The 144,179-nt window shown below is 42.8% G+C and overlaps 2 protein-coding genes and 1 pseudogene across 16 annotated transcripts in view; 2 read left to right on the top strand and 1 right to left on the bottom strand.

Annotated features, from left to right (window-relative positions):
• The window catches only part of LOC118386791 (mitogen-activated protein kinase kinase kinase 7-like), a 22,950-nt gene extending 14,257 nt beyond the window's left edge, over positions 1-8,693 (top strand). For 7 of the 8 annotated variants that reach the window (XM_052523461.1, XM_052523460.1, XM_052523462.1 and 4 more), the window contains 5 exons: positions 420-487; positions 1,357-1,459; positions 2,058-2,119; positions 2,609-2,724; positions 4,188-8,693. In XM_052523461.1, coding sequence (XP_052379421.1) covers positions 420-487; positions 1,357-1,459; positions 2,058-2,119; positions 2,609-2,724; positions 4,188-4,368 — 530 coding nt within the window. In that variant the 3' untranslated portion in view covers positions 4,369-8,693. Of the gene's footprint in view, positions 1-419; positions 488-1,356; positions 1,460-1,935; positions 2,120-2,608; positions 2,725-4,187 lie in introns of all 8 variants that reach the window. The other variant, XM_052523463.1, reaches the window with a different exon arrangement.
• A 23,144-nt stretch (positions 8,694-31,837) lies between these two features.
• On the top strand, positions 31,838-134,607 carry LOC118383970 (transcription regulator protein BACH2-like). Of its 8 annotated transcripts, XR_008140761.1 has the most exons (7): positions 46,081-46,228; positions 108,171-108,425; positions 118,260-119,828; positions 127,370-127,576; positions 129,012-131,055; positions 131,176-131,267; positions 132,940-134,607. XR_008140761.1 is itself a non-coding variant. In XM_052523459.1 (6 exons), the coding sequence occupies exons 3-6, from the start codon at positions 108,183-108,185 to the stop codon at positions 129,492-129,494; spliced, it is 2,502 nt and encodes an 833-aa protein (XP_052379419.1). In that variant the 5' UTR covers positions 31,838-32,088; positions 101,994-102,075; positions 108,171-108,182; the 3' UTR covers positions 129,495-134,607. The 8 variants fall into 8 exon arrangements, 5 of the variants coding, with proteins under 5 accessions (XP_052379419.1, XP_052379415.1, XP_052379417.1 ...); XM_052523459.1 differs by lacking the exon at positions 46,081-46,228 and adding exons at positions 31,838-32,088; positions 101,994-102,075 and having other exon boundaries at positions 129,012-134,607; XM_052523455.1 differs by lacking the exon at positions 46,081-46,228 and adding exons at positions 31,838-32,088; positions 85,653-85,820 and having other exon boundaries at positions 129,012-134,607.
• Positions 134,608-137,383: 2,776 nt separating this feature from the next.
• LOC118386591 (gap junction alpha-10 protein-like) lies at positions 137,384-139,322 on the bottom strand (annotated as a pseudogene).
• Positions 139,323-144,179: the final 4,857 nt, after the last annotated feature.

Here is a 144,179-nt window from a genome sequence, read left to right as displayed (position 1 = left end):
AGCCTAGTTCCCCCATCACCAGCCCCACCAACCCAAACAAGCAGATCTGCACAAACACGTGACACAGTGAGGCTTACCTATTCATGTGGTACAGTAGGTGTGGTCTGCAATGGGGTTATGGCAGTGGTGGTGTTTGTCTGCGCGTGTGTTGTGCCGTGTTAGTGTAAAGGTTGGGGGGTGGGGGGGATGATAACTGCTGCTCTATGGTCATTTCATGGCCATGCCATAGCACATGTTGACAGGCCAGGGAGTCGGGGGTTAAATCTGTGCAGCTGTCCTGGCTCTGTGGATTGGACCCCCTCATCCCTCACCACAGACAACGGACAAGTCCCCCTGGAACTGTCTCTGGGTCTCGCTCATGCCCCCCTTCCCTCTCCATTTCTTCTCTATCTCTCCCTTTCGATCCATCCTTTCCACAGCCTCCTGTGAGGCGCAGAGGCGTAGATCTGTACAGGACCTCCCGGGGATCGGCACAGAGTCCAGCCAGGTAAGATGCTCTGCAGTAGAACAGGGCCTGGGTTGTCGAGTGTAGCACCGTACAAGAAGCCTTTCAGAAGCCTTTCATTTGTTTTCCTTTTCAGAGTGGTATAGTATCTTCTCTCCCTTCTGTGGATTGTTTTGCATTTTGACTGATCACGCCTATCATGTTTTGCTTGCTCTCGGAGGATTTGATACATGCTCGGTCAAACAAGGTGTCCCATGGGGGGGAAATGCTACAGGATGTGATGGAGAATACTGTTTGATATGTCACTTTTGAGAAAATCGAGATATTCCAGGTGTAGAAAGAACATTGCCCCCCTACGGACAACCTTCAAATAAGACCCTATGTCCTTGCATTCCTAAACGTTGATTCTACAGTATATTTTGTTAAAAGGCACACCTCTCTCTGTGCAGAGCTATGCAGTAGCAAAGTTCACTGAGTTTAGTAAGAAACTAGACTTTGGACCCGGGTTTGTTTATTTTTGTGTTCTTATACCTTTTTGTGAATTAAGAAAGAATATTTGTGAATTCCCAATAGTGTGACAGAGATTGTGGTTCCTCTGACTTTCTTCCGTGTTTCTCTCTTGCGGAAGTGTGTACATAACCACAGACAGACTTTAGACCTTGTTTTTCACCCTTTATACTTTTTACTTTGCATTGTTTGTTTTACCCCAGTAAAACAGGCTCAGGATTTTCATGTGGGTTTCTGTTGCCGTAGTCATTGTTGACTTTGCTTGAGTGTCAGATGTTGTATGTGCCATGGACAAAAACAAAAGGGCCATTTCTTCTATGATTGGCTGTGTGAGTGATTGACAGTGTTGTTGGCCTGTTACAGGGGCTGTATGAGTGATTGACTGTGTTATGGTCCTGTTACAGGGGAGTAGGAACAGCAGCAGGTCCTCCAGTCCCAGTGTGAGGATGGTGCCGCCTGATAAGACCAGCAGCCGAGGGTACAGCTTCTCTCCCGATGACCCCACAGGTATAGTAGTCTACCTCTGTCACTCAAACATGCTCATCTCACTGTCTACAGCTGCTTCTACAGATGGAGCTGGAAGGAGTTTGGTACATGTACTAATAATAATTTGATGAGCAAATTCACTCATACTGCCCATGTTCCTTACTGTATTATCCTATATTGATGCTGGTGCTCAACTTGTTGCTAAATGTAAGATCCAAAGACATTGTATCCCATTCCCTTTGTGCTGTTGAGAGACGAAAAAGTGAAGGTTGGCGTTTAGAACCAGTTTGATTGAATGAAGTCAGCGTCTCGTGTTGGTTGTGTCACCCTCTCACAACCCTGAGTGCTGTAATGGCATCAATGTCATTGTGGATGGGGGCGTAAATCACTTGAGCAGGTTCTGCAGACATTACGTAATCCTCATCAATGATTTAAGGCGCTGTCACACGGAGCCTGAGAGGGGCGGGGACACTGACACAGGTCTATTTCTGTTGAAGGACTTCTGGTGTCTATTGATAACTGTGTGCCTGCCCAGTCGACTCATCTTGCACCGCCTGGGCCTGTGCTGGTGTCACTGTCAGACCAAAAACAAACACAAGTCTTGCTCTCTCCTGCCCAGATACCAACGGCTCAGACAACTCCATTCCCATGGCATATCTTACTCTGGACCACCAGCTGCAGGTAGGGTTCCATTTCATACTGGACCTCCCCCGACCCCGTCCTGCGAATGTTAAGCATTATTTTATGCCACAAAACAGCTTGATCCCACTCCCATCCCATTCAAGTGTTTGTGTGACCTGTCAAAATTGGCCTCGCGATTGGCCATTTGACAAACTCTTGATTATTTTTCTTTTGTCGATTGCTCTATTTTGTGTTTGATTTCAAATGTTGAGGTTTTCCCTCTCAACGATGTTTTCAAGGACACTGCAAATTGACTGTATTAACTCAATTAGTGCAGGGATTACTTCTGTTGTCACAGTGAGAAAATGATGCTATCCCAAAAGCGGAATGTCTTTATAAATACCCACCGGCTACGGCGGTGAGCCATGTTGTGTATTTTTACAAGCTCAGACGGTTTCTGAGAGCTGATAGAAATACATTTTGCAACACATCTAACTGGCTATAAGCTCCCTAGATCAATTAATGACAACATGCGTGGTTTATTTTCAGCCCCTCGCTCCTTGCCCAAACTCCAAAGAGTCCATGGCCGTGTTTGAGCAGCACTGTAAAATGGCCCAGGACTACCTGAAAGTGCAGACAGAAATTGCCTTACTGATCCAGAGAAGGTGAGTAGTGAACCCTTACTCTACCTCTCCATCTTGTAGGGCAAGCGTTCAGCCACTACCAAAGTGCTGCGATAATACGCTATTTGTTCATTCTGTGTTTTTTTTTTTTAAGGCGACTAATGTGGTACTGCAGTGTCTAATGTAATTAACTCATGTACTGTAAGCCCTGCTGAATGTGGCCAGACACATATTTTTGATGTGATAAAAAAAACATCTCCTGTTTTAAGGGGTGGGCTGTCTTGTGATTAACATAACAAGCAGCTCCATCGCATGTGTGGCACGTATTTAGACTTGGGCGTATGACTATACAGAAGGCCACCCAAAGGCAATTACTGAATTTCGATGACAAATCCAAGGCAGGTAGGCCTTCTATGCCGTGGAAGTCGAGCGCAGTGGAACAACTGGCTGTGGCTAAAGAGCTCGGCTCATATTTCTAGACGATGACTTTAGCAAGGAAACTACCGTGTTTGTGGAGTCAGCGTTTTTCTCACACGGGCTATCCGATGCTTTGGTGCTCCTTTGCATCTCTCTCCAGCCTCTGTTGTGCTTATTGTGAAGTGCCCCTGTTCAAGCACAGCTGAGTAATTCACAATTATCGGAATAAAGGCCCAGTGTAGTCAAAAGCATGATGTTACTGTCTTATATACATTTCCACACGATGAGATGCAAATAATACTGTGATATGGTGAAAATGATGATCATGCCCGTTTTAGGATAAGAGCTGTTTTGAAAAGACAAGCTGATATTTCAGCCTGTTTTGGTGGGATTTAGTTTTAACCTGCCCGGTGACATCACCATGTGGTAAATATACAAATAGCAAGAGTTCCAGACCTCTCTGCCAATAACAGCTACTAGTTTTCTCTCCAATCTGTGTACTCTGACAGTGCTGAGTTAAATTCTTGCTTGAGAAAGTGCGCTTTGCTGAGAAACTATTTCTTTTAAATCAAAATTGTAACAAATAAACAATCACAGTAAGGTACTTACTTGTTAACCAGACATTTTGATATTGAGACAAAAACGGCTGCATTTGGCCTTGTAAATGCAACAGTTTCAACGATTTTACCCAGTTACAGTTCATGTAAGGGAAAGTACATTTAATAAATGACTTAGGCCCTAATCTATGGATTTCACATGACTTGACAGGAGCGCAGCCATGGATGGAGCTAGGCCCACCCACTGGGGGAGCCTGGCCCAGCCAATCAGAATAAGAAAAAAGGCTTTATTAAAGACAGAAATACTTCTCAGTTTCATCAGCTGTCCGTGTGGCTGGTCTCAAAAAATGTATTGTTCTTTCTGTTTGCATTTGACCTTTTTCTCTTTTGCAATGTGCTTCTCTTTTTAGTTCTTGTTATCTGATGTAAGCTGCCGCACTGCAATTCAGTTTTCCATATTGTAAACTGCTCAAATCCACCATTGTGGCAGCTATATTTGTATGTGTAAATAAAACCAATTTATATCTCCAGGAAAGAGTTGATCGCTGAACTGGACCGAGACGAGAAGGACCAGCAGAACACGTCCCGCCTGGTCCAGGAGCACAAGAAGCTACTGGAGGAGAACAAGTCTCTGTCCACCTACTACCAGAAGTGCAAAAAGCAGCTGGAACTGATCCGTGCTCAGCAACAGAAGAGACAGGGCACCTCGTGATGGGCCACAAGCTGGCCGCCACCTGGCTCGTGCTGCAGAGACACACAAACAAACTGTCCCCATGTCATATCCCCTGTTCTCCTCCCCTGCCTCTGCTCTTTCCTGGGTCACCTGTAGTCTAGTCTGAAGCCCAGACCCTACCTGCAAAATAATTGACACTATCTCTCTCCTCCTCCTCCTCCCTCTGCCCCATGACAACTATGATCTCAACCTAGGTACCCACGCCTTCACCCTGTAGGTTCCAGTGAGTGGATCTCGTTTTACCTTGTACTGTAAAGAGACCTGTGTTTTACTGTGTACCTGCATGTTGCGTTATTGACACACCCTGCTGATAACATGGAACGGAATATTAGATGTGCACTCAATCAAGCTGTTATGGAATATCTCTTGCACATCTTTACAGTACATTCTTTGATAGCAGGCCAAAACAATCAGCATGCATCTGCTCTCTCTGCCCATAAAGAGCTGGAGTCCTAATTTGCCTGCTCTGGGTTTAGTGAACACACGGGACCGAGCGATGGGCTTCTAGGCCTCGATTGTCAGCCATCCTTTTAGTCTGGATGCGATGCTTCTTGAGGTGTGTGAGCGTAGTACAGTAACTGCTGCTGCTTCTTCAAGTATGTGAGTACAGTAACTGCTGAGCCTGATTGGAGAGGGAGGCCAGTGAGGGGTGTGAAATATGTTTGTCTCTATTGCTCTCAGGGCCACTCGGACCCTCCCCTGGGCTGCATGGTCAGTGTGTGTCCACCCCTCCTCCCACAGTCCAGTCCTCCCATTGGTTAGTTTTACCCTGACCTGTCCTCCTAACTGGCCAATGGCCATGTGTCCTTGAGAATGTGAAAAACAAAGACGGTCTAGACAAAAAGTGTGAATTATGTGCAGAAGTTGGTGTTTTAATGAATTATGACCAGAATCTATTTGACTAATCTTTGATCTCTAAGTGTTGTTTTGTTACCCTTTAATGCAAAAATAGCCACCTTTTTTTTGGTGAGCACAACCCCTTGCAAAAGAAATCCACCACAACCTATCTGAATGTATGTTCTATTTATTTTACCGGGGGATGTATTTTAGATATGCCTTGCACATCCATGATGTCTTTGATAAAAAAGGAAGGACTTGGCTTGTCACAAGTACCTGGATAGAAACATGGGTCGGGCCTCAAACAGAGATTAAATATAGTCTTCTTTCAACAACCACAAAAAAAAAAAAACACAAGAAAAGACGACAGACTTATTTTCTCAACCTGTTTAATTGAAATAAACTATGTATGAGGTTCAAAGGGCAACATGTTTATCATGACTTTAATTTTGTTTCCTTTTTGTTTTTTTTCCTGTCCATTTTGGTGTTAGAGATGATACTTTTATCTGGTATGGGAATGCAGAGATGTACAAGAGGCCTATCCCTCGCCTATAATATGTTTTTAGTTCACATGTTGCCTTAGAATTTGATTGCTAGATTTTAAAGCATTTGACTTGTTTTTCGTTCCTTTATTGCGGGGTTCACTTGCGCCTCATTTGAATGTAATGGACAGTCAGTCAGTGAGAATGGTATGACTTTTGTTTTGAGGGAGAATTGTATATTATGCCAATGGTTTACCAGGAGGCTGATTGTCTGGTCAAATGAATGATGTCAATAGGCTGCAAAAGAAATCATTATCTGTCACTGCTTTTCCCCATTTAATAGAATGAATCCCAGTAGCTTTAAGTATCCGTGCAAGAAGAAAGTTGATTTAGAGATCTAAACTTACAATGAGAATTGATCTTACTTTGAAATGCTGTCTTGCCGTTTCATTTGACCAGACCTGCTGTTGCTGCTACAGTCCTTCAAATGTTTTGCACAATCCTCTGGTTTTTACTGATTTACATGTAACTAACCGTTTGGGTCTTGTACTTCAAAGTATATATTATGATGGTTTACAAGGGAAGTGACAGGTGAAATTGTGTAAGGGTTCATTTGCTGCAGTTATATCCCTAGTTTTTCCCTTTTCTTAAAGTTATATTCACTATCATTTTATTAACCATTACTGTATATAAAATGTTTAAGAACTATTGGGAACAGGTACAGTGCCTTCGGAAAGTATTCAGACCCCTTGACATTTTCACATTTTGTCTGTTTTGTCTTATTCTAAAATTCATTAAATATCTACACACAATACCCCCTAGTGGCAAAGCAAAACACAGGATTTTAGACATTTTTGCAAATGTATTAAAAAATAAACAGATCACATTTTACATGAGTATTCAGACCCTTTACTCAGTACTGTGTTGAAGCAACTTTGGCAGCGATTACAGCCTTGAGTCTTGGGTATGACGCTATAAGCTTGGCACACCTGTATTTGGAGTTTCTCCAATTCTTATTTGTAGATCTTCTCAAGCTCTGTCAGGTTGGATGGGGAGCATTGCTCCACAGCTATTTTCAGTTCTCTCCAGAGATATTAGATTGGGTTCAAGTCCGGGCTCTGGCTAGGCCACTCAAGGACATTCAGAGACTTGTCCCGAAGTCACTCCTTTATTGTCATGGATGTGTGCTTAGGGTTCTTGTCCTGTTAGACTGGGGAGAAGGTTCACCTTCCGAGGTCTTGAGCGCTCTGTAGCAGGTTTTAATCCAGGATCGCTCAGTACTTTGCTCCTTTCATCTTTGCCTTGGTTCCTGACTAGTCTCCCAGTACCTGCCGCTGAAAAACATCCCCACAGCATGATGCTGCCACCACCATGCTTCACCGTAGCGATGGTGTCAGGTTTCCTCTAGAAGTGACACTTGGCATTCAGGCCAAAGAGTTCAATCTTGGTTTCATCAAACCAGAGAATCTTCTTTCTCATGGTCTGAGAGTCTTTAGGTGCCTTTTGGCAAACTCCAAGCGGTCTGTCATGTGCCTTTTACTGAGGAGTGTCATCCGTCTAGCCACTCCATAAAGTCTTGATTGGTAAAGTGCTGAAGAGGTGGGAGAACTTTCCAGAAGGACAACCATCTCCACAGAGGAACTCTGGAGCTCGTGTCAGTCTAACCATTGGGTTCTTGGTCACCTCCCTGACCAAGGCCCTTCGTCCCCTGATTGCTCAGTTTGGCCGGTCGACCAGCTCTAGGCAGAATCTTGTTGGCTCCAAACGTCTTCCATTTAAGAATGATGGTGGCCACTGTTCTTGGACCTTCAATGCTGCAGAATTATTATCCACAAAATGTGGAAAAGGTCTAGGGGTATGAATACTTTCTGAAGGTACTGTATGTGCCTGGGAGGGAGGCATCATGAAATAAACTTTAACATTGAGAAATTTTATTTTTTAACATGTTTTATATATTTTTTTGTGTGAGAATTTATGGTCTACACGCCCACCCAAATAATTCATAAAACGTATTGATCCACATGGCTCAATATTACAAAAAATGCCAAAACGTTATCCTGTTATGATTTAGATGAGCTAAATTGGTCTTGCAGATTGTGTTTTCATCTTATATCTCGAAGCTTCCCATAACACCCTTCAGTGAAGGTTGTGGGGTGCTGGGTAAGGTGTTTGTTCACACCTGAACTGGCAACACAAACAAATGAGTCTGCTAAAGGGCTGACTACTGATGACGCATCACATCGGTCAAGGACCTTACTGTGTGTAAGTTCAATCATTACTAGGTGGGGTTTTCGTCCCGCTCATCGTTTTTTGTGGTTCTTTGTCTTATATAATGGGGATTTCTGGGTGTTTTTGTGTTCTGCCAGGAGGTGGCGTACAAGATCTAGACATGTTCTCTGTCCAGGAACTGAGGCTCTTTTTCACGGACAAAGAAACTGAACGTTTGCCACTGTATGGTGTAACAGTTGAGGGGATCAAACCTTAATACTCTTAATACTTTGTGTACGGTAATGATTCAAGACTTGTAACCTAATTTATTGATTGTATGAAATGATGATCTTGTTTTATATGGCAACAACACGATTAGTTACACAAGTCCCTAACAAAGCTGGTCAGATTTGCCTTTTGAAGTCTTAGCAAAAACCGATGATCTGATTCCTCTTTCAAGGGCAAAAGGTATGTAACACAATGTTGTTATATTTTTTTGTTAAAATGATCTCCCTTCTGCTTACGAAGGCTGTGTTTTCACCCTCACAATAGAGTTAATCTTGTGTGTTTTGAAGTTGACCGCTAAAGAGAAGACAATTAATAATTTTGAGGAGAAATGATGTCATCTCCCTTCTGCGGCCAGGTATTGTGTTGCTTGCTTTGGCTGGCCTCCATGCCCTTGTTGAACTGTTGAGTGTGGTGGAAATAAAGAACTGAGCGTTTTGTTAGCAGCCCTATCCTGTGCTGCGCTGCTTTGTTCTCACAGTGACATTCTCATTTTGTGTTTTGCTTCTTGTCTCTGCAGAGAGGAAATGGATGGCGAAGGTCTGTGTCTGGCCAAGGAAACATGAATGCCATCTTTGGGCCTGTGTCCCAAATTACATCCAGTCCCGTATAACAAGGGTAGTAGGCAACCCTGGTTCTGGAGGGCCGCAGGCAGTGTTGAATTTGTCTGTGTTGAATTTAGGCATTCACTGAACTGATCAATTATCTCACTTGGTCAGGTGTGGTGCCTAGTTGGTGCCTACCGCTGCCCTATATAATGCACTACTCCTGGCCAAAAGTAGTGCACTATAAAGGGAATGGGGTGCCATTTGGAATGAAGTCTTTGTCTCTTTCCTAGATATGCAGATGTCTTTCTTTTGTGAGTGTGTTTTGTATGCACACATCAACACTGATTTCAAATTCTATGCTTGGATCCAACTGTTACGTGTTTATATTCTTGGTAGGGGATTAGTTAAATTCGTAAGAACTATTGTGCATCTGTCGTAGGAAGATATGACATACTGCATTACACGATTACAGCCAAAAATACCCGTTTTTGTTGTCAGTCATCATGCTTTTGCACAGTCTTTCCTTGACTTTGATGTAAGTGGTTGGCAATATGAATGCCTATAGTACAAGCATTTCACTACACCCACAATAACATGCGCTAAATATGTGTGTGACCAATACAATTTCATTTTATTTGAGCTATTGCACAATGATGTTGTTCATTACTACTGTTTGTAGACATGGCTGTTGAGAAATTACTGCTTGCGTTGAAGTTTAACAATGTGTGGAGGCAGAATGATCATTCATCTTCTCTCTGAAAAGGAAAGTTGAAGTTGCACTTAATGTGCACTAGAATTTCTCTATCTCATGGTAGCCATGGAAACTGTGTGACATAAATAGGCTAGAAACGGTCAGAGAGATGTTGCAGTTTTTAATAATGGACAGAATTTGGGTCATAATATCGTGTATGTTGGTCTATAAATTGCACTGTGTGCCAGATACGTATTCCATTAATCTGTATGAATCCCTAGTTGGCCTTCAAAAGAGGCTGTGGGTGATTATTTAAGTTCTCGTCTGCAGAGTCAAAGACATCACGCAGAAAATGACGGCGGTTTCAGCTCTGTGTTGGCAGTTTACTTTCTGTAGGCTACATCTTACCAGGTGTAGTATTTCATGTGCATTTCATATATTTGGATGGTAGTAATTTAACTTTGACATGATCTTATAAAAAAATGTCTCTATTGTTTTACCATAAAAATAAACAATCTGTTATTTTCTTCAATTACTGGATCAGAAACAAATTAGCAACCGAAACAGAAATGATTGCCCACAAATATCAAAAATATTGGGTAGTAAAACCCACCGGGCACACACTGTTGTTTTAACATAATTTGTCAATGTATTGTGATGTGGAAAATACATTTAGATTTGAAAAAAGTCATCAACCAGTACTGTTTTCATCTAATTTCAACCAGCGTGTAAAACAAATACATTGACTTAACCTGATTAACAGGTTACATCATTCTAATTTCAACATAATCATCAGAACCACAGTACCTGTCAAGTTTGGACACATCTACTCATACCAGGGTTTTTCTTTATGTTTACTATTTTCTATATTGTAGGATAATAGTGAATACATGAATACTATGAAATAACACATGGAGTCATGAAGTAACTAAAAAAGTATTTAAAAAATCCAAATATATTTTAGGTTCTTCAAAGTTGTATTTATTTTACCTTCATTTAACTAGGCAAGTCAGTTAAGAACAAATTATTATTTTCAATGACAGCCTAGGAACAGTGGGTTAACTGGCTTTTTCAGGAGCAGAACAACATTTTTTTTTTACCTTGTCAGCTCGGGGATTCGTTCTTGCAACCTTTCGGTTACTACTCCAACGCTCTAACCACTAGGCTATCTGCCGCCCTAAGTAGCCACCTTTTTCCTTGATGACAACTTTACACACTCTTGACATTCTCTCATCCAGATTCATGAGGTAGTCACCTGGAATGCATTTCAATTAACAGGTTTGCCTGGTTGAAAGTTAAGTTGTGGAATGTATTTCCTTCTTAATGCGTTTTAAGCCAATCAGTTGTGTTGTGACAAGATAGCGGTGGTATACAGAAAATAGCCCTATTTGATAAAAGACCAAGTCCCTATTATTGCAAGAACAGCTCAAATAAGCAAAGAGAAATGACAGTCCGTCATTACTTTAAGACATGAATGTCAGTCAATCCGGAAAATTCCAAGAACTTTGTTTTCAAGTGCAGTCGTAAAAAACGTAAAAATCATCAAGCACTATGATGAAACTGGCTGTCATGAGGACCGCACACAAAAGGAAGACCCAGAGTTACCTCTGCAGAGGATACGTTTGTTAGAGTTATCGGCCTCAGAAATTGCAGCTCAAATAAATGCTTCACAGAGTTCAAGTAAAGAAATTGCAGCTCAAATAAATGCTTCACAGAGTTCAAGTAACAGACACATCTCAACATCAACTGTTCAGAGGAGACTGTGTGAATCAGGCCTTCATGGTCGAATTGCTTTAAAGAAACCACGACTAAAGGACTCCAATAAGAAGAAAACTTGCATGGGCCAAGAAACATAGCAATGGACATTAGACCGGTGGAAATCTGTCCTTTGGTCTGATGAGTCCAAATTTGAGATTGTTGGTTCCAATTGCCATGTCTGTGAGACTCAGAGTAGGTGAACAGAATATCTCTGCATGTGTAGTTCCCACTGAAGCATGGGGGAGGTGTGATGGTGTTGGGGTGCTTTGCTGGTGACACTGTCTGGTTTATTTATAATTCAATGCACACTTAACCAGCATGGTTCAGCGACATGCCATCCCATCTGGTTTGCGATTAGTAGGACTATCATTTGTTTTACAACAGGACAATAGCCCAACACACCTCCAGGCTGTGTAAGGGCTATTTGACCAAGAAGGAGAGTGATTGAGTGCTGTATCAGATGACCTGGCCTCCACAATCACTCTGCAGAGTGAAGGAAAATCAGCCAACAAGTGCTCAGCATATGTGGGAACTCCTTCAAGACGGTTGGAAAAGTGTGCAAAGCTGTCAAGGCAAAGGGTGGCTACTTTGAAGAATCTAAAATGTAAATATATTTTGATTTAACACCTGTGGTTACTACATAATTCTACATGTGTTATTTCATAGTTGTGATGTCTTCACTATTATCCAACAATGTAGAAAATAATTTAAAAAAAATAAAGAAAAACCCTTAAATGACTAGGAGTGTCCAAACTTTTGACTGGTTCTATATATACGTTGAAATTGCAACTTTTATTATAAATATTTTATTTGACCTTGTTTCAATGTTGATAGTAAAATATATAAACTTCACTCCAAATTTACTTCTACATACAGATTGTGTAAGAAAAGTTAGTGACTTTCAACTATTCAATGTTATTTAGGTGGTCTACGTTTATGTAGTCTATTTTTAACGTTTCTATGTGGAATGTTCAATGCTCTTTCAACATGTACATAGTTCTGATGATTATGTTGAAATTGTATCCACTTATTACTCAGGTTAATTCAATATGTTTAAGTTTGAACCTAATTTCAATGTTTACAGAGCTGATTAAAACGAGATGAAAACAGTACTGGTTGATTACTTTTTTCAAATCCAATCTATTTTCCACATTAGGTTCCACGTCACAACACTTTGACAAATTAAGTTGAAACAACGTTGATTCAACCAGTGTGTGCCCATTGAAAATACTGCCTCCCTCCCTAGCCGTTCACAATAATCCTCATTAGCATCCTTTTTAAGATAGCCTGGCTGAAAATCGTCAATGGAAAATGATTAGATCTAATGGCAATTAAGCAAAGACACCCTACTGTATAATTATGTGCTGAAATTGACAGTTGTAATGTTCACACATTTTGATGATGGGTAAGGTTCAAGCTCTGCAAAGCATGCGGAGGAAAGGACTGGAAGGATAAATACGTATACATCATGCCATTCCAAGTAGGGCTAGCACAATTATCGACTAATCACTGAACCAACAGTTATGGATAGGTCACCAAATAGCAGTTTTTCATTTTTACGTGAAGTGGGTAAAGTTGGTAATCATTTTACGAGCAAAACGGCACAGGCGGGAGGAGAAGCTTCGTTTCCACAAGTTCAAAGCGGTCCAAACCATTCAATTTTGAGACAGAGGTGTCGCCGAAGCTTTGTTGTATGATTACAAGTGCAGAAAGTTTTTCTACATAAATACCAATTATAACAATAACCGTGACTATTTGCTTGACAATTTATCGTTACCCCAAAATGCCATAATTGTCACAGCCCTAATTTGTACTCCTGTTGAGTGTGATGGAGACATTCTCCCACCAAGACGGAGGCAGAGAAATATGAACAAGAGGTCTCCAATGTGTATGTGTATGACAGACAAGATGTAAGGTGTTGCGATAGAAAGACATGTTATATTTTTTATTTATGTGCTGATAAGATTCTTTCCGAGATGGCATAGCAGTTCAGGCGTCTTTTGTCCTCGTCCTGTCGTGTCCTGTATATATATATATTTACAACTTTTTTCACATACATTTTATTTTTATTTTCCATCAACTCATCTTCAAAACACTCTCCTGCAACCCGCCTCACCAATTTATATTTATAAATAAGTATTATTTACCTCAAATCTGCAATCCTCCAAGAAGCTAGCCAGAAGCTAGCCAGAAGCTAGCCAGAAGCTAGCCCAGAAGTTAATCCAGAAGCTAATCAGAAACTAGTTCAGAAGCTAGTTAGCTTCTTTACTGGCAAATCGTTAGTATTCAGCTAACCACGGTTTGTGGTCATCAGCTATCCTTTAGCTCGAAAATCTATCGCCAGTTTTGTACGGCGCAGCGCGGCTCGGAACGGAACATACCGGACCAATTTTTCTCTCCATGTCCCTGGATTTCAACTGCTCTCTGGACATTCATACCCGGATCTCACAGCTAGCTAGCTGCTATCCGTGTGACTATCTGCTTTCGTCGATTCCGGAGCAAACATCAATTACTCCGGAGCTAGCCAGCTCCGTCAATCACTCCTGAGCTCCGTCAATCACTCCTGGGCTGCAGTCACCTATCCGGACCCGTTTTACTGCCTACGCGGAGCCCCACCGGGCCTTCACAACTGGACTGCCGACGTTATCTACCCGAAGGAGATCCGGCTGGCTCCTCCGTCACGACGTTACCTGAACGCCCATCTGCGGCCTGCTAACCGTTAGCTGTCTTACCGGCTGCTCTCAGAATAGACAATCGGACAATTGATTTATTTTTATTATTATTATGTTTCTTCTTGGGCCTCTATAACTATATCTATTATTTTTATTTTTATTTTATTTCTTTTTTATTTTGTTGTGTGATTTGGATTAATCCCCTCTACCACACGGAACCCCACTAATCTACTGACAGAACGCAAGAGCTGGCTAACAACAGACCTCCATCCTATGCTAGCTTGCTACCGATGGCCTGGCTAGCTGTCTAAATCGCCATGACCCCCAACCAACCTCTCCACTCACTGGACCCTTTTGATCACTCGACTAAGGATGCCTCTCCTTAATGTCAATATGTCTTGTCCATTGCTGTTCTGGTTAGTGTTTATTGGCTTATTTCACTGTAGAGCCTCTAGTCCTGCTCACTATACCTTATCCAACTTATTAGTTCCACCACCCACACATGCAATGACATCTCCTGGTTTCAATGATGTTTCTAGAGACAATATCTCTCTCTTCATCACTCAATACCTAGGTTTACCTCCACTGTATTCACATCCTACCATACCTTTGTCTGTACATTATACCTTGATGCTATTTTATCGCCCCCAGAAACCTCCTTTTACTCTCTGTTCCAGACGTTCTAGACGACCAATTCTGATTGCTTTTAGCCGCACCCTTATTCTTCTCCTCCTATGTTCCTCTGGCGATGTAGAGGTGAATCCAGGCCCTGCAGTGCCTAGCTCCACTCCTATTCCCCAGGCACTCTCTTTTGATGACTTCTGTAACCGTAATAGGCTTGGTTTCATGCATGTTAACATTAGAAGCATATTATATTCACTGCTTTAGCACACTCTGCCAACCCGGATGTTCTAGCTGTGTCTGAATCCTGGCTTAGGAAGACCACCAAAAATTCAGAAATTTTAATTCCAAACTACAACATTTTCAGACAAGATAGAACTGCCAAAGGGGGCGGTGTTGCAATCTACTGCAAAGATAGCCTACAGAGTTCTGTCCTACTATCCAGGTCTGTACCCAAACAATTTGAACTTCTACTTTTAAAAATCCACCTCTCTAAAAACAAGTCTCTCACCGTTGCCGCCTGCTATAGACCACGCTCTGTCCCCAGCTGTGCTCTGGACACCATATGTGAACTGATTGCCCCCCATCTATCTTCAGAGCTCGTGCTGCTAGGCGACCTAAACTGGAACATGCTTAACACCCCAGCCATCCTACAATCTAAACTTGATGCCCTCAATCTCACACAAATTATCAATTAACCTACCAGGTACCCCCCCAAAGCCTTAAACACAGGCACCCTCAAAGATATCATCCTAACCAACTTCCCCTCTAAATACACCTCTGCTGTCTTCAACCAAGATCTCAGCGATCACTGCCTCATTGCCTGCATCCGTAATGGGTCAGCGGTCAAACGACCTCCACTCATCAATGTAAAACGCTCCCTGAAACACTTCAGCGAGCAGGCCTTTCTAATCGACCTGGCCCGGGTATCCTGGAAGGATATTGATCTCATCCCGTCAGAAGAGGATGCCTGGATATTTTTTTTAAATGCCTTCCTAACCATCTTAAATAAACATGCCCCATTCAAGAAATGTAGAACTAGGAACAGATATAGCCCTTGGTTCTCCCCAGACCTGACTGCCCTTAACCAACACAAAAACATCCTATGGCGTTCTGCATTAGCATCGAACAGCCCCCGTGATATGCAGCTGTTCAGGGAAGCTAGAAACCGTTATACACAGGCAGTTAGAAAAGCCAAGGCTAGCTTTTTCAAGCTGAAATTTGCTTCCTGCAACACTAACTCAAAACATTTCTGGGACACTGTAAAATCCATGGAGAATAAGAACACCTCCTCCCAGCTGCCCACTGCACTGAAGATAGGAAACACTGCCACCACTGATAAATCCACCATAATTGAGAATTTCAATAAGCATTTTTCTACTGCTGGCCATGCTTTCCACCTGGCTACTCCTACCCCGGTCAACAGCACTGCACCCCCAACAGCAACTCGCCCAAGCCTTCCCCATTTCTCCTTCTCCCAAATCCATTCAGCTGATGTTCTGAAAGAGCTGAAAAATCTGGACCCCTACAAATCAGCCGGGCTAGACAATCTGGACCCTTTCTTTCTAAAATTATCTGCAGAAATTGTTGCCACCCCTATTACTAGCCTCTTCAACCTCTCTTTCGTGTCGTCTGAGATTCCCAAAGATTGGAAAGCAGCTGCGGTCATCCCCCTCTTCAAAGGGGGGGACACTCTTGACCCAAACTGCTACAGACCTATATCTATCCTACCATGCCTTTCTAAGGTCTTCGAAAGCCAAGTCAACAAACAGATTACCGACCATTTCGAATCTCACCATACCTTCTCTGCTATGCAATCTGGTTTCAGAGCTGGTCATGGGTGCACCTCAGCCACGCTCAAGGTCCTAAACGATATCTTAACCGCTATCGATAAGAAACATTACTGTGCAGCCGTATTCATTGATCTGGCCAAGGCTTTCGACTCTGTCAATCACCACATCCTCATCGGCAGACTCGACAGCCTTGGTTTCTCAAATGATTGCCTTGCCTGGTTCACCAACTACTTCTCTGATAGAGTTCAGTGTGTCAAATCGGAGGGTCTGCTGTCCGGACCTCTGGCAGTCTCTATGGGGGTGCCACAGCGTTCAATTCTTGGACCGACTCTCTTCTCTGTATACATCAATGAGGTCGCTCTTGCTGCTGGTGAGTCTCTGAGCCACCTCTACACAGACGACACCATTCTGTATACTTCCGGCCCTTCTTTGGACACTGTGTTAACAACCCTCCAGGCAAGTTTCAATCCCATACAACTCTCCTTCCGTGGCCTCCAATTGCTCTTAAATACAAGTAAAACTAAATGCATGCTCTTCAACCGATCGCTACCTGCACCTACACGCCTGTCCAACATCACTACTCTGGACGGCTCTGATTTAGAATACGTGGACAACTACAAATACTTAGGTGTCTGGTTAGACTGTAAACTCTCCTTCCAGACCCATATCAAACATCTCCAATCCAAAGTTAAATCTAGAATTGGCTTCCTATTTCGCAACAAAGCATCCTTCACTCATGCTGACAAACATACCCTTGTAAAACTGACCATCCTACCAATCCTCGACTTTGGCGATGTCATTTACAAAATAGCCCTTTCAATACCTTACTCAACAAATTGGATGCAGTCTATCACAGTGCAATCCGTTTTGTCACCAAAGCCCCATATACTACCCACCATTGCGACCTGTACGCTCTCGTTGGCTGGCCCTCGCTTCATACTCGTCGCCAAACCCACTGGCTCCATGTCATCTACAAGACCCTGCTAGGTAAAGTCCCCCCTTATCTCAGCTCGCTGGTCACCATAGCATCTCCCACATGTAGCACACGCTCCAGCAGGTATATCTCTCCAGTCACCCCCAAAACCAATTCTTTCTTTGGCCGCCTCTCCTTCCAGTTCTCTGCTGCCAATGACTGGAAAGAACTACAAAAATCTCTGAAACTGGAAACACTTATCTCCCTCACTAGCTTTAAGCACCAACTGTCAGAGCATCTTACAGATTACTGCACCTGTACATAGCCCACCTATAATTTAGCCCAAACAACTACCTCTGTCCCAACTGTATTTAATTAATTAATTTATTTATTTATTTTGCTCCTTTGCACCCCATTATTTTTATTTCTACTTTGCACATTCTTCCATTGCAAAACTACCATTCCAGTGTTTTACTTGCTATATTGTATTTACTTTGCCACCATGGCCTTTTTTGCCTTTACCTCCCTTCTCACCTCATTTGCTCACATTGTATATAGACTTGTTTATACTGTATTATTGACTGTATGTTTGTTTTACTCCATGTGTAACTCTGTGTCGTTGTATCTGTCGAACTGCTTTGCTTTATCTTGGTCAGGTCGCAATTGTAAATGAGAACTTGTTCTCAACTTGCCTACCTGGTTAAATAAAGGTGAAATAAATAAATAAATAAAAAGGTGCTCCCATTGAGATGACTCGCTGTCTCCTGCACTGTACTCTGTGCAGTGTGGGTGAGAGGTGACGTGTCTATATTTTATCTTCAATCACGAGAGCTGCATACCGCATCTTCTCCCCAGATGGGTCTGGGGTGGGGAGTGGAAGGAGGGAGGACTGGCTGTATACATTTACATTTACATTTAAGTCATTTAGCAGTACAGGGCTAGCTATATAACAATCCACCATTCCCTTGCACCTTACAATCTGCACATTTTCCTCCACGAAGCAGACAACTAATACCAATAAAACAGTAATCACAGTCAAAATATGTATGTGTGTACAATTGTATGTGCTGTATATGTGACAGAGCGAGAGAGTGGGAAAGAGGGGAGAGCGCTGAAGTGCTGGCTGTGTTGTGACTGAGTGGGACAGTGCGACAAGCTGTTATTACAGGCCCATGTGACTGACAGCGTGTGGGCGAAAAGCAATTGCATTCAAGCATGCGTGTGGTGACGACGGCCTCTAGGGGAGCAGATGCGTAGAAGACTGAGGCTCTCAGACAGAGAGAGAGACGGGTAGCTCAAAATGTGATGACTTATCGCTCACACCCCATTCACTCTATTTGTTTACTCGGCCCGTTCATCGACAGAGCAACGAGCGAGCGTAGTGATGACAGGGAACTGTCTTAAAGGATTTCACCTGTTCAGCCACACGGAAAGCAGCTTAGAGCACAGTGTATATAGGTCCACTTCCCATGTAAACAGCCCGTGCAACCCTGCTGAGTCTGACTAGAGTCTAGACTAAACAGGGAGCTTTCTCTGTTTACTGCGCTATCCAGGCACACAGTGAATTCTTCAAAAGCATCTGTGTACAAACTCCTTATCAACACAAGAGTTGTGTCATGGCTATACCCTCTCCAGCTTATCTGCTTAAATACTTTTTCCTGGGTGGAACTGGCAGCCACTCAGAAATTCCTGTTCCTGCTCCTCCCTCCCTCACTGGCCAGAACACACATCAGTGGCTTAAAACGGGCAGTAAAAAAAGCTCTGTTACTGTTTGGGTTTGTTTAGACCATATGAGTGATTGAGGGTTCTGCTTATGAGCCAAGGCATTGGTTTGGCATTGGTGTGAACCCTGCAACCCCAGCCTCACCGCCCACGCACATACACACACTTGTCCACACTTGATGAACATAAAAAACAATCTGTCAGCCAAGGAAGTCTGGTTTTTATTTTTCCATCTCAAAGGTAAAAGAGAAAAAAATGCAAACCAACTCAAACTGCCAGACAGCTATTGTATGAGGCCTGAGGCAGGCACGGACGGTCTGTTATTGTGTTTGAATGCGTGTCACCTGTTCTGAAGGTAACCTGAGCCAGGGAAGTTGTTCTGTGGCAGGCTTTGTTATGAATGGCGGTTAGAACGGTCCCTGGGGCACTGTTAGAGCTACTGTAATTGACGTAATCAAGGTATTTGGGTTTGGGTCTCATGCTAGCTGACAACAAGGCTGCATTTACGTCTGTGCCTAGGTCTGAGCTTGCCGTACGCCTTAGCCAGCAAATTCATGGATGATTTCTGTCTCTGGGTCCTATCGTTCGACCGCAAAACCCAAATGAATCCCTTTGAAATGAGTCATCCCTCCACACACTAAGATGTGACTGTTTGACCGACTTGTTTCTCTCAGTTTGTACAGAGCTTTTGTTTCTGGTTTTACTCCGAATACTTTTGCTATGAGTCACTCGTTTCGGAACAAATGCAGGATTGTACAGGCTTTGCTTGCGATGTGGTAGTGTATATACTGTACCTTTAAATATACCGTGTATACATGAAGTATACATGAAGTATAAGTAATGCATGCAATTAGTAAACATCAAAAGCCATTAGTGTGAATGTTCTACTCTTTCCAAGAACTGCATTTTCAAGATGGCATTTCAGCGAGGTAACTCTCCCGGAATGTACTGTATGTAGATATACAACTCCTGTGTGGTCTGTCTGGATTGCTCTGAGGTACATCAGTTAACCTGAGTACAGAACACAATAATGGGATAGTATGCTGTCCCAGAAGAGTTTAAATGTACTTTTCAAGATTTCTTAAAATTGCATTGTTGTATCTGTATTCACTTATCTCGAGTTGGTGAAAAATGTTTCCTCATAATGGACAGATAGCCTTCTGCCTATTGTTTATGCAACTCAACACAAAACAACATTCCTCCCTGTTGAGCAATCCGTACAACTGCCTTTTCCTCACAACTGAAAGTTCATGGTTTCTCAGATTCCACTCCACTCTGTGGGTGAGTCGAGTCAAACCTTTTTGTAGTGTCTCACTACACTATGCTACCATACCTCCAATGTCTTGCCTGAATGTCAGACACTGAACATGCTGTTTGGATTAGCTCTAATTAGTCTTCCTGACATAAACTTCAGTGTTTGTCCCCAGTGGAGGCGGGAAACCAAGGTTTTGCCATCCCCACTTTAGACTCCTTATATTCCACAGACGTTTGAAAATAGCTTCTCCTCGTGCACCTTTGAGCATTCTCAGCATAGGCACGATGTTGACTTCAGGAGCATTGTCTGCTGAGACAAAAGAGTGAGCCATGTCTCTCTGTCTCTCTATGCTAAGATATGGGACACCTTCCCTCTGGAGGCCCCCAGCCCAGCTTTGGTGCTAAACCATTTGGATGGGTATTAAAAGCTTCAGATGTCCTGAAGGTTTCTGTGGATGAATATGAATATGAATGGCTCCTCTAATCTGCTGGATTACTTTGGGTTTGTCAAATGGTGTGTCTCTGGCCTCCCATCAATCTTTCCTTTACAGACCTCCTTGTCTTCTCCTCACAAAATGTCTCACTTCACACATTTTTTCCACTAACAAGGGTCAGTTCATTTTGACCATTTAACATTTAGTACTTATTATCTCAAATGTAAGTTTACCTTTTGTGTGGGTTACACATAGACTCTAAAATTACACTCATGCATGTTGCTTTATCCTAAAGGTGTCACGGCTGTTGAAAAAAGCGTGGGGAGCGTACATTTTCTCCTTTATTCAAAATGACGCCGACAAAACAATAAACAATACAAAAGAAACCGTGAAGCTTAAGGCTATGTGCCATCAAACAAAGTTAACTTCCCACAAACACAAATGGGAAAAAGGGTACCTAAGTATGGTTCCCAATCAGAGACAACGATAGACAGCTGTCCCTGATTGAGAACCATACCCGGCCAAAACATAGAAATAGAAAATCATAGAAACACAAACCATAGAATCCCCACCCCCAACTAACGCCCTGACCAAACCAAAATAGAGACAGAAAAAGGATCTCTAAGGTCAGGGCATGACAAAAGGCAAACGAAGAGAAGCAAGATCAACCATGACCTGACGTAGATGTCTGACCACGGAACTCAAAACCATCCACTTGTCAAAGGCAGAGGCAAAGAAAGTAGCCCAAGACCGACAGCGTTGGAGGTCTTTAGTACGAGTCCTATGTTCCTACAGAAATTATATTTAATTGACACACAGTACAGTAAAGGGGTAAAAAAGAGAATCTACAAATATGCATCTGGGGGTGGCCTACAATTACTCATGGATACAAAAGCCACCCTGTAACAACTGTTAATGTTATAACTGTGGATAATGTAATAACTTTGAGATTTTTTTTATGTAATAAAACCGGTTAATAATACTGGTTTAATGTAATAACTTGCCGGTTAACGTAATAAAAGGTTGAACGGTTAATGTAATACCTTGCCGATTAACGTAATAAAGGATTGAACGGTTAATGTAATAACTTTTTCTGCCTAATGTAATGTTATTACATTAAATGGTAGTTACTACATTAACCAGTGAGTAAAAATGTTTTTTTTTAAATAATGTAATAACTTCAACAAATCACGTAATAACATAACAAAATCTATGTTTTTATGTACTACAGTACTTCCCTCAATTTGATGCACATACCAGCACCCGCTGCCAACTACAACACAAACAAACTCATGCACATCATACAGGAATACTCATACATAGAAGCACTCACAAGCACACATGTACAGTCACACACACACACACACACACACACACACACACACACACACACACACACACACACACACACACACACACACACACACACACACACACACACACACACACACACACACACAGGCGTAACACTTTACTTGGTCATATGAAACCATTCATAGTGGAATGTAATTTTCCAAATAAAAGCTGCAATAGAACACACCTTTACTTAGTTTGGGATTAAATCTTAATACATTGTTGAACGGTTAATGTAATAACTATTTCAGGTAGTTAGTACGTTATCAGGGGAGTAGCAACGTTTTTGATGAATAATGTAATAACTTCAACTGATCATGTAGATACCAAATTGAATGATTTTAGGTATTATTTCCCTTATTTTGATGGACATTGATGGAGTAGCCCCAAAAGTACAAAACTCATCAATCTGGCAGTCCGGGCAGGCTCAAGCAGCTTAAAACTTATTTTTATTTTTTTTGTGTGTGAATTTTACCCCCTTTTTCATGGTATCCAATTGTTAGTAGCTACCACCTTGTCTCATCGCTACAACTCCCTTGTGGGCGAAGGACGAAGGCTGAAAGTCATGTGTCCACCGAAACACAACCCAACCAAGCCGCACTGCTTCTTAACACAGCACACATCCAACCCGGAAGCACCAATGTGTCGGATGAAACACTTTGCATCTGGCGACCTTGGTTAGCGCGCACTGCGCCCGGCCCGCCACAGGAGTCGCTGGTGCACAATGAGACAAGGATATCCCTACCGGCCAAACCCTCCCTAACCCAGACAACGCTAGGCCAATTGTGCATCGCCCCACGGACCTCCCGGTCACGGCCAGTTGCGACAGAGCCTGGGCGCGAACCCAGAGTCTCTGGTGGCACAGCTAGCGCTGCAGTACAGTGCTAGCTGTAGGGATGAGACAGGATGAGTAATGTTTTGCTTCCAAAACATCCGGTAATTTTGCACAGAGCCACGTCAATTTACAGAAATACTCATCATAAATGTTGAGGAAAATACCAGTGTTATACATGGAAATAAAGATATACTTCTTCTTAATGCAACCGCTGTGTCAGATTTGAAAAAAGCTTTACGGAAAAAGCACACCATGCAATAATCTGAGTACAGCGCCCAGGCACCAAAACAAGCCATACAGATACCCGCAATGTTGTGGAGTCAACAGAAGTCAGAAATAGGATTATAAATATTTACTTACCTTTGATGATCTCCATCAGAATGCACTCCCAGGAATCCCAGTTCCACAATAAATGTTTGTTTTGTTCGATAAAGCCATCATTTATGTCCAAATACCTCCTTTTTGTTTGCACGTTTAGTTCACAAATCAAAATTCATGAGGCACAGGCACACTTAGTCCAAACGAAAAGTCAAAAAAGTTATATTGCAGTTCGTAGAAACATGTCAAACGATGTATAGAATCAATCTTTAGGATGTTTTTATCATAAATCTTCAATTATGTTTCAACCGGACAATTACTTTGTCTTTAGAAATTAAAAGGAACGCAGCTAGCTCTCACGGCCGTACACATGACTTAGCTCATGGCATTCTGCCAGACACCTGGTTCAAACAGCTCTTATTCGCTCCCCCTTCACAGTAGATGCCTGAGACACGGTTCTAAAGACTGTTGATATCTAGTGGAAGCCTTAGGAAGTGCAATCGGACCAAATTTACACTGTATCTTGGATAGGCAAAGACTTGAAAACCTACAAACCTCAGATTTCCAACTTCCTGGATGGATTTTTTTCTCAGGTTTTTGCCTGCCATATGAGTTCTGTTATAATCACAGACATCAGTCAAACATTTTTTAGAAACTTCAGAGTGTTTTCTATCCAACTCTACTAATAATATGCATACCTTATCTTCTGGGACTGAGTAGCAGGCAGTTTACTCTGGGCACCTTATTCATCCAAGCTACTCAATACTGCCCTCCATCCATAAGAAATTTTAAAGTAACTATTTGGAGGATTTCAAATGCTACTTGAACCCAGATCTGGATGGCATCAGGGCAAATGTTGTAATTTTAACATGTTGAATAACCTTGCCTGAAACCTGAAGACTATTAGCTCCACAAGCTAACACCTTGGCTTAAGCTGAGCAGAGGCTATCAAAGTCTTGTGCTACGCATAACTAACACAGTCAGTAACACCAGCAACCATCCAGCTCAGTCTCACCAAACATTTCTACTCTAAAATAACAACCAATCATTGGCAATGCATTACCGCGAGGTTGATCGTTTCCGGTTCATTCCTTCCTGCAGGCTAGCAATTATGATTTACATTATCAAGGTCAATCAAAATCTAAGTGTCTCAGAAAAGTATATCAGATTTCTTCAATCCTGGTATAGCCAACCAAAAAAACATGCCATCAGCCTCAATTCTTTGAAATCGGTGGATCTGGTGCATTCAGAAATGGAGAGAAGATTTGACCAGAAAGGGCAAGGGATATCAGCCAGATGAGAGAAAAACATCATTAACGCTGCAAAAGGAAGCACAACTCAACTGGATGCACTGTCCCTTGACTCTAGACCACCTTTACTCCACACAGAGAGATGCACACAAAGCTCTAACCCGCCCTCCATTTGGACAATCTGACCATAATTATATCCTCCTGATTCCTGCATACAAGCAAAAACTAAAGCAGGAAGTACCAGTTACTCGCTCAATACAGTAGCGTTCAGATGACGCAGATGCTACACTACAGGACTGTTTTAGCTAGCACAGACTGGAATATGTTCCGGGATTCATCCAATGGCATTCAGGAGTATACCACCTCAGTCATCGGCTTCATCAATAAGTGCATCGACGACGTCGTCCCCACAGTGACCGTACATACATATTCCAACCAGAAGCCATGGATTACAGGCAACATCCGCATCGAGCTACAGGCCAGAGCTGCCGCTTTCAAGGAGCAGAACACTAATCCGGACACTTATAAGAAATCCTGCTATGTCCTCAGATGAACCATCAAACAAGAAAAGCGTCAATACAGGATTAAGATTGAATCCTATTACACCGGCTCTGATGCTTGTCGGATGTGGCAGGGCTTGAAAACTATTATGGTCTACAAAGGGAAACTCAGACGCGAGCTGACTAGTGACGCGAGCCTACCAGACGAGCTAAATGTCTTTTATGCTCGCTTCGAGGCAAGCAACACTGAAGCATGCATGAGAGCACCAGCTGTTAGTGATAGTGGAGCGGGTCGAGAGTTTCAAATGCCTTGGTGTCCACATCACCAACGATCTATCATTGTCCAAACACAGCAAGACAATCGTGAAGAGGGCACGACATAACCTATTCCCCCGCAGGAGACTGAAAAGATTTGGCATGGGTCCCTAGATCCTCCAAAAGTTCTACAGTTGCACCATCGAGAGCATCATGACCGGTTGTATCACCGCTTGGTATGGCAACTGCTCGGCATCTGACCGTAAGGCGCTACAGAGGGTAATGCGTACGGCCCAGTACATGACTGGGACCAAGCTTCCTGCAATCCAGGACCTATATAATAGGTGGTGTCAGAGGAAAGCCCATAAAAATGTCAGGGACTCCAGTCACCCAAGTCATAGACTGTTTTCTCTGCTACCGTACGGCAAGCGGTACTGGAGCACTACCTACATGTACAAATGACCTCTAACCTGTACCCTGCACACTGACTCGGTAACGGTGCCCCCTGTATATAGCCTCTTATTGTTATGATATTGTGTTACTTTTTATAATGTTTTACTTTAATTTGGTAAATATTTTCTTAACTCTTCTTGAACTGCACTGTTGGTTAAGGGCTTGTAAGTAAGAATTTCACGGTAAGGTCTACACTTGTTGTATTCGGCGAATGTGACAAATAAAGTTTGATTTGACTTGAACTCTGGACCAACTTCACCCACAAACGAGAGGTATCTTTAGAGAAGTAGAAACCCTAATCAAACTGTGCCTCTGTCTTCCGATCGCTGTCCCGTCCGATAGTGTGTTGCCTACTCTTGTGCTTTATGCTCAAAAGCTTGTGGATAATATGGTGTTGGCTACTGAAATGAGTCAACTGTGCTTTTTCTCTTTAATGCAGTTGTTGTGGTTTGTTGAGCAATTATTTCTAACAATTGTGTGCTTTGGTGGGAGGTTCTGTTGATAAGTGTGTCAACTTTGCTGGATTTAGTTGGGTGGCATCGGTCCAATTCTGCATGGCGAGTTCTCGGCTCTGTTTTGTAAGCGGTGCGCTCATGATTTACGCTCTTATCTACTCAGTTGTGATGGTTAGAAGTCGGACACATGCTCTGCTGTATGATACACAGTTTAGTTTGAGTTTAGTCGGGTTTAGTCTCTCTCTCTCTCCATCCTATGGCCCTCTCCCCATCTCTCTCTCTCTCTCTCTGCCTCTTTTATTCTCTCCACCTTGTGGTGGATATCAAGTGATCTGGAGTAGTGCTCACAATTAGCCTTTCACTTTTTCTACTAGTTCACTATTCTCAACTTGGCGAAAAGGGAATGGGAACAATATCAAATAAGGGACATGGCACTCTTTCGCCCTCAACTTGTAGGCCTGCTCCTGCCAAACACATAGGTATAGGCTTATAGCCCACCGCACAGCCCCACCTGTGCTCGATCGATCGAGGTGAGCACTTTTTTACACGATGGCTTACATAGATGTCCATGGTCCTGAAACCATCTCTCACATACACCCATTGTAATTATGCAGTACCAAGAAATATGAGTGCTGTTCACAACAGGCTTTTTTTGCAAACAGCCATGATATGAAATTAACTTAGGCGGCAGTGATACTTTTACCAAGTCTTGTCCTACTAATCACATTGGGAATAGTATTTTGTTGTAAGTCTGTATAGATGAATGCAATGCTTTTTTATAAAGGTGATATATTTTTGATGGTATTTAAAAAAAAAACTCAAAACAACTTCCCGCGGCTATGCACCGTACCCAACCCTATGACGCACCAAATACAGAACAGGCTTGGAGCAGAACACGGTCAGCGTTGCCCTTGTAACAGTTTAGGGACAAAGTGCCTTATTCATGGCCACCAAGGCAGTAGGGGATTCCACCTGAAAAGTGATTTAGGTGTATTTAAACTTATCTGAGACCTAAAGATTTGTGTAAGCTCCCTGCTCTAATGCTTAAGCTTAGCAGAGTAACACAGTCTTGTGGCCTGCAGGAGACCTACACTACATGACCAAAAGTATGTGGACGACCTGCTTGTCGAACATCTCATTCCATTAATATGGAGTTGGTCCCCCCTTTGCTGCTATAACAGCCTCCACTCTTCTGGGAAGGCTTTCCATTAGATGTTGAAACATTGCTGAGGGGACTTGCTTCTATTCAGCCACAAGAGCATTAGTGAGGTCGGGCACTGATGTTGGGTGATTAGGCCTGGCTCCAAGTCAGCATTCCAATTCATCCCAAAGGTGTTCGATGCTGTGCAGGTCAGGGCTCTGTGCAGGCCAGTCAAGTTCTTCCACACCGATCTTGACAAACCATTTCTGTATGGACCTCACCTTGTGCAATGGGGCATTGTAATGTTGAAACAGGAAAGGGCCATCCCCAAACTTTTGCCACGAAGTTGGAAGCACAGAATCGTCTAGAATGTCATTGTATGCTGTAGCGTTAAGATTTCCCTTCATTGGAACTAAGGAGGCTAGCCCGAACCATGAAAAACAGCCTCAGACCATTATTCCTCCTTCACCAAACTTTACAGTTGGCACTATGCATTCTGGCAGGTAGTGTTCTCCTGGCATCCGCCAAACCCAGATTCGCCCATCGGACTGCCAGATGGTCAAACGTGATTCTATTCTTCGGAGTCCAATGGCGGCAAGCTTTACACCACTTCAGTCAACACTTGGCAACTAACGCTTGGCATTACGCATGGTGATCTTAGGCTTTTGTGCAGCTGCTCGGCTATGGAGAGCAATTTCATTAAGATCCCGACTAACAGTTATTGTGCTGACGTTGCGAGGCAGTTTGGAACTTGGTAGTAAGTGTTGCAACCGAGGACAGACAATTTTTAGGTGCTTGCTCGCTTCAGCACTTAGCAGTCCCATTCTGTGAGCTTGTGTTGCCTACCACTTCGCTGTCTGAGTCGTTGTTGCTACAAGACATTTTCACTTCACAATAACAGCACTTACTTACAGTTGACCGGGGCAGCTCTAGAAGAGCAAAAATGTTATGAACTGTTGTTGGAAAGGTGGCATCCTATGACAGTGCCACGTTGAAGGTCACTGAGCTCTTCAGTAAGGCCATTCTACAGCCAATATTTGTCTATGGAGATTGCATGGCTATGTGCTACATTTTATACACCTGTCAGCAACGGGTGTTGCTGAAATAGCCAAATCCACTCATTTGAAGGATTGTCCACATACTTTTGTATATATAGTGTAGGTTAGACACCAGTCTGTCCCATTGGTGCTGTGACCTGGATAGGTATCTGTGAGGAGTTGAAATGGGTGGTGGGGTGTAACGAAGGTGGTTCTGTAAACTATTATTGTTGTGTGTTTAGAAACCTTTTTTGATACCTAAAGAGATTCATTTGGTAGTAACTGTAAGGCCAGTAACTGTAAGGTTGCCGTTTTGGGCTGACAGGCTAAATCTGGCAGGTGTGAGCCAGACAGTTGCTGGTGTCATTGACTAAGTTCAAACTTGGGTCACTTGTTACCTTGCCAAACTATAGGCAAGGTAACTATAGGGGGGAGGCAAACAACCAGAGGTTTGCTGGTTTGAATCCCAAGTCCGATTGGAAAAATCTAGTCTTTGTGAACCGGCAAATGGAGGGTTTCTGGTGTCTAATCCTAGATGTCATATCCTGTCATAGTGCCCTTGAGAAAGGCACAACCACAAAATTACTCTAAAGTGTAATATTTTTGTATCTTGGGGGGCTAACACAAGTCTTCAGGTCTCACACGAGGTTACTCCAAACTACAGATGTAGGATATTAATTACACCAGTTTCTCACAGCAGGAAAATAATCCTGCAGCAACAGGAAATGTGAACTATTGTGTGAATTCTAATTAATATAATTTTTTGGAGAAAAATCAAGTCAAAAACAAGGTGATCAAATTAAGATCCTATATCTGTACCAAACCACCTCTGTTACACTTCCAGGCACAGACTAGATTCTAATCCGGGTCTCTCTAACTCGGTCTACCACAAGGTCTCAAGCAAGGTACTCATCCTGATATATGGGTACTGTGATAGCAAAAAGGCATATTCCAGTTGAACAATGCCCAGGATTCAATTAGAGTCTTGGAAGAGCTGCGTTGTAGCACGGTTGACATTAAAGGTTTGAATGGACATCTGCAGTGTTTACTGAATCTTCGCGACAAGAGTCAAATTGCCTTTAAATGGTGGATAGTCGAACGGGCCGATCGGTCTGACTCCCAGCCTAAATTGAACCTGGGGTGGCAGGTAGCCTAGTGGTTAGAGCATTGGACTAGTAACCAAAAGGTTGCAATCTCAAATCCCCAAGCTGACAAGGTAAAAATCTGTCGTTCTGCCCCTGAACAAGGCAGTTTAACCTACTGTTCCTAGGCCGTCATTGAAAATAAGATTTATTTCTGAACTGACTTAAAATGAATCAAATAAATCAAATAAAGTAATGATGTGTTCTATTGAAACTTTTATTCGAAAAATGAATGTCAGGAATGGTTTTGTAAAGGTTTCATGAATGCCAATCTATAATCAAGTGGAGTGTTACCCCGTGTGTGTGTGTGTGTGTGTGTGTGTGTGTGTGTGTGTGTGTGTGTGTGTGTGTGTGTGTGTGTGTGTGTGTGTGTGTGTGTGTGTGTGTGTGTGTGTGTGTGTGTGTGTGTGTGTGTGTGTGTGTGTGTGTGTGTGTGGCAGTGGGTGGTGATATGTGCATCAAACTGAGGAAAGTATAAGGCTACATAAAATAATTTATTTGGTATGCTATTACTTGATTGAAGTTATTCAATTATTCATCAGAAAAGTTGCTCCTCGCTGATTAATGTGATAACCACCTACTGACGTATTACATTTAGCAGGAAAAGTTCTTACGTTAAAGGTCATCATTTTATTATGTCAACAGGCAAGTTATCTTAACCGTTTCATTCCATAACAAATCTAAAAGGTATTACCAATAGAAAAGTTATTACATTAACGCTGTTCGTACATTAACCGTTGTCTAACATAGTTTACATGAAGAGCAGTACATAGTCTGATCTAGTCTGCTGTCTAACATACCATTGCAAGCCTGGCAAGAGGCTGCTATGAGCCTGTCTACTTGGAATCAATTGTCCCTATCCGTGGGAGTGTGCTGAACTATCCAATAATTATGCAATCCTTTGTCATATCCAGAGATATCCCTGGCAGGGAATGTGTTTTACTGTTTGTGATGCTGTGCAGCTGAAAGTATTGAGAAATATCCCACAGGCATCTATGAAAATCATCATGCATTTATTGTTTGCAGGAATCATCTTTTTGAGGAGCACACAGGTGCTCAGGCAGGCTTCTAGATGAATTGTGATATTAGTTTGTTGAGTTGTGGAATAGAACTGGGGGAACAGCATAGACCAACACTAGGCCCACATTTCAGGTTTCATGTCCCTGTGCAATACATCTCAAATAACATGTTTAATGTGTTTTCTTCCCTTTCAAATGTAAGTCTTATGTCACTCATAATAATACGCTGTTCCCATATTGCTCTGCTGTTGCATAAACAAATGCCTGTTGGTATTTTGATGTCCCTACCACAAGTGAGACACGTGCAGCGACATGGGGGTGTTACAGCACTCATTGAGTGCCACTGTAAAATGTTGAGTGAGTGAACTGAATGTATTGGGATGAAAACTAAAAGCTGTCTGTAGCATCATGATCATACATAATTACACGCAAACTCCCCTGAGGAAGAATCTTACATTATAAATGAAAAACATTCCCAGCCAAAGCTCTCTTGTACAAACAGTATGTGGGCTGATCCAGAACAAAACGTGCCTGAGTAACATGCCTCATGTTCTACCGCCAGCTTCCCTCCATGCCTACACCTTGGTCCTGAACCACAACATGGGTTTACATGTTCAAGATCTACTTAAACTTGTAAGAATGTATGTAAAAGGAAGTTGCCGTTCTAGAATCGAACTGTAGGTTAGGCTATTCTTTGTTCCTTGATTTGGACATTTGCATTGGTAATAACGTAATTATAAGTATATTATTCAATTCAAAAGGCTGGTGGTGTCTTGTATGTGGTTTAAATATCCTCCTTTGTAAAGGAATATATATTTAGAACTGTAACTATGCCCATCATTGCATGTTCCTTAATTGCCCTGTATATTGTATAAGTCATGGCAATATACGGGTTCCATCCCAGGCTGTATCACAAATGGCTGGGATGGGAAGTCCCATAGGGCAGCGCACAATTATTTTTTATTTAACTAGGCAAGTCAGTTAAGAACACATTCGTATTTTCAATGAAGGCCTAGGAACAGTGGGTTAACTGCCTTGTTCAGGGGCAGAATGACAGATTTTTACCTCCTCAGTTGGGGATTCGACCTTACAACCTTTCGGTTACAAGTCCAACGCTACCGTGTTGTCCGGGTTAGGGGAGGGTTTGACCGGGGTAGGCCGTCATTGTAAATAAGAATTTGTTTTTAACTGACTTGCCTAGTGAAGTAAAGGTAAAATAAAATATAAAAAATACAACTGCTCATATTAACAGAGGCTGCTTGGACATATTAAGGTCGCGCGCTGCGCGCTCTCGAAATAGGAATTCACAAACCTCAACTGCGGATATTTTTTTTGAGTATGTGCCTACAGCCCGGGGCGCCAACGCAATCTGCACGGCGTAATGTTGTGAATGAGGGATAGAATGACGTCAGTGGCCCAATGTCAACAATGTAGCCATTCAGAGTAGGCGTTCCATTCGAGTGTAATAAACAGCGGAGACGGAGCAGCACGCTGCACAGGATCATCACACACACTGACATTTGCTGAAGAAGAACAACAACACTTTTTATAACCACAAAACTTAATTTAAAAAAAGAAAGAAATAAACGAATAGTGTAAAGTAAAGGTATTCTCCCTGCAGTCGGGGGCTTTAGGAAACTGCAAGGAAGTCACCATGTGATAAAAAATATTTGTTAAACGGACAAAAAGGTTGGATTACAAGAAAACAAGCGAAAGTTGAAAGGTGAGCTGCATGCATATTTAAACCTTTTTACTGAAATGTGTGTTATCGAATGTCTTAATTATTTAATTATTGTGCAAGTGCTCGAATAGACTATATATAGTATGTTTATAACGGCGAATGGAGTTCCAAACTTGTACGGTGAGAGGACTGTTCATGTTTGGAGTTCGAAGATATGAAAACCTCTCCAAAATAATACATGCGTAAATCTCCAACACTTGGCGGCATGCATCTGATCATTTTTGTCTGGTTGTAGCTATTAGCCTAGTTTTGATTGTGAACACTCGTTTTAAGAGTGAAACATACGGCTATACCACATCCTGTTATGATCTGAGTCAGTCCGATTTGAGCTCCCTCCGATTTGAGAGTAGTGAATGCATTGCTATCCTGGAAGAGGAGGAGGAACGTCTGGGTTAGGCATGACTCTTGTTTTCGCGGAGAGAAAAGAAGCTGTCACTTGCAAAGGCCTTAACCGTTTAATGGGCCATGGTGAAGGCAAATACCCCCAGTCCGAACTCCCGCCCTCATTCACTGCAGAAATGAACTCGGGGTGATTCAAATGTGCAATGCAATTACATTTACGAGTATAGCTTACACATTAAAGATTAGGCTACTCGAACTGACAAATTCCATTGACGATAATAATGATTATGATTAGTATCATTATTGTTAGGCTAGTATTATGTTATTTAGTAATTATATTATATTCTTTAAAGCTACCCAATGTGCTCCTGCGACGAATCGGATGTTAAAAAATAATTTACTCGCATACATTTTACAGTGTAACTTGTTGCTTTTGAGTAACAAAAGCAATTTGGCAACAGTTGGCTGAATTGCACTCATGTAAAACTAGTATCCATTATACTACAACCGCCCCATTAATCCACAGAAAATCAGCGAAATATTTGCTGTGTAAGGACTGCGAGCTTTATTTGGTTCAGCAGCCAATGCAATCGGCTCAATAGCCCGAGGGTGCCATTTAAAGAGCCAGAACATATATTTCAGTGAAACCGGGGGAATGTGATCCCCCCTCTCCATATTTGCATTATAGTCCTAACTCAAGTTTAATTGAGGTTACATGTGTTTACAATAGTTCATATCCTCAGCCTGGTCTCATAGCAGCCCAGTATTTCCTACAGCAATGTGGTTTGAGAAACGATATACTGTATAGCCTACCTGCCACAAAAGCTTCGCCTTTACCCACGGACGGTCCTCGTGCTTTGTCATCACTCACTTTACATTGGCAACAACGTGGAGGGAATTATTGCCGTTATACATATTTAGCCTATTTCCCATAATTTCATTATTTCTATTCAATGTTTTTATTGACGTTTTAATTGACGATGGGATAATTGGTGCAGTGACTAGCGGCTTTGTTTGTCCTCATCTTGAAATCACCGACGGACAGCGGCTCTGATCCGTCCATTAGGCTACTATAGTTTACACACCATCTCTCTCGCATGCTGTGCAAAGGCGACCACGTTTGCTGCGCTCGGCTGTGATAAGAAAGTGGCATGTGTGTTCTCTCCGCGACGCACATTTAGGCAATCTGGGTTTGCGATGCGTTGGCAATTTCCAAAGAATGACACCATAGCCTTACAAAACAACTACATTTTAATCTCTAACATCGGCCATGTGTTGTCAAATGAGAATATGTCTGGAAAAATAAGCGCTGCGTTTCAAATGAACGATGTTGACATTTTAATGCGGTGTTACCGCAGTTTGTAGCCTATAGCAGTGTGACATGCACCTAGAGGATCAAGACATTCCTTTGTCTACTAGTGCATTTCAACCTTACTGCTCATGGCACAACAGTGGCTGATTGTGCCATGAATATGCGCGTTGAAAATATGTTTTCAGTGATCATTCATGATTTGGACTGATGTATGTAATTTTGAAAACTAATTTCCCATTAAATTGAGCCTTAACGCTTGAGAAGGCTATAACACCATTATAACTCATAGGCCTCGGTATAGGCTATCTAATTGGATTACATTTCCTCTGTTCTTGAACCAAGAAACACAACAGTAGAAAATATACACTTTTAAACTATGCTTCTATCCCATTGGTGTAATTGATGCGCATTTTATCAATCAATATGGCAATGCACGCTCTGTAGCACTTGTGTAATCATGTGCTGCAGATATGATGCCATTGTTCTGCCGTCTTTATCTTTTGTACATGCGCACGCTTCCCCTATTAGTGTCAGTGTATGCTTCACTTACCCAGTGAATCTGAATCTATCATTTGAGGCATTGACAGTGAACCTTGGCTGGATACAGTATATGATGCAATATCACACCAACAACCTACATCAGACATTATATAGCCATTTGTGTGTGTGTGTGTGCTTTGATGAATTTGTTTTGGTTGGAACATTTCTTTCCTTTATACGTTTTTTGCTGTTGTTGCATTATTGTAACTGTTTTCAACAGCATCATTTACAGTCAAAGTAATTACGAGAGTCCAGCTACTTCTATTACCTCGAAGACAAAGAAGAAAAAAGCACATACCTTATATTCCAATATTATCATAAAATCCAAGTTTCCCTCACAACTCACTGTTTATCACATAATGACAGACATGATGACTGGTCAATATCCCTCTCATGCAGGGCTAGACTATTAGGGAAGTTGTCTGAATTTGACTGTCCCCGTCTCAAATGGCACCCTTTTCCATACATAGTGCACTACATTTGACTTACCTTTGACCTGGTCAAATGTCGTGCACTATGTAGGAAATAGGGTGCCATTTGTGACGGGGACAGATTTTTTGAGGATCCACACATAATGAGTCCCAGTAGCGTTCCCTCCCAGCGCCTAACCACCGCTGAAATCCCACACTTGAACAAGATCTCTTCACCTGACACCTTGTCCCTCCCATGCAGACTTTCCATTCTCATTCCACGTCCTTAAATGCAGAAGTACCAGGCCTACATACTAACTCATACATACTAACTCATACATACTAACTCATACATACTAACTCATACATACTAACTCCTCTTTGTGTTTCCGTTGCTTTGTGGTAATCAGCCTCAACTGTGTTCCAACAATAATGGTGTCTTATGTTGCCATGTTAGCAATGCCCTGTACCTTGCATGTAGAGGGAGAGTAGCAACAGTGCTGAACTTTCTCCATTTATAGACAATTTTTCTCACTGCAGACTGATGAACATCAAGGCTTTTAGAGATACTTTTGTAAACCCTTTCCAGCTTTATGCAAGTCTTCTGAGATCTCTTTTGTTTGAGGCAACAGGCAATGCTTCTTGTGAATAGCAAACTCACATTTTGTGAATGTTTTTTATAGGGCAGGGCAGATCTAACCAACATCTCCAATCTCGTCTCATTGATTGGACTCCAGGTTAGCTGACTCCAGACTCCAATTAGCTTTTGGAGATGTCATTAGCCTAGGGGTTCACATACATTTTCTAACCTACACTGTGAATGTTTAAATTATGTATTCAATATCATTTGTGTGTTAAGCACACTATGTTTGTCTATTGTTGTGACTTAGATGAAGATCAGAGCAAATTTGATGACCGATTTATGCAGAAATCCAGGTAATTCCAAAGGCTTCACATACTTTTTCTTGCCACTGTAGATATTAGGTATATTATGCACATGAATGGAACTGTCTGTAGGAAAATAAATAGGTGTTTTTCTACAAGGGAACAATCAAAAGGCAAATGAAATGTATCTGTCTTGAGCAAGTTTTCACACATACAACTTTGTTTTCGGCGTCATTAAAGGGGCAGTCTGTAGCTGCTACATACATTTTTTTACATATAAATTATGAATGCTATATAATTATAGATGTCTCATGAGTTTAGTTCAACTGTCACACCCCATCAGAACCCAAAATATAAGCTTGTTTAACTCAAATGTATGTAAACATTGTCAATGTAAACAAACCCTGTAATAGCCTCAAAATGTGCTTATGATCATTTAAAACATAGAATAAAACTATAATTTTGATATCTTGGATGGTCAGTCCTTGCATCCATAGCTCTGACTAGGAATGTGATAGTGGTTACATTTTCTCCAGGCCCATCCTTCAGCTTTTTACCAAAACAACGGCGGGGATTCCCTTTTCTAATTGTTTCAACTGCGGATTGCCACGCTAAGGGGTTGTTCTTATCCCTCCAGGCATTTTAAGGGACCCCTACCAGCAAAAAGTCAACATCTCTAATCACAGTCTTGAGTACGAAAAAAAACGTGCTCCCATAGTTCACCTACGTCAGTACAAAGGCATGTTTGTTATACTGGGCTCCAGCCAGTGGGAGCCATAGATGGGACAGCACTGCTGGGAGAACTCTAAGATCATGCAACTCAGGCCAAGGGCTTTTATTTCTCTCTCTCTCTCTCTCTCTCTCTCTCTCTCTCTCTCTCTCTCTCTCTCTCTCTCTCTCTCTCTCTCTCTCTCTCTCTCTCTCTCTCTCTCTCTCTCTCTCTCTCTCTCTCTCTCTCTCTCTCTCTCTCTCTCTCTCTCTCTCTCTCTCTCTCTCTCTCTCTCTCTCTCTCTCTCTCTCTCTCTCTCTCTCTCTCTCTCTCTCTCTCTCTCTCTCTCTCTCTCTCTCTCTCTCTCTCTCTCTCTCTCTCTCTCTCTCTCTCTCTCTCTCTCTCTCTCTCTCTCTCTCTCTCTCTCTCTCTCTCTCTCTCTCTCTCTCTCTCTCTCTCGTGAAATCAGACTTCATTATCGTGCCAGATCCAGCTCCATCTGCGGTTGCAATGCCCTCCATGAAACAGCCCTGTGTTGCCTGCCCCTCACTGTGTTCCCTTCCAGTTCACTGCACCTATCCGGTGTATGTGACAGTAAAACATATCACAGACAGAGTGCCAACAACACATCACACGCAAAACGCTACAGGAACGATACTGATTGCTCTGTTTTGCTTGGAGTTTTTATACTGCTTGCGAGAGATTATCAAGACCCCTAAATAACCCCGGTGACTGTGTAATCAGACTGTCTGTGATCATCTGCTGTATTTTCCACCAGGATGAGAGTGACTGACTAGATCACCTCAGAGCCCCACCACGTGGCCCCAGGCCTTGACGCAGACAGTTAACTTAATGCTCATTAGGAACCCATCCCGTGATCATCCATTACTTTTTAATTGTGCAAAACGGATTTCAGCAAACTAACTTACTCACATTTGGTCTGAATTGGGCTGAAGTGAAAACAACAGAGACTAGGGACGATGATGGAACCACTAGTCACATAAAATAATAGACATCCAATGAAGTGAATCACTCAAGGAGAAGTAGTAATGAGGCCTTTCAGATCACTTTGCAGTGATGTCTTTGTTCAGAAGTGAATTGGAAGACGCCACCGTGTTTGATCACTTTCCCTAATGGGCGCTCGGCATGGCTGTGTGCTTGGAGGTGCTGTGTGCTTGGAAGTGTCCTCCTCACATTGCTGGATCTTCTGGTTTCCTTTGTAAAGCGTAGAGGGGGCTGGGGGAGTGTGAGGAGCGGGCGTGGTAAAGCCGGCACAGCTGCCATTTGGACACGGTGAGCCCCTCACAGAAAAGGCGCCAACCATAGGAGTGTTCTCGCGCTCTCTGGTGAGACAAGACTATGCCAAGGAGTGGGCTTGCAGTGCTCTCAGCCTCAAGTGTCACTGAAGAGCCTCAATGATCAGCTCTTATCTGAGGGCAAAGGCGTGAGTATCATGCCAAAGGAGTCCCTTTCAGCTGCTGCTTGACAGTACGACCGTTGTTGTATTGGTGATGGGATACTAGTGTGCTTCTTAAATGGGAAGTCAATACCAACACCTGCATTTCCTGTCCACTTCCATTGAAATCAAACCCCTTTTTTCGGTTCCACTTGTAGATGTATAGCAATGGCATTCAGTGTCACTGTCAATGTCTGTTTTAATTATGTTTTCACACCATTGTTTTCTGTGCATTTGCTCAATTGTATATCTTCGTATGGTATCACGTGAGAGTGCATGGCTACATGTCTTAAAATTGAGCATTTACATGTAGGCTGTGCATGTTTTCACCAGCCCTGCCACTGTGTGTGGTCCTCTCCTCTTAAGCATCAGAGGACTTGAGTGACGTACGTGATGATGCAAGTCATTTTTTTCTGTAGTTGACTCGGAAAATGGCGGCATAGGAACCACATCAAGAGCCTCAGCTGGGCCTATTTGTCTGACTGTGTCAGCAGCACAGTTACAGTCCAACATGCACCAGGCAGGCATTGGTTCTTTACCAGAACCACATCCAGCTAAGGAACGGCCAAATGCTAAGGAAAAGAGCAAATGAACCAGTGTGTCATGGGAGTAGTTGTATAATTTAGATGACAAATCCCTGTCTGCATTTTGTTTCGTTTCCTAAGCCTTTGTTAGTGTTCCTAAGATGCCTGTTCTATATTTAGAGCAAAGCAAAACACCCAGTTCTGTTCCAGGTGTTGTCTACTCCCTTGGGGGCCTTCCTCTCATAGTGGTGATGACATGCATGTTACACACCTTATGAAATTAGGGCTGTTTTGCTGTGAATTTGAGGCAGAAGAACTGGATCTTGTCTGCAGGGTGTCTGTGTTGGGTATGGGGAACGCAATAGATCATACTCCTCCTAGTTAAATTTAGAGCCATCCCCTCCCGCCTGTCAGCATTTTCCATCTGCAGCAGCTGAGTCAAATGCGGAGGCGAACCGGAGCCCCTCTGACCAATGACCGACCGCTCACTCATCCACCCAGTCAACCTCCCATTGCTAAACCAACCAACTTACACTGCCTTACTTTCAGCTCCTAGTGGAGCAGAGGGGCTCACCAGTCCGATTTATGGCATCTAGACGTTTTATTAATCACTCGCCTGCCTGTCTCTAACTTACTCAGCGCGTCCTCATTCACGACTTGTTTTACACTGCTAATGCTTTCCTCTTCAATAGTTCAAAGCATGAGTCTGCGAGGGCTACTCTTTTTTTGTGAAGGTTACCCTCTATATTATCTCTGTCGGACGCTAACTGATTGTGTTGTGGCCACAGCCTGACACGATGTCAGGACAAAAGAATTCTGTTCTGTTGTCTTCCTATTTAGCCTGAGGTCACATCCTTGCTGTTATCCCTGCGACAATCTCTTTTGTTCTGCTGGTGTTCAGCATTATACAGGACGTATTGTTGTGCAGAGAAATGTGCAGCACATCAATGAGGGGTGTGCCAGAAAGCTAATGTGTGGGCTTTAAGTAGAGTTAAGCTGTATCTCTGCACAGGGTCTACACAAACCTGTGAGGGAGGACATACAGTCGGAGTCACACGAGTGGCACACACGAATCACATCAACTATTGCATGTCAACATCATGCTTTGTCGTAATATACAGTGGCTTGCGAAAGTATTCACCTCCCTTGGCATTTTTCCTTTTTTTGTTGCCTTACAACCTGGAATTAAAATAGATTTTGGGGGGGGTTTGTATAATTTCATTTACACAACATGCCTACCACTTTATTGTGAAACAAACAAGAAATAAGACAAAAAAAAAATGAAAACTTGAACATGCATCACTATTTACATTTACATTTAAGTCATTTAGCAGACGCTCTTATCCAGAGCGACTTACAAATTGGTGCATTCACCTTATGACATCCAGTGGAACAGCCACTTTACAATAGTGCATCTAAATCTTTTAAGGGGGGGGGTGAGAAGGATTACTTTATCCTATCCTAGGTATTCCTTAAAGAGGTGGGGTTTCAGGTGTCTCCGGAAGGTGGTGATTGACTCCGCTGTCCTGGCGTCGTGAGGGAGTGTGTTCCACCATTGGGGAGCCAGAGCAGCGAACAGTTTTGACTGGGCTGAGCGGGAACTGTACTTCCTCAGTGGTAGGGAGGCGAGCAGGCCAGAGGTGGATGAACGCAGTGCCCTTGTTTCACAGCTGCAAGTCTCTTGAGGTGTGTCTCTATAAGTTTGGCACATCTAGCCACTGGGATTTTTGCCCATTCTTCAAGGAAAAACTGCTCCAGCTCCTTCAAGTTGGATGGGTTCCGCTGGTGTACAGCAATCTATAAATCATATCACAGATTCTCAATTGGTTTAAGGTCTGGGCTTTGACTAGGCCATTCCAAAACGTTTAAATGTTTCCCCTTAAACCACTCGAGTGTTACTTTAGCAGTATGCTTAGGGTCATTGTCCTGCTGGAAGGTGAACCTCCGTCCCAGTCTCAAATCTCTGGAAGACTGAAACAGGTTTCCCTCAAGAATTTCCCTGTATTTAGCGCCATCCATCATTCCTTCAATTCTGACCAGTTTCCCAGTCCCTGCCGATGAAAAACATCCCCACAGCATGATGCTGCCACCACCATGCTTCATTGTGGAGATGATGTTCTCGGGGTGATGAGAGGTGTTAGGTTTCCGCCAGACATAGCGTTTTCCTTGATGGCCAAATAGCTCAAGTTTAGTCTCATCTAACCAGAGTACCTTCTTCCATATGTTTGGGGAGACTCCCACGTGCCTTTTGGCGAAGACCAAACATGTTTGCTTATTTTTTTCTTTAAGCAATGGCTTTTTTCTGGCCACTCTTCCGTAAAGCCCAGCTTTGTGGAGTATACAGCTTAATGTTGTCCTATTGACAGATACTCCAATCTCTGCTGTGGAGCTTTGCAGCTCCTTCAGGGCTATCTTTGGTCTCTTTGTTTCCTCTCTGATTATAGATAATATTAAAAGTGCAAATCTAAAAAAGATGATATTGTAAAATGTAATTTGAGTGATGCAACAGACCTGCAAAATCTCAAATGAACAGTCCACAGGCATACTGTCAATATTTCCATAATCTTCATTTCACCAGAGATATGGTATTAGGTGTTGAGGTATTCCTTCACTTCATTCACCTTGGCAACCCATGTCATCATCGGATTCCTCACAATCCTGCCAACAGCAATTCTTCAGTAAAAGAATTGGATATTTTTTCCATGTGTGCTCTCTCTCTCACCGAGCCTTATTAAATTACAAGGGTTTTGTCGTCGTTGTCGGTCATTTAAAATAATATAGGTTGATACCTGAGTGAACCCGAGTCCCAGGGTGGCTAGAGGGCCCAACGTTTCCTGCCAGGATAATTTTGTTTCCCCCCTTTTCCTGTTTCTCTCCTTAGTCGATGGGGGGGGGCAGCAGTCTTTCAAGCATTGGAGAGTGGAAGGTATTTAAAACAATCAGTGGAGTCCTGGTAAGGGGAGTGAGATCATTGTTATAGTGAGGGAGCGAGCGAGGGAGTGAGGGAGGGAGAGTAGAGGGATAGCTGGGATGATCCCGTGGCAGTCTGTTGTTGTCTGTCTGCCAGACCCAGGCCCAGGGCAAGTCAGCCGTTACTGTGAACTCTGAGGTAACCCTTGGCTTTGGCAAAGGTCACCATTCCTTCTAGACGTATTTATTAGTACTGCTTAGCATATCAGAACGGCTCGCCCGAAAAACAAAATATTCCCTGTGTGTGTGTGTGTGAGGGGATGTTAACACAGAGCTCCAACATCTGTGTCTGATGATTTACGCTGTATGAATAATAATATTTTTTTTCTTACTCGAATGAGTCCCTTTCTCCAGGGTCAAGATAAACAAGTCAGGACATAATAATGATTATCTATGAATCAGCTTCATGGAACTTCTCTTTATTTGTTTTCATGTGTAGGCTACTTCATTGATTTGCCCCTGCAATTAAACAAGTATAACCATTTCATACTTAGAATCATGCAGTTACTGTCAGTTATTCAAAAAAATGTTTGAAATGTGTTTTATTACGGTCAAAATACAAGTTCCAAAAATACAGAACAATATTTGAATTGAAATCATTGAAATCGAAGCAGTGGAGTGTAAAAGTAGACAAACACGTACGTAGTGTGGTTTTGGGTATGGTGCAGCTGTAGACCTAGCTAGTGTTTATGAGACTGGTGGGTGTTGGGGATCTTCATCCTGTGAGACTTGCACAGGTGGTTGGGAGGAGGGCGGAAAGAGAGGAGGTGGGCGTGGAGGAGCAGGGGCGTAGTGCCCACTTCCTGTTGAAATACTGTAAACCAGTTGGCTCACGACCAGATCAACAGGATTTGCCTTGCGGTGGCAGCTCTCTCTCCGCCTCACAATAGGCTGTCATTGGTGGAGGAGCTTTGTGTGTGGTGTGTTTTCTCGAAAAAAAAACAAAAGTGTAGCAAAGAAAACACATTTGGAACAGAACATTCAACTCTCCCATCAAGAAAAATAATAGCAAAGAGTATACAAATACAATTTTGCTAGTATTATTAAATATGAACATTTACCATTTTAAAATGGTGCGTGTTTTAAAAGAGAGAGTGAAAGTTAGAACCACGGATAAAAGGATGGATTTTCCATTTCGTTTTGCACACTTGTGGAATGGAAAACATTAAAGTATGGCTCAGTAAAATCCACAATGGAGTTTGACATTTGGAATGTAGCTCTTCCTGTACAGAGTATTCTTAACGTGGCTACTTGTCATTCTGTATTACCATCCTATAACATGCATTAAAAACTGGGTGGTTCGAGACCTGAATGCTGATTGGCTGACAGTCGTGGTATATCAGACCGTACACGGGTACAACAAAACATTTATTTGAACTGCTCTAATTATGTTGGTAACCAGTTCATAATAGCAATAAGGCACCTCGGGGCTTTGTGATATATGGCCAATATACCACACTCCCTCAAACCGTATTGCTTAAATATGAATAGACTGAACCAAGAATTCTCAATAATGATCATTGAGAAAGTTACAGACGCACAAATATCATACCCCCAAGACATGCTAACCTTTCACCATTACAATAACATGGGAGGTTATCATTTTTGGAGGTGGTATTATATTTGTGTGTCTCACTCATCATTATTCGGCAGGGGCGGCAGGTGGTTAGAGTGTTGGGCCAGTACCCGAAAGGTTGCTAGATCGAATCCCAAGCTGACAAGTTCAAAATCTGTCGTTCTGCCCCTGAACAAGGCAGTTAACCCACTGTTCCTATGCTGTCATTGTAAATAAGAATTTGTTCTTAACTGACTTGCCTAGTTAAATAAAGGTTAAATAAAAAATAAATTCACAATTCATTCAGGATTTTCCATAATCATGGTAGCATCCACATTAATGGAGAAGTGTTTAGAAACATATTCTATTCTTATTTACAATAAAAGTACTCCAATATTACACAATGCATTATTTACCATTGATTTGTATCGGGCACAAAGTAATCTGAAACACAACCAAAATAAACAGCAAATGCATCCAACAAGTTTGTAGAGTAAATTGCGTGCTATGAATACGGGACTAAATACTTAACTTTGACCTTCTTTAATATACATATACGTAAGTGAATTTGTCCCAATATGTTTGGTCCCATACAGAAAGTACTGTAATTTCTAAATGGTTAACCCGATATGCATGAAAATACCCTCAAATTAAAGCTGAGCATCTGCACTTTAACCTCATCTTGTATCATTTCATATCCAAAATGCTGGCGTACAGAGCAAAAACAACAACAAATGTGTCACTGTCCCAATACTTTTGGAGTTCACTGTAGATGCCTATTTGACCTAAATATACTGAACAAAAATATAAATGCAACATGCAACGATTTCAAAGATTTTACATAATTACAGTTCATATTAGGAAATCAGTCATTTTAAATCATTTCATTAGGCCCTAATCTATGGATTTCACATCACTGGGCAGGGGCCCACCCACTTGGGAGCCAGGCCCACCCACTGTTGGAGGTGGCTTATGGTAGAGAAAATGAACATTAAAAAACAACAGCTCTAGTGGACATTTTCGCAGTCAGCATGCCAATTGCACACCCCCTTAAAAACTTGAGACATCTGTGGCATTGTGATATGTGACAAAACGGCTTTTGCCTTTTTGCCATGCAATACTTCAACCACTACAGACTTTGCATATGCATGGTCTAAAGTTTGCGGGAGGTTAAGCACATTCTCACGTCAAGTTCGTTTTTTATAAACACTAACTTCTATGTGAAAAACTGGCACCCGCATGTTTTGTGGCATGGTTTGTGCGTTCGCAAAATTTATACATGAGGTCCCAGGCGTTTACATTTGTTAGATGATATAACAATAGAGTTCTTTGGCCACGCACCACAGTGTTGTGTTTGACGTCGAAATAAGAACGCATGAGCATAAAAGAACCCCATACCTACTGTAAAATATGGTGGTGGATCTTTGATGTATGTTTTAGATTAAATAGGATGTTGAAGGATGTTGCTTGGAAAACCACCCCCATTGTTACAAATGTGATGTTCCCTTTTGAGTCTCTTTTAGTCCACACAATTAATAAATGTTCATGTATTTATCTACATACACAACTGTTGAAAAGTTTGGGGTCACTTAGAAATGTCCTTGTTTTTGAAAGAAAAGCTACATTTTTGTCCATTAAAATAACATCAAATTGATCCGAAATGCAGTGTAGATGTTGTTAATGTTGGAAATGACAATTGTAGCTGGAAACAGCAGATTTTTTATGGAATATCTACACAGGCGTACAGAGGCCCATTATCAGCAACCAGGACAAGTACATTAGTGTCCAGTTTGAGAAACAGAGTCCTCAACTGGCAGCTTCATTAAATAGTACCCGCAAAAACACCAGTCTCAACATCAACAGTGAAGAGGCGACTCCGGGATGCTGGCCTTTCAGGCAGAGTTGCAAGGAAAAAGCCATATCTCAGACTGGCCAATGAAACGAAAAGATTAAGATGGGCAAAAGAACACAGACACTGGACAGAGGAACTCTGCATCCCGGAGTCGCCTCTTCACTGTTGACGTTGAGACCGGTGTTTTTGCGGGTACTATTTAATGAAGCTGCCAGTTGAGGACTTGTGAGGTGTCTGTTTCTCAAACTAGACACTAATGTACTTGTCCTCTTGCTCAGTTGTGCAACGGGGCCTCACACTCCTCTTTCTATTCTGGTTAGAGCCAGTCTGCGCTGTTCTGTGGCAGACTGGCAGTCACAGCATTCAACCCACATATTGCATTTAATGTCTAGAATAATTATCCAAACCCAAAATCAAAATCCGTGATAATTAAAAAAATAAATATTGAACCGAAACCGAACCGACTTCAAAATGCACTAATTGCTCAGCACTACTTTGAACACAACGGAGGATAGTTTTAGATGAATTAACTTGATAATTCTGTCGTATAATCAATTCTCAGTTGTATCTATGGCCACGTCAATAGCATTTGCTCTTTTCTCCCGCTCGTTCTCGAGACAATAGCTCCTCTCGCCGTGTTTTTTCCTTCACCGACAGAGAGGATCTGGATCGATAGTGCCGCATGCACGAAAGGCTTTAAGATGGATAAGGTTCAGCTGGATTACTGTTGCGCCGCATCTCTTTCATCTTACTCTCAGACGCTGTATTTAAAGGGGAGGAAGCAAATTAGTCCTAATCATAATTAGCATCCACTTTTAGGTTAGCTTAGCGTTCTCTTACTGTATTCATAATTGACATTGTGTCATCTGTTTGAACAGGGTAATGAGTAGCCATGAAGCATTGTAAAGTCAGTGTGATTCATCAATAGATTGCTATCAATCCAGTGGACTGAGCCCCAGTAAACTACGCCATACTACTATACGTTTGCAGCTCTTTAAGCACCTTTCTTGGTTCAGTGGTTTGATTATCATGCACAGTCCAATTTATAGAGTAGTATTGCGTTTTACAAGCTTCTTCAATTTGATTTGCCGCCTGTTTGGTGCACATCAAAGTTATAACTGTTAGCAGATCTTTTGTTGTTATGATGTGATGATGGTGCAGATTTGATCAGGTTTTTGTTTGAAGGGTAAATTGTAGCGTAACATAAACTACGTAGGCACATCTGTGCTTCGTGATCTTTATGTGCGCTTGTGTTTGGAATGTTTTATTTCAGTTGTGATAAGATAGTTACATTGACATCACACATATTTGGTTGTGAGTCTTTGCCATTGGTCTGGGCCATAAGCCAATGGGAAGTGCTACTGCGAGGAGTTGTGTGTGTGTGTGTGTGTGTGTGTGTCTGTGTGTGTGTGTGAGAGTGATACATGAAGCCCACACTACAGACCCCTGAGCTGCCAATCAAATGACTGGCATAACACCTTTACATAGCAGTGCGACTGGTGTTATAGAGTCACTGCTGCTGGTGAATGACTTATTACTGATTACTAACACCATGGACGACAAACCTGTAAGTAACCGATGTTCTCAAAGTAACATTTATGTTGTCAAGGAAGCTGTTTTCATGTTATACAGCAAAGTATTTTGTGGTCACAAATGCTACTTTTTATTGCTACTTTGACAATAGCGTCTATCGACTATTTACCACTTATCTAGTATTATGTTTATAAAGTCATATTCATCAGCACACGTTACTTGCTAGAAATACGTTTCTTTGGGTTTAATTTTCCCCCAATGTTTTTGAACTGCGTAGTAAGAAAGATGTCCTCAGTTGCTTAGCTTATCAGAAGAAGCAGAAGAAAATAGACAGGTCTATCTCAACCTAATTCACGGAGCCCTGGTTTACGGCAAAGCTGGGAGGAGAGATGTTGAGCCACAAAACTCTTTAAGAAATCCTTGGTAGTCGGATGAATGTAGTCTCTAGGAATTATACCCCAAGTTGAACTGTGTTGTCAACTGTTAGTTGACAGAGTTCACTGCAACACATTTTCAGACAGACTAAATATATTTAAGCGATTCAATTTATTCATAAAACAAATTGCTACGGAAATCAAGCTTCCTTTTGTGACTTCCTCTGCAGGTGCTAGAATTTTGGCCGTAGCCAAATTTATGTAGAAACATTTAACAGAAACAACAATTAATTCATATACTTTTCCCAATTCACTCTTTTTAAATATTTCAATTCCGATATAAGATCCCATTGAATGTATGTGTTGTAAAAAATAATGGCAAAGTGTGTACAATTACACACCCCTGGGGCGGCAGGGTAGCCTAGTGATTAGAGTGTTGGACTCGTAACCGGAAGGTTGCAAGTTCAAATCCCCGAGCTGACCAGGTACAAATCTGTCGTTCTGCCCCTGAACAGGCAGTTAACCCACTGTTCCTAGGCCGTCATTGTAAATAAGAATTTGTTCTTAACTGACTTGCCTAGTTAAATAAAGGTTTTTAAAAAATGGATCATTGTGTCTCACTGCTGTTAGTCTCATATACAAGGTTTGTAGCTTAGAGCTAATGCTAATGGTTATAGTAGGAGTACAACCCAGAAGAGCGATTAGCCTCGGATCACCTGGATGGCATCTAGGCAGCTATGTAACATGGCTAAGACCTGCTCAGAGTACATGCTAGTGCCTTAGGATCAGTGGCAAGGTCTGTCTCAACCCAAATGTCCTGATTCATTTGTTTTATTCCATGATGCCTATCTTGCAAAGCAACCTTTTTTTGGGGGGGCTAATTGAACCGTATAGTTCAAGAGCAGATGCCTGTGAGTTAAAGGGACATTAACCAATGCTTGGATTCCTTGAATGTCTCACAATTATCCACATGCACTACAAGCAAGCAGTCTGGCTCCCATGGCGCACCTATTCTCATCCAGCATGGGGAAGGCAGTGAAAGAGGCCATTGTTTGTGGCACTCTGAGGCATGTTGCATGTGGGTGTGACACTGAGAGAGAGATATGATGCCATTTTATACATTGGGAATATCTTTGAATCAATCAATTGTATGAGAACAAATGCGTTTTATAACCGGCTTCAATTTGAGAAGGGCAAAGTAGTTTAAATAAAGTTGTATTTATTCCAAATATCATGGCATGCAAATATCACTGGATAATTTAAAGTTACAATATTGTGAGATAAAATTAATGGAAACACTCAGTTCCCTCTTTAAAACCAAGAGCATAGCAAAATTAGAATTGTTATAGTTCATCGTTACGCAGAAGAAATGGCTCATACTATAACATGACTCAGTGCTCATTGTTTATGGGTTGGAGAATAAACTCGACCTCCGGAGTGTGATTCAGATGTCTATTTCATCTATTGAATCAAGTCTTCTGCTAAACAAATGGCTTTCAGGGATTCTCTCTCCCTCTGTCTTCCCTTTCCTTCAGAAGGCATTGACTGATGTGCAGTAAACTGCACCTGTCAAGGTTTGATTTCTCACTTGGACTTTTCTGGTGTGATGTAATGTTTTCATGATCCTTTACATGGTAAGATGTCATGTATAGCAGTACTGACATAAAAAAACAAAACAAAGAATACCTCTATCTGAAAAGGCAGGATCCCAGGTCTTTTCAGGGTTGTCTATGCCTCACAGATAACATTAGCCCCATTTAGACATTGTGGAACACTTTGTATCAGCGAGACAAAGGCATTTGTGAGAATGTTTTTGTTTTTGTTGTTCTCATTGGAAGCCGAGCCTCTCAGACAGACGGACAGTATGTTTTCAGTGGCTGTTGTTCAGCATCTTGTCTGGAGTGCACCATTTGTATCAGCGGTGCTGTGACATTCTCCCTCAGCTACATAGGCACCGCGCAAGAGTCACCACGCAAGAGTGTAAATGCCAGAAAGAAAACTGTCTGTATCTGTCCCAGAGAGGCCTATTTTTAACACCTTCTGTGCCACTTATCTCCTCTTGCCATTTAGGTATTTTGTTAGGTGAGGATGATGTTTCAGGATGCTCTTGGGTAGCCTGGCCTGTGAGGCGAAATGAGGTAGGATCTCGTCACAACAATCCATCTTGTGACTGTGTGCGTGTGTGTTTGCTGTGTGAGGTAAACCCGACATCCGGGACTGACCTGTTGCAAAGCTGAAAATGCACTAATTTCACAGCCTCTGCCACTACCAGCGTTGTCACTGTATCTGCAATTCCAAATAGAAACCAGATGGCAGTCTGGAACACCCGTGCAGACCTCATAGGAGCTGAACATATACGGTAAACAGCTATGAAATTATTTAAAGGAGCTCCACGTCAGGACACTCCTCATTGCATTAGCAGCACTTACGTCTCTTGCTCAGCGCCAGGACCGCTACTCCTCACACTTAAGACTTAAGACTTAAGACTGTTCCGATTGATGGCCAGATGGGGGTCTTCAGTTCTCTCTCAGAGCCCAGAGAAAGTATGGCCTGTCTATCTGCTGTGTTCATGTTTGTTTCGGTTGGATTCTGGAGGCTGGCTCTGAGTTTGCTGCTCTGTTTTGGAGTGATGTCTCTTTTATAAATTTGGAGTGGGAATGTTTACAGGAGGGGCAAATGGGGAGAGTGAGTGAAAGCACAGGAATTCCCTCTCACTTTGGCTCATCATGTATTCGTTCTGCTACCCCCCTTTCTCTTTCAGTACTCTCCTCTGTTGAGAAAAGGGGAATGTTTGTTGTTGGAATGCTCTCAGCACTCTGAGCCGTGCCCAGCATTAGAACATCTTTGTTCCGAGCTGAGCGGGTCCTCCCGGAGACGCTGCGTGGCGCGGGGGGAACTGGGAGGCCAGTTATCAGGGGGGACCGCTGGGTTCATTCATCCGCCTGTCGTGGGCTCCGCTTTCTTTCATTTTTAGCCAAATTCACCAGGCTTGACAAGCGGGTAATTTGAGCCAAATTACCGGCAGAGCTCCGGGTCCCTTACACAAAGTCATTCTTCGTCCTCCTGGGAAAGGCTCTGGACAGCCCTCTCCAGGCCCAGAGTTTTGTTGAGTCATGTGAGATCGTGTACACACAGAGACAGAACCACACCAGGGTGAAGGGAGGGATGAGGACAGGGGCAGCAGGGGGGTTAAAAGCTGCTGACAGGCTAGGGGAGACAGAGGAATGCACTGGAGCCAGCCTTGTATAAGGTAATGTCTGGCAAACATGCAGGGGTGGGACCTGTGCACAGATTTATTTTAATACACTGCTGGCAGAGCCAGAGGGGAGGGGAGGAACGTCCAGCTCCCTGCCAGCTTGTCCCAGAATCACAGTCACTCGTCGGACAAGACAGGACATTGTATTAGGTTAACCACCACAGACGACAAAAACACACAAAGAGGCAAGTTTCAGTTGACCTATTAATCTGCTAGTTTGACCTATTAATCCGCATGATCAGATTGGGTTGCTTTTCGTTCCACTGTCAGGAGCTTGTATTCCTTTTCCATGGGGTTGTTGTGCTTCCCTGCGGTTGGAGTGATTCCCCTGACACCACCATGTTTTGAGTTCACTGCCCTGCCGACAGATATGGATTTGTCACATCAGTCTGGCATTTAGCATTGCAGTGATGCATCGAGTACGTACATGTAGAGGCTATATAGGGGTTTGGTGTTATACTGTAGTGGTAGGTTATGTTGCGGTGCCCCAAAGCTGTGTATGGTTATAATCAAAAGCATAGTAGTGTATTGTTCATAGACTGATGGACATTATAGGTTAACAGATCAAATCCCAGAGGATGTGACGTAGTAGCCTACAGTGCCTTCAGAAAGTATTCATACACCTTGACTTTGTCAAAAACAAAAAATTGTGCTACAAAGTGGTAGTCAAATGGATTGCATTGTCATTTTTTGAATTCGTAAAAAAAATTCTGAAAAATAAAACATGAATATATGCTGATTAGATAATTATTCAACCACATGTTAGAATCAATACGTGTTAGAATCCCCTTTGGCAGCGATTACAGCTGTGGGTTTTTCTGGGTAAAGCTTTCCACACCTGGATTCTTCAACCTCTATCAAATTTGTTGTTGATCATTGCTGGACAACCATTTTCAGGTCTTACATGTACATTCACTATCTTCTTGGTAAGCAACTCCAGTGTAGATTTGGCATTGTGTTGTAGGTCATTGTCTTGCTGAAAGGTAAATTCATCTCCCAGTGTCTGGTGGTTAGTAGACTGAACCAGGATTCTGTTTAGCTCCATTACATGTATTTTTTATCCTGAAAAATTTGCCAGTCCTTAACGGTTACAAGCATACCCATTACATGATGCAGCCACCGCTATGCTTGAAAATATGGAGAGTGGTATTGTATTGTATTTTCCCCAAATGTAACACTTTGTATTCAGGATAAAAAGTGATTTGCTTTGCCACATTTTTTGCAGTATTACTTTAATGCCTTGTTGCAAACAGGATGCATGTTTTGGAATATTTGTATTCTGCACAGGCTTCCTTCTTTTCCCTCTGTCAATTAGGTTAGTATTGTGGAGTAACTGCAATGTTGTTAATCCATTCTCTGTTTTCTCCTATCCCAGCCATTAAGCTCTGTAACTGTTTTAAAGTCACCATTGGCCTCATGGTGTAATCCCTGAGCGGTTTCCTTCCTCTCTGGCAACTGAGTTAGGAAGGATGCCTGTATTTTTGTAGTGATCCAAAGTGTAATAATAACTTCACCATGCTCAAAGGGATATTCAATGTCTGCTATTGTAGATGTTTTACCCATCTACCTTTGCTAAGCATTGGAAAGCCTCCCTGGTCTTTGTGGTTGAATTCACTGCTCGACTGAGGAACCTTACAGATAATTGTGTGGGGTACAGAGATGAGGTAGTCATTAAAAAATCATGTTAAACACTATTATTGCACACAGAGTGAATCCATGCAAGGTTTTATGTGACTTGTTAATAAGCAAATCTTTATTCCTGAACTTTGCCATAACAAAGGGTTTGAATACTTATTGACCCAAGACATTTCAGCTTTTAATTTTTTATTAATTTGCAAACATTTCGAAAAACATAATTACACTTTTACATTATGGGGTGTTGTGTGTAGGCCAATGACAAAAAATCAAAATGTTATCCATTTTAAATTCAGGCTGTAGCACAACAAAATGTGGATTAAAGTCAATAGTGTCTGAAGGCACTGTAAATGTATAGAAAGCGAAAACGTTTGTTGAATCCAATGTTATCCAAAACAAGGAAGTAGTATATCAATAGACTGTAACCATAGCTTTTTTTTCACAAAAATACATGTACATATCTTTAAACCCTTTAAATCCCTTGCCTTTACATCTCCTTATGAAAGGTTTATGCAAATAGAGGCAGTAATTATGCGTTTGTTTGAGGGGAAAACAAGCAACTAAAAAGCATTTTTTCTTAATAAACTGCCTCTAGATGCTGTTGATTTTACATTACATAGGTATGTAGAAAAAGAGGCTAGTGGCTTCAGCATGAGAAGGCACATGATATCAATGTCTATCTAATGGATTAAAGAACAGAGTTAAATTGAGCAAATGTCTACAAGAGAATGTGCATACTGCCCAAATGTTCCCCCACAATGTACTTTGTAGCATTAGCTGGTCAGTAATATGAGAATGGTCACAAGGCCTAAACCACTTTGCCAGCAGTGGCAGCGTGTTTGTTTGTGAGCTGGCTCCTTAACTGACAGTGCAGCCTCTGGGCAGGGCAGGGCAGGGCAGGCAGTGGTTGGTCTGGACTTAGCTTTCCCACTGACCCCTGTGGACCCTGTGGCCCTGCTCAGACAGACTAAATTATGGAGTGCCCTTGTTCACTCTGAACTCTATACTGTAAATAATTGAAGTATGTGTAGCAGGTTAATGGATTATTGACTACCAGACGGGTTCTAAGAAGAGCTGGAACAGTTGGAGAGAATGGAACCTCAGTCGTACTCAAGCTTTAAGAGCTGGTTACAGTTAGAGCTGTTTTTGCTGCTTGTTTTTATTAAAACGACTTGCTTCTAAATCCACATCAGTAGAACTCTTTACTTGGCCAAAAAGTCTTATCAAAATAACTAATACATGGTTAGATGAATAAAAATAAAAGTCTCCCTCCCTTTGGGGTTTCATGTTTTTAGCTCTTGTGTTATCTTAAGGAAGCGTTCTCGTAAGCCGAAGACCTCTATTGATGCATCGAAATTCCTGCTGAGCTTTTGGAGACCGAGGACTGAAAGGATACTCTTGGGATAAATGCTCTTGGAACTCTTGGGATACGGCCACGGCTCATAGGAACAGGAGTGCTGCGAGAGGAGAAGAGTCCTTTTTCCCAGAAAATGGAAGTTTGTTTTACTTCAGGATACTGAAATGAAAAAAAATACTTGTGTAAAAAATGTCCTATAATCTGGAGGTGGGAAGTTGTTGGCTATTGTTCATCTAGTTCATTTCTGGGCTAGAGGTTTGCAGACGAGATCTTAAATTCTGGTTGCCATGGAAACCATTATGTGGGACAATTGTCAGGGTAGACCACTTTAGAAACCTCATTGGAAAAGCCTCTATATATTATATATTACTATTACTTATATATTACTATCCTACTCTCCCGATCTTCAACCTCTCGCCATTGGCTCAGACATAGTTTACTTCAGCCTCCTTTCTCAGAATTGCAGTGGGCCACGAAGCTCAGGAATGAACCATTCATACCCTGTCTGTTTGCGTAATGTACAGATTTGATATCTGTAGTGAGGCGTTTAAGAATACCAAACATCTTTCATCCATATTTCCAGTAACTCATTATTATAATCCTCATCACATTGAGACCTACGTTTACAGTATATCACATTTATGCTCAAAGACATGTCCTCATCCTCTGCCTAGAACACTTAGAGCAGCAGTCTGGCTGTGAGACCGATTTTGGCTGTTGCTTTCACCTGGAACTGGGAGTGACTTCAATTTGGAGATTCATCAGGCAAGTAAAGTGGGTTGTGCAGCAGCCTTGAATAACTACTCATATTTTCCCTAACATGGCAAAAGCCCAAATTAAATTACGAAGACTTCATTCAGAACAGATGTGCTGATATTCGCATTCGGGCTTTAAAGTGCCGATCATTCAGTGTGCCCACCTGTTGTCGATGAATTGTCAAAGCTGCTTGATGAGTGTTTTTGAGGACAGGCCTGCTTGGTTATTAACCTAGATCTGCAGACCCTTCTGGCTGCCAAATGGACTCTGGACTGATCTCAATATCAACGTTTTGGTCCTATTAGAGAAGTGTTCAGTAGCACTGTGTGTAATAGTCTGAGCAGTCATCAATCTTCAAATGGCTCTATCGGCAATTTAATCAAACGCTCTTCTTGAAATCCTTTCCATTTTAAAACCGAGAGAGGAGAAAAAATTAGCAATATTAATTTCTGCAGCTACTCCAGTTAGTGGGCCGGCGATGCTCACATTTATTATGCAGGAAAACAACCTTCCTCAAAGATCTGCTACTAACCCATCTGGTTTAGGTGATTAGCAAAAGCCGAGGCAGATGGCGCCACGGCCAGATTCTGCATTGCTTAAGGCAGGGTGTATTCATCTGCATATACTATTGACTGGCTTGTTTGGATGCAAGGATTATTTTGGTGTAGTAGTACATTTCTAGCCATGACAGAATGGGAACATTTTTCAAAGATTGAAGAAGAAAAAAAAACTATTTTCCAGTGTTGGGTTCCTGAACGAATTGTCCACCAGCACAGGGCTCATTTACTGTGGTGAGTGGAATTATGTTTTTGTTAGGGACAAGGCAGCCGCTAATTTGGCCTTCCTCCAGTCCTCTTCTATGTGCAGTGAACACCCTACATTGAATAAGACCACAGCCTACACTGGCAGTCCTTCAGGAAATGTTGACACACCATTGGAGAGCAGAGAGAGAGAGAGCAGCCTCAGAAACCCCAGGAATAACCGAAAAGAGACTTTGGATCACAGGGCGGGAGGGTGAGGTGGAGCCTTGGAATGCGTTCGGAGCAAATGACTTATTTACTAGTTGAACCCAGTGACCCCTGCCTGAGTTGGCGTCTTCCCAACCAGTCTCTCCTGTCACAGTTGGTGAAGAGTCTGCCCCTCCCTCCACCCCCTCTCTTTCTCTATCGGTCTCCGTTCCCCACCCCCTCATTGATCGAGACTCGAGGCTGCTGCGAGCCTATTGGCTGGGCTGTTTGCCCTGCTCTCAAAAGCAACCCTGTCCACCCCCCTCCCTCTTCCACCACACCCCACCTGACCCCCTGTAACTCGCCCTCCAGTCCCAGTGTTGAGGTCAAGATGAAAATTTGTTGAGGGGATGGGTGATGAAATATCAATGTCAATGTGTTCCAGCCTGGCAGTGGAAAGAACAGTGTAAACGATCAGCCACGCACGGACATTTGGAACGCACACTATTTATCACAGTCTGATAAATGGTCTTTAGTTTGTAGAAGTGAAATTACCTTATCCCCACCATCTCCCACCCCTGTTTCTAAACAGGATAATCTCATGCTTGACCTTCTCAGCTACTGAATATCTTTGTTAAGTACTGTGTGGATCCTCACTTGGCACCTGCAAGGCATAGATGCTGAATTGACGTCTGTGCCCAGTGGGAATGGTACAGTGTGCATAATGAATGAACAAATATTTTCACACTGCAATATATTCATGTCACCCTGGATGTAACCTAAACCCTTTGTGAATATTGGATTGGCAGTCTATTCACAATCAAGTCCAGATTAAACATGGAGAGAGAGAGCGAGATAGAGAGAGGGAGGGAGAAGAGGAGTAGAGTAGTGTAATTCAGATCAGATTTTTCTTTGAAGACCGTATGTGTTTGTGCACTTGAACGTCTGTCTGCATTGTGTGCCTTTTAAATGCCTGGCGTGGCACGCAGTGGATACTGAATGGACTGTCAGAAGCCTCTTGTGGATGTTCTCACGTGGAATTATAGTTCCATGTTGCAGCCAACCATATGCTGAATGTGTCAGTCCTATGTGCATGTGTCACCCACCCTCTTATGACTGCACTGATCTATGATCTAGACTTTTCTCTCCGGGTTTGCAGTTGGTTTTCTCTTGCTTGTGGCTGGGCTTTCCTTGGTTCCCCGTTAGACCTCTCTCGGTGGATTTACACACTGTGATTTCCAGCTTGTGTAATGCACACATTATCATCCAAAAAAATCCACTCAGAGCAGAGTGGTGCCCGCCAGTGCCAGTGCCAGTGCCAGAGGCTGAAGGAGACTGGAGACGGTTTGTGCACGCCAGTGACGAACGAAAACACAGGCAGATGTGTGTCCGTTGGCTGGCTCACCAGATCATTGCTTGAATAGCCTGATGAAGGATTCTGATACAGCACATTTTTGGGGGCATCTAAAGCTAATTTCCTGCATTTCTTCACAATCTAATATGACTCTTTTGGGGTCTTTTTGGGATCACTTTTATTATTAAATAGAATAGAATACGTTTCTAAACACTTCTACATTAAGATCCTACCATGATTATGGATAATCAATCCTAAATTAATCGTGAATAATGATGAGTGAGAATGTTATAGACGCACAAAAATCATACCCAACCAAAAATGCTAACCTTCCCTGTTATTGTAATGGTGAAAGGTTAGCATGTCTTGGGGTTATTATATTGTGTGTCTGTAACTTTCTCACTCATTATTATTCACGATTCATTCAGGATTATTCCTAATCATGGTAGCATCCACATTAATGTAGAAGTGTTTAGAAACATATTATATTCTTATTTACAATAAAAGTGACTCCAAAATGACACAATACATTACCATTCATTTCTATTTGCCATAAAATAATCTGAAACACAACCAAAGCAAACAGCAAATGCATCCAACAAATTTGTAGAGTCATAAGCTTGATGTAGTCATTACGTGCTATGAATATGAGACCAAATACTTAACTTTTTACCACATTGATACACATACAAGTGAATTTGTCCCAATACTTTTGGTCCCCTATAATGGGGGGACTATGTACAAAAAGTGCTCTAATTTCTACCCTCAAAATTACAATTTGCACTTTAACTTCATAGTCATTGTTTGATTTCAAATCAAACTTTTGTAGTATGGAAGAAAAAATGCTTCACTGTCCCAGTAATTATGGAGGGCACCGTGATTCATATCATAGGCCTAATACTACTGTAGAGCTCTTTTTAATTGCACACAATATAGCTGGATCGACTCATCCTGCTCCTAAGGGTCCACTGCCCTGCAGCACCTCAATCCAACACACCCCACTCATCATTAGGATCTTAGTGAAACATCCATTATTGGTTTCAGGTGTGTTAAGCCAAGGCCAGCGGGAAAACCAGCAGTACGGCAGACCCCCAGGGCGAGGACCGAGCAGCCCAGCAGCTAGGGATTGCCTAAATAGGTATCTCCCCTGATGTGGGCAAGTTTTAAATACAGATTCCTTTTGTCATACAGTATTCCATATAAGCGTTCAGACCTTATGAAAGTTGCACAGTATACCTTTAATCTTGTAATAAAATACAAAATACATAACTTGACATTTCTGCCATCCATTGTGACGTTGTGGGAAGATAACCAACCTTCCAATTAATGGCAATGCATTTTTTAGCCGCTATAAATGCTAAGAGAATAAAGTGTTGCATCTGTAAAAGTTCACCTCAGCGCCGTCACAGACTGGTCTTCCCTGGTTTCCTGACCCTGCTGAGACCCCTGTCACCATTTTATCCTGCTCAGATGAGGAATGAAAAATAATTACCTTGGTGTACATTTGTACATGATATTATCCAGGAATAGAATCTATGGTTCAATCATTTAAATTTAAATGAATCCCAGATACCAGACTGTAACCTACTCATCAACTCAAGATAGAACTTTGTATCCATTCACTGGTTGTTAAAATATACTGCAAAATTCACCTCAGCTCGGTAGACTGGTCTTCCCTGGCTGTCTGACCCTGCTGTGACACCTGTCACCACCTGATCCTGCTAAGAAATTATGAGCATTGTGTTGTGTACTGACTGTGCACCATGACAGTGAAGCCCGTAGAGCTGTTTATATTGTGTCACTGTGAAAAGTAGAGAATTAGCTAGTAAAACTGACAGATCAATAACGTTACATTGCTATACTGACTCAAACAAAAACTTGCATTGCGCTATCAAAACATGTCAGAATATCGGTCTTCAATCGTTTGGCTGCTGGTTTCATCATTTGACTCAGGTCTAGTGTTATTCAGACAAAAATAATAGCTATAGTTAGTGAGCTAGCTAGCTAGCTAACATTAGCCAACTTTTGGCTAACTCTACTGGCAAAAACTAGCCAAGTTCATTTACTTCTGTTGAAACAGGACAAAATAAAGGCTTCAAAACATTTCCATACACACAACAGCTCTTAGATACTGCTACCTGACAGATAGCTAGAGGATAGAGCTGTGGTAGCTATAGCTAGTTAGCTACAGTGCCTTGCGAAAGTATTCGGCCCCCTTGAACTTTGCGACCTTTTGCCACATTTCAGGCTTCAAACATAAAGATATAAAACTATTTTTTTGTGAAGAATCAACAACAAGTGGGACACAATCATGAAGTGGAACGACATTTATTGGATATTTCAAACTTTTTTAACAAATCAAAAACTGAAAAATTGGGCGTACAAAATTATTCAGCCCCCTTAAGTTAATACTTTGTAGCGCCACCTTTTGCTGCGATTACAGCTGTAAGTCGCTTGGGGTATGTCTCTATCAGTTTTGCACATCGAGAGACTGAAATTTTTTCCCATTCCTCCTTGCAAAACAGCTCGAGCTCAGTGATGTTGGATCTAGAGCATTTGTGAACAGCAGTTTTCAGTTCTTTCCACAGATTTTCGATTGGATTCAGGTCTGGACTTTGACTTGGCCATTCTAACACCTGGATATGTTTATTTTTTAACCATTCCATTGTAGATTTTGCTTTATGTTTTGGATCATTGTCTTGTTGGAAGACAAATCTCCGTCCCAGTCTCAGGTCTTTTGCAGACTCCATCAGGTTTTCTTCCAGAATGGTCCTGTATTTGGCTCCATCCATCTTCCCATCAATTTTAACCATCTTCCATATCCCTGCTGAAGATAAGCAGGCCCAAACCATGATGCTGCCACCACCATGTTTGACAGTGGGGGATGGTGTGTTCAGGGTGATGAGCTGTGTTGCTTTTACGCCAAACATAACATTTTGCATTATTGCCAAAAAGTTCCATTTTGGTTTCATCTGACCAGAGCACCTTCTTCCACATGTTTGGTGTGTCTCCCAGGTGGCTTGTGGCAAACTTTAAACAACACTTTTTATGGATATCTTTAAGAAATGGCTTTCTTCTTGCCACTCGTCCATAAAGGCCAGATTTGTGCAATATACGATTGTTGTCCTATGGACAGAGTCTCCCACCTCAGCTGTAGATCTCTGCAGTTCATCCAGAGTGATCATGGGCCTCTTGGCTGCATCTCTGATCAGTCTTCTCCTTGTATGAGCTGAAAGTTTAGAGGGAGGGCCAGGTCTTGGTAGATTTGCAGTGGTCTGATACTCCTTCCATTTCAATATTATCGCTTGCACAGTGCTCCTTGGGATGTTTAAAGCTTGGGAAATCTTTTTGTATCCAAATCCGGCTTTAAACTTCTTCACAACAGTATCTCGGACCTGCCTGGTGTGTTCCTTGTTCTTCATGATGCTCTCTGCGCTTTTAACGGACCTCTGAGACTATCACAGTGGAGGTGCATTTATACGGAGACTTGATTACACACAGGTGGATTGTATTTATCATCATTAGTCATTTAGGTCAACATTGGATCATTCAGAGATCCTCACTGAACTTCTGGAGAGAGTTTGCTGCACTGAAAGTAAAGGGGCTGAATAATTTTGCACGCCCAATTTTTCAGTTTTTGATTTGTTAAAAAAGTTTGAAATATCCAATAAATGTCGTTCCACTTCATGATTGTGTCCCACTTGTTGTTGATTCTTCACAAAAAAATACAGTTTTATATCTTTATGTTTGAAGCCTGAAATGTGGCAAAAGGTCGCAACGTTCAAGGGGGCTGAATACTTTCGCAAGGCACTGTAACTATCTAGTTTATTCACTCCAGACAGAACTTCAGTCAAGGAGGGATGAAACATGTAATGCATTTGCAATGGTGTAAAGTATTTAAGTAAAAATACTTGACTTTACTATGTATATTTTTGACAACTTTAACTTCTAATTCACTGCATTCCTATAGAAAATAATCTACTTTTTACTCCATACATTTTCCCTGACACCCAAAAGTACTTTGAATGCTTAGCAAGACAGGAAACTGGTTCAATTCACACACTTATCAAGAGAACAACACTGGTCATCCCTACTGCTTCTGATCTGGCAGACTCACTAAACACAAATGCTTTGTTTGCTTGGTTTGTATATTATATCTTAGTGTTGGAGTGTGCCCCTAGAATTGTGCCAGCTGGGTTACTTAATATAAGGAATTTGAAATTATTTATACTTTTACTTTTAGTTTTGATACTTAAGTATATTTTAGCAATTACATTTACTTTTTATACGTACTTTTATTTTTACTAAAGTAGTATTTTACTGGGTGACTTCACTTTTAATTGAGTCATTTTCTATCAAGGTATCTTTACTTTTACTCAAGTAGGGCACGTTTTTGTTAAAGTTACATGCCAGTTGCACTACTAACTCCACACTGGTGATAAATACATTTTTCTGTTAAGTCAAAAATCAGTTACCTTGCCAGCTAAATCCAAATAAAGAGTAGGTAGTTTCTGTTCTGCTTGCTTTTACAACTCGGAGAAAAAGCACAACACACAGAGACAACAGCTCCCTCTGTTTGCACGCTCTGTGCTGCCTGCAGGGTCCTAAATACAGTTGGTTTATACCGCCAAACAGCCTACCCGGCCGCTCTAAAGCATCCGCATGGTCCTTAAGCACACCGATGCCGCTTTTTGTGTCACAGAGCAATGATAGCTTGGGGGGTGGATGAATGAACATGAACCTCAAATATGGTGAATTGCTGTTGATGTCTTGTTGTGTCCTATTGTGTGTGAAAGCCGACGCTGGTCTGATGCTTTGAAAGTGTCTCTTTAGTACTACTCAAGGCCATAGCAGGCCCTTAGTGCGCCTCTGCAGAATGCATTAGTTGTAATTGCATGGAGGGAGCGAGTTTGGCATTGTGATAATTGTGGTGGGTGAGGTGTTCTATCTATAGAAAAGCAGATGATGGGGAGGAGTTGGCCTTTGAAGCTGGTGCTAAGTTGTTGTTCAATTATCACCGTTTGAACCATTAACTCAGACAGAAAGACTTGTATTGCTCTGTGCACAATAGAGCCTTAAATCTCAGCATGATGATCGCTGTGTTCTTTGACATCGTGGAAATGGGTCCATTTGAAAAAAATAGCAAAGCAAGGATCCCCTTCACTTCTAACGTTGCGGGGTGATGCTTATGTTTAGCTTATTTTTCTGGATTTTGTAGATGGATGTGATGGGATTGATATGTGGTGCTCAATTCAACCATGTACATGAAGAAGTACATCAGTTTTACTAACATGAAATGGAATTCAGTGTGGCACTACATGTACTGTCTGCTTGTGGAGATTCAGAGAAGTTTAGTCAAGGGCTAAACACACAATATGTGACTATTGTGATCCAACTCTATTTCCAAAGCAAGCGCAGAGGGGTGAATGTGGAACGTGTGTGTTATGTTTTTATTTTGTTTTGACTCTTCCCAACACAGCCGAAACTGGGTCACAATCTGACAGAGGTAAAGGATGAGGCAGCAGTTTGCAGGGCGGTTGGCCCATGAGAGAGAGAGGCCGCATCTGTCTCCAGGAAGCGTGTTGCAGTAGGAGACGTTAAACACAGAGTTCCTGTTTGACACCTGTTTCCACCGAGCCAAGTAGCCCAGGCTTTTCACTGGCAGGCTCTCTCTCTCTCTCTCTCTCTCTCTCACTCTCACTCTCGCTCTCTCACTCTGCCAGGGAAAAGAAGCTGTCTTTTCAGTTTAACTGCTCTGTGACCCCTTCCTCCCCATCCAAAGAAATTCAGATGATGCTCCTATCGCTTGACCTGGTGCCCAGAATAATTAAATGGCAAGAGATAAAAAAACAAGTAAGACAGGTTCTTACACATGCTGCTAGCTAGACTGTTGACCCGCAGGATTGTGAATAATAAACCAGCTGGAGAGAGAGAGAGAGAGAGAGAGAGAGAGAGAGAGAGAGAGAGAGAGGAACAGGTTTGAAAATATGTGGCGAACACTTCAGTAAAGGTGATTGATTCCTTTGCAGGCTACCAATTTACAGTTCTTTCACAAGATCTCTGACCAAAATACTACAACCTTAAAGTGCGTGTTAAGTAACACCACTTGAAGGCCCACAAGTAGCTACATTACAAAAGATAAACATGTAGGTTTATTTTTAAAGGAAGAACAGTGTATTGGAACAATTCTGCAACATTTTTTCCATTCTGGTCCCTTTGAATAATCTCGTATTTGTTTTTCCTGCCCGGCTACCTTCTGCCCGGACTTCCCCACACCACATGTGAGCGAGGACACACGGCGTCGCTGTGTATTTTTTGCATCTATTTTTTGCATCTAGCCATAGGGTGACCTGCCAGACATCGGAGGACCAATTATACACCTACTACACTTTACTTTACATGAAACCCTGGATTGTAGAGCGGAGCCGGCCAGGCTTTCCAGGCACTAATGATGTCAGTGGTAGAGGCTGAAAGAGGACACTGAGCCAGAGTGGGTGACTGAGCCCGGGCAAAAGGCCAGCCATGCAGGGAAGGGGCTGGGAGAAACCTTTCAACCTAAGGCGAAATTTGGTTGCTCCCCCCTCACGGTCGGTATTTGGCCATGATTACTGGAAGTTTAGACTAATTTACCAATCTAAAATCTCCTGTTTTTCAAAAATGCATTGAAAGACTGAAACGTCTCAAAAGGTTGCCTGGTTGCTCATTGATAGATTCAAATGATGCCATCGTTACTTCCACCATTCCTAGAGGAGATAAGTACCCCTACACTCAAATAATGTTTTACATTTTATGGTCATATAAACCCTGCACATTTTTCCCTGTATGGAAACTCTGAGGGGTATAGGCACAACCCACATTTCCACAGATTTTTGTCTTCATTATAAAAGTGACTGTTTAGTGATTCATACTTTCCACATACTGTATGAGCCACTTGGCAGACAGTGATTTCTTTGTCTGTGAGTAATTTGTTTGCTAAATGGTGTGACACCATCTTAAATAGTTGTTCTACTACATGCCTAACTACATCACATAGAGAGTTGACAACTTAGCTTCAAGGATAATCAACTGACAGTTCAGGTAATATAACATAAGCTTTATTGAAAGTCAAGGCCATTGCCTCTCTCTAACAGGTAGTTTAAGTTTCAATCAGATACACTTCCATTAACTGTACACTACAATTAATGAGTGACATTTAAGTCACCACGCTTACAGTTTTTCTTAGTCGCTATGGTGCATTTTTAGCATCATCTGTAAGATGTGCAAAATAATAAGTGCATTTCTCAGAACTATTTGTACAAACTGCAATATACAATAGATATGTTTCTAAAGCTAGTCAGTCACTAAAAATCCATAGTACATCTCTCAAAAGTAAATATTCATGCCAATGATCATGTCAGTGTCATCAGAATGACAAGTCATTGAGTCATTGTTCACGAACAAGGTCGTCAAAATGTTTAGGCATGTTGTCAATGTAACTGTGTACTTTGACAGTATTACCTGATGTAAACTTAGGCTACAGTTTGGATGACAGTTACTGTCATTTGTTCTTAACTGACTTGCCTAGTTAAATAAAGGTAAAATAAAAAAAATAAAAAAACTGTATTGAAAATGCACAAGGCTGCACTTCTATGGCATATATCAATTTCAACAGTACTATTTACATATTACTGTATGTGGGTTATTGATTGAAAGAGACTGGACAACCCAAAGGGGCACAAAGGAAAAAAAACTAAATTAGAAAGAAACACAGGAAACCACCCCTAAGGCACAACTTTGCCCGCAGCACTGTTGTGCTGTCTCTACACATATTCTCATCCACATCACACCGGATATTTTTCCCTTCCAATGCAACGTGGAAAGAATCTTTTGGAATGCCTTATCCATCCTCTGCAGGCATCTACTGTGATGTCCTCACATGCTGCATCCATTGCAGCCAGCAGGGTCATCTGTGTGTCTGGCTGACGATCGTACACCTTCCACCTCCATGTTGAAAATAACTACTCAATTGGATTAAGGAATGGTGAATAAGGTGGGAGGAATTCTATGAGCATCCTCGGGTGGGTCACATACCATTGCCTTATGATGTTTGATCGATGGAAACTCACATTATCACAAATTACCACATACAAATCCTCTCTAAGCAGACCCCTTTCATCATCAGGGATGAGAGCCCTGTAGAGAGTCTCTACAAAGTTGAGTAGATGCTGGGTGTTGTATCGCCCTATAAGGTGGATATGGGTTAGGACACCATGCTCTTAAATAGCAGCACACATGGTGATATTTCCTCCCCATTGGCCTGGCAAATCCACAGTAGCTCTGTGGTCAGGTTGAAGCCAGCCTCATCCACGTATACAAAGTTGTGAGAGGGTTCACTTGATTCCAACTCCATTATACGCTATATTTGTTTTCGTAAGGAAGAGTGACATAAAATGTACATATATTGCATGTTCCTTCCACAGCAATGGAAATGTGTGCAGTTTATGCTTACTGTACTATGTATCACTATAAAATGTTGCTGTAAAGTAGTTACATAGATCTATGTTTTACCTGTACATACTGGTACCGTAGCTCCGTAACTCTGTCCTCATTCCTTTGGAATGGTACACGGTACAGCTGTTTCATACTCATCTGGTTTCTATGCAGCACCCTGTCGATGGTTGAGATGCTAACCGTATGGATGTTTTCAAAGACATCGTTGTCCTCTATAATGGTCCTTTGTATTTCCCTGAGTCTCATGGCATTGTTTACTCGGACCATGGTGCAAATAGCCTCCTCCTGTTGAGGTGTGAAAAGGCGTCCTCTGCCACCGGTTTGAGGTAATCTTGCAGTCCTATGTGGGGAAATGCAGTGATGCATCGCACACTTTCACATAGACAAAAACTATGCGAACACACATTTTACTGTAAAGCATACAGGTGGGTGCATGTAAGGTGCAGTATGTATCTGTATAGAGTATATTTCTGTATGCTGTGAAATACAAGTGGACTACTGTAATATGAAGCATTGTAGGAAGTATACAGTATACTGCTTATATACAGTGACAGTGCACTGTACATTGGTGGACATACCTGTTCTCTCTTCGAAACGTTTGAACTATTGAGGACACGGTTGATCTCCCAATATTCGGCTGCACCCTTCGACCCGTCTCAGCCATTGTAAGGCCATGATTGACAACATGGTCTACAATAGTGTCATCAGATATGCGCCTATGTCCTCTTCTGCCTCTTCCTCTGTTTTGCCTTCCACCACGCATCCTTGCTCCTCTTCTTCCTCCTCTTGGCTATTGACCCTGTTCGTTTCCTGGTCCATCCATTATTGGAAAATTGCAACTCTGTGTTGTGGTCTGTCTATATATATATGCTTGCCAATTGTTTCTTCATGAGATGCAACTTTGAGCAATTTAGACAACTGGTTGATTGTTGGTTGAACTAACACTTTACTACATTCCTTCATGAGTGAGGGTCAATTTCACCTGCACGATTCATCAATTCATGTGTTTGTACAAAAGGTCTAATAGAAATGTGTAAAACTATGCTTGACAGTTTATGACAAATAGGTCAACAATTTTGCATGTAATGGCTTATGCAAGGAACTAATGCCTAGATGTTTTGAGGGGTAAGACTATTCAACAGAGAACCATCTACTATATTTCGATCAACATGACATGAGCAATTGATAATGTGGAAAAAAGCTGACACTTGTACATTATCAATTGCAATTTGTTCAAAAGGAATAAGAAATTGCTCTAATGATGTGCAGAAGTGACTAGATGATTTGGAATTTGTACAAGTAGTATCAAGAATTGCACTTTTGATCAAAGAAATGCACCAAAGCGACTGAGAAAAACTGTAATGCATATATCTAGAGTAACATGTTGTCCCAGAGGCAGCACATTGTAAGTGTGTGTCTGTGTCTGTGATGCTGACACACAGTCACCTCAGTCTATTCATCCTTATGCATAGAGGGAGAACTCAACTAAGAATTGAGAGATGCAGGGGGAGAGACAATGTGAACCCAGCACCTTGTCTGGGTAAGAGAGAAAAGGAAGGCAGACAGACAGACAGACAGACAGACAGACAGACAGACAGACAGACAGACAGACAGACAGACAGACAGACAGACAGACAGACAGACAGACAGACAGATAGATAGATGCTGGTTGGTTTAGTATGGCTCTGCAAGGCTGAGATCAGCCTAATCAATAGAGAGGATAATGTGGAATGAGTAGTATGACATCAATATTAGGCTCACTGGTCCAGGAGCACCATTGTTGCCTCTCTCCCCCTCTCCCCTCCATCCCTCCCTGTACTTAGTAAACAGTGGCTCCCCAGGGAGAAAGGCTGTCATTGATGGGTCGCCGCTGGCTTCTCAGGCCTGGCAGTCTACTGTGAATTGTTACAGGCCCTGAATAGAATCCATAGTGACCTCATCCATGGACAGGGACCCTTACCTATCCCCGGCTGTCATAGAGAGAAAACAGAGGGAGAGAAAAACAGGTGAGATTTATTCGATTACCAGTAAAAATACGATGATGTCGGGGGTTTTGACATTGACGGAGTGCTTTGTGCCTCTTGTGGCTCAGTCTTTTTTATTGAATCGTAAAATAAAGCGTTTGACTTGTGTTGTGTTCGGCGAATCAGGGCATATTGAGGTGATCATACTATAGGCCTACTCTGTCTCTGACATCAGAGGAAAGACGTGCACACTTCACTAAAGGAATGCATGTGGGGTATCGGCATGCTGTGTTGCCCCTATGTGGCACGATTATAAATCAATATTTATTGGAGAAAGAAGATATCATGTGGGGCAACTATATATGTTTTAACTAAAAGATTATATGCAACAATGATTAAATGAAATGTAAACAAGGGAACATGAAATTGAATAATAATGATTTATGACGTTAATACTATATACAATATTTAATCATGTTGCAGTATGATGGTGAAAATAATAGCCTAATATATTCAACATGCTGTAAACCAGTGGTTCCCAAACTGTTTATAGTCCCGTACCCCTTCAAACATTCAACCTCCAGCTCCGTAACCCCTCTAGGACAAGGGTCAGCGCACTCTCAAATGCTGTTTTTTGACATCATTGTAAGCCTGTCACACACATACGATACATTTATTAAACACTTCCCACCCGGCTCGTGGGAAGTGACAATGAGCTCTAATAGGACCAGGGCACAAAGAATAATATAATAATAATCAATAATTTTGCTATTTATTTTACCATCTTACATATAAAACTGTATTTGTTCATCGGAGATTGTGAATAACTCACCACAGGTTAATGAGAAGGGTGTGCTTGAAAGGATGCACATAACTCTGCAATGTTGGGTTGTATTGGAGAGAGTCTCAATCTTAAATCATCTTCCACACAGGGTCTGTGCCTGTATTTCATTTTCATGCTATTGAGAGCCTAGAATCCACTCTCACATACAGTAGGTAGTGTTTGCAAAGGGCATCAGTGTCTTAACAGCGCGATTTGCCAAGGCAGGATACTCTGAGCGTTGCCTAATCCAGAAATCTGGCAGTGGCATCTGATTAAATTACATTTTCGCAGAACCGCTTGTTGCAATTTCGATGAGGCTCTCTTGTTCAGATATTGGTAAGTGGACTGGAGGCAGGGCATGAAAGGGATAACGAGTCAGATTATTCAGGCAAGAAAAAACAGATAGGCCAGTCGTGTGAGAAACTCCTCATCATGCAAGCAGTCAGACAAGTGAAAATTATGGTCAGTGAGAAAACTTTAAGCCTGTCTCTCAATTAAAAAAAAAAAACGGGTCAATACTTTGCCCCATGATAACCAGCACACTTCTGTATGTTGTAAAAGCATTACATGGTCGCTGCCCATATCACTGCATAGTGTAGAGAATATATGAGAGTTCAGGGGCCTTGCTTTAATTAACAAAGTTATTTTCACTGTAGTGTCCAAAATGTATTTCAAGCTGTCAGGCATTCCCTTGGCAGCAAGAGCCCCTCGGTAGATGCTGCAGTGTACCCAAGAGGCGTTTGGAGCAACTGCTTGCACGCGCGTTACCACTCCACTATGACTCCCTGTCATGGCTTTTGCCCCATCGGTACAGATACCAACATGAGCAGCAGCTATGTTTGGCTACATACGGACCGTCAGTGGAATTCCCGCGAGAGAGTAGCAGTTAATGTGATTGGATGTTAATTATTTGACGGGGCTACCTGTATTTGATATTGTGTTGTTATTTCGCTGAACACTAGATGGTTGAATTTTATTTTTGGCAGTGAAACGAGGCTACTCAGGCGAGAGAGAGAAAAAACTCACCCAAATGTATAGCCCCCTTGGGAAATATAAATGGACTGTTTGAAAATGTGACTAAACATTTTTATTTGGCGTACCCCAGTTTGGGATTACCTGCTGTAAACTATTATTTTTGAACAGTTCTACTTTTTCATGTCTCATTACTCTGTGGTCATCGGTTGCACAAATTGTATTGTTTGTCCTCATAACCCTGTTCAAACATTCATGATATTACCCTGAGTAAGGCACTATGATGCCCGTTAACTGATCTAAAAAGTTTGTGACTCTATTTTTTTTTGTTTTTTTGTAGTCTACAATTTACTTTCCGTTAGTCAGCACTAGGGATTAACATGGGTAACCAGGATCCATAGACTGTCCTGGGAACACGCTTCACATTTATCAGAAAAATGGCATGAAAAGACCCGGGGAATTACAACATTTTTCCCCCAAGGTCACACTAATGCAATTCCACAAAATACACAACATGTGCAGCAGCAGATTAGCCAAATGATGATCAATCTATGTTGTTCTGTTGCCTGGTTACTCATCCACAGCACTCTGGCCAAACCGCGTCCACTAACGTTTCTCCGCGATGAGTCTGGATTTGCATCCTCCCCGACGACTTCTCAAAAGTGAACACGTTCAAGCCATTCTGATTGGTCCCAGAAACGGATGGGCTGGACCAGAGCTGGCCGACACGAATCATGAATCACACCATTTTGACATCAGCTCAAACAATTTCTAGGATGGCAGGTTCAGACTGAGGTATGGAATCATCGAAGGAGCAGCGGAATTAAGTTCAGGATGAGTCCTCAGGCAAGTTGTTCTGACCCCTACTACAGATACAGTATCATGCACTGCCTGGCATAAAAAAGCCGAAGTACCAAATTATACTATAGCCACCTATACAAGACCCCAAAAGACCTAGACACCTGGCTTGAGTTATATTGCAAGAATATGCTTTGTGTTTAGTTTGGATTATTTCATGAATGTCTGCTGCTCTGTCATGATGTATATGAATGCCGAGTAGTCTCTTTCCAAACGGTCTGTTCGAAAAACACTGATACCTTGATCACACAACGCTGACAGGCTCCCTCAATACATCGAACAAAAGACCTCTTTCACATCTCACAAAAAAGAAATCCTGACTCTGTGCACTGGGTACAGAAGGTTTGTTTTGGGTGAATAGCATGACTAAGTTGACAGCACTTCAAACAGCGGCGCACTTGTAGTGATGCCCAAAGTTTGATGAATGGCTCCTATCCCTCCGTGGCTCACATGGAAGGGCTGAGGTATTATGTGAGGAATCGTCCATCACCTCGGTTCGTCCCAAATGGCACCCTATTGCCTATACAGTGCCGTAGTTTCGGGGGATATAGTGCACTTCATGGGGAATAGGGTGCCATTAGAGATGCTACCTTACTCCTCCTCCCTTTCTACACTACAGCGACAGCTACTTTCTACTGAACACTACTGTCTTCAACCTTGCGGTCTATATTCCAAACAAAATTCCTGTAAAGCTTAAAGAGGATCTCATGTTAAGTACTGTTGAAGTAATATGGCTACAGGTTTATCTGCCTCACCAAAAGCCCGCTCTTGTGGGAAGATGATATACACCACCAAGTGCTAACAGTCAGTATCTGGATGATATGTGTGAAATGCTTGATAATGTACAGGTCATTCGAAAAGTATTCAGACCACTTGACTTGGTTCACATTTTGTGATGTTATTTTATTCTAAAATGGATTAAATAGTTTTCCCCCTTATCAATCTACAAACAATACCCCATAATGACGAAGCAAAACAGGTTTTTAGAAATGTTAGCGAATTGATTAAAATAAAAAAAATTGAAATATCACATTTACGTAAGTATTCAGACCCTTTACTCAGTACTTTGTTGAAGCACCTTTGGCAGCGATTACAGCCTTGAGTCTTCTTGGGTATGACGCTACAAGCTTGGCACACCTGTATTTGGAGAGTTTCTCCCATTTATCTCTGCAGATCCACTGAAGCTCTGTCAGTTTGGATGGGGAGCGTCACTGCACCGCTATTTTCAGGTCTCTCCAGAGATGTTCGACCGGGTTCAAGTCTGTGCTCTGGTTGGGCAACATTAGGGCATTCAGAGACTTGTTCCGAAGCCACTCCTGAGTTGTCTTGGCTGTGTGCTTAGGGTCATTGTCCTGTTGGAAGGTGAACCTTCGCCCCAGTCTGAGGTCCTGAGCACTCTGGGGCAGGTTTTCATCAAGGATCTCTCTGTACTTTGATCCGTTCATCTTCTTCTTGATCCTGACTAGTCTCCCAGTCCCCGCCGCTGAAAAACATCCCCACAGCATGATGCTGCTACCATCATGCTTCACCGTAGGGATGGTGCCAGGTTTCCTCCATTAATGATATGCATGTCAATCTCTCATGGCTTAAAGTAGAGGAAAGACTGACTTCATCACTATTTGTTTTTGTAAGAAGTGCTGACAAGCCGAATGCACCGAGCCGTCTGTTTCAAACTACTAGCACACCGCTTCGACACCCATGCATACCCCAGAAGACATGCCACCAGAGGTTTCTTCACAATCCCCAAGTCCAGAACAGACTATGGGAGGCACACAGTACTACAAAGAGTCATGACTACTGGAACTCTATTCCACATCAGGTAACTGATGCAAGCAGTAGAATCAGGTTGTTGTTTTTTTAACAGTAACAAATACTCCTTATGGAACAGCAGGGACTGTGAAGAGACACACACAGGTACAGACACACGTATACACACACACGCTAGCACACGCACTGTACACATGTACATAGTAATATTGTTGTATGGTGGTGTTATACATTTTGTACTGTAAATTAGTAGTGGTGTAATATTGTTATATGATGTACTGTTTTATCTTTCGTTTTGTGTGTAAAGTGAGGCAGCAGCTAATGGGGATCCCTAATAAATACAAATATGCCTTAAACCTCTGGCATTGGTGGCAGAGAGGGAAATATACGACGTAAACCCCCTTCTCTTTGATCTGATCACGGAAGGTTTCTGATTTGGGTTTGAGTTAAAACACCCATGTAAAAAAACTTTACCTTACCTTGATGCGTGATATTGCTTGATATAATGTACTGTTGTAGTATGAAAGGTGTGGACCTCAAGACTTCTATAAGTCAGGCTCTGTGATGGAGCCACCCATGGGCACCATGACTATACATTGTCTAAGAGCAGTGATGTTGGGATGGAGAGGTGTTCCCAGGGGTGTGTTTCTCTGCGTCTCGGGGGAGCAGCTGTCTGGAGAGAAGCCTGAATGAATGGGTAATTAGAAAGGACCCTTCATCGTCACGCCCTCCTCGTCAGCCCTAGCCCTCTGAGTGGAGCAGGGGAGACCCGGTCTAATTGGCCCGAGCTTTGATGTGATGCACGTTCGCTAAGCCTCTCAATGCAGCACTTAGCACTTAACAATTACACTTCTCTTTCATCTGCAAAGCCAATTAATTTCTATTGTGGAATAGAATTTCAAAGAGAGAAAAAAACTAATTTTGAGACTGTGGTAGCGGTTTATCATCATATGTGATATATTTGAGGCTACGCGTGAATGTATTACATGTTCATAATAAAGGGTCGTTGGCATAGAAAGCTGTTCATATGTCATATGTTATTATGACTGATTGTGTATTTCATTCACAATACCGCAAATAACAACAGAACGAAAAGGCTGACAACTTTTTTCCCACTATAACTGATTCAGCCCGATGAAGGAAAACTAGCCACTGAGAGTCTGTCAAGGCGTTCTGACAATGTACTATTAGCCTTCTGGAATATTCTCTGACTCATTCCTGGCTCCCTCACTGAAATTATGACTCAGAGGGAGGGAGCAAAAAAACAAAGTCAGACATCAGAGCATTCTTGGAGTGCATCTGGGTGGGGGGAGTTGGAGGTGTACACATGGTTGTGTCTGTGTGTGTGTGCATGCGTGTGAAAATGTGGAAGTCAAAATGTGTGTGTGTGTGTGTGCACGCTTGTGTGTTTGGGGGGGATGTATATTCCCTGCTGTCGCCTCAGTCCTTTGCGAGCTGTTTATGATTCTCCTCTTTAGCCCTGGGACCCCTCTCTCTCCCCACCTTAGCTTACCTCCACCACCCTTTGCTCCCGCTCTCCCCACCTCACCAGGAATGGTAAAAGGTTACTCGATTCGCTCAGGCAAGATGTGAAAGGAGTGGGATGAACATTACTGATAGAATCATTATGGTATGCTACAGTACATTCCCCCCGTGCATTTCCCCATACACACTAGTCATCTGAGTCGACCTTCTTCCGCAGGACGAGGGGAACAATTGACTGGTTTACGTCAGCCAACCATTCCCTCAGACGACCTTCACTCTGCAGAGAAAGCTTTGATGAATCCTGCCATGACTCACAGCTGGCTAGCGCCTTGACAGTTGGAGTTTGGGCTTGGTTTTTTTATGAGCTCTCCCAGTTAGAAGCAGGTCTTATGGTGTGGAGTAAGGGGGTCTTTCTATAGATAACGGGGCCCATGTGTGACATTGGGATAAAAATGTCAAAATGGTTTGAAACAAAAAATGTAAAGTATTTGTGTGTAGTTCCACATGTGTATTTAGAGGATAATATTCACATTGGCCATAACTCCAGCAACACAACAACATCGGAGGACTAGGACGATACATCCTTAAAAACAGGGTTTATACAGACATCTGGATAATAGCGTCTGCTAAATTACTCAAATGTAATCATTTAGATGTATGTACATATAGAACCCCCCAAAAAAGCATGCTGAAAGTGTAAAAACAAAGTAAGCAATTACCACAAACTAAAGTGGCCACATCTCTCACAAAAACTGATCAAAAATGAAATCACGGATGATAATAATAAGGGAGCAGGAGAACTTATAAATTGGCAACAACAATTACAAGAACTTTTCACGCACCAAACTGAGGAAATATCTACATTTCAAGGTTGGCCTATTCCAGTACTTGAATTTCTGAGCTCCAAATTCAAGTTCTTGTATTTTTTTAAATTGCAGGTGTAAAACAAAATGTGTTTGTCATGTTATTTCAGTATCAGACCACGTCGTGAAGAAGCCCACTAAACTATGTCATTTGTTCTCACTCTGTCCAGAATAATTCATAGGAATAGAGTAGACTCGGTGTCCAATCCGAGGCACAGAAACAGGAAAACATGAACTTATTACCTTGATGCTTCCTCTGTTAAATCGAACGAGACACTGCTGTAAATCAAGCAGACGACAACGGATGATCAGCATCAATTTCCTAGTGATATTAGATCCAGCGTGGATCCAGGCACAAATGTCCTCACCGGCTTAACGAATGAGACACCAGAATATTATGGACATTCCTCGCACTCGGCCTGTTGTAGCATCGCACGTGTTATCACGACAGCTGTTCATCACTGGATCAGTTGATGATGTGTGAAATTACTACGGCGTAATTAAACAGCTTGACACCAAATGCACATTCAACAAGTGTCGTACATAATTATTGAAGAACACACATTAATGATAGTAACAATTTTGTTTTTCAGTGTCAAGGTCACTCTTTCGGTTAGAAGCATTTTATTTTGCAATTGCATCGTTCTTTGGGGATTTTTGTGCCCATGGAAACATTTTTCACCACGTAACATAAGGCGACACAAAATGTTACATAGTTACACTGAATTTCAAAAGATCTCTACAAACAACTGTCTGATAGCTAGATCCAGGATTCTTACAGGGTTCAAGTTCAATGTCTAATTTAACTGGTTAATCCTTAATATATGATAAAATGACAATTTACTCTACCATAAATGCAAGGACAGAAAAGTAATGTTTTGTGTCACACGGTTTTAGACAAATCTGTCAAGACAACAACCATGAGAAAGGGTTAAACAAAGGCGTTTACATCAACTTGGGAATTTTATGGAAAACACATGTAGCTATGTTCCCCCCTTATATCTTAAGGTAATGGCATGAAACAGATTGGCAGATTATTATCAATGACTTATCAACACCTGTAACAAGTTGTCCAGTGTAGGAAATCCTCACTGGTACCCTAGTTTATAGAGAGACCCAAGGACAGGGAGAGGCAGAGACTCTTCTGCATCCCAAATGGCACCCTATTCATAGGTCTCTGGTCGAAAGTACATTGGGAATAGGGTGCCATTTGGCATGCATCCACAGGTTCACCCTCTGACATGATGACTCTGCTGTTATTTATCCTCTTATACCAGTCGGGTTCAGGCACGTCGTACATACACTCTGCTTTAGTGTCATGAGCAGTTTACATGGTTTTTCCCCTTGAACACCTTACCCAAACCTCTCATCTATACTGAACAAAAAATATTAAGGCAACATGCAACAATTTCAAAGATTTTACTGAATACAGTTCATATGGGGAAATCAGTCAATTTAAATCAATTAATTAGGCCTTAATCTATGGATTTGACATGACTGGGAATACAGATATGGTCACAGATACCTTAAAATAAATGGGCCTCACAATGGGCCTCAGGATCTCGTCACGGTATTTCGGTGTATTCAAATTGCTATTGATAAAATGCAATTGTGTTCGTTGTCCGTAGCTTATGCCTGCCCATACCATAACCCCACCGCCACCATGGGGCACTCTGTTTGTGTTATTGACATCAGCAAACCGGTCACCTACATGACGCCATACATGTGGTCTGTATTTGTGAGGCAGGTTGGACGTACTGTCAAAGGTGGCTTATGGTAGAGAAATGAACATTAAATTATCTGGAAATAGCTCTGATGGACATTCCTGCAGTCAGCATAGCAATTGCACGCTCCTTCGAAACTTGAGACATTTGTGGCATTGTGTTCTGTGACAAAACTGCACATGTTAGTGGCCTTTTATTGTCCCCAGCACAAAGTGCACCTGCGTAATGATCAAGCTGTTTAATCAGCTTCCTGATATGCCACACCTATCATTGTGTTTACTTGATAGCTACCTACACAAATAGCTAGCTAGAACAAAGTGTTAATTAGATACACTCATTAATTGTCTTTTTTTCCTTTTTTTATAGGGGTGGATCAGCTTAATATTGCGGAATGATTGTTGCTTCCATCAATGTAATTGTCTGCATAATTTCCACTCCCCCATATCTTTGGGGGGGAAATATATATATCCATATACCTACATGTACATACCCATACATATACATATGCATACATAAACATTCATACATATAAACATATATACATACAACATATATACATACATACAACAACATACCTACAGTTGAAGTAGGAAGTTTACATACAGCTTAGCCAAATACATTTAAACTCAGTTTTTCACATTTCCTGACATTTATTCCCTGTCTTAGGCCAGTTAGGATCACCACTTTATTTTAAGAATGTGAAATGTCAGAATAATAGTAGATAGAATTATTTATTTCAGCTTTAATTTCTTTCATCACATTCCCACATTTTGGCCCATTCTTCCGGACAGAGCTGGTGTAACTGAGTCAGGTTTGTAGGCCTCCTTGCTCGCACACGCTTTTTCAGTTCTGCCCACAAATGTTTTATAGGATTGAGGTCAGGGCTTTGTGATGGCCACTCCAATGCCTTGACTTTGTTGTCCTTAAGCCATTTTGCCACAACTTTGGAAGTATGCTTGGGGTCATTGTTTAAATGTTGTGTTTTATGTTTTTTGTTCAGTGTACATGTACATCACTGTATGCTACTGAAAAAGTCAGCTTTGACACACTCACTTTCAAGGTGCTGCTTCGGGGGGTTCAGAGAGTTCCTGCAGAGAGTTCACAGGCTCACTTTGGAACACGTTTGCCATGAGAGACTAATACATACAGTACATGTAGAACGCGCTTCTGTTGCTTTAGCTTGGTATCAATACAGACCCTCACAGTACTGCGCTGTATGCACAGACCTCACACTAAATGAGATCCATAGGCAAGGCCGACCTGACAGACGTGTGTGTGCTGCAAGTCACTACTCTGTTCCTTTCTTAATTTGGTTATTTTCTATACCCTGCCTACTGTATATGTACATATGTACTTCAAATACCGAACTTGTCTGGTGCTGTTACTCCCTGTATATACTGTAGTTTAATTCTTGTCTTTCTCTATTTGTTCTGCTGCTCTGCTGCCCCCCCCTCCCCCCTCCCCCCAGCCCTCTCTGGGTTTGACTTCGTTACACAGCCTCACCACAGGCACAGGACAGAACAGGGCAAAGCTGCCGCTGGGTTTTCCACCAGACACAGGCTGGAATGTGACCCATTCATCAAATAGAGATCAAATACATCAGCTACTATCGCTTCATCACAGAGAGCAGATCATTATCAGGGTGTTGCGTGTGGAGTTGAGATCCAAGGCAGATCAGAGCCTATCGTCCTATTGTCTGGGAGTGTGCCAGGCAGGCTCAAGAGGAGAATGCTACATCGAGTGTTTATGTGTTTACTCTGACTGAAACATGCCTTATGCCTTACCCTGTTTCAGCAGGATGCATGTTTGTTTGTGTTTTTACTACTACTTGGCTCGTTATTCCTTGTTGTGTGTGTTTAGCTCCCCCCTTGTGAGAATTAGGATGTGCGACTAGACAGTTTCCTATTGGATCACGCTGACTCATTAGCAGGCAGGCTGCAGCTATAAAGGGCATTTTTGTCCACAGTGAGCTGCTGATCTGTTTCTTTCTTTGGAGTTCTAGGAGGCAGGCGAGAGGCTGAGGCTGAGGCCAGTCAGTTAGTCAGAGTGTGTTTGTGTCCCTCAGGCCTTGTTTCATGTGTGGTGGGAGAAGATTAGAGCAATTTGTTCCTAATAAAAGCCTAAGGATGAACGAGCAATGTCTGTCTGTGTGAGGTCATTTTTGATCCGGAGCTACAATAGAGAGACAGTACATTAGCAGCAAGCTGGGGGCATTAATGTGCAGTGTAGCAGTATGTGTAGGATCTGGACTGGCCAGACAGCAGTGCTAGTTTGTTATAGCTACCAACTGAGCTAGTGGAACTGAGTGAAGAAGGCACTCAATGAATATAGTGGGTTGTTTTCCTAGCCAATGAAATCCTCCGACTGGTAGTCATCCTAGAAATGTGTTCATGTTAGACAATGTGTCTGACGTTTGTATCTAAATGTAACAGTGTTCATACTGTAACTCCAACATTTGGTTCAGAACACAGATCTCGCACTCCCTACCACTAGTTTGTAAACCTGGGATATTTTAGGAGCACAACTAATGAGAGGTCAGACAACAAAACCTGTGTGGGTACACTTTAACAACGTTTAACCTGTTGTTATTCATGTTTTTTCATCTGCACAATCTGAGCCATTAGAAATCCATTGACGGATTAGACTTCCATTAATAGCCGCTTACGAGGGGGACTTATTGCGGTGAATAAAAGTTCCAATTGTTGAATATCCCCACTCTGGCTGGATTCCAATAGGAATTAAACATCACTTTGCAAGCCAACATAATGTGACTTGCAGGCCTGATGTGACCACTGTATTAGGCCCTCGAAGTAAGGCTTTATGATATAATGTATTGTCTTAAATAATTATGTACTTTGGTGCTGTTTTTGCTGGTGACTAGCATATGCTGGCACGCTGGTGACCAGCTCATGTTGGTCATCAGTGTCCAAAACACAGGGCAAGCTGGTCACCAGCAAAAACACAGCAAATGCTGGTCCCCAGCCAAAACACAGCGAAGGCACCAGCAAAAACACAGCAAATGCTGGTCCCCAGCCAAAACACAGTGAAGGCACCAGCAAAAACACAGCAATTTTGGTCGACACTGGGGTTTTTTCAGCAGGGTAGTCAGAGTGTGTTGGTGTCCTCAGGCCTTGTTTCATGTGTGGTGGGAGAAGATTAGAACAGTTTGTTCCTAATAAAAGGACGAAAGACCAATGTCTGTCTGTGTTTGTGCTCATTTTGATCCGGAGCTACAATAGAGATTAGCAGTACATTATAGTACATTAGCAGCAGGCTGGGGCCATTCATTTGCAGTGTAGCAGTATGTGTAGGATCTGGACTGGACAGACAGCAGCACTAGTTTGTTAAAGCTACTAATTGAATGGAACTGAGGGAAATCCCACGACTAGTAGTCTTCCTAGAAATGTTTTAACTTTAGATAATGTGTCTAACATCGGTATGTAAATATAACAGTGTTCATAACCTGAACATTTTTGGTGCAAACCACAGGTTTCACACTTTTAAATGAGGAAGACACATTTCAGTGGAATACATTCAGTTGTACAACTGACTAGGTATCCCCCTTTCCCTTTCCCACATAAAAAAAATGCTCTAGTATACTATGGTAAAAATGCTATAGTATTCACTGTAGTGTTTTTGCAGACTTTACTGTAGTATTTACTGTAGTGTGTTTGCGGACGTAGTATTTGTTTTATTATCTTTGATATAGCAGTGGGGACTTTCTCATTGAAGAAACAACCTGGACAAAATAGTCAAAGAGCAAATGTTCAGTAACCTGTAGATAGGTAGGACAGGTTTAAATGGATAGTTCAGAGCTTCTGCTCTTTTCTATAACCTGTAGGGAACGCAATATATCAGCTACTGACGAAACAATGTTTGTATATTTACTGACATGTATGTGTAACTGATAGATGATGACACACACACACACACACACACACACACACACACACACACACACACACACACACACACACACACACACACACACACACACACACACACACACACACACAAACGTATGTACAGTGTAAATTGTAAAGTATTTTTTCTGTACTGTCTTTTTTATTATATGTCAGACCCCAGTAAGACTAGCTGTTACGGTTGGTGTCGATGGGGACCCGAATGAAATGAAATCAAATCAAATTGTGTAGTACTGTTAGCTGTATACAGTAAATTCGGAGTGTTTGACTTTTTTTTGTGACTTTTTCCACATTTATTTACAGTATAGCCTTATTCTAAAATGGATTCAATTGTTTATGTTTCCTCATCAATTTACACACAGTACCCCATAATGACAAATCAAAACTGGTTGTATTTTTCTGTGTGCAAATTTGTCAAAATAAAAAAGCTGAAATATCACATTTACTTAAGTATGCTGACACATTATTCAGTACTTTGTTAAAGCATCTTTTGGCAGCGATTACAGACTTGAGTCTTCTTGGGTAGGATTCCACAAGCATGGCACACCTGTATTTGGGGAGTTTCTCCCATTCTTCTCTACAGATCCTCTTGGATGGGGAGCGTCGCTGCACAGCTATTTCAGGTCTCTCCAGAGATATTAGATCGGGTTCAAGTCAGAACTCTGGCTGGGCCACTCAAGGACATTCAGGGACTTGTCCTGAATCAACTCCTGCATTGTCTTGGCTGGTCGTTGTACTGTTGGAAGGTGAACCTTCACCCTAGTCTGAGGTCCTGAACACTCTGGAGCAGGTTTTCATCAAGGATCACTCTCTGTACTTTGCACAGTTTATCTTTCCCTTGATCCTGACTGGTCTCCCAGTCCCTGCCACTGAAAACATCCCCACAGCATGATGCTGCCACCACCATGCTTCACCTTAGCGATGGTGCCAGGTTTCCTCCAGATGTTCAATCTTGGTTTCAACTAGAAGTCGGCCGATTATGATTGTTCAACGACAACACCGAAACTGATTAGTGGAGGACCAAAGAAAGATGATATTTATATATACAGTTGATGTTGGAAGTTTACATACACCTTAGCAAATACATTTAGAGTTTTTCACAATTCCTAATTTTTGGTAAAAGTTCCTGTCTTAAGTCAGTTAGGATCACCACTTTATTTTTAGAATGTGAAATGTCAGAATAATAGTAGAGAGAATGATTAATTTCAGATTTGATTTCTTTCATCACATTCCCAGTGGGTCTGAAGTTTACATACACTCAATTAGTATTTGGTAGCATTGCCTTTAAATAGTTTAGCTTCGGTCAAATGTTTTGGGTAGCCTTCCACAACCTTCCCACAATAAGTTGAATTAATTTTGGCCCATTCCTCCTGACAGAGCTGGTGTAACTGAATTAGGTTTGTAGGCCTCCTTGCTCGCACACGCTTTTTCAGTTCTGCCCACAAATATTCTATGGTCAGGGCTTTGTGATGGCCACTCCAATACCTTGACTTTGTTGTCCTTAAGCCATTTTGCCAAAACTTTGGAAGTATGCTTGGGGTCATTGTCCATTTGGAAGACCCATTTGCGACCAAGCTTTAACTTCCAGACTGATGTCTTGAGATGTTGCTTCAATATATCCACGTAATTTTCCTGCCTCAAGAGCCATCTATTTTGTGAAGTGCACCAGTCCCTCCTGCAGCAAAGCACCCCCACAACATGATGCTGCCACCCCCGTGCTTCACTGCTGGGATAGTGTTATTTTGGCTTGCAAGCCTCCCTCTTTTTCCTCCAAACATAACGATGGTCATTATGGCCAATCAGTTATATTTGTGTTTCATCAGACCAGAGGACATTTCTCCAAAAAGTAAATTTTTTGTCCCCATGTGGTTATGGAACAGTGGCTTCTTCCCTGCTGAGCGGCCTTTCAAGTTATGTCAGTATAGGACTCGTTTTCCAGTGGATATAGATACTTTTGTACTTGTTTCCTCCAGCATCTTCACAAGGTCCTTTGCTGTTGTTCTGGGATTGATTTGCGCTTTTCGTACCAAAGTATGTTCATCTCTAGGCGACAGAACGCGTTTCCTTCCTGAATGGTGTGACGGCTGCGAGGTCCCATGGTGTTTATACTTGGGTACTATTGTTTGTACAGATGAACGTGGTACCTTCAGGCGTTTGGAAATTGCTCCCAAGGATGAACCAGACTTGTGGAGGTCTACCATGTTTTGCTGAGGTCTTAGCTGATTTATTTAGATTTTCTCATGATGTCAAGCAAAGTGGGACTGAGTTTGAAGGTAGGCCTTGAAATACATTCCGAATTCAACTGTATATATAAAAATATAATATAAAAAATAAAAGCAGTATCGACTTTTTATATTTGTAAAATGACAATTAAATTAATACTGAATGAACAATGAACACTTTTATTTTAACTTAATATAATACATAAATAAAATTTATTTCGTCTCAAATAAATAATGAAACATGCTTAATTTGGTTTAAATAATGCAAAAACACAGTGTTGGAGAAGAAAGTAAAAGTGCAATATGTGCCATCTAAAAAAGCTAACATTTAAGTTCCTTGCTCAAAACATATGAAAGCTGGTGGTTCAATATTCCCAGTTCTTCAATAATCCCAGTTAATTAAGAAGTTTTACGTTGTAGATATTATAGGAATTATGAGTGTCGACTATTTCTCTCTATACCAATTGTATTTCATATAACTTTGACTATTGGATGTTCTAATAGGCACTTTAGTATTGCCATCCTAATCTCAGGAGTTGATAGGCTTGAAGTCATAAACAGCGCTGTGTTTCAATAATTGCTAAGAGCTGCTGGAAAACGCAGTAAAGTTTGAATGAATGCTTACGAGCGTGCTGCTGCCTACCACCGCTCAGTCAGGCTGCTCTATCAAATATCAAATCATAGACTTAATAATAGTATAATAAACACAGAAATACGGGCCTTTGGTCATTAATGTGGTCAAATCCGGAAACTATCATTTCGAAAACAAATCCTTTATTCGTTAAACAGCTTGGAAAATTCCAGAAAATTATGTCATGGCTTTAGAAGCTTCTGATAGACTAATTGACATCATATGAGTCAATTGGAGGTTTACCTGTGGCTTTATTTCAAGGCCCCTACCTTCAAACTCAGTCCCACTTTGCTCGACATCATGGGAAAATCAAAAGAAATCAGCCAAGACCTCAGAAAGAAAATTGTAGACCTCCACAAGTCTGGTTCATCCTTGGGAGCAATTTCCAAATGCCTGAAGGTACATCGTTCATCTGTACAAACATTAGTACGCAAGTATAAACACCATGGGACCACGCAGCCATCATACCGTTCAGGAAGGAGACGTGTTCTGTCTCCTAGAGATGAACATATTTTGGTGCGAAAAGTGTAAATCAATCCCAGAACAACAGCAAAGGACCTTGTGAAGATGCTGTAGGAAACAAGTACAAAAGTATCTATATCAACTGTAAAACGAGTCCTATATCGACATAATCTGAAAGGCATGCTCAGCAAGGAAGAAGCCTCTACTCCAAAACAGCCATAGAAAAGCCAAACAATGGTTTGCAACTGCACATGGGGACAAAGATCTTACTTTTTGGAGAAATGTACTCTGGTCTGATGAAACAAAAATAGAACTGTTTGGCCATAATGACCATCGTTATGTTTGGAGAAAAAGGGAACGCTTGCAAGCCGAAGAACACCATCCCAACCGTGACGCATGGGGGTGGCAGCATCATGTTGTGCGGGTGCTTTGCTGCAGGAGGGACTGGTGCACTTCACAAAATAGATGACATCATGAGGCAGGAAAATTACGTGGATATATTGAAGCAACATCTCACGACATCAGTCAGGAAGTTAAAGCTTGGTCGCAAATGGGTCTTTCAAATGGACAACGACCCCAAACATACTTCCAAAGTTGTGGCTTAAGAACAACAAAGTCAAGGTAATGGAGTGGCCATCACAAAGCCCTGACCTCAACCTATAGAACATTTGTGGGCAGAACTGAAAAAGCGTGTGCGAGCAAGGAGGCCTACAAACCTGACTCAGTTACACCAGCTCTGTCAAGAGCAATGGGCTAAAATTCACCCAACTTATTGTGGGAAGCTTGTGGAAGGCTACCCAAAACGTTTCACCCAAGTTAAACAATTTATAGGCAATGCTACCAAATACTGATTGAGTGTATGTAAACTTCTGACCCACTGGGAATGAGATGAAAGAAATAAAATCTGAAATAAATAATTCTCTCTACTATTATTCTGACATTTCACATTCTAAAAATAAAGTGGTGATCTTAACTGACCAAAGACAGGGAATATTTACTCTGAGTAAATGTCAAGAATTGTGAAAAACTGAGTTTAAATGTATTTGGCTAAGGTGTATGTAAACTTCCGACTTCAACTGTAAATTCTTACGGTAATATACTAATGGTAATATACTGTATACATGTAAAAAGGAGTAATAGTGACCAGTAGCTGGATAAATCGATACATATGAATGTTAATGGCAATCAATAATCAATGAACAGCAGTGTAGTGGTAGTAATAAATCTAATCAATTTTTTTTTGTAGCAGCAGCGTAGAGGGGGAGCAGTAGTTGTTAGACATTAACAATCTTATGGCCATGGGATAAAAGCTCTTAAGGAGTCTGTACTCTATATTATGGTCTGTACTTGGCATGTAAGTTTCTGCCATTTGTTTTTAAACCTGGGATATTTTAGGAGCACAACTAATGAAAGATCAGGCAACAACCCCTGGTGGGTACACTTTAACACAAACCTTTTTTTATTTATGTGTTTCCATTTGTAAAACTTGAGCCTGTATTAGACTGCTAAAAATAGCCGCTTACGTGGAGGAACAAAAAAAGTATTTTTTCTCCGCTGGCCTGTCTGCCTGCGATTCAGGGTGTAATTTGTGGTTTGCCAGAGGTTGACCTTGGTTGGTCAGGAAGCGGCAGCAGGCGGCGGGATAGAAAAGTGCTGTTTAGCCCTGCTGTATGTTGGGACCTGGAAGAGTGGCCTTCTAACAGGCAGACAGGCTGAGGCCAATAGGCTATGTCCAGTCTGTGCGTGGGTGCTCTGGCTAGCCCACAGACTAGAGCTAAAATGCTTCAGATGCAAGAGCATGGCTCAGCCAGACACGGCGCATTGATCATTGCCTTCCAAGAACTGTCCTTTCCTCTCCTCCCGCTGTAAAAGATAATGTCCCTCCTGTTCGTAGACCTCCGCCTGGCCCCAATGTGTAATTTCAGTCAGCGTCTTGCCCTAATCTCCAAATAGCAACAGCCTGTGTGTGTTCTTTTTTTTCCCACGAGATCCCTGCTTCCAGAAGAAAACACTGCATGGCCTGATACATCAGTCATTGTTGTGTTTGTTCTGCACTTGACTTCAAACAGAGCGCGAGTTGAAAAGGAGAGTGACCTTTGGGAATCACACAGTCAGGAGCCAGGGCCAGAGTCAGACTCTGCCCAACATCTACTGTACATATGGGAGGATGGACTTTACTTTGAGGCTCTTTCTATTCTCATATATATATTTTTTTAAATTGAGGAATATACAAGGATGAACAGCCATGGAATGTTGCCCTAGAAAACACCTCTCTGCCTCTTTCACCCTGACTGACTGACTGCTGGGGGGGGGTGAATTGTTTTGAAGCTGTGACGTAGGTTCGCTCAGTAGGCTGGAAGCTTTTTGAACCTCTTTACACCCACTATCTTTTGCCGAGGTTTATCGCGTATAAAACAAAGAATTTCAAATGTACGTGCATGTCAGTTGCTTCGAGTAAAAGTGTCTGCTAAATGGCATATATTGTTATATTATAATACCATTCACCTCTTTGTCTACCTTCAACAGGGAGACAAAAAGCATGTATTAAAAGAGAAGTTGGACAGCTTTAGTTGCATGAGGTTGTCCTTATACCTCAGATGTCCTTGCATAAAAAAAAATGTTACAAAGCTGTTGATGCGGTTCTTTATCTTTGTACGCATTTCTCTAGATTTGTCTTCTTCTTTTGAGTGGCAGCCCACAGGTACAAGAAAATGTATATGATATCAAATGCAAATATGATAACTAAATATGTGAGTATATCTGAATCAATATGACTTTGAATGTTACACAACCTCCTTCTGAAAAAATAACAAACTAAACATATCTCATATTTGAGATTCTTCAAAGTAGCCAACCTTTGCCTTGATGACAGCTTTACAATGTAAAAAATTACAATGAAAAACCCCTAAAAGAGTAGGCGTGTCCAAACCATTGACTGGTACTGTACATGGAATGAATGACTAACTGTATCCAGTAGAGTCCTATTCATCTACTGGATCTTTGCAACACACTAAGCCCTGAAGTATAGAAACCAATTTTCGTTCTCATTTATTTTTATATTTGCGGGCGGGATAAACCTCTTGAGATGAGACGTCTTGTTTTCGTCATGAGAAATATAGTTACTTCACTAACCGATTCCATGTTTAAGCAATTAAATAAATGAAACAGTTTCCTGTTCTCTACCTCCCAGCAGCCTATTGATATGGTCCCTTTTGATAGAAACTCAATTGTACTCATTTCAACCGACCATTTTCAACCAGCCTCTTTTACAATATACTGTACACTGAGTATACCAAACATTAAGAATGCCTGCTCTTTCCATGACATAGTCTGACCAAGTGAAAGCTATGATCACTTATTGATGTCACTTGTTAAATCCACTTCAATCAGTGTAGATGAAGGGGAGGAGACAGGTTAAAGAAATATTTTGAAGCCTTGAGTCAATTGAGACGTGGATCGTGTATGTGTGCCGTTCAGAGGGTGAATAGGCAAGACAAAATATTTAAGTGCCTTTGAACAGGGTATGGTAGTAGGTGCCAGGCGCAATGGTTTGTGTCAAGAACTGCAATAATTCTGGGTTTCTCACACTCAACAGCTTCCTGTGTGTCTCAAGAATGGTCCACCACCCAAAGGACATCCAGCCAACTTGACACAACTGTGGGAAGCACTGAAGTCAATGTACCAGAAGATCCCTGTGGAACGCTTTCAACACCTTGTAGAGTCCATGCCCCGAAGAAATGAGGCTGTTCTGAGGGTGAAGGGGGTGGGTGCAACTCAGTATTAGGAAAGTGTTCCTAATGTTTGGTATACTCGGAAATATGCTGCATTTCTATAATGGTATAGTCTATAATGGTATAGATACCATTTTATCCAGTCCACCTACCCCACCCGTAACCTATTATCCTGCTGTTCATTTGTCTTGTTTTCCACAAGTATTGCCCCTCACAAGACCTTGTGTGCACTCAGTGTACCCACTCCTCCCTCTTTCCCTCCCTTCCTGGTCTGGAGGTCTTATTAAGATGCATTGTTTTAATCAAGTGGACCCCTTGACTTTTTCCACATTTTGTTGCGTTACAGCCTTATTCTAAAATGAATGAAATTGCTTTTTTTCCTCATCCAATCTACACCCAATGCCCCATAATGACAAAGCAAAAACTGTTTTTTTGAAAAAGGAAATATCACATTTACGTAAGTATTCAGACCCTTTACTCAGTACTTTGTCGAAGCACCTTTGGCAGTGACTACACTCTTGAGTCTTCTTGGGTATGACGCTACAAGTTTGGCACACCTGTATTTGGGGAGTTTCTCCCATTTTTCTCTGCAAATCCGCTCAAGCTCTGTCAGGTTTTAATGGGGAGCGTCGCAGCACAGCTATTTTCAAATCTTTCCAGAAATGTTTGATCGGGTTCAAGTCGGGACTCTGGCTGGGCCATGCAAGTACATTCAGAGACTTGTCCCGAAGCCACTCCTGCGTTGTATTGGCTCTGTGCTTAGGGTCATTGTCCTGTTAGAAGGTGAACATTCGCCCCAGTCTGAGGTCCTGAGCATTATGGAGCAGGTTTTCATCAAGGATCTCTCTGTACTTTGCTCCGTTCATCTTTCCCTCGATCCTGACTAGTCTCCCAGTCCCTGCCTCTGAAAACATCCTCACGGCATGTTGCTGCCACCACCATTCTTCACCGTAGGGATGGTGCCAGGTTTCCTCCAGACATGACACTTGGCTCTTAGGCCAAAGAGTTCAATCTTGGTTTCATCAGACCAGAGAATCTTGTTTCTCATGGTCTGAGAATGAATTAAAAAGTAGGATTATTTTAGATACTTTTGAATAAATTATTCACTTCTTTTTTTTAAAAGTCAAATCGACAATTGGTAACCCAACCCTGATGGGATTAATTGACACATAATCAAGCATTACAATAATTCACTATCGTAATTATTGTCTGAGAGTTCTTTAGTTGCCTTTTGGCAAACTCCAAGCTGCCTGTCATGTGCCTTTTACTGAGGAGTGTCTTCCGTCTGTCCACTCTACCATAATGGCCTGATTGGTGGAGTGCTGCTGAGATGGTCGTTCTTCTGGAAGGTTCTCCCATCTCCACAGAGGAACTCTGGAGCTCTGTCAGAGTGACCATCGGGTTCTTGGTTACCTCCCTGACCAAGGCCCTTCTCCCCCGATTGCTCAGTTTGGCAAGGCGGCCATCTCTAGGAAGAGTCTTGGTGGTTCCAAACTTCTTCCATTTAAGATTAATGGAGGCCAAGAAATGTTTTGGTACCCTTCCCCAGCTCAATTCTGAGTCTCATAGCAAAGGGTCTGAATACATGTAAATGTAAATAAGGTGTTCCTGTTTTTTTTAACAGACTTGCACCATTTCTAAAAACCTGTTTTCCCTTTGACAATATGTGGTATTGTGTGTAGGTTGCTGAGTTTATATTTTAGAATAAGGAGTGTAACATAGTAATTTGCCCAGTGGCTCTGTACTACAGCATCTTAATTTCAGCCAGTTTGGCAAAGTAGGAAAATAATCCTGCAGCATCAGGAAATGTGAATTATTATGTGGATTCTAATTAATGGATATTTTTATAGGGGTTGATACATTTTTTGTTACGTCAAATCAAGTCTGACATTTTGATGTGGAAATTGCAAACTTTAGAATCCTTTTTAAAACATTGAATACACTACAAGTTTTGCTTTTCTTAGCCACAAAAGAGTGATCAAATTAAGATCCTACATCTGTATGGTCATGCAAACAGCCTGATGCTGTGGCTGTTTAAAAACACAGGCAACACTTGAGGGCGGTATGAAGGCTGAAACATGTCCGGATCAAGTTGAAGTTGAGATTTGAGCACCATTGATACTAGACAGCATTTGTCACATACAGTGGGGCAAAAAAGTATTTAGTCAGCCACCAATTGTGCAAGTTCTCCTACTTAAAAAGATGAGGGAGGCCTATATAATTTTCATCATAGGTACACTTCAACTATGACAGACAAAAGGAGAAGACAAAAACCCCAGAAACCACATTGTAGGATTTTTTTATGAATTTATTTGCAAATTATGGTGGAAAATAAGTATCTGGTCACCTACAAACAAACAAGATTTCTGGCTGTCACAGAACTGTAAATTCTTTAAGAGGCTCCTCTGTCCTCCACTCGTTACCCGTATTAATGGCATCTGTTTGAACTTGTTATCAGTATAAAAGACACCTGTCCACAACCTTAAACAGTCACACTCCAAGCTCCACTATGGCCAAGACCAAAGAGCTGTCAAAGGACACCAGAAACAAAATTGTAGACCTGCACCAGGCTGGAAAGACTGAATCTGCAATAGGTAAGCAGCTTGGTTCGAAGAAATCAACTGTGGGCAATTATTAGGAAATGGAAGACAGACAAGACCACTGATAATCTCCCTCGATCTGGGGCTCCACGCAAGATGGACCCTGTGGGGTCAAAATGATCACAAGAACAGTGAGCAAAAATCCCAGAACCACACAGGGGGACCTAGTGAATGACCTGCAGAGAGCTGGGACCAAAGTAACAAAGCCTACCATCAGTAACACACTACGCTGCCAAGGACTCAAATCCTGCAGTGCCAGATGTGTCCCCCTGCTTAAGCCAGTACATGTCCAGGCCCGTCTGAAGTTTGCTAGAGAGCATTCGGATGATCCAGAAGAAGATTGGGAGAATGTCATATGGTCAGATGAAACCAAAATATAACTTTTTGGTAAAAACTCAACTTGTCGTGTTTGGAGGACAAAGAATGCTGAGTTGCATCCAAAGAACACCATACCTACTGTGAAGCATGGGGGTGGAAACATCATGCTTTGGGGCTGTTTCTCTGCAAAGGGACCAGGACGACTGATCCGTGTAAAGGAAAGAATGAATGGGGCCATGTATTGTGAGATTTTGAGTGAAAACCTCCTTTCATTGAAGATGAAACGTGGCTGGGTCTTTCAGCATGACAATTTTCCCAAACACACCGCCCGGGCTATGAAGGAGTGGCTTCGTAAGAAGCATTTCAAGGTCCTGGAGTGGCCTAGCCAGTCTCCAGATCTCAACCCCATAGAAAATCTTTGGAGGGAGTTGAAAGTCAGTGTTGCCCAGCAACAGCCCCAAAACATCACTGCTCTATAGGATATCTGACTGGTGGAATGGGCCAAAATACCAGCAACATTGTGTGAAAACCTTGTGAAGACTTACAGAAAACGTTTGACCTCTGTCATTGCCAACAAAGGGTATATAACAAAGTATTGAGATAAACTTTTATTATTGACCAAATACTTATTTTCCACCACAATTTGCAAATAGAATCATTAAAAATCCTACAATGTGATTTTCTGGGAAAAAAAATTCTCATTTTGTCTGTCACAGTTGAAGTGTACCTATGATGAAAATTACAGGCCTCTCTCATCTTTTTAAGTGAGAGAACTTGCACAATTGGTGGCTGACTAAATAGTTTTTTGCCCCACTGTATAGCAACTATCTGTCCACAGTAAGTGGTAATATCAGATGTCTGATGAAGGCCGGGGATAACCATATCCCACTTTACCAAAATGTGGTGGATGAGACAACCCCCCACCCCCACTAAAACAATACTTCAACCGGTACTCATCTCAAAAAGCAACGGTGAGTGTTGCTCATGTACATAACATTTTCATTGTCTATCGTTGTATCTAAAATCACCTCTGTCGGTGATGGATATGAAGTTACTGTAGTCACACTCATCATCGCCACAGATACAGTCAGTATCTCCTCCCTCAGAATATTTCCACCGTATCTCAAGTCCCTCATCCGTACAACAAGAGTGCATATGGCTTTCTCTTCTCACTTTGAGTCACCAGCAGCGCTGTCTGTCTTAACCCACACTAACCACAGTATGTGTCACATCTTTGCCAACTTCAACCATAACCTTTCAGTCCGTGCCCTCACAGTGTATTTCAGACGCACGTGGGTTGCATTTACGTAGCTACACCTCCTATCTATGACTGAGCACGTCTGGGGTGCCCCAGATTGATTGTTCCGTGTCAGTCCCTCATTAACCTTATCATGGAGTCACCACTGTAAGAGGCCAAATCATGCAGATGTTGCATTTTGAAGAAATACATCATATGACTTGCGTGTACAATGAGTGGGGAGTGAGTGGTCAAATTATTCCATTATTAGTATTATTCGCTTCTTTTATTATGATCTGCATGGCGTTCATTTCAGAACGTCTAGACTAACCTACTCCTCTGCTAATGTTATGGCTTGTCTTTTACATTTATTTAACTAGGCAAGTCAGTTAAGAGTAAATTCGTATTTACAATGACAGCCTAGGAACACTGGGTTAACTGCCTTGTTCAAGGGGCAGAAGGGCAGATTTTTACCTTGTCAGCTCGGGGTTTTCGATCAAGCAACCTTTTGCTTGCTGGCCCGACACTCTAACCACTAGGCTACCTGCCGCCCCGTTCCCATCTCAGTGTGCACATGCAGACTAATTATCCCCACTCACACATTTACGTATCCATACTCTATGTGTTGTGGCCTCACCTTAGTTCCAAAATTAGCTTTCTTACACTCTTGTCAGCGTTGCTGCCAGCGGGTCATCTGACTTGGTATGGGCACTGGCAGTCACTATCTGCCTGTGTAATATGAGCTAGCCCTGCTTGGTCAGGTCCAGGGACACTGGTATGTGTGAATGTGCTTTAACCTCTCACCATAGCCAGGCAGCCACAGTACAACAGTCCTGAACGGGTTTACAGGCAGGCAGTGTATCACTAGAAACCCTTACTGGCACGCTACATGACATCCATTTATGTCACCTGTCCAATTAACCAATAAGCCCCGAGGTATGGTATATGGCTAAAAGCCAGGTACTCCGATGCAACGTGGAGTGCCTGGATACACCCCTTAGCCGTAGTATGTTGGCCATATACCACACACCAACGTAATTAGAGCAGTACAAATAAATGTTTTGTCATACCCGTTATATACGGTCTGATGTAACAAGGCTTTCAGCCAATCAGCATTCAGGGATCGAATCACCCAGTTTATAATTTACCTTATAGTATAGTAGAGGGAGGGATGCTTTGTTTAACACAGGCCTATGAAAAATCTGAACAAAGTCTACTGTTGATAACTATGGTGGATCCTTCTTTTTTTAATCATTCTATTGGCATTAGAGTATTTCAAATCAAATCAAATTTTATTTGTCACATACACATGGTTAGCAGATGTTAATGCGAGTGTAGCGAAATGCTTGTGCTTCTAGTTCCGACAATGCAGTAATAACCAACAAGTAATCTAACTAACAATTCCTACTGTCTTATACACAGTGTAAGGGGATAAAGAATATGTACATAAGGATATATGAATGAGTGATGGTACAGAGCAGCATAGGCAAGATACAGTAGATGGTATCGAGTACAGTATATACATATAAGATGAGTATGTAAACAAAGTGGCATAGTTAAAGTGGCTAGTGATACATGTATTACATAAGGATGCAGTCGATGATATAGAGTACAGTATATACGTATACATATGAGATGAATAATGTAGGGTATGTAAACATTATATAAGGTAGCATTGTTTAAAGTGGCTAGTGATATATTTACATCATTCCCATCAATTCCCATTATTAAAGTGGCTGGAGTTGAGTCAGTGTCAGTGTGTTGGCAGTGGCCACTCAATGTTAGTGGTGGCTGTTTAACATTCTGATGGCCTTGAGATAGAAGCTGTTTTTCAGTCTCTCGGTCCCAGCTTTGATGCACCTGTACTGACCTCGCCTTCTGGATGATAGCGGGGTGAACAGGCAGTGGCTCGGGTGGTTGATGTCCTTGATGATCTTTATGGCCTTCCTGTAACATCGGGTGGTGTAGGTGTCCTGGGGGGCAGGTAGTTTGCCCCCGGTGATGTGTTGTGCAGACCTCACTACCCTCTGGAGAGCCTTACGGTTGAGGGCGGAGCAGTTGCCGTACCAGGCGGTGATACAGCCCGCCAGGATGCTCTCGATTGTGTATCTGTAGAAGTTTGTGAGTGCTTTTGGTGACAAGCCGAATTTCTTCAGCCTCCTGAGGTTGAAGAGGCGCTGCTGCGCCTTCTTCACGATGCTGTCTGTGTGAGTGGACCAATTCAGTTTGTCTGTGATGTGTATGCCGAGGAACTTAAAGCTTGCTACCCTCTCCACTACTGTTCCATTTGTGTAACCATATTTAATTTATTAATCTTTTCATCAATTCGATTTTGAGGACACATTTCGCGGATTTTGAGTTTAAAGAGGAAATGCTGACGGGGGTCAATGTAAAAAAATATGAATGACTGAAATTCTCAGTCACATTTCACTACATTGGTGGAAAGACCAAAACTACAGACTTCATTAATGATTATGTCGTTTTTCAGCTTTTATGAATGAGCGATAGCCTTCACAGCGATATCCTTCCTCTGCAAAAAAGGACCATTCGTATGGTTCTCTTTTATTTTGAGTGTATGATCGTGCTTCCTGCAAGAACAGGGCTTATTGTGGCATGTAATGACAACTGTAAATAACCATAGAAACAGGATTGTCATGTGAAAATGGCGGATCTTTTTCTGTGTCCCAAATGGCACCCTATTGGTCGAGATCGGTGTGGAAGAACTTGACTGGCCTATACAGAGCCCTGACCTCAACCCCATCAAACACTTTTGGGATAAATTGGAACGCCGACTGCGAGCCTAATCGCCCAACATCAGTGCCCAGCCTCACTCATGCTCTTGTGGCTGTATAGAAGCAATTCCCCAAGCCAAAAAAAAAAACGCTTTTGATTTCACCTCATTTTAACATTCTGTCATAAAGAGCACATGTTCATCTTCATAAAAAAACTAATTTTCCCATCTCAAGAGGTCAAATTTTAAAAATGACTATAGTTGGTGCCTGTTAAAGATAGACTGGGTGAAATGAAGTTGCCATGAGCAGCACCGTATCTATGCATTTGCACGGGTTCTCTTCACGCTGTTACAGTGTGGCAGCCTCTGGGCCAATTTAGCAGAGAAGTTGAGCCTCGCGTTTCAATGCTCTTAGTTGTTGCAGAGATTGACCCACTAGGATGTTTACTTTCTGCATCTAAGTGCCAAATAAAGTAATAGGGGTTGACTAACAAGGTTGATGATTTCAGAAGTTAAATCAGCCATAAATCCTTTTTGTGACAGGTGGAATGGAAACTTGTTGTGTGCAACAGGGTGTGGCACAAAAAAAAATGTTATTGTTAAAATATGTTTCGCCTGTCTATCTGTGGGCAACAGGGATGATATGTTATGTTCGACACGTTCAGTTTTCCACCACAAAACACAAAAATTGCCAAAAGGAGTAGAACTAGCTCACCTGCTTTTATACTATGATTTCACTATTAGATGTTCAATGATTCTTTTGAAAAAAATTGTAGTTTCACCATATTATAATGAGAGTACAGTTCAGATAACAGCGTTCACATTAAAATGAAGGACATATGTAAATGAATCACTAATCACATGAAGTAAATGATAATCTTTTAAAAAATGACTTTGTCAAAGCAACAAAATAACTCTGGCTTTACAGTAATGGTGACAACTTAGAGAAATCTTTGGGTCAAGTGGGTTAAAATCTTCCTAGCAGTCACAGAGGGTGCATGGAGGGTCATGTCAAAATGCTGAAATGTGGCACTTTCACAAGTCTTTATTCATATGACAAATCAGATTTATTGAATTCTCCATGTGGTTTATATTAAAGGGCACTTCGTTTAATTTAACAGGCTTTTAAATTGAATATTGGTGCACAATTTCTACTTCAAATATCAAAGGGACGCAAAACGCACTCATTTCCTGGAGTGACCTACATACACATGCACGTTCACATACACACACACACACACACACACACACACACACACACACACACACACACACACACACACACACACACACACACACACACACACACACACACACACACACACACACACACACACACACACACACACACACACTGAACAACACACTCAGCCTTTGAAGGCTTCATGTGGGTGGTTTTGTGTGCCATATTTTTCCTATGGGGAGAGTTTCCATTTGCAAGGTGTTGTTTTATTTTGTTTGTTGTTGAGCCTGTTGAAGGTTTACTTCATTGCCAATTATCACATCAACTTTTCTCATATGGGCTTCTTTCTTTCTCTGTATTCTTGTTTCGTGTAAAGCCCTCTTTCTGGTCTCTCTCCCACCACTACCCCCCCATTCCCTACCCTCCTACCCCTCATCCTCCAGCCAGCACCTTCCATTGGGCCCCATTAATAATGCAGGGGAAACACTCCTCTCCCCCCGGCCTGCCAATCACCCGGCTTAATTAGCACGTGAGAGCATGGTCGCCAAGCGCCCGGCCACCCATTCACCAATCACCACACACCTCTGGCTCTGGTGGCAACGCTCAAAATCTTCATGGTAACCAGATTCATCTGAAATAACCCCAATACTATCTTGATCATCTTTTTGGCAGTTTCAGGCCAAAGTGATGGTGTGAGTGTTTTGCTTGTGTCAGAGTTTTGTGTGGTTGATATCGCTGAGGTGTCCGTGGTTGCATTGTAGCTTCATTAGAAAGGGTTCTGTGATTATTGAACTGATCATAGGAGGAGGAAGGGGTCATTAACCGACGAGACAAAGGAGAGGGAATTTGCTTGAGGTGCAGATTAGGGTAGTTAGTGATTATCCTGTTGCTTTAGTCAATACCAATGTACTCTCCGAGATTAGACACACAAAAGCGTGTACGCCACATTACTTTTCTACCATTTCTAACATGTAAGTAATATCAAGTTGCTAGTTACAATTCAGGTAGAAACAATGTCTGGATACAGTAGATTGTCGTACTCTTCTTGGAGACAGCCATTGCCTTATCTACCTTCCAAATCAACAAAATGTTTGTCACGGACACTGGCCAGCTCAGAAATACAGTAATAGAAACATGTTAAAGTATGGAGGAATCTACTCTACTGTATTAGAAGTTTGGCCACAGCGTTAATATCAAAGTAGACACAGAATGAGATACAACAGTGAATATTATTTACATTTGAGTCCATGCAGAATTATAGCCAAGGTCTATAGATAACTCCGTGTTTCTATCACATTTGCAGTCTGTTACCATATAAGACAGCGTAATGACTCACCCTGCTTTCTGACCTACAATGTGGGAAGGGAAGTCATGATTCATGCAAGCTGCAGCTAATGCAGGCCGGATCCTAAAATACTCTGGTATGCATTCTCACACACTCACATGCACACCCACACACTCACATATGCACAGATGTACTCAGCAACAGTTTGTGAGCCATGAGAAAGTTACCAGAGTGTGGAGAGTAACAGAATGACTGGCCAAGTTGAGAAGGCTTTCTGAGGTAATGCTAGCATGTTTGTCTATATTGTGAGATGCATTCCAGGTACGAGCTACATAACTTGCATTTTGTGTCGGGAAGTGGTGTGAAGAGTTGCTGTGTTATTGTTCTTGGTAAGTCACGTAGTTGTAGTCTTAATAACACTCTTGTCGTAAAGTAGATTCTGCAATTATAGCAATTAAATCACTCCATCCTCATTACAACTTCATATAAATGAGGGACTGCTTCAAAAAAATCTAATTAAACGTTGCTGCTCATGTTGACATACTAATTTGACTAAGGCACTGTGCGGTGGAATTAAAGAGCACTGATTAGATGAAACAAAAATCCCATTAACTTCATCATTAGAATGAATTTGATACTCTTAAAGAGAGGGATTTACTCTGCAGGTAAGATCAGAAGGAAGGCTATACAGTACGATGTATGTTTCATTTCAATCAACAGTAAGTCATGACTCATGAGAGAGCCTGTAATGTGGACCGTCTGGAATAACTTCTCTGCTAGCTCCATGTGTAAGGACCACCCTCTTGTCTCACCTGCTGTAATCTGGCTAACAGTTGTCTTTGATAGTTTAAACAGTGTGTGCTATTGTACTTTTTACTAATTGTTTTCTTTGATTTTAATTGTAGATTGTACAGAACTCTTAAGGGCCGGTTTCCCGGACACAGATTAAGCCTAGTCCCGGACAAAAAAAAATGGACTAGGCTTAACTTTGACACACAGGTGTAATCATTCGAGTGGTACGCTCAAAATGGTGTGATTTGAATGCTTATTTAAAGGGCCTACCGGGTGGCTCAGTGGTCTAAGGCACTGCATCGCAGTGCTAGCTTTGCCACCAGAGATTCTGGGTTCGAGTCCAGGCTCTATTGCAGCTGGCCGCGACTGGGGGGCCTATGGGGCAGCAAACAATTGGTCCAGCATCGTCTGGGTTCGGGACGGTTTGGCCGGCAGGAATATCCTTGTCTCATCACGCACTAGTGACTCCTGTGGCGGGCTGGGCGCAGTGCACGCTGACTTTTTGTTTCCTCCGACACATTGGTGCGGCTGGCTTCCGGGTTGGATGGGTATTGTGTCAAGAAGCAGTGCGGCTTGGTTGGGTTGTGTTTCGGAGGACGCATAGCTCTCGACCTTTGCCTCTCCCGAGTCTGTATGGGAGTTGCAGCAATGAGACAAGACTGTAACTACTACCAATTGGGGAGAAAAAAGGTGTACATTTTATTTTTTATTAAAAAAATAATGGTTATTTAGAACGTCCAGTTTCGATTGATGTCAGCATTTGAGCTGGCTACCCTGTTTTTTCACAGAAACTTGTTTCACAAACACAGTCCTTACAATGTTATATCCTGAATGTGACTGAATGTTTATTTTTGGATGCAATGTTCAGACATTCACAGAAGTAGCGTTAGCATAACACATTCATCCAAACCAGAAAATGTAGGCTACATTAGTCCTAGCGCTGAGGAAAGATTGACGTAACACAAGCGGTCAACTCTCAGCTGACAGAAACCATAATATCAATAAGATAATAGCTAATAGCTATTTACAAGTCATCACATCACAGGTGAGCTCACCATTGATTTAAATAATTGAGTAAGAAACGTTATAAAAATGTTAAGTAATCCAACGATGGGTAGTTTGTGCGGTCCGCCATGTTTTGTTGTTGTTGAGGCAACCAAAGATAAGAAGATGAGACCAAATGAGTTTGATCTTTTTGCAATATGCATGTTGAACAGGGTGTGTCGTCTACCATCATTCACTTCCCTTCATTCACTTCCGGGAGTTTACTTGAAAGAGGAGTGAACCATCCCACCTCATTTTGTTATAACATCTTTTGTCTGATAGACTTTACGTGACACCCAGAATGCATTGTATCATGTCAACAAACATGGCACCACACATAGCTGGCAAATAGCTTAGCATTAGCTCATCATAATCAGTACAACCTTCATAAAAGTATTTTACACACATCATATGTGTCCACTAAAATCTATGCAAGAATTGGTGTCACCAGTACTTGAAAACAGGAATAAGACTGTAAATAGATTATACTCCATACACACATACGGTATGCTCCACTAGAAATGACAACAAGATATACAGAAAATAAGGCACGTACTTTGATAGGAACACACACACGTCCAAAGTTATTATTTGTAAGGAAAACAACAATGAAGGCAATTCGAGCTCCAGCCAGAAAATGTGCCAGGGGGGAAAAGTTTGTGCAAGACTGCACAAATGTCTGCATACTTGATGTGCAGAAACACTGGGGAAGTGATTGGCCTCTACTCGAAGAGAGATGTTTGTCCTGCTCAGTAAAGCCTTAAACATTAATTGTTCGCAACAGTAAAATGGGCTCCTTCTATGTGAATTAATGAGAAGGAACACGCCTCAATTCAAAATGTTGTTAGAAAATAAAACTTGAAACTAATTTGAAATTGACAAATTTAAGCATAGCCTATAAAGGGCAGCACGTGTTAACTTTCTTTTTGTGTAGAAATCACATTTTGGAACAGTGAGTGCATTCTGAAATTACGCGCATAAAAAGAAACTCACATGTGAAAAGGTTCATCTGTGTGCCCGGGAAACCACCCCTTCATGTTATTACTGTGCAAGTCTCCCAGTGCTCCGGCAGGTGTGCAAAATCAGATGTGCTCTCTCCTCCCTTCTTCCTTCCCTCTCCTTCCTCCTCTCCTCCCTCACTTTTCTCTCCTCCCGCCTTCACAATCACCAGACACAGAGCTGATCCCATTCATCAATGTCAGCAGGCAGGAGCTCCAGGGTTTGGTCTGCAAAACTGCAGAGAATCACCTTAGGGAGTCATAGACCCAGAGGCTCTATTCCAATAGACTGACCCGAACCAGGTCTGAGTAACATTGCATACCACACCTGGGATCATATTATCCACTCATTTCAGACTCTAACCATTGTAAAGCAATGTTCCATTTTTCAATGATGAACATGCCACATGCACAGTGTCTTATAAAATTCCTTAAATTAGTATTTCAAGTCTCTGGCAACCTATGGTCGAAAATGTATGATATGCTGTTTTTAGCTCTGGCTCGGGATCAAAGTGTAGGGAGGCAATATTTATCTCTAGTTTGGTGAAAAGGTTCTGGGTCCGTTTGTTGATTGAGTTGGGCTTTAATGAACTCCTGGCATAGCCTGACTCATCACTGTGTCTTTGGCCCACCTCTTTGCATTGAACCCTGAGGTCTCTCTTTCCTGCTTATGGTCTGTCTGCCACATCTGTAACCCCTCTCTGTGGCCTGAGCAGACCCATAGTTCAATGCAGATGCACTATCCACTGTGCTCTCATAGCCACGTGTTCATGTAGAGACCTCTATTACTGAACGCGTCATAGATTCAGCATGAACTTGCTTGCGTAAATGGTAATCCATCATTTTATGAGTTAAAAATGAGATCAGAAGTGACAGAAAAGTAACCATGCAGTATGACCAGGCTAAACCAAAATGGTTCCACGTTAAATAGGTTCAACGAGGTCAGTTCAGTTGAGTCACATTGTTTACAGATCAACTGTATTCCATAGAAGAGCTCAGTCAGCGCCGTCAGCACGTCGAATGTCTGTGTCCTGTATGCATGGTCTCCGGTTCAATATGAGAATCCATTGAACCGATGGAAGCCAGATTGATCCATATCTTGGCCTCTGAGAGTAACAGCTTTTCTCAGCCACTGACGTCACTGTCTTATCTGTCTGTGGTTACACACTCAGCTGGAAACCCCCGTTGAGAAGAGATCCTTTCTTTCACTCTCGTTTCTTACATTTTTCTCCCTCAGGCAAGAGAATCATTCTCTCTCTTTGCATGATACATTTCTTTAACATTTTAGTCATTGATTTAAAAGACACTCTCATCCAGAGCGACTTACATTAAGTAGCGAGTGCCTACATTTTCGTACTTTTTCATACTGATGATCTGCCGTAGTACTTAAATGTACATTTTGTCATAAGAAAAACGTGTTTACGATAACATATGTTACATTGCCAGCCTCTGTCATTAACCAGTCATTAAGGTTACTCCTTAGCCCAATAAATAGAATCGGTCCTTGAATGGTGCCTTGAGGAACACCAGACACTGATAAAGCCCAGTGGTACATACCAGAGAGACATCTAAGGTCACTTAAAGGCAGCGCTTCTGAGTCCATTCTCATTACAATTCTTCATTAGCCCTCTGATAGTGATCTCTGTTTCAATCAATTCCTATTCTCAAACATCCTCACTCTGCATATTCTATAATGAAACATTAACATGTTTCCATCACTGTAGTTTGGCTAGGAATGAACTGCCACCTTCGGTGTGATATCACAGATTTTTGCTGAATATCAATGAGACCTACAGCATGTGCTCACTTCAACTTGTCTGTTATTTATATATTTTTGTATGATTTATTTATATGCAGAATTAGGGAGAAACATCTCCACAAATTCTGTCACCACCTTAACAGTGCTCTGCCCAGCCCTCTCAGGTGTCTGACTGTCTGCGCCTCTCAATGATTCGGTTTCATGAATCTACTACAATTCATTTACCTAAAGCCCCAGACCAAATCCCTCTAACAGGCTGAGGAAATAATTACCTTGATGGCAAGGAGAACATGTACTACATGGATTCCTGCATCACTGTTGTAATATCAATACATGACTTCACGATTTAATAGTTGAACAACTACCCATGAGGCCCTCCAGGTGGTTTAATAAGCAGAATTCTGTCATTTCCTGCGGGAGAGAGAGAAATCTAGCTGCATGAAGAGAACCATGCAGGAGCCTGAGAGCATTGAGTTGAGGAAATTGCCACTTAGGTATAATGGAATAGTCATCTGGGTTGACCTTCATGTTGCAGTGAGTGGAGGGATCTGATCCCTCATTTTAGAGAAATTGCAAAGATGAATGTATGCATTTATAGGAACATACAGCAGGCACTGGGAGGAACACGTATATCTGTCTGTCTGTCTCTCTCTCTCTCTCTCTCTCTCTCTCTCTCTTTCTCTCTCTGTCTGTCTCTCTGTCTCGTCTCTGTCTGTTAATATTGGAGCACTATTGAAACATATCAACCCTTCACAATAAAGTGACTGCCTTTAAAAACCAACAAATCCCTTTGAAAACTGTAGCCTCAATTCGATTCAGAAACCACTATGCCAGTGTCAAATTGTAAATAGGATCATTTGGGTCAGGAAGTCAGTCTTGTCTAAAACGGAGTTTGGAGCATCCGTGCGTCATAACGGGTAATTGAAGGTTGGTTTTTGACTTGACTATGTCCATTTGCCCACTAACATGCATTGGTAACAGCTGTGATTGCTCTCTATCCAACAGCATAGGCAGTGATACAGACCTGCCCAGCAGCTCCGACTTTGTTTCCATAAGACAACACGTCGCTAATTATTTTACTTGACAAATACTGCACCAAACACCTTTGTTAGATGTAAAAATTGTCGGTTTACTTATTTGATTATAATTTCTTGAAAGATAAATCACATCCAGTCTGAACTGTGCGATGTAGTAGGGAGTTTTAGTTTGCAACAGGCCAATATTATACATAGTTGAGCGCATAAAATGTGGTAATTAACGACAAGGACCATAATCCATTGCGCATCTACTTGTCCAGTGTGTGTTTATTTTATACCTGCTACAGAAGAGACAAAAGAATGCTCGATTGTGAGGTTATATAGAGAGCAGCTGTTGCTTAGTGAGGGAGCTCTACCTGAAAATACATGATCTAACTGATTGATAGTCAGTATTCAGCAGTCCTAAAAATATGCCTTATTTACTTTTAAGAACTACTAATAGTGATTTTGTCAGACGGCACAGGCAGCAGCTCTATAGAGATGAGACGATGACTTGGAATTAAATAATAAAGTCATCAAGTAAAACACATGTAATATACACAACAAATGAAATATTTTATTAAAGTCAAATAATGTGAATAAATGATGGTTAATAAGTGATCAGCAGTAATGGGCAGTCACTACCATCATGGGACTTTATTTTATTCTGTGTTACAGCATTCAACCCACATAATGGATAGTTTTTTAAAAATGATTTAAATCGAAAAAAAAACGTGATTTCATTTTTTTTTTTTTTTATAGAACCGACCTAATCGCTCAGCACTTAGACACAAGAAAACACACGTGCCAATCGACGTGTTCAGTGGCTCTTTAAAGCCATGTTTGACATCCACTGGGCTATACCTCTACAAGCCTATTTGTTATTGCAAGCTACTTCATTTGGATTCTGTCATTAAAGCCATGCTCATCCTCAAGAGTAATTACAGGCATCTGTCCTAATGGTACACAGTAACACAGTGTTCTCTCCTGTTCCTCGTAGCCTTGCTACTATCCTGCTTAGGAGACTTGGGCCTTCGTCCCAAATGGAACCGTATTCCCTTAGACCAGAGCCCGATGGGCCTTAGTCATAAGTGGTGCACTATAAAGGGATGAGGGTGCCATTTGGAACGCAGCCCTAGTATTGCAGCGGCAGACAGGGCTTGTTTTACGACCAGCAAATGCAATCATAGAGAGTGATTCTGATTTTTTGAATGGGAACTATGATATTTGTTTGTTTTCAAGGGCAGAAACTTTGGTAAGACTGGCCAAGCTGCTCCCATGATGAAGAAACTCATTTAACTCATGTTCTTAACTACAGCAGCAGGTACAGCACATCAACTTGTTTGTTTTATACTGTAAGCATAGGCCTATATGCTTTCAAAGAACGATAAGGTATGCAAATATAAAGATTTGTCATTGGGGTGTCGGCACTCAGCACAGTAGTTCTATTGTTTGTTGAAGAAATACTCGTTTCAGTTTTGGAATGGGTAGGGAATAACAAGACAAGTTATTCAGATGAGAGTTGAGACTAGCAAAGAGACCCCAGTTTAAATTCATTCCTAATTGCTCTCTTTCTCCCCTATATCTCTCACATCTCTCACATATACTGTAAAGGGAGATACCTAGTCAGTGTCTCTGAAGCAGAGAGGTGCAGGGGGCTGCCTTAATCGACATCCTCATCTTCGGCGCTCGAGGAACAGTGGGTTAACTGCCTTGCTCAGGGGCAGAATGACAGATTTGAACCTTGTCATTTCAGGGATTCGATCCAGCAACCTTTCGGTTACTGGCCCAACGCTCCTACCCGCCAGGCTATCCGCAGTACATACACACATTGTTATTGTAGACAGGACATGTTAAATGACTCAGGTTTTTAAGAAATGTGCTCATATTACTCACTTACGTCATCTTAATAGCGGCAGCAACAGCATGCTCATTACCTGCATGTTGTGCACAGGGCCTCCGGAGGACAACCCTCTGACATCACGGTCGTCTATGTTTAATTGTAATGAATAACATTATAGCCTTGCCTTGGGAAAATAGATGAATTCCAGATCCATTTCATGTTGAACAGGTCTGTATGGCCTGTACAGTGGCGTCATTGCTTATAGCCTATATAATGCCTCTTGAAGGTGAATTTATACTAGTGGAAAAAACAGGATTTGTCATTAGAGACCCGTGATTAATGCCAAGTGGATCTTGAACGTAATGAGCCATTGATTCTGATTCTGTGTCAGCGCCAATGAAGGAAATGACTCACTGCACACTAGACTGGCATTTCCTACCAATCAAAGGAGCTCAGTGAGGCATCTTATATAAGACAGCAAGGAGACTTCAAATGATATCTTTCCTAAGCACAGGAGACTGGGTTTTGTTGTTTCCTGAAAATGCAACTGCTCGGTTTTCAACTTGATTCTCCTCTAAAGGGAAGATGGTGTAGTGAACGATGTCAAAACAGTCTAACCTTGTCCTTTGTGTTGTCCGTTAAGACACCTCACATCCTCCTCCAATCCGTGGAAATGGCTGGAGAGAAATAGAGGCATGTAGGTCTGAAGAGGAGTGCGCTGTAATGGCATCCAGGGTGTATGTGTGGGGGAGGGGGGTTTGGTCGCCATTAGAGGGGATGATGCCCTGCTTCTGGTATGAGTCAGGTGACCTCGCTCTTGTCATGAGTGTGGCGCTCTCAGCTTTGTTTCGTGCTCAGAGAGAGAGAGAGAGAGAGAGAGAGAGCGAGCAAGCCCGGGGGCTGTTGGTGTGGAGCCCTCCCCATGTCCCCCTCCTCTCCCTCCTGTCAGTCCCCTCTCTGCATATGGCTCCTCAGAGACACAGAGAGAGAGGAGACATCACAGAGCCCATCATGATGCTGTCATCGCCCCCTCTCCTTCAGAGCCCCCTAAGCTGGAACACATCTTACTGCCATGTCGTAGGTGTATGAAACCATCCACTGTTTTGTCATACACAAGAAAAAATGTTTGCTGTAAGTAGCTCCTTTGTGTACTGTACTGTATGCACATACTGCTCTGTAGTAGCACATACTATACCGTAGTAGCACATACTGTACTGTAGTAGCACATGCTGCTCTGTAGTAGCACATACTATACCGTAGTAGCACATACTGTACTGTAGTAGCACATACTATACCGTAGTAGCACATACTGCTCTGTAGTAGCACATACTATACCGTAGTAGCACATACTGTACTGTAGTAGCACATACTGCTCTGTAGTAGCACATACTATACCGTAGTAGCACATACTGTACTGTAGTAGCACATGCTGCTCTGTAGTAGCACATACTATACCGTAGTAGCACATACTGTACTGTAGTAGCACATACTGTACTGTAGTAGCACATGCTGCTCTGTAGTAGCACATACTATACCGTAGTAGCACATACTGTACTGTAGTAGCACATACTATACCGTAGTAGCACATACTGCTCTGTAGTAGCACATACTATACCGTAGTAGCACATACTGTACTGTAGTAGCACATACTATACTGTAGTAGCACATGCTGCTCTGTAGTAGCACATACTATACCGTAGTAGCACATACTGTACTGTAGTAGCACATGCTGCTCTGTAGTAGCACATACTATACCGTAGTAGCACATACTGTACTGTAGTAGCACATGCTGCTCTGTAGTAGCACATACTATACCGTAGTAGCACATACTGTACTGTAGTAGCACATACTATACTGTAGTAGCACATACTGTACTGTATGCACATGCTGCACTGTAGTAGCACATACTATACCATAGTAGCACATACTGTACTGTAGTAGCACATACTATACTGTAGTAGCACATACTGTACTGTAGTAGCACATACTGTGTTGTAGTAGAACATACTATACTGTAGTAGCACATACTATACTGCAGTAGTACATACTTTACTGTAGTAGCACATACTATACTGTAGTAGCACATACTGTACTGTTGTAGCACATACTATGCTGTAGTAACACATATTGTACTGTAGTAACATATATTGTATTGAAGTAATACATACTGTACTGTAGTAATACATACTGTTCTGTAGTAGCACATTGCATTGAATTCAAATAGGCTGTGTGCAGGTGTGTGTGCGTGCTTGTGTACATACATACGTGCGTACGTACATTGTGTATGTGTATGTGTGTATATGTATGCGTGTATCTACATTGTAGTTCAAAATTATTGACACCCTTGTTAAAGATTAGCAATAACAAAATACATAATTCAAATACTGAGCTTTATTGTATGCAAAAAATTGTCTATTATTTTATACTAGTACAATTGCTCAGAGAAAGAGGTTATTTTTTACATGTTTTTTTTTCTCATAAAGGTAGAGGTTAAAATTATTAACACCTAAAGATTCATATAAATAAACTAGTCAACATTTTAGTATTTGGTCCCATATTCCTAGCACACAATGACTACATCAAGGTTGTGACTTGTTGGATGCATTTGTAGTTTGTTTTGGCGGTGTTTCGGAATACGTTTTGCCCAATAGGAACTGAAGAATAAATGATGTATTGTGTCGTTTTGGAGTTATTGTAAATCAGAAAAGAAGATGTTTCTGAACACTTACATTCATGTGGATGCTACCATGATTATGGCAATCATGAATTAATCGGGGTCAAAGATCATTCCCCCAAGACGTGCCAACCTCTCACCATTACCAATAACATGGGAGGTTAGAATGTCTTGGAGGTATGATCTTTGACCCTCTGTAACTTTCTCACTCAGAATTATTATACTATTGCTCGTCTTTATCAAGGATGTCAATCATTCCAGACCCCACTGCATGTACAGAATATGTAACGTTTCAACCGTGATGTGTGAAGTGTAGAGCCGAGAACTGACTCCTCTCCAGCCTCATTAGTGTTAATCAGTGCCACTCAGATCTGTGTTAGTGCTTCGGGAGAAGGAGTTGTGGTAAAAGCCCCTGGAGTCAGCTCTGTTGACGGGTGTCGGGAAACTCACCGCCACGCTTAGTTAGCTGCTTCGGTTAGCTGCGTCGGTTAGCTGCGTCGGTTAGCGAAGAGAGCTACAGTTGAAAATAAATAAAAAATACTTGAAAAAAGAAAAAGAGCTTTTGCATCCCTCAGCAATTCGAATCAGAACGCGACCATAGCCAGCTATTTTGTGGTGCGTGTGTGTGTGTGTGTATATATCCCTTGTATTTTCCTTTCCCCACTGCGAAACAGACAGTCTGAAATGGAAGCAAGGCGAATGCACATTCCAGGGTTAGAAATAGCATGTTTGAGTTGTTATGAACCTTGCAACCACATCTGGAGACATTATTCTTGGAAGACAGGTCATCATCCTGCCAAGCCAACTGAGAAATGTTTGGTGGGGGAAAAAAAGAAAAAAAAGAAACAATAATTAGGGCTGGCCACTCAGACAACCACTGTAAATGTCTGGACAGGGGATCCCCGCATGGAAAACATATGATATCCTAGCCTGGAATGATGTCTGGTGTAGTAACAGTTTGTTTTTATACCTGGAGAGGTAACAGCCAGTACTCTATCCCCTCAGGTAGTTGATGACTACATGGTGTGGACTGTAGAAGAACCTGGACATGCGTGGCATTTCACTACCCTTGCGGTGCAGCAGAGTAGCTTTTTCCTCCGTCTGAGATCCAGAGTGTCCACAGCACACCCGGGTCCACGTCCATTTGCGAGGCAGGATTCCCATTTTCAACAGAGACATTTCCATTTGCCAGGGGAGAAGTCTCCATTCTCACCAGTAATGTCGTCGTCGTCGTCCCCCCCCTATGGCGAGGCGGTGTCTTGGAGTCGTGTTACCGATATTATATTTGCCTGTCTGAGTGAGAGCCAAGACTCTTTCAAATGTGGCACGGTGTCAGAAGGTTAAGGAATGCACGGTCTGGCCGGTCACAAGGGACTCAATTTAATGTGACTGATCGCTACATGTACACAAAGTGGTCTGTCTTCCACGTGAACAACCAGGAATGAAGTAGGGGTTGTCAGGTAAGCAAACTCAGGGGTTGAAAGAGTGATATGACTTCTCTGCGGGAAGATAGTTTCATGCCTATCAATCACCAGGGGGTGAGCAGAGGGGAACGTCAGGCTGGCACTGACTTCACGCAAATGCGCAGCCGGTTCCCAGTGCAGGACTTCTTAGGATGATGATGTGTTTTGAAAGAACTATATAGTCACGCAGTAGTTCTGATTTAGTCATGTTTTAGCTTTATGTTAGTGGCCAGCGCTGCGGAAGTGAAGAGTCATTATGTGATGGAAAACAGCCTGGCAGGCACTATCTGTGTTCATCGCTTGGTTTCTATAGTGATTTCAAATGGTTTCAGTTGATCATTTACATTGTTCTTCGGTCATTTCCTATTTCATAGTCACTGGAGACGGAACGTTCGTCCAAATGTGCCGTTGTTTGAGTGCAAAAAAGATCCCCTTTTGCAGATTCTCACCGCACTGTGTATGTGGACAACTGAAAACATTGAAACGCATTTGAATAGCTTGACCGTATGCATTTCTTCCCTGCCAAATCTCAGCCTTCTGATGGCTTAAAGCAACAGGAACAACTGCATTCCCTCACACAGTTTACACAGCGGTGGTGAGGAGGCTGGAGTTGTGTTTGTGTAGCGGGTGTTCGCTCCTCTCCCTGTCGAGACTCGTGTTACTCTGTGCCGAGTGTGTTCGAGTGCCACTCATCGTCGCGATCCCTCCCAACCTGGATAGATTACCAGCATGTGGCCTTTTCTTCTTACTGCCTGTGTGAAAGGACGACACCCTTGAGACTAAGCCTTCTGTTGTGCTATGTCAGTGTCTGTGTGCAGTGAGGTATGCAAGCCGTTTTTCTGTTTGCGCTGTGGCGTGCGTGCGTGTGTTTGCTTGGGAGTATGGTCAGGATTGGGTTGTGTGTGGGGTTGTCTACAGGAGTCTACGTGGAGGTGTGTGTGTGTGGACGGGGGAGGATTGTATTATTGCCTGTGTGTTTGCATGCACGGGTGTATATGAGTGGGAATGTGTTAAGTGCCTTTGACTCGAGTGTGTGTGTGTGTGTGTGTGTGTGTGTGTGTGTGTGTGTGTGTGTGTGTGTGTGTGTGTGTGTGTGTGTGTGTGTGTGTGTGTGTGTGTGTGTGTGTGTGTGTGTGTGCGTGCGTGCGTGCGCGCGCGTGTGCGTGTGCGTGTGTGTGTGTGTGTTGATGCTAGACCAGGGAAGGGGGAAGCGAGAGGGTAGAGCTGAATGCTGAGCTAAGCGGAGTCGGTTTAATCTCGTCACGGTGCATGTGTTGAATCATGGGGTTGACTGTGTTTGGGGCTGGTGGGGTGGGATGAGGCTGTGCAAGGAGAGGGCCACTGATGTCAGCCCTGCAGTATGCGCCCGCTCACCCACAGGGCCCGCCGCATTATGCTGAAAGCTGACCCCCCCCCCCCTGTTGTGCTTCTATTTCCAGGGCGTGAGCGGAATGTCCGTGGATGAGAAGCCTGAAGCCCCCATGTACGTGTATGAGTCGACGGTTCATTGTACCAATATCCTCCTGTGCCTGAACGACCAGCGGAAGCAGGATATCCTGTGCGATGTGACTGTCCTGGTGGAGGGCAAGGAGTTCCGCGGCCACAGGGCCGTGCTGGCCGCCTGCTCAGAGTACTTCTCGCAGGCGCTGGTTCGACAGGCCGAGAATGGCTTGTTCCTCAGTCTACCTGGAGAGGTACGTATCTACTGTATAAAAACCCTGTGCGTTCAGAAGAACCTCTTCGTTTCCACACCTGGTCAAACACACAGTTAGATATTCCCTCCAATCAGGTTCTTTTATCGTCGGCCCATTTTTATCACCAGTCACTTGATAACTTCTCATTCCAATACTGAAACTCACTTTGCCGTGAACGGTGTCAAGGGGAATGGTATCGAGATGAATGGTGTCAGCCAGGCAGGAAACAAGTTAACATACGTGTTTTAATTCAATCTGTGAGGTCTAGTAGCTGAAGGCGAGAGAGTGAGATAGGGAGGTGTGCTAGCGACGGTGCTCGTAGATAACGTAGAGACATGATTAGCAATTATCACCTTTCCCTCAGCTCACTGCTCTCTTCAGCTCCTCAGCTCTCTGTCGCAGGTAGAGTCCTCTCCCTCACACAGCCAACACTCGGCTTCCTCTTCCCAGCACCCCTGTCCTTCCAGCCTCCAGTCGTTCACTCATAGATGTGTCATGGAGTGATTCAAGTTCTCCACAGATGTATTTATTTAACACACTTACGCGTCACATGCCGTACCAACATGTGGTGCGCGGAACTGGGGCACACACCACAGGTTTATAACATGAACGCCTGTCAAATGGCTTCTGCTGCGGAGATCTCTCCTGAAAGATCAATCCGTTCCTGCCTCACGTACAATGAGCATCATATGTTGAGTGAGTTACTATCAGTTACTCCTGCCAACCCCCCTCGACACACGCCGAAGCAGAATCCCTTTCATTCACACTTTCTGCGTTATGCATAATGCATGAGCAGCTGTGTATTTCAGGTGTGAGCGTGTGTGGAAAGTGACATGTTTCTGAAAGAGCCTGTGTCTTTAATGTCCATGGGCCCTGGTTGAAAGTCGTGCACTATGTAGGGAATAGGGTGCCATTTGGGGCTCATCCAATATTTCTCTCACACCGTCCTGTCTAGACGGGCCACTGTCCCAACATGTAGGGAAGGTCATTTCATTGATGTCACCAATCAAGTTTTAAGGTCCTCTGTCACCTGCATCTTTATGGTCCGTGACTTACAGGCGCTGACACATTTGCCTTATGGCCACACTCGCCCCACTGATTTGTGTCGGCAACAATGCAGCACCGACCAACCTTTAGCTCACTAGGCCTCCTTGATACTGGTGGGTCTGGCTCCAGTCAGAGAGATCGAGAGGGGCTGTGTTCCCCAGCACTACCGAAGGCTGCCACCTATGTGCAACAAAGGGCAACTAACCGAGGAGGCCTTGATGATCACCGCAGGCAAGCAGGCAGGCGCAGAGAGAGAGAGAGAGAGAGAGAGAGAGAGAGAGAGAGAGAGAGAGAGAAACACATTGCAGATGAAATGTGAAACAAAGACCATTGCGGGGGCTATGACGCTATCCTCTCCTCCCCCAAACTATCACTCCTCGCTCCTCCCAGATGACCTTGTCAGTCCGAAGTCGCCGGTGCTGCAACCTGTTAGTGACCTCATCATCCATTTAATGTCATAGCTGTTTCAGAGAGAGAGAGACGGGCCCGTTCGTCAAGGTCTTTGTTCGTGATCAGATCACGAAAGTAGAACAATCAAGTCTTGTCTCCTTTAAGTCCTTAGCCAAGCAAGAGCAAACAAACAGAGGACACTTGGTTTGCATTGGATGAGAGAAGGCTACACTCACAGGGTCACATTAGAGCATTCCTCCACATCACAGAACAGGGCCAGAACAAAGGGCTATTCATAGACGGACCAGTATGATGTAATATGAGATCGAATGAAGGAGAGGCGTTTCAGAGAGTCGCCCGTCCGTCGTCGTGGCCCCCCCCCCCCCCACCCCAGCTGGAGAAGAGTGGTCATCAAGCTACCGCAGGCAGCAGTGCGGCTAAGGAGCGAGTCCGTGTCGATCAATTCAGAGCTCCATGATGAAACTGGGCGTAAGTGTAATGTCGGACTGGATCCCCGGCTTGCACCACCTCACTGGAGCCCGGCTGGGAGGGTGTCAGTTTGACCTACTTGTCAGCACGTCCCCTTGGTTTCCTTATCGAAAATATATCCTCATAGTAAATATACAGCGACCGATGAAGTATATTTGTGAACAATACCGCTGTAGGGGTGATTTGATTATTATTAGTGAATTTGCATTAGGATTCTAATACAGTGAATAATTGCACGGGATGCGGCGCAAGATTTGATAATGAAATCAATTCAATTCAAATATTCATTCATACACAGGCAAGCCGAATGACTTGCGCCATGCGTCCTTTGCACATTCCCATTTCACCACAGTATGGGAAAGCAGCTCCGACCAGGGTGAATAGACGGGAGAAGATTGATTGCAGATCCAGACTGATGGAGGAGGGAGGAGGGCGGCCCCTTGCTGGACCGGTAGCCGTCTCTGGCCTCTGGTTTACTCAGCATGCATCGGGAGGGGTACCTTATACTGTATATAGTCCACTGCTTTCCACCAGGGCCAATAGGGGTCTGGTTCAAAAGCAGTGGACTTTGTAGGGCATAGTGTGACATTAAGGACGTACAGTACCTTCCCTTGTGATTCAACAGAAGGGCAGTTGGTTGAAACCTCCAACCGCCTCCTGTTTGTCAGTTCCCTCAGTCATGACTCAGGCCAATTGGTGCGTATTTTTTTAACTCCCTCTTCAGAAAAACAAAAAAATACAACCCCAGCCACACTGCTTCGATTGCAGTGATTTGGCAGTCCGTACTAAGTATAATTTTGAGCCCTGGTGAAGTGGGTTGGGAGGGAATGGCGGATGAGTGGCTGTTGAGACAGGGAAATGTAATGTGCCTTGAGAGGTTTAGGGTTGGTGAGTGACACCCCCCCCCTCCACAGACACTTGATTGGGTCGGCACCTGCAGAAGCCCGGCAAACTAATCTGTGGGACTCAGGGTGAGGTGGAAGCAGAGCAGCTACAGCATGGCTTTGCACAAACAGGGAGCCTAAGCAGGAGACTATCACACATTTACAGCTTATTAGACAGATGGCGGGAGCCGGGCGCGTATCTCCAACTCAGTCGTCCCCATACTGACAGTGGGGGAGGGGTGGGAGAAGGGAGGAGGAGAGGGGAGTGAGAAAAGGAAGAGAGAGGAACGAGTACGCTAGCGATACCCCCTGGTGTAACTGCTGGTGCTAATGCCAAGCCCCCCTGGCCGTGGCAGGGGGTCTCCTCTCCGCCAGCACAAGGGCTCAGCGCTCAGCTGACAGTAAGGATACAGGCTCTTTGTCTGCCGTTTGAGCAGGCTGCTCTGAGAAGCACCTTGAGCAGCTTATGTTTCCCTCCCAGCCTACGAGCCAGCCAGTCAGTCAACCAGCCAGCCAGTCAGTCAGTCCGGGACACCCGGTGAGAGCCTGCAGAGTGATGCCTGTGTGTTTTATAATGGCTGGATTTAACCCACGAGATCCCAGACAATTAACCACGGGCTGCGCTGTGTTTTCAATGTCTCATCTCAGACGCAGGGTGTCTCAAACGGGGGACAGCAGTAATGTTCTGCAGTTAGCCCGTTTGTATAGAAACAAAGCAGGATAGAGTGCAGCATCCTGAAGAGTAAAGACAGGGACAGTGTGTAAAGTCAGAGCTGAGCGTACTCCTAGCTAAGCTGCAGGGTCATGTCCTCCCCAGTGTCTCACCATGGACAGTAAACTACAAGAGGATTAAGCAGTGCAGTGTTTGATTTAATCCACACTGTCAAGGGAGGTTTACTGGGGCGGCAGGTAGCCTAGTGGTTAGAGCGTTGGACTAGTAACTGAAAGGTTGCTAGATTGAATCCCCCGAGCTGACAAGGTAAACATCTGCCGTTCGGCCCCTGAACAAGGCAGTTAACCCAGTGTTCCTAGGCCGTCATTGAAAATAAGAATTTGCTCTTAACTGACTTGCCGAGTTAAATAAAGGTCAAATAAAACTCTACGTTACGGCTAAGCTGTGGCTAGACGTCGCGGTGTGTCCCAGTGTGGGAAAACATGTTGTTCCTTTCTTTTTCATCACGGATGAGACACTATGCATTCATTCGCATTTGCCGTCAAATGGACTTTTTATGACTTTGTATTTCCCTCCTGTTATTGGCATAGTAGCCTAAATGGATTCCGAACAGACTGACCAATGGGCTTGGCTCTACTGCAGCAGTTCATTATCCCTGTGCTCCCTCCTCCACTCTCTCCCATCCCCATCCTACGATGGTAAATCGCATTGACAGCCAACCCTCCATGCAGTATCTCCCTCCATTAGCGCTGTGCTGTGACTCATCGTCGTCGAGGTTACTCGGCAGAGCTGATATTAAAGCATCTAGCGGGTAGACTCTCCAGTGGAGATGGGAGTATTTATCTTCGGTCTCGGCGGCGGCGGCCGGGGAAGTACTCCATTGTCATGCCATGCAATGTCCTCATTAGGATGCATGACATGCAGGAATTCACTGGAGTGCATTTGCATAAATTAACCATCTCAACTTCAGAGAGGGTTGAAAGGCTGATGTAAGAACAGAGAGAGAGATAGACTGGAGGAAGAGGGCGTGTGAGAGCGAGAAAGAAAGACAAAGAAAGACAAAGAAAGAAAAAGAGAGAGGGGCAGTATAGTATTCCACACTGCCTGTTTATGAAAGGATATTTGAAAAGGACTTCTCAAAAATGGCATGGGAATTGTCAGGGTTCTGTGATGCACTCTTGCTATAACTTCCTACTCTGTAATGGTATCGCTCCCCCCAGTCCCCAGACACAGAGTAGGGCCAGATCCACCCAGTCCACAAGCCCACATTAGCATAATGGCCCAGATCTGTCACCTTGATTAATTTGTACCTTTGTCTTAACTCATGCAATAAGTGCTGCTAACGGCCTGAAACGCTTCATATGTCAAAGTCGATCCACTAATGACCAGGAAATGCTCTTTATATCCTATATCCTTTGCTTTTTGTTCGTCCTTTAATTTATTCTAGTGTAGCTTTCCCTCTCTCTCTTTCTTTCTTTCCCTGTCTCCCTCTCTCTTTCTTTCCCTCTCTCCCTCTCTCTTTCTTTCCCTCTCTCCCTCTCTTTCTTTCTTTCTTTCTTTCTTTCTTTCTTTCTTTCTTTCTTTCTTTCCCTCTTTCTCTTTCCCTCTCTCCCTCTCTCTTTCCCTCTCTCTCCCTCTCTCTTTCTTTCCCTCTCTCCCTCTCTCTTTCTTTCTTTCCCTCTCTCCCTCTCTTCTTTTTCTCTCTTTCTCCCCCTCCGGATCCCTCACGCTTGCCTTCGTTGGGCTACTGTGCTGGTTTCATCACTGGAGTAATCACGTATGGTGCAGGGCACACATAAAGAGGTGCTCCCGCAGGCAGCAGCTGCTGATACAAGCTGAAAATAGATCCCGGCGACGCTCAGCACTCCCCCCAGCCCAGCAGCAGCTCCGTGTCTGTTTGTCAGCAGCCCTGATGCGGCGGGCCAGCCAAGCCCAGCCGACCAGCCTCATTTAAGCCCAAACCACTTTCACGTGTAAAGACGGCTGGTTGGATCTGCCCTGTTTGTGGGTGTGTCAAAGGAAGGGAGGGGTGGACAGTGCGTGGCGAGGAGGCGCTCTCACTCTCTCTCTCTCTCTCTCTCTCTCTCTCTCTTTCCATCTGTCTGCAGGGAGGTGTCTGTGTTCCTGTGTTGTGTGCACGCGTGTTTGCGCACACTGATGTGGCAGAGTGGTACCGCAGTGGTATAGTAGAGGTGCTGTGCTCATCAGTAGTGGCGAGTCCAGTCAACGCCTCTTTCCTCCCACTGTGCACCGTACACAGGCACGCACGTATATCCTATAGTAAACATCTGCTTAGTGGAGGTGCTGTGCTCATCAGTAGTGGCGAGTCCAGTCAACGCCTCTTTCCTCCCACTGTGCACCGTACACAGGCACGCATGTATATCCTATAGTAAACATCTGCTTATAGTGGAGGTGCTGTGCTCATCAGTAGTGGCGAGTCCAGTCAACGCCTCTTTCCTCCCACTGTGCACCGTACACATAGTGTGTAACACCAGGATTACTCTCCCCTACGTGTTTATTTGGACTGTAAAGCTAAAACATTTCATTTGGCTCTCTACATTTTGGATTTGAGATGAAATATTTGGCTCTCTACATTTTGGATTTGAGATTAAATATTTTATATGAGGTGAATGTCACCTTATATTTGAGGGTATTTTCCATTCATGTCTGTTTTACCATTGAGAAATCAATGCCCTTTAGGTATCTAGTCCCCCCATTTAAAGGTGTATTTGGACAAATTCCAGTCAAACGTTTTGTATTTGGTCCCATATTCCTAGCATGCAACATCAACATCATTTTAATTGTAAATAGGAATAGAATATGTTTCTGAACACTTCTACATCAACGTGGATGCTACCATGATTAAGCGATAATGGCCGACAAGCCGGTGTTTGGGGGATATATTGTCACGGGTGTTGTTAGGTCCGAGACAAAGTCGACGGCAGTCAAACCGTGCCAATATCTCCTCCAAACACCGGCTTCGACGGCATTATCACACGACGGGTTACCAATTTATTCAAATGATGATTTACATATATTCAAAACTTTATTATTATGTATTTATTCATACAATTTCGTCCTTCCACAAGAAATAGTCCTGACACAAATCTAGGGTTGCTACCCAAGCTGGCTGGATGTTCGTTCTATCGGTTCGGTTGCCAGAGACGCGACCCAGTCGTTAAGTCCTTTTTGTTCTGTATCTATGGATGCAACCCAGTCGTTCGTTCTAAATGTTCCATTGCCATACTGGCTGGCAACGTTCTTATCCCTTGCTTGCTAGCTAGCCAACTGTGGCTAATTTATAGTCACATCAAACAGTGCATCCAGAATAACAACAGTAGCATTTGCATTTGTTTAAGCTGTTTTCTAGTGATATTTATTTGGATAAATCCATAACAATGAGCTAATGAGGCGCGATTTCACCCGGCATAGAAACATGTGCTCCCTCGTCAGGACACTGTTGTTCAGAGGAGCTCGGCAACAACACAGCTAACACAATCACTTCAAACACTGAAGCTGTAAACTATTTGCACTTCGTTTAGTTTTACCTGTTTTCTATTGATATTTCTTTGTATATATCTATAAAAATTATGCTGATTCATGATTTCAATTATCTGAGAAAAGCCGGCTGGTTGAATGTCTCATCCAGACTCCCGACACCTTCATTACTATGGAACAGCTGGAGATCAAATTTGAATATTGAAACAATGTTGCAAATGACGTAGAGACTGGCAGCAAGGTTTATACAAATCTCTGGTGTTGAAAACAAAATGTTAGTTTAAAAGATATGCGAGATAACGTCTAGATGCTTTTTAGAATGGAGTTCAAGTTTATAAATTGCCCTGCTGGGCGGATGAGTCAGTGGATTGCGCAGTCAAATGGAACAGAGTAAATAGGAATTTTAATGTCATAGATTTAGCCGGTGGTAACTTGTGGGATAAGTTTTAACCAATCAGCATTCAGGGTTACACCCACCCGTGTAAAATGACGGATAATCGTGAATTTAATCGAGAATAATGATGAGTGAAAAAGTTACAGAGGCATAACTATCATGCCACCAAAACATGCTAAACATGCTTTAGGCTAAATTAAATCAAATAAAAGTTTGTTGGTCGCGTACAAAGTTTAGCAGATGTTATAGCGGGTGCAGCGAAATGCTTATGTTACTAGCTCCTAAAGTGACCAGTGTTTAAAGGGCAGCAGTCTCTAAAGTGCCAGGTAGAGTACCGGGTGGTAGCCCGGTACTGGTCAGAGGCCGGCAGGTGGTGATTTTTTTATTAGTCTGATGGCTTAGAGATAGAAGCTGTTTTTCAGTCTCTCGGTCCCAGCTTTGATGCACCTGTACGGTCTCCACTTTCTAGATGGTAGCAGGGTGAACAGGCCATGGCTCGGGTGGCTATGTTTCTTGATTATGTTCTTGGCCTTCCTGTGACACCGGGTGCTGTAGATGCCCTGGTGGGCAGGCAGTGTGTCCCCAGTGATGCGTTGGAATGACCACACTACCCTCTGGAGATCCCTGCTGTTGCGGGCGGTGCAAATACCGTACCATGCGGTAATACTTGTGACATCTTCTAATGGGCGGGGTTAAATACATACGGTGCATTCATTTATAAACTGTGAAAACAGATATGTATGAAATACCCTCAAATAAAAGTTGACATGCTGCACTGTCGTTTCATATAACGAATTTGATCTCAAATCCAAAGGTTGGAATATAGAGCCAAATTAAACGTTTTAGTGTCACTGTCCAAATACATACGTAGGTGAGTGTATCTCTTGTTATTGTTTGATCAGGCCAAACCCTTTCCTAACCCGGACAACGCTGGGCCAATTATGCACTGCTCCATGGGTCTCCCGATCGCAACAGAGCCTGGACTCGAACACAGAATCTCTAGTGGCACAGCTAGCAGTGCCTTAAGCCACTCGGGAGGCCCAATCTGGTGTATTTTAAACCCATTTAGAATAATCCCTCCAACACAATCAACACACATCTCAGTGATTTCATTCCTTCTGCTAGGAATGATTGAATGACCTCAGGCTTTAAAAAAAAAAATCCCCCTCTATGTTTGTATTTCCTTATATACACTGCCCAGTTGTTTTTCCAAAAGCAAATTTCTGTGGTTTGTGAGCTTCATTTCTGAGGAGGGAATATCCGGTTTTACTAGAAGGGTGCGTGGCACAGAGCATTGGAGTGCCGGTTTGCCTGCAGCCTCTACTGCTGACAGTTGGCAGCGGGCAGTCTTCTCTCTCAGAGAGAGAGAGAGAATACCATTACACCTAGGGAATTCATCTTGTGTTGTTCCTACCAACAATGGAAAGCAAAAATAATCAGTAAACACTGGGCCTTTTCTCCCTGGTCATTAAAAACACATTGAGAGAGCCCGTTAAGTGTTACCGGGAACTTGACATCGCTCTGACAAAGAAAAGTGCTTTGCTGAACAATGCCGCTCCCCGATTCAAAGTGAAACCCCCGTAGTTGTGTTTGTGAGGACACCTTGCCCTGTGTAGTTTCACGTGGCATTCCTCGAGCCAGACCCGAACAGAGGTGCGTTCGCCATCAGAAACTGTAGTTAAACAGCACTGTGTGCTACTGTTGCCTGCTCAAGGGATGTGTCTCTCAAATTGAGCTTAACACTGGTTTCTCTCTACAGACACCAATCAGAATGGCATTAAACAGCTAGCTAGCCTGGCTCTGTCCTCCTGTCTCTCTGTCTTCAACAACAACAGTAGTAGAGGGCGGCCAAGCTTCTGCAGTCTCAGGAGTTTACCTAATTATCCAGCATTAAGTCTAAATGGAAGGATTCCCTCTCTCATCCTAGTTTACTCCGTATGGCTGCAGTAAAGATTAGCCACTGTCTTGCATAATCGTTAGGTTTTAGAGGCACTTCACCTCAGAGGGGCTGCAGGGGACTGAACCTGAAAGTGAGGCAGCAGCAGGAGCTGCAATCCATATGGTCCTACACTGTACGGCGACACCACACAAGACTAGAGGTGGGCGGAAACTGCCGGGGGAGAGCGATAGGCTACCGCCGGGCGGCAGGGCAGACAGACTGTGGTGGGCCAGTTGAATGTCAGTATGCCACAAGGGTTATTGTAGTGAAAATGGGGAGTTGGACACAACATAAAATGGGAATTGGACACAGCCAGCCAGCTAGCCCAGCACCACTGGGTTTTTTAAAATTTGCCAGGCTGTATAGAAAGTTCGGTGCTGACCCGATAAAAGATTAACTGGTACTTTAAAGTGTTTGTTTATGGTCATTAGAGCTGTCGGGTTGTCTCACCACACTCCAAGGGCTCAGAACAATGGCAGTGCTGATGGTAATGCTGGCAATTTCCCTGTTTTTTTTGCAGGTCACTGCCAGGGGATTCGCCCCATTGTTGCAGTTTGCCTACACTGCTAAGCTGTTACTCAGCAGAGACAACATCCAGGAGGTCATCCGCTGTGCCCAATTCCTGCGCGTGCACAACCTGGAGGACTCGTGCTTTCGCTTCCTGGAGGCCCAGCTCCGCAGCGAGGAGGACGGCCTGCTGCTGTGCCGCAAGGTGGCGCCGGCCGAGGGGAACCACGAGCCTGAGGACGAGAGCATGCAGTCTGAGACGACAACAAAGGTTGCCTCCCCCCGGGCCCGGCGGCGCGCTGAATGCTTGGCCTCCTTGCGGCAAGCACCAGACGCGGACCCGCTAGCCATGACGGTGCCCAGCGACTTCGCAGACGGACGGCTGGACTTCGACAGGCACGGAGCATCGGACCTCCCTCGCTGCCCCAAATACAGGAAGTACCAGTGGGCCTGCAACAAGCACAATAACGACACCTCCTCACACACCAGTACCTCAGGTTTTCCAAGCACATTATTATTTAAGGAGACCAGCGGTGGTATCAGCGACGGGGCAGTCCGGGACCAGAGTAGGCCGCCGGTGGCTCAAATCAAAGTGGAGCCTCAGGCAGAGGAAGAGGCCATCTCGCTGTGCTTGTCAGGGGACGAGCAGGATGGCCATGACAAGGACGACGTGACAGCCATGGAATTGGACAGTGTCCCAGTGGTATCCCCCTCTTCCGTCAAGAGGAGCAAGTCCCCCACCTGCATCCGCGCCTTCTTCAAGAAAGGAACGGACCTGTCAGCTCTGCCCAACGTGTCACAACAGCTATTCGCCAACAGACTCGCCAGCGTCTGCCCCGAAGACAAAGAAACCACTCAGGGAGATTTCAGGCCTTTCACTGCAGTGGAGCTGGGCCTGTCTGTTACATCTCCAAAGGTAGTGGACGGCTTCCCTCCGATGCTGTCGTCGCTGAAGTCCGCCTCCTGCGACGGCGTTTGCAAACAGGAAGTGGAGCTGGACCGCCGCAGTGTCATCTTTTCCTCCTCAGGGGCCTGCGACCGTCTGGGCACCCCGGCGCATTCCTACCCCGGTGGGAACTCTTTGGAGATGGAGCTCTCAGAGCACACGCCAAAGAGTCTGTGGGCTGGTGCCAGCCAGTCCCTCCCCACCTCACAGACCTACTCTCCCAGCAGCGCCCCCACCCACGCTTCCACCACCACAGAGCCCCCGCCGCTCCTCTGCCACCCGCGGCCCAACACCAGCTGCCCAGTACCAATCAAGGTGTGCACGCGCTCGCCGCCCTCCGAGACCCGCACGAGGACCTCCAGCTCCTGCTCCTCCTACTCCTACGCGGAGGACGGGAGCGGCGGCTCACCTTGCAGCCTGCCCCAGTTTGAGTTCTCCTCCTCGCCGTGCTCCAACGTGGCTCTCCGCCTCGCCACCGACCAGCAGGACCAGGGCGTGATAGGGGGAGATGCCCTCTTCAACCAGGTACGCCCCAAGATCAAGTGCGAGCAGTCGTACGGCACCAACTCCAGCGACGAGTCGGGATCATTCTCCGAGGGTGACAGCGAGTCGTGCCGAGTCGAGCAGGGCCCAGAGGTGAGTAAATTTAACACTATCACACTGCCTTCTCTCATGTTGTACACAATGGCTCATACACCCAGTCCCACCTTGGAGACGAATCATCATCTCACAGTGACCTTGCTCTCTGGGTCTGCATTCACAGTCATTAGATCATCATGTAATTGAACCGGGAGTATTATTCTTTCAATAACAGATTTACAGCAACGCCACCGTGAACAGAACAGGGGCACAGATGCGCCTTGATAATGTTAATCGGCTTTACGCACCGTTTGAGATCTGTGTAATGAGTCTGAATAGGAGCGAGGGTCCAAACCGAACGCGCTCGCTCAAACAGTCTGAGCCCACACACACACACACACACACACACCCGAGGATGCGGTGGTCGTGTCAAGGGCTGTGATTGGTTGATCCTATGGACAGGGAAGCGCTGGTGTGTGTAGAAGGGCTAATAGACTGAGATGTAGACGGCCGGAGCTGGGGAGGAGTCCGGGTTCTCTCTAAGGCCCGGGGTCTGAAGGGGTTCTCCTGTGACTTTATCTCTGTCCCCCTTAGCTGTCACGGGCTAAATAGCTGATATTATCCCTCCACAAACCTGACATCTCTAATCCAATTCCACAGAATCTGCATCTGCTAATTGTCGAGCCACCTCGCTTGGGCATGTACACTGTATACATGTATGCTGTGTCACCAATACACCTGCACTACTTGAAGGCGAAGGTAGCCTTTGTTTTATTATAAACAAATATAGCTTATAATGTATGTGACAGACGCAAGCTAGGCTATGTTGTGTTACGCACAGCTTTAAAGCATATACGGTATGTTTGCGATAGCGATCGGACAACAACAGCGTAATGAAACAGGATGTAGCTGTATTGTGCACGTGGTTTGGTGGAGGGTGGGGGGCTGCTCCGCATTGTGTCATGATGAGACTGCATCCTGCAGCGCCTGGCATGCTGCTGACAAGGATGGATGGCCAATCCCTTAATCATCCCCTAATCCATCTGGCCAGACAACCGATGTCCTCCAGGCTGACTGCAGAACAGCTCTGGTGTTGTTGTTGTTGTTGTTGTTGTTTACTGTGAGATCACTAAGGATAAATAGAATACAACCTAGTCAAGTGGACAATTATAATCAGGATGAAAGCGGTTTTGTTCCATCAAAAGGAAATGTAAAATGATCCTTTTTTTCCTTCATACAGAATGCCTCTGATGCCTCTTTAATTTCACCTTGAAACTATTGCATCCGTAGCATTTGCTTTTGTTGTAGGCAGACGTGTTTTCTCTTTGCCTGGAAGATAAAGGCTCGCCGCTTCTCAGCCTGAGACCTTGAAGTGCGCAGGGAGCCGAGAGAGGGAGAAACTGGTGCGTTGCCATGGCGACCGGATTCGCGGAGCCTCGTCCCTGTTTCGCCGGTGTTGGAGCCACATGACAGGGACTGTGGAAAGAATCCAGTCAGTCACTTCTTCTGTGCACAAACAGAAAGATTAACAGCCCTAGCAGTAATGTGTAATTATTACCTCAGTGGCACCCACACCCAGTGATTTATTGGCCGTTTGAAGGACTGTTGAGTGCTCTACTATAGACAATTGTAATTTACAGCGTTAGAGCTGTCGAGGAAGAGAAAAGCAGCCCCAAAATGACTCTTCAGACATTTCCAGTTCCCTTTGTTATCTTGTATGAGTCAAAGAGTGTATGGAACACACACTACACTCTATTGTAGGCAGTCGATTAGCAGAGCACAATATCCACTGTCAGATCCAATGACTGTATATATGAATGGACAAAATCACTGATCACGTGACACCATTCATTCCTATGTGAAGACTCAATAGAAGCCAAATTAAGTCAGTTAAGATGGCAGCTCATGGAGACATAACATGCGCTGTTTGAGCTACTCCAGGAAGTGATGTTGCAGGCTAGCTCAGTGCTGCCCCCTCTCTTTGAGTAACTCAAGTTAAAGGCCGCCCGGGGTACTGCAGGCTGCCATTAGCAACTAAATTATCCTTGTAATTTCTTCTTTGTGCAATTAAAAAATGATTGGTTCCAGGACAAACATCTGGTGTATTATAGAAGCAATTATTGGTACCGTGATTGTCTTCATTTGTATTTGTATTTTTTTTACACAATGATTGACCATGAAGATTTCCATTCTTCCATTCACTAAAATGGGGGGATCCTGTTTTCTGCTAACAATGCCTTCAGTGCCCGGTCGGCCTTGAACTTCCGTGGCTTCAATGAGAGGGGGCAGTCGCTCTCCCCTGGTCAGACCTCTATTGACCCGCATGGAGTTATATCTGCCTGCTGCTGATAAGATGGATTATGAATGAGGTTGGCAGACTCTGCCCGGTCTCAGATGCTGCTGTGTGTGAGAGAACCTCTCGCAGTAGTGCTGTTTGGTTTATTACATGTTGTTATGGATGGAGGCGTAGGAGAGCATTTACATAAGGAGCCTCAGTGTGGGGCCAAATCCCGCCGTGCTTTCTCCTCCAGCTTGATCTGGCAACAAAACTGCTACCTCATGCTTCCTGGGGCCCTCTTTTCCTTATTCCCCCCAGTGAGTCGGCTGTACAAACAAACACAGCTAGCGTCCAGGGAGGCCTCTGCCATGCCTCTCCCTCTGTGTATTTGCAGAGCAAATGACAGGCAGACCGGGCCCCACTCAGGGAGAGCTAGTCAGGCAAGCGCCCAACGCTGCTGCTGTTGGAAATAGCTGCAGCCCCGGCGCTGGGAACAATGAATTCTGACAGGGAAGGAAGTTGTTAAACTGGAGGCTAGTCTGGCAGAGGGAGGCAATAGTCATTCAAGGTAGTCTGAGGTCTCCTGGCTGCTCCCAGTACTGAGGTTAGTGGGTGTTGCATACGAGCCCACATCTGGTAGCCACATTAGCAACACCCTCCCACATAGCAGACACTACACCACACTGGGGTAACTTTTTAATTGACACCTTTTTATACCTTAACTGTATTTCTACTGCTTCCCAGCTGGACGACATCATACATAGTGAATCAGCCAATAGGGTCAGGAGAGGCCCCTCTGAAACATGGACCATGGCCCGGATTCATAAAGAGTCTCAGAGGAGTGAGTGCTGATCTTTGATCAGTTTTGCCTTTTCAGTTCATAATGAATACGATTATGTGGACAGGGAGGAGCTGATCCGAGATCAGCACGCTTTGTGAATACGGAACCCAGTACACCACCAGCCAATGTTTTTGCACTATCCACCCACAGAGGAGGAAGCAGATATGGAATTCACAGTGATAAAGGAGATGGAATTCACAGTGATAAAGGAGATGGAAGTCACAGTAATAAAATAGATGGAATTCACAGTGATAAAGGAGATGGAATTCACAGTGATAAAAGAGATTGAATTCACAGTGATAAAGGAGATGGAATTCACAGTGATAAAAGAGATGGAATTCACAGTGATAAAGGAGATGGAATTCACAGTGATAAAAGATATTGAATTCACAGTGATAAAGGAGATTGAATTCACAGTGATAAAGGAGATTTAAAGAGCTGAGACCTTTTTCTCTCTTTCTCTTTCTTTCTTTCTTTCTCTCTCTCTCTCTCTCTCTCTCTCTCTCTCTCTCTCTCTCTCTCTCTCTCTCTCTCTCTCTCTCTCTCTCTCCCTGTGTAGGCGTTAAGCTCAGTCTAACTGTCTGGTCACAATATGCTGCACATATTGATCTGAGAGTGAGGTGGGAGTGATAGGGAAGTAGAGTTGATATATTAGCAGCACAATGTTTCCGATCTCGCCCACCACCAAACGTTAACCTCTGAATGAACATGTGACACAGGAAGTGCACAAACCTAAATATCACTTCTGTTATTTCTATTATAGTCTACAGTAAAACAAATCTAAAAAATCTTGCTCCACCCTTGTTATGATGCATCTGTGGTCTCAATCATTTGGGGCATACAGTTTAAACCACATTATACCGATTTGGTGCAGCCTTTTTGATTTGTTGTTGTAGGTTTCGTTATTTGTCTTGTGTGCAGACAGAGTCAGGCTGTTGTTGTGCCCATTGGGGAACGGTCGGATGCTGGGGCTGGCAGCTGAGAACAGGCTCTGTGTCAGCTTTAAAGCCAGCTGGGGTGCTGCCACTTCGCCTTCCATCCCCTGGGACCTGGCATCCTGCAGTAACAGTACCCACAGACACACAGCCCATCTCTTCACCACAGAGCCTCTCTAACTCATCTCCCATAGGGGTTTTCCGGCAACAGCGTTTGTTTACGGTAGAAAAAGCAATACGAGACTAAACGGAGTTCTGTAACAACATGATCTTCTCCCAGATCTTCATAGGATGCATAATGCTCTGTAATCACATTATAAACCAACAAGTGATAGATATATCACTGTGTAACTAGGAGCACGTAGTATATAATCAGCATAGAAAGACGCTAGTGTTCACGTTCATGTTTTATCATACTCACCAGATAAAGGTCTGTTTTTGATGCAGATGCAGAGCCACAGTCACGATAGCAGCACTATAGAACTAGTGGGAGACGGTTAGACCTGAAAAACAACTCACAGTGCGTGTGGCCATTTAAGTCAATGGCTTCACTTTTCAGACAAAATTGCTCTGGAAATTGGAAGTACAGACGTAGGATCTTAATTTGAGTAGGTTTTCTACAGCAGGAAAATATTCCTGCGGCAACAGGAAATGTGGATTATTATGTACATTAAAATGAAAGGACATTTTTTGTAGGGGTTGATTAAAAAAAATTGTTAGGGGAAATCAAGTCTGACATTTTAACCTGGAAATTACAAACTTTAGAAGCCTTTTTAAATCTTGAATACACTACAAATTAGCATTACCTGCTGTGCAGGAAAATTCTCAGCAACAAAAGAGTGATGAAATTAAGATCCCACATCTGTATTTATATTGCCTCAGGGCCTGTGTCAATAGCTAGGAAGGAACACAGTAGTAGGTGGCTTTGCATGCCTCTCTCTTGCACAGTGCGCTGCAGTGTTAAACTCCCTCCCAGGGTTCAACGTGGGTCACCAACCCTACAGATGAGGACTTGCAGTACAGAACCCACTGACCCCGGGCGTTAGCCGTCATCGTCGGGCCGCCCCACCATCTGACTCCTAAGGCTTGGCCCAAGTCTGGACCTGCAGGCAGCCAGATGCCCAGCCTCTCTCTTTGTTTCTGAGGGGAGAGGGAAGTAGGGTATAGAGGCACTGCACACACAGTGCCGCCCCGGGTAGCAGATAAGCCCTGCTTTTCACTCTGGACCTATTTGCAGCATAGTGACCCAGAGAAAGAGTGAGTCTGGGGGGAATAGAGGGGAAAGAGGAGAGGAAGGAAAGACGGAAGGGGGAAAAAGAAAGTTAGTGAGAATCCAGAACACATTAGGTTTGAATTTATGACTGCCGTCAGAGCTGCTGCTGGACTGATTCTCCTGGTGGAACCACTAAATCATATCCTTCAGAACCCCTTCCGAACGCCACTGCCGGGAAGAAAAAAGAGAAAAACATTACAAGGTCGCTCGCTGTGGAAAGGTAGCTGAACATCTCCTCCCTCCCCTAGCCTATCTCAGGGAGAGAGCCCCCCCCCATCAGTGCATCTGTCTGGTCACTCCATAGACTATAACTAGTGGTTATTAGATGATGCTCAATGGGGCCATCATCACCGGCAGAGTCATCTTCTGTTTGTTTTCAGATCACATAGAGCAGGCAGGATGTGGATGTGTTCCATTGCCCTCCCTCTCTTTCTGCCTTCATTCTCTCTGTAGCTACTGTCATACCCTGGCTGGTAGTGGGAGGGAGCCTGCAGGGCCTAGTGTGGCCTTGAAATCTCCTCCCATTATTTATTCATGTGTCTGCATGCAGCGGCCAGATGAGAAATAGGCTCAACGGCTCGGAGGACTGAGGGCTTCTAATGAGGAAATTCAAGCCGGTCTCTCTGGGATAAATTGACATCTAGATTTGCTTTTCAATGGAGAGTGATTTCGATGTGCTCGTGAATAGGCACCTTGCTTTGTCCCTTGAAGTGCAGCACTTACCCCAGGTGATGCCGTATATCTCGGCTCACTGTGGTGTGTGCGTGCCTGTGGGTGTGTGTGTGTGTAGTAGCTTGAGGGAGTGTAAGCAGGCTCCAGCCCAGTCCATTGTCCTCTAGTCTTCTGTTTTAGTGGGGCTCAGTTTGCGAGGGGCTTTTGGATTCTCCATCTGGCCCTGGTTCAGCGGCCAGGTACAGAGAGAACGGGGAGACGTTTCTCCTCCCCCCTCCCTCCCTCCTATCCCTCCTCGCCGTTTGACTTTGTTCTTGACGTGCTCCAGAGAGGCAGCCGCGGGGGGAGAGAGAGAGCAGAGCGGAAGAGAGCAGCAGCTCATCTCATCTTGGCAAAAGCTCTCTGGCTGTCTTCCTCTGGCTCTTTGTTATTCCTCCTCGCCTCTCTCTCTCTCTGCCATCCTGTTTCTTCCCCCCTAAGCTACTCTCCTATGGCTCCCTGGTGCTGTAAGGTATCGCTGAGGTATGTCGGTATCAGAAGTTTTGTCAGCACCTAAAGGGAACAGAAAGAATCAGGCGATCTATTGATGCTTTGCGGGGAGGAAAAATCACACCCTCGTGGAAATTGGCAGCAAATCCATGGAAATAATGTATTGTGATAATTTGCAATTATCTGTATTTTATTGCCAATGATTTTTCTCCGGATTAGTGTTGCACTATGTGACTGAAGGTGTCAGAGAAAGTATGGCTCTGCGTGGTTCTTTTGTTCTGCAGTCCCCGTGGACTATTGTAGGTTGATAGTATAGATCTGGCCTGCAAGATTATATTTGTTTGCCTCTCCCCCCCTAACGTTTGTAGTGTCCAAAAATGTTTATTTCCAAGTGTTCCCATGAATAGAAAAAGAGACCTATGTGATCGTCTCTCAATCTTATTCAACATATGAAATTATTGTGATTTTCAAATACAATCTATTTTGGGGGCTTAGTTGGGGTCAATTTGCAGTGTGGAAATTATTATAATTATGTTCCATCAGATCCGACAAAAGAAAACGTCCCACGGCTGAATCTAGTTGCCTACCCCTAGTGTAGATGTTACATATCATGCCCTACAGATATCACCTGACACCATTATGGATGGGGGTGACAAGTCCCTGCCTGTCCCTCCTCGATCTGTCACGCTGGCACCTTTCCAAGCTCGCAGGGACAGATGGGAGCGAGAGCGAGAGAGCGAGAGAGAGAGAGAGAGAGAGAGAGAGGGAGAGAGAGAGAGAGAGAGAGAGAGAGAGAGAGAGAGAGAGAGAGAGAGAGAGAGAGAGAGAGAGAGAGAGAGAGAGAGAGAGAGAGAGAGAGAGAGAGAGAGAGATGCAGGCTTTACATGTGTATGTAAGTCACATCCTCTATTCCTGGTCCTGATGGCACTCTGGCACCATCTTGTGGTAAAAAAAAAACGGCTGACCGTTTTTGACACGCACATAAAGTCGAATCAGCAAGGGTTCATCAAACTGTTACATGTTCGTTCACGTTCACGTTCCTTCCATATTCCATTCAAATTTTGTACCACGTCAGATGTGAAAAGCCCTTCTTTATTTCTTGATTTGCAGGTAAAGCTTCCTTTCCCTGTCGATCAGATCACAAATCTTCCGCGGAACGACTTCCAAATGATGGTCAAAATGCACAAACTGACCTCAGAGCAGCTGGAGTTCATCCATGACGTCCGGCGGCGGAGTAAGAACCGCATCGCGGCGCAGCGCTGTCGCAAGAGGAAGCTTGACTGTATCATGAACCTGGAGTGTGAGATCAGAAAGTTGGTGAGTGTGTCTCCAGCCATGTCTCTCTCACAGATACACTGTGCACACCAGAGGAGGCTGGTAGGAGGAACTATAGGAGGACGGGCTCATTGGGATGGCCGGAATGAAATGAACGGAGTCTAACATGGGGCTTCTATACGTTTGATGTGTTGGACACCGTTCCGTTCATTCCATTCCAGCTATTACAACGAGCCCGTCCTCCTACAGCTCCTTCCACCAGCCTCCTCTGGCGCATACAGTACTACAGCACATAGTGTGTGGACCTACTGGCATATGTAAAGTAGTAGAACCATGCATTAACTTGGGATAGAGTGGTATTAATTACCTCAACACCGTGTCAGCACTTTCACGCTGGCCGACTGCCCTCTAGCTGCCAAGCTGTCAAAGTACAGCAATGTGTGTAGGGGGAAGAATAGTAAGAGTCAAGCATCCGCAGTAGAGTGCTGGCTGTATGTCTCTCTTCCTACCTCCTCGCCCCCACGTTTCCATGGCACCGCGGCGGGTGGTCTCTCACAGGCAGCCAGTATGCTTTTGTTCCATGATGGGGGGTGGAGCTGCGGGCCCTTTGATGTGTGTATCACCACACACACACACACACACACACACACACACACACACACACACACACACACACACACACACACACACACACACACACACACACACACACGAGTGCTTTACACTCCACAATGGACTGACAGCCTTCCCCTTGATGTCACCCAGCAGCATCCTAGGATATGAGAACAAGTTCATCATCTCAATCCGCTTTCCACCACCTGGTCCCATGTTACCTCGTTGCGCACAGCATCCTGGGAATGCTCGCCCATCACAAACCTCATCCAAAACATGCATTATTATATAAGCTCGGTGAACAAGCAGTAAAGCTCGTTCACGTGAACTCTTTTATGTTGATACGAAGAGGTGAATTGGCATGTAGTACGTATCTATGCATGTAGTACGTATCTATGCATGTAGTACGTATCTATGCATGTAGTACGTATCTATGCATGTAGTACGTATCTATGCATGTAGTACGTATCTATGCATGTAGTACGTATCTATGCATGTAGTACGTATCTATGCATGTAGTACGTATCTATGCATGTAGTACGTATCTATGCATGTAGTACGTATCTATGCATGTAGTACGTATCTATGCATGTAGTACGTATCTATGCATGTAGTACGTATCTATGCATGTAGTACGTATCTATGCATGTAGTACGTATCTATGCATGTAGTACGTATCTATGCATGTAGTACGTATCTATGCATGTAGTACGTATCTATGCATCTAAGCATTTGTAGAACGTAGACTGTGCAGCTGCAGTGTCAAAGGGTATCACAGTATGTACTGCATGTATCTTTGCTCCTGGTCAGACCACAGCTCATGACACTAGTCCTCATCCCTAATATTTCCTTGTGTGTCCACCAGGTGAACGAGAAGGACAAGCTGCTGACAGAGAGGAACCAGCTGAAGGAGTGTATGGGTGAGCTGTGGGAGAACTTCTCCTGTCTGTCCCAAGAAGTGTGCAGGGACGTGCAGCTGAGCCCCGAGCAGGTCCAGTCCCTGAACCACTACTGCCCGGTCCTGAAGCCCGGCACCAACACCATCGACATTGCCGGCAATGCTGCCTCCAACAGCATTGACCTCACCACCCACTCCGGCTCAGCCACCCCGGAGCCCAGCTTCCTCAAGTCCCCCGGGCCCTCAGAGAGCGAGCCTGACTCGGTCATGGGGAATGGGGCTGACGGGGGGGCGGGCAGCAACGAGGCGGAAGGCCAGGAGCCGAGGTTATACATGGAGGCGGGGCTCTCGTTCAATGAACAGTCCAATCAGACAGTGACGGTAGACTTCTGCCAGGAAATGACTGATAAATGTACAACTGATGAACAGCCGAGAAAGGACTGTACTTAGTAGTAAACGGTGGTTTTAATATCTGTGTTTTTATTATTTAATTTTTAGTTTTGATTTTCTTCTGACAAACCCCTTTCTCGGGGTTGGTGAGATGGTCAGCCTTGGCCAGTGTTCTTTGAAAATATTTGTTGTTTGTATGTCTTTTTAAAGGTTGACACTACAGTTGTCTTAAGAGCAGCAATACTGTTCTCCAGGTATTCTCCTCTCTGTAACCATGACAGAGTGGGAACTTCTCACACAAAACTCCTCTTACAATGGTGCTACACCGTGTCCGGGCAGGCAGCGATCTCCACAGTGTTCTTTATCCATGTATTACAGTCTACTCACAGGGATGGGCAAAGTTCACATCTTCAATTCAAACCTCAATGGACCTAACAGCAGCTCCCTCTGTCTCTCGATCAACTTACAGTTTCTATCTCCCTGTCTCTCCTCTCTCTATTTCTCTCGTCTCTCCCTCTCTCTCTCTCTCTCTCTCTCTCTCTCTCTCTCTCTCTCTCTCTCTCTCTCTCTCTCTCTGTCTCTCTCTGTCTCTCTCTGTCTCTCTCTCTCTCTCTCTCTCTCTCTCTCTCTCTCTCCCAATCGCTCTTCTACTCTGTCTATTTCCTATCAATCTGTTTCTACCTCTTAAAACACTTTCGCTCTCTGTATATTCTCTCTCTCTCTCGCTTATTCTCTCACTCTCTCTCGGTGGCCCTTGTCACAGCAATTCAAACTCAGGAAGAAATCTTCTGAATGTTCGATATGATCCATGAAAATAAGAATACAGCTTCTGTACATGAGAGATTTATGAAGGAGTTAGACTGTAAATGTTCATATGCAAAAAAATGTCTTCTGCTTCACTCATTTAGCATTTTCTGTACATCAAAACAATGTGTACAGACAGTACCTAAACATTCCTCCTTTGCCTTCAGCAGCACTGAAACGAAAGAGAAAAACTAACGATTTGACAGGTGGTTAAATAGCTATGTTCTCACCAGGGTTGGGGTCAATTCCATTTCAATTCCAGTCAGGACGTACACTGAATTCCAACTCTCTTGAAGGCTTTTCAATGACGAAAATGTGAAATTGGAATTGCAATTTGGTTTGCTTTCTGGAATGGAAAAGGAATTGACCCCAATCCTGGTTCCCACACATCAGCAATACCATTGTATTTGGATGTTGTAATGGTAACTTTCAAGTGCTTGCTTGGGCAGAACGTATAATGTATATAGTATGGAGCATGGTGACTGTCACAGTAATATTATACAAGTAGAGGCTTAGACGTTTCTTTTCACTGGGGTTTTTGCTAAGGGGAAATATTTGCTTTGCTGTTTCCTGCCTAAAGGAAAATTCCCCATAAGGGTGGGTGTTCTTAAACTCAGGAAATCAGCTTGACACACACACACACACACACACACACACACACACACACACACACACACACACACACACACACACACACACACACACACACACACACACACACACACACACACACACACACACACACACACACACACACACACGTACATTCATTTCAGAGCCCCTTGCATGAAAATTGGATGTTGCTGGCACGGACCGTGTAAGTATGTTATTAACCAGTGGCTCAAGCCACATCCATTCAAAATTTGACACCACTTTAAATGTGAAAACGAGTTTCAGCTTGTTGTGTTTTTGAGGAAACTTTATTTCTCCTTATCAGTGTTTGAAGATGCTATATGTACGATGGGGAAAACTCTCACAGGCACCCTTTGGATTTCTTCAGTGTTGTGTTTCAATGTTGCCAAGGAATGTGTGAGTAGACATCTTCTCAAGCTGAGGGATAGCTATTCTGTCTGCAACAAACAACAAAAACAGACACAAAGTATTTCTATTTACCAAGGATACTTTCTCCTAATGAATCTGGGCTCAATTCAGGCTCTTTCCTTCCAGCACCGGATGGTCAGTTATAACTAGTTATAATAGCACTTCATAGAGGGCTTATGTCTGATTCAGAATCCTGAAAAGTCTGATACCGAAACACTTGAATTGGCACTTAAATGAAAACATCTTATTGAATGTTAATATTGATATAAATATCTCTATGAAGACTACATTTTTTTTAAACTAGAGTCAACAGGCTTATTAACAAAAAAAGGAAGCTAACATAATATTGAGAGTGTTCACATCTTATATTTGTAATTCTTTAAGAATTGAATAAGCTAATTGAGACTTCAGTTCACGTGAAAGCACTGTGTGTGTCATCATCAAACTGATTGAGTAACAATCATATGATAGTAACAATCATATGATATAGTAACATTTTTGCCCTGGTTGTACATTTGTTGAAAACATCATATTCTGTGATGTGAATGCATGCCCCTGTATATTTTACTTAGTTAGTTTGTCTAGCTTATGTTTGCTTCTAACAATAGTCCTCAGCTAAATGATTTACTCTTGTCTTTTGTTGATGAACCATATTTACATTTATAATGTAAATTTACAGAAATACTTTTCTTATCTGTTCAACAGTCAGAGATGTGCTTGAACATACAGAATATAAGAAAATAGAGCCATAACCTATGAAGAGGAGTGAATTCAATTGGAATATAAAGCTTTGCTCATAACTTGAACTTCATTCAGGACGAAAAGCTATACAGTTTGTCAGGAAAGAGCGATAAATACAACTGTAAATATTGAGGAGTCTGCAAATTCCCCTTGGCGTTACTCTGCTGCCCCCTGTTGGACACAGTTATGTAGTTCTCCAACCAGTCCTGACGGAACAAACCGTGTGGTATTACGAGTGCTCTGTGTTTTGCGGTGTGGTTGCTAGTCTGATTATTTGACCATACACATAGGTTTCCCTAAGGTTGTAGCTAGACTCATATACAGTCTCACACAGAGAACCACAAGCATACGCACAAATATGAATACATACACACACACACCATGCATGTCGTAATGGCATCCTTGCTCGAAGGCTTCAGTCTAGAGCAGTTGTGATTGATTGCCTGGTGAAATTGTTGTTTGCGAGGTTCTTTTTCCACTTTGCTCTGATTCATAAGCCGTCACTGAAGTGGAACGGTATTCATCCCCATTATCAGATACAAAACAGAAAACTAAAGATGGGTGGATTCAAGTGGACATTTGTGCAAACCATATGCAATTCCGACTTTTTCGTACTCGTTTTTTTGAAGTAAAAAGTGAAAAGCATGACGTTCCACCAGAAAAGCACACTCATTAGGCTACACTTTGACAAATGTCATATTTTGGGAAAATGTATTGAAATGCATCAGGTTTCTATTGTCCTCCATCAAAGCTATACCAATAGATATCCTTCTATCTGTTTTTAGATGTCCTTATAATGCTATTATGATTACTGTTGATGTTCTTTGGATAGCAATGAGTGCATAGTATATTTCTGGTGTGTAGGCTACTGTGCGTAACATTTCTAATTCCTCATCATTGTTTTTTGCTCTACCAAAAGAGCCCCCTGGATTCATGTAAAGGCTGGTTGGGTGGATGCAGATACATGAAGAGCAGCACCATCCCTCCAGTCATTTGACAGTCCAGTCCATACCTCTTAGCCCTCTAGCCTTGAGAGAGCTGCTCCATGCCTGATATGCCATGTGTGGTGTTACTATGGTGGCCAGTGGTTGAAAGTAGAGCATGGCCACCTCAACCCGTCAAACCCCCTCCCCAAGCATTCCAGGTGAAATAAGCTTGTTGTGTCATCATCTCAATCGTCTGGTTTAACTTTAACCAGGATCAGTCATTGCTCTTGTATATCGTCTCAGGGTGCCAAGTGTTTTATTTCTCAATTTCTGAATTTGGAGCAGACGTTTGTAACTTTTAGCTGGTTTTTATGTTTGCTTTGATGTTTTTGGCTTTGCTTTGGGTGTGTGAAAGTATAGCTTTAAACTCTGGTTTTATATTCCCGAAGCTTATTTCTACCAATGCAAATACTGTGTAATGAGCTTGGCCCGATACAGATCAACCCCATCAAGAGGCTGCAGAGAGTACAGAGAGTACACAATACATTGGAGTACAAATAGGAATTATGTTTTGGTAATACATTTCATTATTAGTTGGATTTCTCTCAAGTTCTTTACCTCTGCAGTTTTTTACAAGCCAAACACACAACAACAACAACACAAATCCACGTCATTTGATTTGTTAACTGGCTTTGGTTATTAGTTGGTGGATATTTTCTTGTTTAGTTGAACTTGTGTTTGTTTTAGTTTTTCTGTGCTGCTTCTCTGGAAGAAAAAAAACACTGTCTCTCCAACTCCAAAGGTTGTTGTTTTGAAAAGACGAACAAAACTTGCCTTTTTCACAAATTGCTCAACTTTATAATACAGTATACTGGTATCCTGATTACATGCACAGGCTGAGACCATTTTAGGAGTAAAAGAAAAGTTAAATATGTTTACAAAAAAGTTGTGTTTATTCAATTTGCCATGTATATAGAAATTGGTAGGTTCAAATTGGACTGATGGTTAGTGTTTTTACATTTTGTAAACAGAAAACTGTGTTTCCTCAACTTGTCTTTTCATTCAACTGGGGATGTTTCAGAGTTACACGGATACAAGTGCACCTCCGATTTTTGCCTTAGAACTTGCAGAGGCCATAGTTCACATTCAAGTGAAGTGAGTGTATGCAGGGGCCTACGCCCCCCATTTCTGAGTAACCACCAGTGCAGACGTTCTCACACTTATCTACCTGTGAAATCCTTCATACCTCTCATAATTGGTCAATGACTGTATCAGCAAACTGCATCAGGTGGTTTTTTTTACATGCTTTTTACACAGATTATATGGATTATTGTATTAGTAGATTTTGGTGCATCGTTTTCTTTAAATGTAATAACTCTTAAGCTTGTAGTCACAAAGTTGTTTTTCTCTCCCGTTTTTATAGAAGACTGTTTTGTGTTAATATTGTCCATTTGAAATAACTGTTATTTGCTTATTCTCTACTTACCTTGTTCATTTTTAAATGCTACACAACCCCTAATGAATTCAAATGACTTAACAACCATTGTAAATACAGTGTTGCGTAAACCCCCTTTTCATTCATTTCAATTGCTAGTGTTATATAAATGACATTTTTGTCTCGACACCATTTCTGTTTATGAAATAAAGAATCATATCATGTACGTTATTTTTGTCCTTTTTTTTTTAAATATCTGCAAATGCAAATAAATATTGTTTACTTCGTCGTACTCTTTCACTAAATCATAATCTGTACTTTTAAGGTGTAATTCGAAATGAATCAAAGGTATATGAACTATCTGATTAAAAATCATATCGGATTTGAAATAAGGTGTAAAGTAGTCACATAAGAAGAGGACCCAAGTGTTTCTTGTCCCTTTGCACAGTGAGAAAGATGGTTTGGGAGGCAAAGAAAAGTCCAAGAGCCACAGTTGGAGAGTTACAGAACGCCACCTCCAAGCCAAAAGGCTATTGGGAAGGGTTTCTATTTTTTTTAAACGCCTGTATTGTGAGCAACCAACAATTGTAAACACCCGAAGTTTGCTAAATGGCATTGGCACTTGGGTTGTAACCGGGTACTACGGTCAGATGAGATTCAAATAAAGCTCTTCGGCCACACCCACCAGTGATTGGTTTGGCCTCGAAAGAAGGATGCATATGCAGGAAATACCCCATACCTACTGTAAAATATGGTGGTGAATATTTGATGTTATGGGGCTGTTTTGCTTCCACTGGTACTGGGGCCCTTGTTAAGGTCTACGGCATCATGAGCTCTGCCAAGTACCAGGATATTTTAGACAAAAACCTGGTTGCCTCTGCCAGGACACTGGTCGCAAGTGGATCTTCCAGCAAGACAATCACCCAAAACACACCACAAAATCAACATCTCAGTCTCCGGACTTGAACTTCATTGAAAACCTGTGATTTGAATTGAAGAGGGCTGTTCATAAGTACAGATGAAGGATATCAAGGGTCTGGAAAGGTTCTGTATGGAGGAATGGTCTAATATCCCTCCCAATGTGTTTTTCAATCTCATGAAACATTATAGAAAAAGGTTCAGTGATGTTATCCTTGCATGGGGAGGGTGCACAACGTATTGAAAACGGGTGCCAATAATTTTGACACATAACTTTTTGAGATTTTTTCATATTACTTGTTAAACAAAATATTGTTCTCTGAGCAGTTGTATTAGTATAAAATAAAATCATATTAAAATTCTCTTCAGCATACAATATAGCTCAGTATTTGTAATTATATAATTTTATAAAGTCATTGTTTATCAAGGGTGCCAATAATTTTGGATGTGACATATTTGCATTTGAATAGTTGTACATCAGATCCTAGAAAAGCATTATGTACAAGCAAACAGGTTATAGATTTCTCAACGATATCAAGAAAGTTGAAGATATTATGTTACATTTTTTGTAAAGCATCCAATGCAGGGTTCACAAAACATTTCAAGATATTCATCAATAAATTCACATTTTGTTCAACTTGAAGAGCACTTCCATCTCCAACTTTACCATCGTTCTGTAGGATAAACAATATCAAAGTGCTTTAAAAAATAATCATATTTACATTTTGAGATCAAATATGTACATGGTGGAGTTTATCATCATATCCCACAATGTTTTACATGTATTATCAATCAAAATGTGGAATTCTCATCTTATGAGAAGACTGTCTTTTAGCAAAATGTCACTTACAAGTAGCTTGCAGTCATATCACTTTGACAAAAAATATAAAATTCCACGAATGCAATTACATTTGATGCCACAGATATTTCTTGCAAAGATAGCATGTGACATATCAAAAATGTGAAATTAGAACTACCCAAGCAGACATACACTGAACAAAAATATAAATGCAACATGTAAAGTGTTGGTCGCATGTTTCGTGAGCTGAAATAAAAGATCCCAGAAATGTTCCATTACGCACAAAAAACTTAATTCTCTCAAATGTTGTGCACAAATTTGTTTACATCCCTCTTAGTGAGCATTTCTCCTCCCATATAATCCATCCACCTGATAGGTGTGGCATATCAAGATACTGGTCAAACAGCATGATCATTACACAGGTGCACCTTGTTCTGGGGACAATAAAAGGCCACTCTAAAATGTGATGTTTTCTGTCATATCACAATGCCACAGATGTCTCAAATTTGTGGAAGTCCTAGTCTAGCGTGGTTACACATGGTCTGCGGTTGTGAGGCCAGTTGGACGTACTGACAAATTCTCCAAAACAAGATTGGAGGGGGCTTATGGTATGGGTAGACATAAGCTACCAATACTTTGATGAGATCCCGAGGCCCATTGTCGTGCCATTCATCCGCCGCCATCACCTTATGTTTCAGCATAATACATGGCCCCTTATTGCAAGGATCTGTACACAATTCCTGGAAGCTGACCTCCAGTTCTTCCATGGCCTGCATATTCACCAGACATGTCACCCATTGAGCATGTTTGGGATGCTCTGGATCAACGTGTATGACAGCGTGTTCCAGTTCCCGTCAATATCCAGCAACTCCGCACAGCCATTGAAGAGGAGACAACGTTCCACAGGCCACAATCAACAGCCTGATCAACTCTATGTGAAGAAGTTGTTGTGCTGCATGAGGCAAATAGTGGTCACAACAGATACTGATTGGTTTTCTGATCCACGCCCCTACTTTTTTTTTTAAGGTACAGTATCTGTGACCAACAGATGCATATCCGTACTCCCAGTCATGTGAAATCCATAGAAATCCATGTGAACTGTAACTCAGTAAAATCTTAGAAATTGTTGCATGAGGCATTTATATTTTTGTTCAGTGTAACTATACTAATGGGTTTACTGCTCATCCACAATACACATGTTATTATGAATACAATTAGGCAATTAGAAGGGGAATGTTGCTTCGTAATCAGTGTCCCCAGATCCTTCTGGTCCCTCAGCCAGTTCTCACTTTTTCATGATTCAAGACAGTTCCAGAATCATGCTCTGAAAGATTGAAATATGCAACATGAGTTAGTCAGTAGTTATTTAATCTTAGCCTTAGAAACACATGATGAGAATCCTACAATGCATCCTCCATTTAAAAAAAATTGTGTTGTGTAATAGTTCTACTTACCATTGACATTCTTCGTCCGCTGGCTGGAGGCGGGGTCATAGGTGGGCTCTCTCCTTGGGCGATACGCTTGGCCTCTGTGTCCGTCCCACTCCCGGAGTTCTGGGCTATCAGAAGGACTGTCCAGGTTGGTCTGAGAGAGTCCTCGGGACATGAAACTAGCTTCCTCCCCGTGGGATAGTGACCACTGTCAGGTGAATTACTCATGTCACTGTAATCCTGCAGAGCGCTGACCCGGCTCTGTTTGCATAAGGGAAGGCCGTGGCTGTGCTCCGCAGTGCCTGGGATGGCCTGAGCCTTTAGGCCCGTTGGAGTCATCACTGCTGCATGAGTGGTTTCTCTGGTCCAGGGTGTAGTGGTGCTCCTCAGTCCTCAGCTGTCGCAGGGACTGGAGCTCAGTCTGTCTGAGGTACTGCTCTGAGTCGTTGATGCCACCACTATCGTTGTGAGGAGCTACCGAATGCAGGTACAAGGGGATAGCATCCAGCATGTTGATCCATGTTGCATCATCTTTTGGGGTGATGAGTTTGTGAGGACACACACCTGCTGGACCATGGAGTTTTTCTTGGACCTGAACACTAATAAGCTTTCGTCATCTGTACCTTTATTTCCATACAGACTTTGCTTGACTTTTTTCACTCCCAGGTGGAATATCTCCAGGAGATTCAAGAACAAAGAAACCCCAGCGATGACGAGCATGAAGATCATGAAAATGTTCTTCTCAGTTGGTCTGGACACAAAGCAATCCACACTGTTCGGGCAAGGCAATCTCTCACATTTGTACAAAGGATCCAATCCAACTCCGTACAGCACATATTGTCCCATTATGAAGCCAACCTCCACCACTGACCTCTTCAAGATATGGAAAACATATGTGCGCAGCAAGGAGCCCCTGAGTGGAGCTTTCCTTACTCTCTTCTGTTCCTCCAGCTTCCTCAGCTCCCTCTCTATCCTCTGTCTGTCCTCGTGAACGGGCTCAGCGCCCTCTAGCTCCGCTTTCAGGAAGGCTTTTTTCTTGTGTCGCTCTTTTTCAAGGGCCCTCAAACGGTACAGTGCATGTCCCATGTATACCAGAGAGGGAGAGGACACGAAAATGATTTGTAACACCCAGTATCGGATAAGAGAAATGGGGAATGCATCATCGTAACACACGTTCTTACACCCAGGCTGGTCCGTGTTGCACACAAACTCACTCTGCTCATCGTCCCAAACATCCTCTGCTGCCACACCAAGAACGAGCATCCGGAATATAAAAAGGATGGTTAGCCAGATTTTTCCCACGATGGTTGAATGAATATGTACCTCTTCTAAGATACTCCCCAACAAGTTCCAATCCCCCAACTTCTGAGTCACATATCCTTATGCTATAAAAACGGTTTTACATACATGAATTTCCACTGGGCCATGGTATTTTCTAAATACCTCACAGGATAAGCACATTTTTCATAGTTTAGTGTGTATGTTTTTCATGATTCCAATGCAATTGTCCTCTTTCAAATGTAGACTGTTCAAGCATGCAATAACAAAGCCCGGATTGCTGTCATACTTTCTCCCTAGACTGTTTACAGGGTAAGGAATCCAAAACATATTTTTGTGCAATATCCCTTTAATACACCCAAATGTGAGTCTCAACCCCATGATCCCATTCCATGACATTCATTTCTCATGAAAGAGAAGGTGTCCTTACAATCACTCTGCTATAACCAACTTCATTCAACTTTGTTTCAGTGAGCTAAGGCAAGTACATCCTTAGGCACTGACCTCAATTCCCATACTTCGTGGCCCAGTTTCTGGATATTTATATTAGAGCATGTATTACCTTGAAACATTGCCCTCCAGAAGGATTAATTATTAATGAACAATATCCCATGACAGCTGTTGCAGCAAAAATAAGTGTGCTGAACTATGACGATGAAGCTTTCATACTTTTGGCCAGAAGATATGCTGCCTGTTGCTAATAAAACCTAAGCAGCAGGTGAGAATGTGCCTAAAATATGCTGTACTCATTTGGGTGGTAAGTCGTCATTGAGTTCAATTCCATTAATAAATCAAAACCAAGTTAAATAAATACACTTTATTTACAAAACCAAAATTTGCACAATATACAGTGTACATTTGTTTAACCAGGTAGTCACTCATCCAAACCAACCAACCAAACATCTGACAGGAAATATTCCCCTTAAAATCCTTAATTTCTATAAACATACCACCTTGAATCGTACATAAAATGGAACGTGTGCGCCTTATTTATTCATTTAACTGACCATCTTCAAGTCAGTACAATATATATCCAAAATAGAATACTGTTGACATACCGTACAGTAAAATGTACTTTCTGCCATGTGACCTTACAGCATTAAATAAGATATAAATGTGACCTGAATTGTAGTCCCCCCCAGACGTTGTATAAAAAGTAACTTCAGTACATACAACAATGCTCCATAAAAGTATCAGAGACAACTCCCCATTTACTGCTAAAATGTATCAATTAGTTCAGATTAAATGTATGATTGCAGCAGTGTTTATCTCCACATACGGTATAAACTTGCTGGGGCATATTAAGAGTTGTGAAGTTGATATGGGATATTGCCCAGGATCAACATGGTAAGATTAGATTTAACGCAAACAAAAAGAAAGAAATACTAGTGCAGATGTACCAAAACAGCTTATACGAGCTGTATTCATTTAGGCTGTGGGGAGACGATACATTGAAGCATGTGTGGATGTTACCTCAAGGATATTCTGATCCTTGCTGACCACCCATCAAACAAACAAAAAACTAAAAAATTCAGTTTGAGATCTAGTTGGTTTGTCCTTCATATGTTCCAGGGCCATCAATTCCAGGGATCAAATTCAGATGATCTGCTTCTGCTCATTCGTCAAATGGGAAATTCGAGCCTTGACCTTGAGACATCTGAGTAAAAAAAAAAAAAAAAAAAAAAGCATAGTACATGAAATCTTCATTGAATGAAGAAAAATTCTACGATTCTGGAAAGTCAACTTGCCATCTTCTTCTTCTTAAAAAGCTTCATCAGCTGGGAAAATCTCTCTGCAATCTAAAAGATATATATATTTTTTTTTAAATACTCAAATATACAGAACCGACATTAATGCTCAGCAATAACTACTAGTCTCAAATCAAAAACATAGAATTCCATTACTATGAAAAAGAAAACTCCAAACACAGCAAATAGGTAAAGACATACCTGAGCGGGTGTCTTGTTCATCTTCTCCTATAGGGAAGAGAAAGTATCTGGAGAGGCACCTTTCATCTTCAGCAGGAGGAGAATATTTCGGTCTTCATCCCTTTAAAAGAAAATGACGGTTTTCAGTGAAAATCATGACACTTGACCTTGAAGACTCCCCAACAGCTAACATGCAAGATGGTACGTAAACAAAAGGGCATGAATGTTAAAACCCAACTCACCTTGTCCAAGTCACCACCACTGCCCCCTTTCTTATGATGATATTCTTGGCAGACAGGCTGTTGGGTGATGGGGTAGATTGGGGTGGAGTAGTGACTTTACTTCTCTCGCTCTTGGAGCTTCTAGTCTCCTTTCCTTTGGCCCTTTTTGAGGACTTCTTTTTATGCTTGATCTTCTCAGGGATCCCCTCCTTTTTAGGCTGCTTTGCTTTCATTTCGAGGTGGTGCCTTGTCCGCTTTTTCCCCGTCTTACCCTTGCTGTGGTCCCTCTCCGGTGTGTCTTCTATGATGGTGAGGCATGGTGAAGATAGCGCAGATGCTGTTTCGGTGCTTGTGGAATCAAACCTAAAATGGTTATACTTCGAAACATATTCTGCCAGCTCTAGAATGAAGTTTGTTGGTGGATATTCATTAGTATCTCTGTCTCCCAAATAGTGTGTTAGTGCTGCCCCCCCCCCACACACACACATGGGGAATGCTGGTATATAGACTCTCGACATCTAATGTGACCAGGATACAGTCTTCTTTTAAACCCGTTATTGGTGAGATCTTGTTTCTGAAGTCTGTAGAGTCTTTTACATATGATGGCAATGCTTGCACATGAGTTTTAATAAAAGAGTCAAAGTTCGAGAACAAAGTTCGAGAACGGCTCTAGCATTGAGCCTATTCCTGCAATCACTGGTCTGCCTGGATAGTTGCCTTGTTGTGTTTTAGGTTTGTCTAATTTCGGTCAAATGTACAGGCATGGACGTATGGCACATTTGCAGCAAAGATATTCATATTCAGGTTTTGAGATGAGGTGGTTTAAAATAGGGCTCCAGATTAGAGCATATATCCCTTTGGAACATCTGCGTGGGATCAACACTCAGTTTTCTATAGAAACGTTCATTACTGAGTTGTCTCTGAATTTCTTCTTTATATTTTTCATAGTCTAAAACAACCACAGCACCACCCTTGTCTGCAGGTTTAATAACCAAAGATGAATCTTTAATTAATTCATTAAGTGCCTGTTCTTCTGTTCAAGTGAGATTCTTCTGAATGTGGTTTGTTTGTCTCGTATATATTGACATGGCTTCTTGTTCGACTAACCTACAATAGGTATTAATCGAGGAGTTAACCATGGGACAGAATTAGCTTTTGGGCTTAAAATGGGTACCAGTTCTTTGATGTGTTTCTAGGCCCGAAACAGTGTTTTGTGAAAACACATGCTTAAGTTAAATCTTGCGAATTTAAACAGATCTACTTTCGTATCGAATGGTTTATCTGTACATGAAGGTACAAAAGAGAGGCCCTTAGATAAGACTGAGATAAGACTGAGACTTGAGCGTCAGTGAGGTTAATTACCGCGTCCTACTGTAGCTCCGTGTCCACGGCCTGTGTTCCTGGTCTCCTCTTCGACTACTTGCCTCTCCTACATCGTTTCTTTTCTTTCGTGGAGCCTTGTGTTGCTTCCGGGCTAAGAAAACGGACTGTGTGCTATGGTAGCTGGAGTCACTGTCTGTAGGGAATTCACTCTCGGTGGATGCCTCTGTGTCCAAGTTTCCATGTCCTCCCGCTGCTGCGTATCTGCGTCCCCCGATCAGTGTTGCGTCCCTACGTCGGCCTCTCCGTGCTCCTGTCCTTGGGCCTTCCCATGCGTACAACTGGTTAAGCTGGTAGTCCTCTGTGTCTCGATGATATTTCTTGATCTTTATTGCTTGTAGAAAGTCTCTGTATTTTCCAATGGACTGGCTGATCATGTTGTCTATGGCTATACAATTAGGGCCTAGAATCTCCTTCATTATAACCTCATGTTCGCTAATCATAACTTCAACTTATTTTGCTTCCTTCGACACATGTTTAACGATTAATAGCATTAAATCTAGTGAACATTTATTGAGTATTGCTCTGACGAAGGCCGTGAGGCCGATACGTAAGCTTATGAAATATCAGTGATACTACCAAGAGCAGTGTGCGGTTTCCTTTTTCTGATATTTAAATCAATAAAAAATATTGTTTTATGACAAACCATTTTCTACAAATCCGTCAAGGGACCAACTTTGAGAAGGTTTTAAAACAAAGGTTTCAAACCAATTCATGAATGTAATTGAACCTAGGTATGTTTAGCCTTTAACATATGGTATGAAAAACATTGGCTGAATATTATACAATGACTTATCAGTGGTAACAATTTGACCTCCACAGGAAATCTCCACTGGCAATTCAAGAATATACTATATAGCCTAGAAACCTGGTTAAACTATCATTATGACATCATGGATGGCCAGTCCTTGTATTCATAGTGTAGTGAATTCAGGGGGTAGCCCTGAGCTGAACTCAAACCTGGGTCGAGCGACTGTCAAGTCAAAACCTTAAAACTGTTATGCAAAGATGTCTGAACTTCTTGACGAGGTCGGTAGGTGTTGGGTTACGGTTGATACAATAGCTTTCTCTATGAATTTGAGAGTGGTTACATTTCTCCAGCCCCCATCCCTCAGCTGTTTACCAAACCAAGTCTCTGGGCAGCCATTTTGTTGCTGTTTTAAAAAAAACTCACATCAATCAATCAACCAATCTGCAGTTCAAATACTGTTTTGGTAATAAGATGATGGATGGGGATGGATGGGGCTGGAGAAATGTAACTACTTTCAAATTCATAGACAGACCTATGGATGCAAGGACTGACCATCCATGATATCAACATCATAGTTTAAAACCATGTTTTGAGGCTATACAGTGTTGATTTACATTGTTTCTAAACATTGGAGTAAAACAAGCTTATTTGGGGTTCTGATGGGGTACAACAGCTGAATCGCATCTCTGCATGTCTGGCAGACATATCAGTGTGGATGACGGATCACCACCTCAAGCTGAACCTCGGCAAGACGGAGCTGCTCTTCCTCCCGGGGAAGGACTGCCCGTTCCATGATCTCGCCATCACGGTTGACAACTCCATTGTGTCCTCCTCCTAGAGCGCTAAGAACCTTGGTGTGATCCTGGACAACACCCTGTCGTTCTCAACTAACATCAAGGCGGTGGCCCGTTCCTGTAGGTTCATGCTCTACAACATCCGCAGAGTACGACCCTGCCTCACACAGGAAGCGGCGCAGGTCCTAATCCAGGCACTTGTCATCTCCCGTCTGGATTACTGCAACTCGCTGTTGGCTGGGCTCCCTGCGTGTGCCATTAAACCCCTACAACTCATCCAGAACGCCGCTGCCCGTCTG

The sequence above is a fragment of the Oncorhynchus keta genome, chromosome 8, assembly GCF_023373465.1.
Source record: "Oncorhynchus keta strain PuntledgeMale-10-30-2019 chromosome 8, Oket_V2, whole genome shotgun sequence".
NCBI lineage: Eukaryota > Metazoa > Chordata > Actinopteri > Salmoniformes > Salmonidae > Oncorhynchus > Oncorhynchus keta.
Note: the sequence above shows the minus strand (reverse complement) of the source record. Positions and strands in the feature narration are given on the sequence as shown.

What these genes read in the sequence shown, in the direction of transcription:
- LOC118383970 (XM_052523454.1), top strand. Translation starts at nt 46,124, where the DNA reads ATGACTGGCATAACACCTTTACATAGCAGTGCGACTGGTGTTATAGAG. An exon ending in TCCTCAGTCTACCTGGAGAG is followed by an intron (nt 108,426 to 118,259) that starts GTACGTATCTAC and finishes TTTTTTTTGCAG; the next exon opens with GTCACTGCCAGGGGATTCGC. An exon ending in GAGTCGAGCAGGGCCCAGAG is followed by an intron (nt 119,829 to 127,369) that starts GTGAGTAAATTT and finishes CTTGATTTGCAG; the next exon opens with GTAAAGCTTCCTTTCCCTGT.